Source organism: Tasmannia lanceolata, unplaced genomic scaffold, assembly GCF_043159265.1.
Source record: "Tasmannia lanceolata isolate RefF3 unplaced genomic scaffold, GAP_Taslan_0.1 ptg000037l, whole genome shotgun sequence".
Lineage (NCBI taxonomy): Eukaryota > Viridiplantae > Streptophyta > Magnoliopsida > Canellales > Winteraceae > Tasmannia > Tasmannia lanceolata.
The window spans coordinates 31,182,366-31,320,131 of NW_027518714.1; the positions used below are offsets into that span (position 1 = coordinate 31,182,366).

At 40.9% G+C, this 137,766-nt stretch overlaps 2 protein-coding genes across 2 annotated transcripts; one reads left to right on the forward strand and one right to left on the reverse strand.

The window, feature by feature from the left end:
- The first annotated feature begins 2,551 nt into the window (after positions 1-2,551).
- Positions 2,552-4,618, forward strand: LOC143861389 (uncharacterized). Its single transcript, XM_077372310.1, has 2 exons — positions 2,552-3,679; positions 4,031-4,618. The coding sequence occupies exons 1-2, from the start codon at positions 2,552-2,554 to the stop codon at positions 4,616-4,618; spliced, it is 1,716 nt and encodes a 571-aa protein (XP_077228425.1).
- A 14,770-nt stretch (positions 4,619-19,388) lies between these two features.
- HINT3 (histidine triad nucleotide-binding 3) lies at positions 19,389-79,635 on the reverse strand. Its single transcript, XM_077371733.1, has 7 exons — positions 79,204-79,635; positions 66,176-66,231; positions 46,878-46,935; positions 34,801-34,867; positions 20,092-20,147; positions 19,917-19,970; positions 19,389-19,847 (listed from the first exon to the last, which is right to left on the reverse strand). Exons 1-7 carry the CDS (start codon positions 79,426-79,428, stop codon positions 19,710-19,712), a joined length of 654 nt encoding a protein of 217 aa, XP_077227848.1. The 5' UTR covers positions 79,429-79,635; the 3' UTR covers positions 19,389-19,709.
- Positions 79,636-137,766: the final 58,131 nt, after the last annotated feature.

Below are 137,766 nucleotides of genomic sequence, written 5' to 3' on the forward strand. Positions count from 1 at the left end.
CCCCTCGGCCGCTACGAACGCGCTTCTCACGGGTGCTAAATCGAATGATTTCCGCCGAGCAGTGGCCCGCCGGAATCCTCACTCCCTGGCAGACCTAATGTCCGGGGCAGAGGAGTTCATATCAGTAGAAGAGACACTGGCAGCTCTGGACTCGAGTCGGAGGAGAACCTCTGACGACAGGAACCAAGACAAGCCCCATGCTAAGCAGCGCAGGGACGACAAGGTCGTCAGAAGGGACAAATCCCCGCACAGGAGGGAAGAAAACTTCACCCCTCTCAACACCTCCCGGAGGCATATACTGGCGGCCATCAGCGGAGAAGAGTTCATAAAATGGCCAACTCCAATGATCTCCAAGGGAAACAGGAGAGACAAATCGAAGTACTGCCGGTTCCACAGGGACCACGGACACGATACAGACGATTGCCGACAGCTGAAGGAGGAGATCGAGCAGCTAATCAGCAGAGGCTACTTGAAAAAATATGTCCGGAGTGACACCCGCGGGAGTGACCCCAAGGAGAAGGGTCCCCAGGGCCGAAGCCCTCGGCGGTCTCAACCGCCCCCAGTCCGAAGACAGTCTCCATCGCCGCCCAGTCCACCACCAGAAGCACACGGCTCCCAACCAAGAGGAGTCATTGGCACAATCATGGGCGGCCCGGCGGCTGGAGGCACCTCCTCCGCTGCTCGGAAAGCATATGCGCGCCGGGTCAACGCCGTGCATACATGCAGCAAGAAAGCGAAGACGGAGAATGAGATCTCCTTCTCGGACGCGGACCTTGACGGCCTGATATTACCACATGACGACGCCCTAGTCCTGACTATGCTCGTCGCGAACTGGGAGCTGAGGAAAATCCTGGTAGACAACGGGAGCTCAGCCGACATTCTGTACTATCACGCCTTCGAAAGAATGATGATAGGTGACGACCGCTTAAAGCCTGCAAACTCAGATCTTTTCGGCTTTTCAGGAGAAGTAGTCAAGGTTGAGGGACAAATCGAGCTCCCTGTCCTCGTCGGAGAACCGCCCTGCCAGGCCTTCGCCATGGTCAACTTCCTAGTAGTGAGGGCCACCTCGGTCTATAACGCTATTTTAGGACGGCCTGGCCAGAACCTGATCCGCGCCGTCGCGTCCGCCTATCACCAGAAGATGAAGTTCATAACGCCCAGTGGCGTGGGAGAAGTTCGAGGAGACCAGCCGCAATCTCGGGAATGTTATGCAATGGCGCTTAAAGGCAGAAATGCGACGGAGTCGTTGCCAATCGAACTACTGGACTTGAGGGACGAAGCTCAGGGAACTCAGCCCGCCGAGGACCTTGTCCCCGTTCCCCTGTGCGAGAAAGATGACGAAAAGGTAGTCCAGATCGGCTCCTCTCTTGACGACGACGTCCGGCACAACCTCACCCAGTTCCTCCAGGACAATGCGGATGTCTTCGCATGGGCCCCCACGGACATGCCCGGCATCAACCCGGAGGTCAGTTCGCACAGACTAGGTGTCGACCCGACCTGCAGGCCGGTGAAGCAGAAGAAGAGACACTTCGCTCTCGAAAGGCAGATGGCGATCAGAGAAGAGGTGGAGAGACTCCTAAGAGCTGACTTCATCCGAGAAATCCAGTACCCGGACTGGCTGGCAAACGTAGTCCTGGTGAAAAAGGCCAATGGGAAATGGAGGACCTGCGTCGACTTCACGGATTTGAATAAAGCCTGTCCAAAGGACAGCTACCCGCTCCCAAAAATCGATCAGCTCATCGATGCCACAGCGGGTCACGAAGTGCTCAGTTTCATGGACGCCTTCTCCGGATATAACCAGATCAGAATGTATGAGTCAGATATCCCGAAGACCTCCTTCGTAACGGATCAAGGGACTTACTGCTACCGTGTCATGCCCTTTGGCCTGAAGAATGCTGGGGCCACGTATCAGAGGCTTGTAAACAAACTCTTCCGGAATCAGATTGGCCGCAACATGGAAGTATACGTCGACGACATGCTGGTGAAAAGCCTAAGCTCGCAAGACCATGTCTCCGATCTAGAAGAAACGTTTCAAGTCCTGAGAGACAATAAGATGAAACTCAATCCCACCAAGTGCACTTTTGGGGTCAGCTCGGGGAAGTTTCTGGGGTTTATGGTCAGCCAGAGAGGGATAGAGGCCAATCCGGAAAAAATCAAGGCCGTGGTGGAGCTCGCTCCCCCGAAAACCATCCGAGAAGTGCAGCGACTGACAGGGATGATAGCCGCGCTGGGGCGCTTCGTCTCAAAATCTGCAGAGAGGTGTCTCCCTTTTTTCAACGCAGTCAAAGGCCTCAAAACCTCGTCCTGGACAGAGGAATGCCAAACCTCCTTCGAGGAGCTGAAGCAGTATTTGTCCTCTCCACCGCTGTTGACAAAACCGGAGCCCGGTGAGGAGCTAATCTTGTATCTATCTATAAGTACCCTGGCTCTGGCTGCGGTCCTAGTTCGTGAAGAGCGCAGCCAACAGAAACCGGTCTACTACGTTAGCAAAGCCTTGCACGACGCCGAAATAAGGTACCAGCGGGTCGAGAAATTGGCTTACGCGCTGGTAATGGCAGCCAGGAAGTTGAGACCGTATTTCCAAGCTCACACGATAAAGGTCCTAACTGACCAGCCGCTTAGACAAGTCCTCCACAAGCCAGATACTTCGGGACGATTGGTTAAATGGGCCGTGGAATTGAGTGAATTTGACATCCGGTACATGCCCAGGCCCGCGATCAAGGCTCAAGTATTGGCAGATTTCGTAGCTGAGTGCTCCATCCCCCAGCAGATCGCCGAACCTGAAATCGCCCAGGCCCCAGCAGCGAAAGGTACTACCACAGCCGGAGAACCAGCAGAAGATGAAGCCAGAGCAGGAACCATCCCCATGCCACCAGTTGAGCATGATCTTTCAATCGCCGAAGCACTTTGGGAAGTGCACGTGGACGGATCCTCAAACAAGGCTGGTTGCGGAGCCGGTCTGGTTTTAACCGGGCCCGACGGTTTCACACTAGACTACGCCTTGAGGTTCGGCTTTCGCGCTTCCAACAATGAGGCTGAGTATGAAGCACTCCTCGCTGGAATGAATCTTGCAGTCCAGACCGGAGCCCAGAGATTGAAAGCTTACTGTGACTCCCAGTTGGTCGCCAACCAAATCCAAGGTATATACGAAGCCCGCGACGAGCGAATGATTAAATACCTCTCCCAGGTCCGGCAACTATCCTCCAAGTTCAGAAGTTTCGAGGTTGTCAGAATCCCCAGAACGGACAACACAAAGGCAGATGTACTGTCCAAGCTGGCCGCATCCGGATACACGACTCTCGGGAATATATGCATGGAGTTCCTACAGGCCTCCAGTATCGAAAGAAAGGCTGCTGAGATAATGCAGGTGGAACACGAGCCCTGCTGGATGGATGAGATCGTCGACTACCTGCGTAGTGGGAAACTGCCTGAGGCCAAGAGAGAAGCGCGCAAGGTGATCCAAAGAGCAGCCCGTTTTTCACTTGATGGCGAGAACTTGTTCAAAAGATCCTATACTCTCCCATACTTAAAGTGTCTCCGGCCCAGCGACGCCACGTATGCCCTGCAGGAGACACACGAAGGTATTTGCGGGGAGCACTTGGGACGCAAAGCCCTGGCAATCAAAGTCCTCCTTAGAGGTCTGTACTGGCCAACGTTGAGACAAGACGCGCTGACCCTGGTAAAGAGATGCGAGAAATGCAAAAAGTTCTCCCCCACCATTCATCAGCCCGCCGTGTCTATGGCCCCAATTGTCAGCCCGCTACCCTTCGCTATTTGGGGAATGGATATCTTGGGCCCCTTCCCACCGGCCTCCGGAAGGCGCACCTTCGTAGTGGTGGCTATTGATTACTTTACCAAATGGGTGGAGGCTGAACCTCTAGCCCAGATCACCGAACAGAATGTGCAGAACTTCTTCTGGAAATCAGTAGTCTGTAGATTCGGGATTCCTCGCGTCCTGATAACAGACAACGGCAAACAGTTCGACTGCCGAAACTTTCGGAAGTTTTGCTCCGACCTGAAAATTGAGCAGCGGTTCACCTCTGTAGCACACCCACAGACCAACGGGCAGACAGAAGTCACAAACCGAATCCTGCTACAAGGGATCAAGAAAAGACTAGACGAGAAAGTTGGTCGATGGGCAGATGAGCTGTATCACGTCCTATGGGCCTATCGCACCACCCCGCGCACACCAACGGGCGAGTCCCCATTCAACCTGTCCTTCGGAACAGAGGCGGTAATACCTGTCGATGTAGGCACCCCGTCCGCTAGAATTTCCAACTTCAACGAACAGCTCAACGGTGACGGGCTCCGCGCGAATCTTGACTTATTAGAGGAGGCCAGAGAAGAATCCCGAATAAGAGTCGCCGCCTACAAGCAGAAAGTATCTCGCTACCATGACTCGAAGATACGCCCTAGAGAGTTTCGAGTTAGAGATCTTGTCTTAAGGAAAGCTGCTATCTCCCAACCCAAGAAGGCCGGAAAGCTTTCCCCAACCTGGGAAGGGCCTTACCGAGTAAAAGAGGTGATTCGCCCGGGAAGTTATAGACTGGAAACACTCGAGGAACAACTATTACCACATGCCTGGAACTCGAAGAACCTTCGCAAATATCATCAGTAGCAAAGTAGCCGACACACAAAAAAAAAGAAAAACTTTGTAAATATCTCCTGAATGTGAATGAAAGAACCTTCTCTTTTTGCAAATGCCTTCGTGTCCGTCAGATTTCTAAACCCAGTTCACTAAAACCAGGGTACTCAACGTTTGGTTCGCCACGGCTCGTCTCCGCAAAGACCGGGAGCCCACTCCTGGTCCGGAACCAGCCCGGATGCAAAAACCAAAGCTCCTTCGAAACCCAGTTCACTAAAACTAGGGTACTCAACGTTTGGTTCGCCACGGCTCGTCTCCGCAAAGACCGGGAGCCCACTCCTGGTCCGGAACCAGCCCGGATGCAAAAACCAAAGCTCCTTCGAAACCCAGTTCACTAAAACTAGGGTACTCAACGTTTGGTTCGCCACGGCTCGTCTCCGCAAAGACCGGGAGCCCACTCCTGGTCCGGAACCAGCCCGGATGCAAAAACCAAAGCTCCTTCGAAACCCAGTTCACTAAAACTAGGGTACTCAACGTTTGGTTCGCCACGGCTCGTCTCCGCAAAGACCGGGAGCCCACTCCTGGTCCGGAACCAGCCCGGATGCAAAAACCAAAGCTCCTTTGAAACCCAGTTCACTAAAACTAGGGTACTCAACGTTTGGTTCGCCACGGCTCGTCTCCGCAAAGACCGGGAGCCCACTCCTGGTCCGGAACCAGCCCGGATGCAAAAACCAAAGCTCCTTCGAAACCCAGTTCACTAAAACTAGGGTACTCAACGTTTGGTTCGCCACGGCTCGTCTCCGCAAAGACCGGGAGCCCACTCCTGGTCCGGAACCAGCCCGGATGCAAAAACCAAAGCTCCTTCGAAACCCAGTTCACTAAAACTAGGGTACTCAACGTTTGGTTCGCCACGGCTCGTCTCCGCAAAGACCGGGAGCCCACTCCTGGTCCGGAACCAGCCCGGATGCAAAAACCAAAGCTCCTTCGAAACCCAGTTCACTAAAACTAGGGTACTCGACGTTGGTTTCGCCATGGTTCGTCTCAGCAAAGAATCAGGAGTCCACTCCTAAGTCCATGACTCCTACCTGGAGCGATAGTTACGCATCATACAAAAAGAAAACAGTATAAACTAGAGACGGACAAGCATTGAAGAGTTAAACAAACAAAAGCTCTTTCCATTCATATGTTGGGGCCTCAGAGGACCATTACAGAAGGGAGTTGGGCCTCCAAGGGGCCATTACAAAAAGGAATCACGCAATCGCCAAAAGAAGGGGGAGGAAAAGAACTCAGGGCGCCTCATCGCCCCCATCCCGCGCTGGATCTGCCCCCGGGGGCAAGAGTGCGTCAGCTGCGGCCAGCTCCTCGCCAGTGAGCGTCGGTGGATCAGGTATAACCATCCTCGACAGGTCAACGCCCGGATTGGAATCCTTGACCTGCCCAAGGCAGTCAAAGAACCCTATCTTGTAGGCCTGACTAGATAGAAGAAGGAGTTCGTCCTCCTTCTCCTGAACGGCAGTCGCCTGCCTCGATAGGGCTCTCTCCCTCTGATCGTTGAGGGCTTCCGTCGCCTCCTCCTTCTGCGCGGCCAGCTGAGCGGCAAATTCTTCTCCCAGCCGCTTGATCTCTTCGGCAGATTTTTCCACGGACCTCTTCAGCTCCTTTGCCTCCTTCTTCAACTTCCCATTCTCCTCCTCAGACTTAGTTATAGCATCGGAGAATTTCTTACTCTTCCCCCGCAGATCATTGAAGTACACTCCGATCTGTAAAAATACAGAGGAGCAAGTGTTAACATAAGCAAACAAAGCAGAAGGGAAGCAAAGAGTAAGCGTACTCGTCAGCCATCTTACCTGATAAAGAGAAGAGAATACGGCCTCTTCGGCCGTAGCCGGCGGCTCGTGGAGAACCTGTTGCTTGTCTTTGTCAAGAATACATTTAGTTTGAATCTCTACAGCCACCCGGCTCTCTCCAAGGCCGGAATCAGTCTTTTGGACGGCCCAGTTCGGCCGAAAAACGTTATCACCGTGCCTCGACGGGGGCGGAAGGGTGCCAGCAGACGTCGCCACGGTCTTCGAGGATCCTGCGCCCCGGCCGGATGAACTCACCAGTTTCACCGAACTCTTGGGCTTGGGCTGGGGCGGTGCGTCCTGGGTCGGAGCCGGACTCGCCGTCTCTGGAGCCTTCCTTTTCTGGCCCTGACGGACCGTCCCGAAGGCCCCCTTCCTCATCTTATCCACTAGCGACTGCTGCTGCATCTCTGAAAGATAGGCGAAAACGAAACCAGTCAGGGACAAAAACAAAAAAAAAAAAAAAAAAAACAAAGGGGTGGAGAGACGAATTTTAAAGGAGGCTATCTACGTACGTGCCCGGGTCGCAGTACTAAGGCCCAACCCAACCAAAACCTCTTCCCCTTGGAAGTCTGAACAATCAACAGGCCCCTCATGGTCCAGCACCTCCCGAAGTAGAGCGAGGGTTCTCGCATCTTCACCCTCGAGAAACGGTTTGCGACTCATCGCGACTGTATCCGGGGTTCCCCATTTCAAAGGGACCGGCCAAGGCTCGCTGGACTCCGTGTCCTCGACATAAAAGAACCTATTCCTCCACAGGTGTATGGAGGTGGGAATGCCAGTGATCATTTTTATCTCCGGACGCTGGCTAATGTAAATCCAACCCCCACCCTTGTGCTTCTTCAATTGCGCACACGCGCGGAACAACGGTACTGACAAGTCCCTCCGAAGCCGGCCCCGAATGAGGTATACAAACCCCGTAAGCAGCCTCCACGAGTTCGGCGCCACTTAGGCCGGAGCTAGCCCGTAATGCTGAAGCACCGAAGCGAAGAAGGGGTGTAGAGGAAATCGGAGTCCGGCCCTCAGTGACTCGTCATATATGCAAATGTCGGAGCTCTCGTTACAGGCTCTATCTCCCTCCATCGCCTCCCTCAGTCCAAACCTGGATGGGATGCAGTACTTATCCCTAATCACTGCCATGGCGGACTCATCCAGGTAGTTCTCCTCATTGAGAGCCTGTATGTTGTAGGTAGGGTTGGCATCCATACGGGCCCGTGCTACGACCTCAACGGCCCGGCCTGGTTGAAACGTTGTGGACGCCTCGCCGGCGTCACTACCAACACTCCCCCCTTGTGGAACGTAACTATCCGTTAGAAGCGGAGCGGTGTTCAGGTCTAATATCGCCTCGTCCTCCCCCTCCTCATCACTACCTATAACAGTCACACTCGCCATTTTCGGGGCCGGTGACCAAGTAGGCCTATCCTCGATCCTAATCAACGATCTAGACCCTGAACTACTAGAAGACGATTCCCCCGAACCGGACTCAAAACTAGAGCTACTAGACATGAAAGCAGGAAAAGAAATGAATGAGACGCGCTCAAGAAAAATTACCGGATCACACTGAATGCTCCTGAATCCACCGCCGTTCACAAAAACTACACGGCCCGAACTGACCTTCGCCGAACTGGACTTCGCCGAACCGACAGAGGAAAAAGAAGGGAGAAGGAGGAAAAGTAAAAAGTGAAAGTGAGAAGGCAAAACCCACTCTTATATAGATTTCTCTGAGGCGGTGTGCATTAAATGAAGGGTGCACGTCTCGAGGACGCCCGAGGGGTGCCACGTGTCTCGTATTAACGGCGGGCACAACTTTCGAGATAAGTTCCAAGCAGCCCGACCCAAGCCGGACTGGATATGACGCGTTTCGCAAAACGACAAAGGCAGTCCGGCCCAAGCCGGACTGGATATGACGCGTTTCGCAAAACGACAAAAATCAGTCCGGCCCAAGCCGGACTGGGTCGCTAAACAACAAAAGGCAGTCCGGCCCAAGCTGGACTGGATATGACGCGTTTCGCTAAACGACAAAAGGCAGTCCGGCCCAAGCCGGACCGGATATGACGCGTTTCGCAAAACGACAAAAGGCAGTCCGGCCCAAGCCGGACTGGATATGACGCGTTTCGCTAAACGACAAAAGGCAGTCCGGCCCAAGCCGGACTGGATATGACGCGTTTCGCAAAACGACAAAAATCAGTCCGGCCCAAGCCGGACTGGGTCGCTAAACAACAAAAGGCAGTCCGGCCCAAGCCGGACTGGATATGACGCGTTTCGCTAAACGACAAAAGGCAGTCCGGCCCAAGCCGGACTGGATATGACGCGTTTCGCAAAACGACAAAAATCAGTCCGGCCCAAGCCGGACTGGGTCGCTAAACAACAAAAGGCAGTCCGGCCCAAGCCGGACTGGATATGACGCGTTTCGCTAAACGACAAAAGGCAGTCCGGCCCAAGCCGGACTGGATATGACGCGTTTCGCAAAACGACAAAAATCAGTCCGGCCCAAGCCGGACTGGGTCGCTAAACGACAAAAGGCAGTCCGGCCCAAGCCGGACTGGATATGACGCGTTTCGCAAAACGACAAAAATCAGTCCGGCCTAAGCCGGACTGGGTCGCTAAACGACAAAAGGCAGTCCGGCCCAAGCCGGACTGGATATGACGCGTTTCGCAAAACGACAAAAATCAGTCCGGCCCAAGCCGGACTGAGTCGCTAAACGACAGAGATTAGCCCGGACTGCTTCAGATTCCGGACTGCCTCCAGATTCCGGACTGCCTTCGATTTCCGGACTGCCCCAAACTCCGGACTGCCTCCATTTTCCGGACTGTTTCCAAAATCCGGACTGCCTCCAATTTCCGGACTGCTTCAGATTCCGGACTGCCTCCAGATTCCGGACTGCCTTCGATTTCCGGACTGCCCCAAACTCCGGACTGCCTCCGATTTCCGGACTGCTTCAGATTCCGGACTGCCTCCAGATTCCGGACTGCCTTCGATTTCCGGACTGCCCCAAACTCCGGACTGCCTCCATTTTCCGGACTGTCTCCAAAATCCGGACTGCTCCATTTTCCGGACTGCTTCAGATTCCGGACTGCCTCCAGATTCCGGACTGCCTCCAAAATCCGGACTGCCTCCGATTTCCGGACTGCTCCATTTTCCGGACTGCCTCCAGATTCCGGACTGCCTCCGATTTCCGGACTGCCCCAATTTCCGGACTGCCTCCAGATTCAGGACAAGCCTCGACCACTCTCGATCGGAAGCGTACCCCACCATATTTCCCCAAGTCACCATAATAACTTGGAGAACTGGGGGGCAACTGATGGGGTGCGACAGCGCAGCAGCCTGTTAGCTTCCAACACGTGGCTAGAGGAGGGCCCACCGCAGGACCCTCACCAGCAGGGGTAGTTTGGTAATTACACAGAGTAGGCGAGCTTGAGCCTATAGCTGGTCGACACCTGTCTGGGAGCATTAACTCCCCAACTACCCCAATTTCTCCCTATAAAAGGGCCTTCAAAGCTCATAAATCAGGGTATTGAAATTCTCACCCACCACTCTTAAAAACACCCTCTTCACTCCGGCTCATACTGACTTGAGTGTCGAAGGGCCTGTCCGGAGTACACTCCGGGTCGGTCATTCTGACCTCGTTTGCTTCTGTGCAGCACACAGCTCATCTGGACTCTACATCCCTCCAGCTCGGCTCTTACGTCACTGCCATATCTGTTAACCGGTTTTGGGTCTAACAAGACTACATGATTTTGGGCAAGATTTGGGAGGGAAAAAAAGAGATTTGGTGTATTTTTGGCAAAACATGGGCGAAAATATATTCGGAGTGAGAGAACTGTCGATTTTAGGGCCCGATGGCATTCTTCATAAATTCGATGGCTTTTTGGCTTTTTGTTTACTTAAAGAGTAGGTTGGCAAGGGTAGTAAATATTGTCAAAATCAAGGGTATTTTGAATGCTTTAGAAGAGGCTTACAGGAACTTATCAAATCAATTATAAATAGTCTCCAACTTTACCTTAGATTTTCAGATTCCAAAGACGGTTATTCACAAAATTGAGATAATGTCTAGAGATCTTATTTGGTATCGATCTTCTCTAGAACTGAAATAAAATGTCATTACCAGGGAAAATGTTTGCAGGCCTAAAGGGTAAGACGGTCTTTGTCTAAGGGAACTATTGGATTGGAATTCGGGTTGGGTTTGGGTCCGGGTTGGGATTTGGCACCCCGAACAAAATTCGGGTTGGGTTGGGTTGGGTATCAGGCAACCCGACAAAGTGTAATACACGTTTTTTACTTTTTGTACTTTGTAGCTTCTAACGTTTTGTTGTTTCTTTCCATCCTTTGCAAATATAATAATAGATACTTATCAAAAACAAAAAGTAAAGGGCTAAAGTAACTAAAGTAAAGGGCTAAACTAACTAGGATTGGCAATTCAAAAACCCCGGTTTACCTCCAAGGGTGGGAATGTCCTTTGGGGAAGATCTCAGAAACCCCAGTGTAGTATCTCGTGGTTCCCACGTAGCCGCCGCGTGGAGGGGCGAGATGGTCCACATTGCTTCAGCGTAGAGGGGGAGATTTTTGGGGTTCCATGCAAAAGCAAATAGTCCCACAATCAGTAAATTGAAATAGATGGGGATGGGTTATAAGGGAATGGGCACCCTCTCTCCAACAGCTAGCTTTTTAGGGGTGATAGTTCTACCATGTTAAATTCCCAACACCATGTTTACTAGGGTTCTACTTCCCTTACAAAGAAGCTGGACATAGAAAAGCATAAACACACCGTGCTTTTACATGGTCATGGTATTCAGTTGCTATGTGTTTATCTGCAAAAACAGATGATTGTTTTAGTGTACAAAGTTGTAGGGAACTATTATGTTCTATTCTCTCTTATTAGGCTTTGAAAAACAGTTCTTTTTCCCCACTTTTCTACAACTGTATAACTTCTTTTACCTGCTCTCAACTCCATTTCAATGAGTTTAGGATGGAAGCAACTTCAATATCTTGAAAGCATGAAGTTTTTCAAATCCTTGTGTTTGTATTATTTGCATTTGCATGAACAGAGCCCATATGCACACATAGGGATGCACAATTGTTTGTCAGTTTTGGGAAGTCATTGTTGTTGTATTAGACAAAGGGATGATCCGGTCTGAAGCACATACAGCTAAACTTCTTCTGTATGCGCTATTCACCAGCTTTTTGTCACAATCTGATGATGGTGTTGAATGGGACCTACCATCTGATTGAGAAATGGACCCATGCCTTTTGAACATGTTTGTGTAAGCTTCACACCATGTGAGTGCATTACCACATGGCCTCAATCTAGCAAAGTTGATTTTTTTATATTTCAGTATATGGCTTGGTGCTACAATAAACTTTTACAGTTTAAAACACCTATCCAATTCTCTACCGCAAACTGGAATTTCAATATAGATATCCGTTTTAAATGGTTCTGTTAATATTGTTTTCAGTTTTTCACAATTGAATCTGTAAGTGTACAATTGATCATGCGATAGTTACTTTCTAAGTGTCAGGTGACTTTCACAGATTTTCCAAACTTATTTGAGGTAAATTTGCCTCATCTGTTAGAACTATGAATTGTTTTCTTTTTTAATTGGTTTTCAATTTCTATAACTGTATTTCTTGGATGGCTTTCTTTGGATACTTATATTATAAATAAATATATTATGTTTGTTTTCTAAAGTAATTAATTCATTCTTTAGGAAATATCAATAAGTATATTTTTTCTTTAGAGAAGTTCACATGACCTAAATTATCATACCATTATTTTAAGAAAACTCTTAAGATAGTAAATTTTTCCTACCTTGGACTCATTCTTTGTAAGAAAAAATTTGTCTGCCTCAAGCAAATGCTGAAAACTTTTCTTAAGACGAGAGAGAACCAGACATTAGTTTCTTTCAATTATCTAGTGCATGAAGAACATCGGTAAGATTTAAAACCTATTCCATAAATATTTTCTCTCCATATCCAAGTGTCTCACTACATACATGCACCGCACCATACCACATCGTTAGATTTAAAAAAATCTAAAATGATTATGCATAGAATGTACAGTCCCATATTAACAGGAAGCATCACAATGACTAATATGCCTTGCATCTCTTTCTCAAACTTCTTATTGAGTGTTACAGCTATATCATCTGGACACATTTCCACTATAATCTGTGACAACAGCAGGTCTTGTGGTTCATGTTTGTCATCTATTTCTACCGTTACCTTTTCCTTTCGGTTTTCCTTTCACATGTCATGATTTCCTGTTCTGGTTTGTCCTTGGTACAGAATCCACTTCCCTATTTTGCTTGTTTTGCTGGAGCAGATATTGTAACTTCAAGTGACCAAGTGATACCAACAGTTACTGATGACAGATTGGAAGCCTGGGTACAAGGTGAACGTCGTGTCAAGTTCTTTTGATGCTGTCTCCTTCATTTAAATGTATGTTTACCATTTTTGAGTAATTTATGTTTCATGCTCTTTTAAATTTTACAAGAGGTTTCTTGCAGCAGATGTTTGAAACTGTGAATTAAGAAATTGTTGGTTGCCAATTTCTGAATTCATTTGACTGAGGATGTTGAGAATTGAGATTAAATCTTCAATATCAAAGCTTTAATATCTTCAAGTGGCTAATTAACCAAGGTAACCTAATGTAAAGGGAAAGTTTCTACTTCAAGATTAATTTCTCTTTCATGGTGCTCAACTTTGTGTACCTGACTTTTTGTTAAGAGAAAATATCATTCTTGATCTACATAATAGATATTTAGGAGGACACCTGTAAAAGAATTGATTGATGATGTGGTACCGATTTACCGAAAGCATATCTCTATAAATCCTTCAACTTGCAACATATTAAAACCAGAACACCAACCTGCATTGTTTGACTATGATCTCTGTACTTGATACCCAATGGGCATTGTAATTTTTAAATTTTTTATCTGAAATCTAACATCTAACTTTTTGTAACTCATCCGCTCAAGCAATTCTTCAACTTCCACAGTAAGTGATGCCTTTAAGGATCATCTCACCAAGAGACATTATTATTGTTTGAACATGCATCCCCTATTGCTATGCTTTTTCCTAGACCTGTAAAACCAGTAACAGTTTTGAAAGTCCATTAGAGCTGATAAACTTACAGTGCTTGGATAAGGCCTGTTCTATCAGTCAGCATTACTGAAAAATGTCTCTCTCTTCACATACTAGAATGTTTCTATTAAATGCATCCACATTCCAGTTTTTTAAGTCTGATTTTCCAATCACAAGGATGGCGCCGTCAAATTTCTCAATGTTCTGTAGCTTCCCTACAAAAACAAAGTTTGGCTGTGCGTGTATATGTGGGCTAATATTACGTGGTGATGGATTCTGTTTCAATGAGAACGCACGAAACTGGTTCCTATAAACTCAGATTTTCAGCTAGCCCTAGGGGTGTCAATGGACCCAGACGGTCTGGACCATCCGAATCTGAACCTAAACGGACAGGATTTAGACACATTAGCAGGATCCATATCATAGGAGTTGAAAATATTTGAGATCGGATACACAGAGCGAACAAAAACCCAAGGGGCAGTCCTAAATCTGATTTCAGTGTATTCATGACTCGGGTTAGCTCGGGTTTGGCTCGGGTCGACTTGGGTTGGACCAAGTTGGGCCCAGGTTGGGACGGGTTGAACAGGGTGGGGTCCGAGTTGGACCGGGTTAAGTCGGATTGGGGCGAGTTGCCTCGGGTTAGGCCCAAGTTGAACCAGGGTGGGCTCGGCTTGCACCGGTTTAGGTCCGGGTTGCGGGTTTTGCTCCGAGTTAGATTCGGGGTTCGGGTTCAAGGTGAGGTGTGAGGACCGAATGCGGTTGGGCTTGTGAGTGGATTGGGGTAAGAGAGAGAGAGAGAGAAAGGGGGGCTATGATAGATAGTGTGGAGTTATGAGAGAGGGTGTAAGGCCATGAGAGAGAGAGGGAGAGAGTTGAGTGCTCGGATGGGGTGAGTTATTATTGGATTATAGTATGATGGCCATGTGAACATGATGGAATGAGAGGGCCAATGGCCACAAGCAATGAGATGTGAGGATGTATGGGATAATAAGTACTGTTATGTAGTGAAAACAAGATGGGAAATGAGTATTTAGTCATAGGATGGTATGGCATAAACCATCTGTTGGGTTTCCACGCAAAAGCAAATAGTCCCACATCGGTAAATTGAAATAGATGGGGATGGGTTATAATGGAATGGGCACCCTCCCTCTAACAGCTAGCTTTTAGGGGTGAGTTCTACCCGGTTAAATTCCCAACAAATGGTATCAGAGCTAGGGCGTGATAACCCCGATTTGCCTCCAATGGGCACCCTCATCTTACTATCGTCTTTTTTTCCCAAGCTTGAGAAGAAACAATATTTGTTGATTTTTTTATTGAATGATTGATGATTGGAAGTTTGTCTCAGAGCTTATATTGTTGGTTTTTGCTGTACATTATCAAAAGCGACTGAATAATTGTTTTCTAGTGTTATTTGACACGAATTATCTTTCTCACTCCTGTATTACAACCCCCTTTTTTCCTTATGAATAATTTACTTTCCTTGTGAATAATATAATTTCTAATCTTTACATTTACAATTATATCTTCCTTACGAGAGGAAGTCTAAGCTGAAGGGAGCCCTTGCAAACATGATGGTGATGTGCAACCAATGGGGGAGCCCTCTCACCTCTTTTTTTCAAGGGCTCCCTTCAGTCTAGAATTCCTCTCCTTACGAATGTACTTTCTTTCTTTAAAAAAATGAAGAAATTATAAAGCATTCTTTTATTGGTCACCCCGTGCATCGCACGGGCGTCCCACTACTTGTTCAAATGTACTCATAGGCAAATGTGTTTGTTTCTTGCAAGGATGCTGTTTGTGAATAACTCTTTGCCCAAGGATGGGGGAAAAGGAATTTAAGGCTGAATACAGTGCATCATACTATATCACATGTGGAAATGAAATTTGACAGTGTTGTCTTGGTTGGGTGTTGATTCTATGTATCCTAATTTGACTTTACAGTAATCAACAAGAATGAATGAAGGCGAAAAGTCCAGTGATGTAAACACTTTTTTTTTTAATGTTGATGTGAACATTGATCGATTGAAATAATATAATTTTTGATTTTTATAAATGTGATGTGTATGTAACAGGTTCTAATTGTAAAACAGGTTATGTATCAAACAAATTTGTAATTCCCATGTTTTGGGATCTACTGCAAAAATAAATTTTTAAAAAAAAACTGTAACTTTTAGCAGCGGTCATGACCGCTGCTATATTCCTCTCCTTACGATTGGAACCGCGGGTACTCCTACCGTTACTGTATGTAACAACTTTAGCAGTGGTTAAGACCGCTGCTATATATTGCTAAACCCACTCCATGGTTAGATATTTAGCAGCGGGTTAGACCGCTTCTAATTACACCGCTAGTGAAAGAAACAAATTTAGCAGCGGTCTAGACCGCTGCTATATCCTGCTAAACCCTTAGATATAGAGCAGCGGTTAGGACCGCTGCTAATTAGACCGCTAGTGAGAGTAACAAATTTAGCAGCGGTTTAAACCGCTGCTATATTGGCGAACCTATTCTCCTAAGAGTTGAAAACAGTAGCGGTGATAACCGCTGCTAAATAGTTGCATACACAAGTGGTCCATGTAGCAGCGGTGAGAAACGCTGCCATAACATATAGCGACTCGATATTTAGTAGCGGTTAAATAACCGCTACTAAAAGGAATAGTACCGGTTAAGCCTTGCCCGCTGCTAAAAACCATTTTTGTTGTAGTGTTGTTTATGCCTCTCATCCTCTAGAATTAGGATTTGGATCATAGGCTTCAATTTGTACATCTTCTACAAACATTGTGAACCCTTGTGAGGGAATTTTTTTGTTCTTTCTTTCTTGTTCAAAAGATTGTATTCGGGCGAGTGTTCGGAGAAGCGGAGCCCACTCTCCGTGGTGAGGATTGCCACCAAGGTTAAAGACAATTGGAATTGTAATCGGCACCGATCTTCGCCGAAGTTAAGAAGATCAACATAGTGAAGCCATCAACGGGTTTGGTTGGTGGAGTGGAGTAGGCCTCGCGTTTTGAGGACCGAACCACTTTAAATCTCGGGTGCACTATCTCTTATCTCTTGCTTTATATTTGCATTGCACTTGGGATTTAACTTGTGTGCTTGATTGCCATTTTGATATCTTAATCTTCAAAATTGGGTTAGAGTTTTCAAAAGCTTAAAACTTGTTAGTAACCTAATTTTACCTTCTCATAAGTTGTCATTAGAATAATACTCGGCCTACCCTTGGAATTTCAGCCATCAAACATTAATAACACTTATGAGCCTTTATAAACCCTTAATACACCTTTAAGACACCCTTATACACCCTTATACACCATCATAAAAAGACAGAGTTATCAAACACATTAAATGAGATATTAGGGGTTACAAGCACAAACCCTAATAGGACAAAAATAAAACTCACATTTTTCTCCTTTTTTTGTTCCAGGCGTTAATGGGGATTGGGGAAAAAGAAGGGAACACTTTTTTATCCCTATTTTATGGCGAGGGTGGAAGGGTATTTCGGTCAAAAACCTTGTCAGGAAAAGCAAAATGGAACCCTTTGACAAGTTTGAAATTCAAGGGTTCCATCTCACTATTTTAGATATTTTGAGGTACCGGTTGACCAAATTTCCTTTTTTTAAATCCAACGGACACCTCGGAAGGACAACATCAGTCACATTTGGGCAATAAAAAGAGCTATTCTCTGTTTTCAAACACGAAAAAAATACAGTGCACTATTTGGTTTTTCAATTGTTTTCTCTGAGAAATTAGAAGTGTTCCACTTGCATGGTTCAGATCGCTCCATTTGCGCAGATCGTTTAGTGATCAGCTATGCGTGCCAGGGTGATTATACTATTATCTTATGGACCGGCATTTATTTTTACAGAAGCGCAAATTTACCTTAAATAGAACAGCCTAATCAGTGTTTGATCTCGTCGCATCGCAGGTTTTTCGTAATTTCTTTTGTTTTTATTCGCTTTTAACAGTGTCCAAAATTACAATATATTTCTAAATTATAAAAAAAAAAAAAATTCAATTCAATTTTACTCTGCCTTAATATGATCACTTACATTTAAGTTTTCTACAATAATCCATTAAATTGAAGGGAAATTATATCCCCCCTGACGGACCTTAAATAGAACAGCCTAATCAGTATTTGATCTCGTCGCATCGCAGGTTTTTCGTAATTTTTTTTTTGTTTTTATTCGCTTTAAACAGTGTCCAAAATTACAATTATCAAAACAAAAAGAAATTAAGTTCAATTTTATTCTGCTTTATTATGATCACTTACATTTAAGTTTTCTACAATAACCCATTAAATTGAAGGGAAATGATATCCCCCCCGACTGATAAAATCCCCCCTTTTAACGTTATCCGTTAACTGTCAAAGGTAAGGAAAAACGTTAAAGGGCGTGAATTTATCCTCAAGCAGTGAACCATTCTCACGGAAACTGTTAAGGGGTGGGTGTGGGTGTGTGGCGGTGTGTGTGTGTGTGTGGGGGGGGGGGGGGGGGGTGTTGCGCAGGTGCAAACCATTCTTTAAAATTTTGCGATGCAAGTATTAATAGATGAGAAATATAAATCAAAGTTGAAATCAACCCCTTTGCAATCATATTTATCTTTGCGATCACATTTCTAGCTATCATTAAACTTTTATTTCTATGATTCACTTTTTTTTAAGGGCAGAGATTAAAAACATGATTTTTACTGGGAGTAATCTAAGCCCTTCACAGAAAACTGAAAGGCTGATTTGGGGCAACGCACTGAGGCCAAGTTTGACAACCATGAGTTATTTCCATAATGTATTAGCTAGCCCAATGGTGAGAGAGGGCAGAGAAGGGAGAGACTTTAGGGCGACTGAGTGAGAAGAGGGTAAGAAAATGCTGAAAACAAGATAAAAAAACTCCACTCAAAATATGATTTATTCCCCCCCCCCTCCCCCCCCTCTTTTCTTCCCACCATCTATCCTTTCTCACCACTTGATTAAGTTAATATTCCATGGATAAAAAATTCATGGCTGCAAAGTTTGGCCTTAGTCGTGCACTGGAGTCACGACGGACGTGAAACAAATCTCCATGAACAAGAGTAAAATCCGAAATCGACAAACTAAGGCCCTCATTGCTTTGGATTTTGAGAACCCGAGTCCAAAACTGATTACTGGTCTCAAAATTAAATGTAAAGTGGAATCCAATAATTGGTTTTGGACTCAAATCGGTTCTAAAATTCTAAAACAAACAGGGCCGAATTGGTTATCCCCAATGGCCTTGACTCACTTAAGTGACTAATCGATAATGAGCAATTGGTATTACCTGGTTTGCTTACACAACATGAGAAGACATGCCTGGAGTAACATCAGAGTCCTTGTCCATTCATTGCAAATGAATAATAGAATAGTACGATCAAAAGTGAATATAAATATAAAATTGATTTAACACTCTTGTCTGGCCCGACCCCACTGTGTAAATATTCTCCGGTCCTGAGTCTTCTACCCTCCTCGGTTTTGTTTTCTAGCAGCACTAACCGTGCCCGACATACTCCATAGGGCCCACCCGTCCACATACATAGCCCAGTGTGTAAATATTGTCCAGTTCTGGCTGTTTTGTTTTCCAGCAGTACTAACCGTGCCCGACCTACTCCGCAGGGCCCACCCTTTGGAGATGCTGAAAACACATCTACACAGGGAGAGGTAGTCCACACATATATAGCCCAGAATATTTCCCTCCTCTTCCCATGTGGGATCTCACAAACTCAAACCATGATCACAATAAAATTATATTAACATTTCTAGAAGAAAAAACTGATTGGCAGGCTACCCCGTAGTCTAAAAGTAGACACAAGGTAGATATATCTCAAAACCTGGGGGGGAGAGAACTCTATGAAGATGTACAATGCATCCACACAATATGGAGATAACTCTTAACAGGAGCCGTCCTGTAAACTAGGATTTTAAACCATTTTTACAAATCTGAATGTGAACAGGATATTTGTAAATAACATAATCTGGGAATGTAAGTTGGGCTTGTTCTTGGACAGAAAATGTGTGTATACTTGTTTCTGTTTGACAGAAACTAAACACAATTCCACAATCTATGTATCTCTTATCATGCTATAACTTTTCACACTTGGTTATTCTTGGTGGAAAGCGATAAAAATGAATTGAATACTTGTTCCAATACTTTATGAAGGACAGTGCTTACTGTGTACATAAAATACAAATAGGGCCCATTGATCTTATGAATCTTCTGCAAGCTTAGATCCTTTACCTGTGCAATCATCATGGTTTTTTACTGGAATCAAAAGTCTTTCTCGAATGCAATCTGCAAGCTGTTCTGTGTCTTCATTCAGTTTTAGAGGCTTTCTCCTCAAACTCTGGAAATTACAGTTTTATAATCAGCATTGGATTGATTGAATTAAGAAAATAATATTTCACACTTTTACCTTGGAAGTCCATAATTTGTCATGCGCTTTACGAGGAATTATGTGAAGATGTGTCTGCAATTTCAATGGAGAGAATTAGACAAACCAGTGTTAGCTAACTAAACATATTTTGTTGTTCATTGCCCAACAATGGATATTAGAAAAGAATCAAAGATTATTACAGTGAAGAACATACGTGATATATTACTTGGCCAGCAGATTCACCGTTGTTAACCAACAAGTTGAATGAGTCTGCATTATTCATAGTATCCTTGTAAGATGGTTGATGAACAGAGAATAAACGCAGACAAGTTGCTATAAAGGAAAATGTTGGTTCAGAATAACTGAGAATATATGTGGTTTATGTCATGGCTATATTTTCTACAATAATCCTTTGAAAATTAACATCTCGGGAGGGATGAAGTCCGGCATTCAGAGAGTTCTAATAAGTAACGTTTTGGTGATCATTGTTAATGGGTAAGAAATTACTTAGATATTATAGACACTCACTTTTGCTACTAGGGTGCATCTATGTGCTCTTCAAAACTGGGAGTCCTGTATACCTTGACCCCTGTTTGGTGGATTTTAGAATCCAGGTTTTAGTTTGGAAGCATTGTAAAGTTCTGGATTTTACAATGGAAGTAAGTTGCAGATGTGGGGGAAGTAGGTTGCAGATGAAGGGTCTAAGTAAGAAATCCAGGTTTAAGAAATCTCTTCCCCATCCTGAGATTTCTAAAACGTGGAAACATATCTCCTACTCTCTTGCTTGACGGAAAGAAGGGTGAGAAATCAGAAAACGATAAGACGGTCTCCTCCTTTCGTCTTCCATCCACAATTTTGAGGAAATCCAAGATTCTAAAATCCGCGTATCCAAACAGCCCCTGAATGTCCAATCGACAACTCAGATTAGTCAACGCTGATTGCGAAAGCTCTCCTAGCCATTAGACCCCTCATTGTTTTTCATTAGTGAGATATAATTTGGAAAATTGAAAAGGCAAGCAATTAGTTGTTGGGAGATTCGGTGCCAAAGCAGCAAATAGGGTGATGACAAAATTCTGAGCTGATTTAGTTGAAGAAGGTATTGAGTTGGAACTCCGCGTGAAGAAGCACGAAAAAGTAGATTTCATCTTCGAGAGGGAAAGTTGCTTGTAAGGATGTAAAATTGAAAGAGTATATTCAAGGCTCTTGCAAATAGTCAACATCCTATTAAAATCGCCAGTTGGGTGTAAGTCACGACTGGAATTTATGTGCAAACTTGACAGACAACATTAGAATAGGGGATGAGTATCATTTAAAATTGCATATTCTTCTTTTTGTTCTTTCTTACTTGATTAGCATCTCTGGCATACTGGAACTAAAGATACCTTTAGAAGTCGAACTCCTCCCATAACTAGTGAACAATACCCACAAGTACCTACTTGTACGAAGTACAAACTGTGACTCACCTAAGGATCCGCAGATTTCAAAAGCATCCTTCCATGTTATTTGATTCGTAGTAAGGGGTTATGTAGATCAATTGGTCAAGACTTTGGCCTCAACCTTGAGGTCATAGGGTTGACCCCAATTTACCTATCAAAAATAAGGATTCCTCTACTGTTGGATGTCAAGACCTGCATCCAAGGAAACATGATCACAATACAGTATTTAAGGTTTCAAAAGGAATGGGGTGGAATTGAGGGAGTTGGCCCTAGTGAGGTAAGATGTGCCTTGAGGCTGACAGAGGCATAAGCCGGAGTTTTTTCCATTAACACCAGGAAATTAGGAGAATGTTAAATGATAGATTATGAAACAATAGTTATAAAATAAGCAAACTAATAATTAGCAAATAAGTGACAACAATCATAACCCATTAACAATCTACTTCCTATCATAAAACAAACACAAAAAAGCAACCATTGGAAATTTACCGAATCAAACAACTAAGAAACTGAAGACTAACTAGTAACTCATTAGTGTTATGAGTGCAGACTCAAGAGTCAAGAGTCAAGAGTCAAGACACCAAGACTCTTAAGGAATATAAAGAACATAAGTCTCAGCAGCTGCTCTCAAATCTAAATAATAAGGGTCTCTCCTTTTCTTACAAATGCCACCTATCACCCAGTATGTGTTTTAGGAAAAGATAGAAAGATTTAAAAAATAGAAAATGAAAATGAAAACACCTCACTGGACTCGTGATTCCCATAACCAGTCAAGGATTGACTAAAGGCCCTTTAGCATCCTAGAGGCTTTCCATCTCTAAGGCTTAAGCCTCACAAAGCCATAACCGTATTGGGTGATGTGGAATACGATCAACAAATTAGGGTTAGTAACTGATGAATATGCATCTAACAGATCTCAGCGACAAAACATGACAAGATCTCAAAATTTTACGTCTGTGGCCAGCTTATGTTACCTAGCACTTAGAACTGTCGAAGTCAGAGACAGAAGGTCTTTGTATCCAGTTGCGATTACTGAGTAAGGGCAAGCCAAAAGATGATAAATCACAAAGACAAGGAACAATTTTTCATGTAGTCGATGATAGGGAATATGTCTAATTCTTGAAGTACAATTTGATTTGTAATTTCTGCAAGAAAGGACATTTTTTTAACCCGGAATTTATCTAGGAACCTGACCAGGACCTGAATTTGTATTGATAAAAATAAAAAAAGTACAGAAGGAGGGCATGCCAGTTTGCCTGAACCCGACAAAAATACTAAAGAAATCCACAGTTAAACCACACCACAATATAAAAAACTTATCTGACTCGAATATTAGGAATACCGAGCTGATCACATCTAACATCCCCTCTAGCATCTCTTGGGAGATCCAACCAATTCAAAAATGTTTCATTAAGTTTGGAAGAACAAGCATGATTGGCCAACAAATCTACAAGGCAATTTTCTTCTCTATTCTTGTGAGATGTGAAGCAATTCATACTAGAAATGAGAGACAGAATATCATTGAAAAAACAATAGATAGTCCATGGATGCTTATTGTTGCCTTTAGCGATATTAACCAGGACTTGGTTATCAGATTCAAAATAAATATTGATGAGGCCTAAAGTTCTGCAATATATCATCCTATCTAATAAGTTATAAGCCTCTAGTTTCAGCTACCATATTCAAAGATATACCATAGAAATGAGCAAAAACAAAAACAAACTCGCCAAGATAATCTCTAGCAATGCCTCCTCCCCCAGCCAAACGAGGGTTCTCTTTAGACAGCACACCCCATCAACATTTAGTTTATACCAATTAGTAGGAGGCTTGAATCAGACCACCTTCATGATTTTTTCATTAGGTATGATGACGTAAGCCAAATGGTTCTCACCTTGGCATTCTCATTTTGTTTTGATGATTCCAAACACAAGTGATTTTATATCACTAATGTGTTTAACTGTTTGAGTTGTAGATCTTATATAGACCCGGCAAAATGGCACCCGTACCCATGAGTACACCTGGCCCGCAGCTAAATTCGCGGGTACGGGTACCAATTTCCTTACCTGTCAAAAAAAGACCCGTACCCAACCCGTACCCGTGACCAGCGGGTAGGTCTGGGTCGGGCCATGGTGCCCGCGGGTTACTCGTAGACTTAACGATAGGAATCAAACAACTAAACACTAAAATGACTAATATGTCGATTCTCTATTTCTCTTTCTACTTTCTTCGGTTTTCTCTCCCTCACGATTTCAAAACCCTAGCCCAAGTGCCCAACTTCCCTCTCCAATCGCTGACCACCGGTCCACTGCCGCCCGCTGGCCACCAACTCTCCCACCGCATCTCTCGATTTTTTAGGATTTTAGGGGCTGCAATCAAGAGGGAAAAAATCCGAGAAGAGATCAAAGCCCTCAACAACATACAGGAAAGGCAACCATTTCTAACCCTCTCCTTTAATTTCTGTCTTCATGATTCGTTGTCTTCTCTATCTATTTTTTGAGTTATTCTACTTTCAATTTAATCTCCTATTTGCAAGAATTAGAAAGGTGTTTATTCTGAGTTTCTTTCTGAATCCTGTTTTTCCTCCCTATTTTAAAGAATAAAAAAAATGAATAGACAAATCATAATAAAATAATAAAAAAAAAATTTAAAAAAATTGTTGAGTTACCCACGTATTTACCCAACCCGCCCGGGTAGGGTCTGGGTTGATGAAAAAGCTACCCACAGAATTGCGGGTATAGTTTACCCGTACCCGCTCGGTCCATACTCGTGCGGGTCGTACCCGTCCCACGCGGGTAACCCGTTTGCCGGGTCTAATCTTAAATGTTGTGTGTGCAAATCAAGGATACTTTGATCAAAGCCTAGAACTTAATTGGAGGATACTTGGAGTGCCAAAGCCTTAAGGAGATTCAAGGGAAGCAAACTGGACTTGAAGTAGAGAAATCCAAGTGAAGATCAAGTCATCACTCCTAATCTTACGCCATTGGGATTGAGCCTCTAGCTCAATGATAAAGGCTTTGGCCTTCAACCTTGAGGTTGGTAGTTCAACCCTAGCTAACCTACTAAAAAAAGCCATTCAAGTCTTTTTTAGAATGTATAAATCCAAACTTAATTTAGGGTTATTGAGGGCATAAACAAGTCACAAATAAGGTCACAAAAAGTATCAAAACATAAGGCAAAAGAATGGACCAAAAGCCCTACTCATGTGTCTTTTAGGATTGTCAAAACAGGCTGGTCGGGCGCCCTAAGGATTCTGGGTCGGATGCTGGAACACACAGGAAAAAGTTACTAGAGACATTGTGTTACGAACCTAGATCGTATTGTGGAAAAAATAAAAATTAAAGAAGAGAAAGGGATGACAAATAGCCAATAGAGGGGCTAGAGCCTCCTTAGTTCAAATGTTTCATTCACTCACTACTTTTCCTCTTTACAGCCAAGTCCATTATTAAATAACAGACATCAACCAATGAAAAGATAAAAACTAATGAGATAATGATAAAGATAATAATAAGCTAAGCTAGGAAAGAAAATAGAATAACTAACTAGCATAGGAATAGATAAGAATGGTGAATAGATAAGGCCGTGTGGAGAGTGGACACGTATCATTCCCCCGTCCTTGAAAATGCCCTTGCCCTCAAGGGTTGAAGTCGGGAAACTTGGACAATCTCTTTATGATCCTCTCAGTCTTGAGGCTCGACTACTTGATCTGAATTATTACCGCTCTCTGTCTTCTTCTCCGTGCCCGACTACAATGGCAAGATGTGCCTTACAATGGTGACCCGGCCTGTAGCGCCCATCGCAATTATAGCAAAGCCCTTTTCTTCTACATTCATCCATCTCGGCTAATATCATTCGTTTAGTTGGCGGGGTCTCCCCCTTTGGTGTAGAATTAAATGAACTACAAATGAACTTTGGTACAATGGAATTATTAAAGCGACGTTGCACAAAGATAATGTTATTAACCCGATTCGGTTCGCAACAGAATTGATCTTCTTAGAGGGAAGATCGGCCTCTTTAACACCCGTCCCAGAGGGACTATAAGCTCTACCTCCACCATTACGATTTTGGTTGCTGGAGCTTTTCTCTTGGCCGTGCATACGTGTAGCCACCATCTCGTCAAACCAAGCATTCATAGCAGAAAACATTTCCTGCATCTTCTTGATCATTCTCTCTTGTCCCGCAGCAAGAGAACGCAACTTAGCCCTTCCGATCCTTAGATCATCCATGCCTCGCTCTGATACCACTTTGTTGCGATCTAGGATCGTATTGTGAAAAAAATTAAAATTAAAGAAAAGACAGGGATGAGGAATAGCCAATAGAGGGGCTAGGACCTCCTTAGTTCAAACATTTCATTCACTCACTACTTTTCCTCTTGTAAAGTTACATGGTATATTAACTTTGGTGGGAAGGGAGAGATACAAAGAGATAGAGGGTGAGAGAGAGAACCAGTAGAGAGAGAGAATAGGCGTGAGTGTGGGAGAGAAAAATTAGTTCTCTCCCTCACGCACGACTAATATATATATATATATTATGTTATATATGACTAATATGCCCTTACACGTGTATTTATTCAACACTCCCCCTCAAGCTGGAATGTATATATCATACATTCCAAGCTTGTTACAAGAATCTTTCAGTTTTACTGATTCCAATGGTTTGGTAAACATATCTGCGAGCTGGTCTGCAGATCGAGTAAAAACAGTGCGAATTTCACCTTTCTGAATCCGATTACGAATTAAGTGACAATCTACTTCAATATGTTTGGTGCGTTCATGGAACACAAGATTTGTAGCAATATGGATTGCAGACTTATTATCACAGTATAATTGTGCTGGAGACATTGATGAGAACCCAATCTCTGATAAGAACGAGCGAATCCAGATCAGTTCACCACTCGTGTAAGACATAGCACGATATTCCGCCTCTGCACTTGACTTGGAGACAACGTCTTGCTTTTTGCTTCTCCATGATACCAAATTTCCTCCTATAAATGTGCAATATCCAGTGGTTGACCTCCTGTCTGCAGGTGATCCTGCCCAGTCTACATCACTGAATCCTTCTACTTTCTCATGACCATGTTTTTTGAAACACAAACCTTTCCCCGGTGTACCCTTCAAATACCTAATAATCTGAACAACAGCAGCCCAATGGGAAGTGCGTGGAAAGCTCATAAAGCGACTAACCATACCAACTGCAAACGTTATGTCTGGGCGAGTAATAGTTAAATATATCAGTTTGCCAACTAGTCTTCTGTACCTACCAGGATCATTCACCAACTCCCCTTGATCTGGAAGAAGTTTAACGTTTTGGTCCATAGCAGTAGCTGCAGGTTTCACTCCCATTGAACCTATTTATACTAAAATGTCCAACTCATATTTCCTCTGTGACAACGAAAGACCATAGCGAGAATATGCTACCTCAATATCGAGAAAATACCTTAAGAGACCCAAATATTTAGTAGAGAATTTTTTTTTTAAGAAAGGACTTCAATCTCTGAATACCAGATCTATCATCTCCCTGTGATTACAATATCATCAACATAAACTATCAGAAGAATATGCCCAGTAGTGGACTTATGATTGAAGACGGAATTATCAACAACGCACTGTTTCATCCCAAAACATAAGACAGCAGCGGTAAACCTTTCAAACCATGCTCGAGGTGATTGCTTCAGACCATAAAGGGCTTTACGAAGACGGCATACTGATGAGCACATCTCCCCCTGAGCAACATACCCAGGAGGTTGCTCCATATAAACCTCCTCAGATAAATCACCGTGTAAGAAACATTTTTAACATCGAGCTGATAGAGAGGCCAACCGCGATTAACTGCGAGAGAGATCAGGATACGAACAGAATGGATCTTTGCCACGGGGGAAAATGTCTCCTGATAATCGACACCAAAAGTCTGAGTATACCCCTTTGCAATAAGGCGGGCCTTTATGCGTTCAATTGTTCCATCTGGAAAATACTTTATAGCAAATACCCGACGACATCCAACTTTCCTAGCTCCAGATGGAAGAGGAACTAACTGCCACGTTTGATTGGAGTGAAGCGTAGCCATTTCAACGTCCATGGTTGCGCACCATCCAGGATGACTAAGAGCATCTACAACCGACTTAGATAAAGTAACCGACGACAAGCTCATAACAAGAGAGACACTTTGGTGAAAAATGCTCATAAGAAACAAACGATGAAATGGGGTGAGCAGAAGTGCGAGATCTAGTACGTGTCGCAATGGGAGAATCAGAAATCAGAGAATCAGAATTACCTGAATGAGGGTCGTCCGACTGTGGAGAAGGATCAGCTGGTTGAGATGATGCCTCGGTGGTAGGGTAAACAACCTGCCTAGATCCCCGAAGATATGTCAGTGGCGCAGATTCACTATTAACTCCTGTGGGTCCTATGGGAACATCTGGAGTTGGGACAGGTGCTAGTAGAGGAGGCTCGGAATGAAACGGTCTCTCCTCAAAGAATGTGACATCTCCAGAGATAAACAGTTTCTGCAGACGCGGAGCAAAATACCTGTAACCTTTTTGGGTACGTGAGTATCCCAAATAGATACACTTCTCTGATCTAAGATCTAGCTTGTCCAGACCGGGACCTAATTTCTGAACGAACAAATACACCCAAAAACACGAGGTAACAATAGAAATGGATTACCAACAGGGTAGAGAATAGAAAACGGTGTTTCCTAGACAGAACCGACGATGGGAAACGATTTCCGAGGAAGCACGCAGTGAATGCGGCATCTCCCCAATATTTTTTTGGTACTTTCATTTGAAACATTAGCGTGCGAGACATATCAAGCAAGTATCGAAGCTTCCTCTCAGCAACTCCATTTTGCTGCGAAGTATATGAACAAGACGATTGATGAATTATACCATGAGATTCAAGGAAAGAAGTAAAACCATTAGCCACAGAAAAATACTCCTTAGCATTATCAGTACGCAAACAACTAATAGAACACTGAAACTAATTAACCACCTCAAAATAAAATTTTCGAAAGGCATTAAACACTTCAAATCTATCTTTAAGCAAATACAACCAAGTAGTACGTGAATAACCATCCACAAAAATGATAAAATATCTAAAGCCATGTAATGAAGGAGTTCTAGAGGGAGCCCATACATCAGAGTGAACAAGTTCAAAAGGTGTTGAGACACGATTACTAACACGAGGTGGGAAAGAGACACACGATGGTGTTTCCCCAACTCACAAGAATCACAATGAAAAGAGGCAATAGGACTAGACAGAAAAGAAGATTTCCTAAGCTTATCAATAGGTGGGTGACCCAGACGACAGTGCCATTGATAGGCATTCACAGAGATACGAAGAGCAACACCAGCAACAACATTATCTAGGTAGTAGAGGCCATCAATCTCACGGCCCGAGCCAATCCTCGTCCCAGTCTTTAGATCCTGAAAGACACAATAAGTTGGGAAAAATGAGACAGAACAATTAAGAAACTTAGTTAATCGACTGACAGATAACAAACTAACAGGAAAAGATGGGACAGAAAGAACAAAGGATAAACGAAGGCCCGTCGATGTGGTGACTATACCAACCTCAGAGACAAGGGATGTAGTCCCATCAGCTAAAGTAACAGAACTAGGGCCCTCAGATGAAAAGGACTGGAAAGAAGAAAGTAGGGTAGGATTACCAGTCATATGGTGAGATGCTCCAGAATCAATGAGCCATGATCCAGACGAAGAACCAGACAAAAAACAGGATGGACTACCTTGTTGGGCAAACGTGGCGGACAGTTGTTTTCCTTTGTCCCGTAGACGGACGAGATCATCATATTCTACACGAGAGACCACTAGAGTGTCAGAAGTCACAAATGGAGGATGAGTGGATGAAGAACTCTCATAAACAGTAGCGGAGGCATTCGCGGGTCTGTATGGACGAAGCTCGGGATGCAAATCATAACAGTAGTCAATGCTGTGGCCATCCATACGGCAATGAGTGCAATAGCGGGACCCACGTCCCCTTCCTCCACCATCTCGGCCTCCCCCTGACTCACGTCCATGGCCACGACCACCACCCTCGCGACCTCGCCCGACGCTCACCTCCAACATATGTGACATGAGCAGAACCATCAACTATTGGGTCAGGATGCTGAGTCACCCGCATACGTTGAACCCTCGAAAAAAATCTGCCAGGGTGGGAATGGGTGGGGAACTCACAATCTGCTGTCGGAGTTGAAGATAGTCAGGCCCCAACGAGTCAAGAAAATGGACAACATGCAACTCCTCCTGTCGCTTCTTGAGAACGATTGGATCAGTTGTAAATGGCTGCAATAGATCAAGTTCCTGACAGAGTGGGAGATAATCCATGTAGTGGCCACTCACCGACTTGTCTCCCCTCTGAAGGCTAAACCATTCTGATAAACGATCACAAATACGCGTAAGATTATCTGCCCCAGAATACATTGTGGCTGTTTGCTCCCAAACCTCCTTTGACGACTGAAGATACATCAAGGAGGCGGCTATAGGGGGTTCCATACAACCCCAGAGAAATGATCTAACAACGGCATCATCTTCGCGCCACTGATCATACTGCAGATCAGTAGTAGCTGGCGGTACATGTTCTAGAAAACAAATTTTTCTACGTCCAAGGAGATAAGTATATACGGCCATCTTCCACGGTGGATAATTCGTCCCATCTAACCTAATGGACGTCATTTGAAGAGGGTTCCACATACGAATAACTTGATTGGCCCGTAGAAACCGAAGAACAGGCCTCATCAAGTCAGGGGGCAGCAATTTGGTGGGAGGTTTGATCCTCAGAACCTATAACAAAAGCACTACCAATCACCAAAAAAGACAACAACTAACACCGGAATAAATCAAATCCCACAACCACTACAATTACCACAACAAACAATCAACTATATAAAGTCACTAAAGAAAACATCTAGGAATCACCAAACGACACCCTTCAACAACAACCACCAGTAAAGAATGACGATAACCCATAGTAGAAACCAACAACACATCATCCGACAAAATCCATATGTGACATAATCAACAATAACATAAACTACGAGAAGGGAACAACTCACATTACGAGGATAGGGTTAGGGTTTGGGTGAAGGGCTCTGGAAAGTGTATAGATTGGAATAGAGAGTGCGGATAGGGTTTTGGGTGTGAAGAGGAGGTTCGGCTAGGGTTTGGGTTTTGAATAGGGATTGCGGCTAGGGTTTTGTGTGCTGGGAGGTGCGGCTAGGGTTTTGAGAAAAGGAATGAACACAACTCAGAAGGGTGTGGGTGGGGAGTGGAGAAAAGGAACGAACACAACTCAGAAGGGTGTGGGTGGAGAAAAGAAACGAACACGACTCAGAAGAAGGGTTAGGGTTTGGGGAGAGAAGAAGGAAAACCTACCTTTCTTCATCCATGGCTCTGATAGCATGTAAAGTTACATGGTATATTAACTTTGGAGGGAAGGGAGAGATACAAAGAGATAGAGGGTGAGAGAGAGAACCAGTCGAGAGAGTAGAGAGAGAGAATAGGCGTGAATGTGGGAGAGAAAAATTAGTTCTCTCCCTCAACTATATATATATATATATATATTATGTTATATATGACTAATATGCCCTTACACATATGTGTATCTATTCAACACCTCTTTACAATCTTGAGCCACCCATGAGTTGGGATAGTCTCTTTTTTTTTAAAAAACAAGACTATTTTGGAAGCTAGTCAATGATGACCAAGTCCATCATTATTAAATAACAGACATCAACCAATGAAAAAATAATAACTAATGAGATAATGATAAAGATAATAATAAGCTAAGCAAGGAAAAAAATAGAATAACTACCATAGGAATAGATAAGAACGGTGAATAGATAAAGTCGTGTGGAGAGCCGTGTGGAGAGTGGACACTCTTAAGCCTACCTTGAACATATTTGGAGTGAATTTAAACTTGTTTATGCCTCTCTTGACTTTGGATTAAGGATTTGGATCCAGGACTTATTTTGAACATCTTATTTTGTACATCTTCATTGTAACCCTAGCAAGGGGATTTTTGTTTTCTTTCTTCAACATTCAAAGATTGTAATTGGCATGTGTGAGTGAAGTCGCAGAGCAATCTCCACAGAGGCAAGTGAAGTAGACGCATAAACTTTCTCCAGAGCGAGTGTGGGAGACATAGAGCTATCTCCGTTTGTATTTTGGTTTGATCTCCACCGTTAAGGGGTGGGTGAAGTGGAGTAGGTCCTTGGCTTGGACCGAACCACTATAAACACGGTGCACTCACTTCTATCTTTCATTCTCTTTATCTTTGTTGTGCATTTGGTTTTATCTTTCTTTTTTTTGAAATGGCATTTGGTTTTATCTTCTTTGTGGTTTGAGTTTTGCCATCTTGTTTTAATTCCGCAATTGTTTTTGGCAAAGTTTTTAAGACCCAATTCACCCCTCCCCCCTCTTTCTCTCCTCTTGGGTTGCCATACCCTACTATGAATTTTCAGATGCTTTCCTCTAATCTCAGGTGTGTTTGAGCCAAGTTTTCAAAAAAGCTACATCTACTAGTTGGTTCAGACTCTTTAACCAAAAGGTATAACTAATGCAGTGTCTTGAATCTGATGCGAGTTACATCACAATAATTATTTTCCATCCTTTGACTGCCCTCTATCCAAATTCCCCATAACAATATGGGAGGAAGAATTCTAATAATAAACTTGAAAAGAGAATCAGTGTTCTTGGACATTCTTAGCCAGTGTAAGAGACTTTCTTCTAAAGATTGAAGATAAATAAAAGGAATGTCAAGGACATTAGAGAACACATAGTTCACATGCCAACTTGCTTTCTATAAAGATATGATTTATATCTTCAAAGCTACTTTCATCATAACAGTTGCACTTAGATGCAAAGGCTATGTACTTATATTTTTGTTTTTGGATGACGTAGGATGTCCCCACCCCCTTCGGGAGTAGGACTAGTCCCTACGGATACGCGCAACGACCCACTCGCCACGTGTATCAGGTAACTCGAGGGGGGATTCGAACACCCGTCACCAGGGAGCATACCCGTGACTTGTGCCGAAGAGCCAACACCCTGGTGGGTGAGGCTATGTACTTATCTTGAACTCTGGAATCTACCAGAATAGCTTTATGCATCAACCTCCACATGAAAGTACTTATTTTGGTAGGGATGAAGTCTCATAGAGCCTTAGGGCATTGGTTCTACAGCATCCCAAATCAAGTTTCACACCGTCTTAATGGAAGCACATGGGAGCTCTTCAAGATAGTGAATTACATGCAGCACCTAGTATGTATAATCCTTGAAGGGATTTTCCATACAACAAAAGTTCATGTGTCTAACAATGTTCTTCAATGAACCTTTGCAGCTTTAACCATCAGCACCCACTGATTGCAGTTTCAACTGTCTCGGGAAAACCCATCATCTTTGGCATGTATTAGACATTTTTTGGTGGATCTCCTACAGAAAAGTTGGAATATATACTTTCAAGTATATGACCCAGATATATAATATAATATTGGGAAAAATACATTTACACCCCTTCAAGTTTCTGACACATTTAACTCTAACCCTGACTTTCAAAACGTGACAAGTACACCCCCTGAGGTTTCAATTTGTATAAGTTAGACCCCCTTCGTCAACGGTCCGTCAGTTTAACCTGACGGAAAGACTGAAACTAACCTGGGTTAGGATTTTGAGGACAGAAATACCCTCATCACTGGTTTTAAGCCATTTGCAAAGAGATTAGGGTTATGCCATTTTCTTCATCACCGCCGCCGTTGCAATCTCCGGCCACCGCCGCCGCTATCTCCGGCCATCGCCATCGTCTACCCACCTCGGTTCCCCACCACAAACAATGAAACCCTACCCCATGGCTACATCAAACCACACATTTCAAGAAAAAAAAACTGATAAAGACAGAAAAAGGCCCTAAAATATTAGGGTTTCTAGTCAAAGCATGATAATGATGTGAATGAAGACAAATCAAACCCTACATCGAGGGTTTGTGTTGATAAATAAATGAGGGTTTGAATCATACCCTAAATTTTCAGTTTTCAAGTATGAAAACCCTAATTTTCAATTGAGGAAGACGAGGGCATTTTCGTCATTTCCGCATCACCGTCTACTCCGTCACATCAAAAAGCCCCATTGTAACTTCAGGGGTTGTACTTGTCACGTTTTGAAAGTTAGGGTTAGAGATGAATGTGTCAGAAACTAGAGGCGGTGTATCTGTATTTTTCCCTAGAATAATATATGGTTGCTTTGAAGTAGAAGACCATAAAATATATAACAAAAGTTGGATTATCTACTTTCGAGTATATGACCCAGATATATAATAGAATATTACATGCTTATTTAGTAGTAGAAAGCCATAAAATATATATTAGCATATTCTATTTTTCATCCCATGGATACAGGCAATCCTAAAATTTTCCTGGAGATGGCTTAATCTGTGAATTATTTGAGATCGAAATGGGTACTATAAAGTACTTTAAACATGTTGATCCATGTAAATAATATTGGGGTATAACATTATAAGCTCCTGGACAGCCTGATTCTTAACAGCAAGAAGCAGTTGGCGAGTTATCGATTGACTCTGTACCTAGTAATATTATTCCTCATTGTTGGCATTGCAAAATGGAACAAAAGCAGACAGTTTTTAGTTGGCAGAAGCATTTCCAAAACTTTCAACCAGCGAAGAGTGTGAGTGTGAGTGTGTGTGTGCTCGCGCGCACACGTGTGTGTGTGTGTCCCGTGAGCGTGTTCGGAGGTCACAAGCAGCTGTTGTCTATTTATCATGGTTTTGTGACATTGATAGATGATTTCCCAAATTAAGATGGATTATTTTTGTTGAGGCATGTAAGAGATGCAGTCTATTCAGTTTCTGCAGTTGGTCCTGACTCGGCTTTGCTGGTGCAGCTAATTATGTAGCAAATCTCTTCAGAGGTACGAATATTAATGGTGCTACTCACTGGCGATCACAATTCTATTCATCTTCTCTGTTTGTACAATATAATTGAAACTGTTAGAGCATTAATTTTTGCTAGAATCTGGACCAGATAAGACAATTCGCTACCTTAGTAATAGACCCAAGTCACATCCTCATGTAAAAATCTTCTCAACATGTTCTCAAATCCTGTATCACAGCATTCACGTACTTCAAAACATTTAGATTATTTGGCATTGTCCATCCAGTAACATACTAAATTTGTGTTTCCACCTTTAACTATAATTTTATTTGGCTACTTTGTTCTGAGCTCAATCCATCATGGCACTAATCACAGCAGGGATCAATAAACAGCAAATGCTAAATGAAAAGTGAAATTTCAGTTCCCTAGTAACCAGCGCAGGGTAGAAACATTCAGGTCCTGCATATCATCCCACCTCACAAACCAAAAAGAAAGAAAAAAGAAAAACACAGATCATAAAGCAGGGGTTGTTTATGACAGGATGATGGAAGATCATAAATAATTCCTACTATGAGTAAACAATCATAAGCCCCTACCACAATTAGTAGCTTTCATAATTGCATTGCTAAGAAAGGGTACTGTAGAACACATGGTTGCTACCACCTGGATGAAAATGTAGCAGAATGAACCCAGCAGTTAATGAATAATAGATGACTATTTAGAGAGAGAAATCCATGAAATAAGATAAATGACAATAACACTGCAAATTCAACAATGGACAGTTATCTAAACCAACACTAGCAAACTAGTGAGGCTGATCCTTTTTAATCTTCTTGCAAAATAACCCATATCTATTTGTTCATTTTCTACAACAAGAGGATTTTATCTTAATGATTATAATAATCTATTAATTAAACTTAGCAAATAATAATGTACTTTTTATGATGAATCACATTTTGAAGTATTAAGTATACAGTCCATATATACTGATGAAAACAATAGATTGCAACAAAAAGATGATCCTGAAGTAGTGTACTGGTACAAAATTCCTTTTTTTTCGAAGGGTAATAGAATTCATTCCAACCAAGTTAAAGCCTAGGGGACAAGATGTCTCTAATGTAAGATACATGAAAATCATACCGCAAACAAAATAATAGAGAAAACAGAAAAGAAGCAGCAGGTCCCAAGTATGAAGAAAGCATGCCGATGGACTATCAGGCAGCATCATGAGGTATGTGGAGATTAACTTCGACTGATGCCAAATTCACTCCATCTTTGCCAATCAATCCGCTTTTTCATTGGCAGATCTTCTCATGTGTTAGTACTTAGGACATATAATGCGCACTGAGTCATGGATTTCCCCAATAATATCTTCTAGCCTCCAAGGCCCCGTGCTCTCGTTAGTCACGCGTACAAAATTCCATGACACTTGAGAATCAATAATTTCCAGACAAAAAAAAAACTCAGAGAGTCGGATAAACTTCTTTGATCATTATGATCATACACAGATCTATATCCATGTAATGACACGTACAAATTGATATTAAGAAAATAAAAAAGTGAAGCTTCTGAGGTTTTCAGGGAAACTATCTCTGGATGAGGAGCATTAAGTCCTGATTCATTTCACAGACCAAATGAGTACAGAAATGCATATCTTCTTTTTTTATTTTTTTTTGGGGGTAGGTAAGCTGGGATTGAACTGCTGACCTCTAGGTTGAAGAGCATAGCCTTTGAGCTAGAGGCTCAATCCCAGAAATGCATATCTTCAATATCTTCTTCAATGTTTGGAAATAGAACTGTATTGAATAAATGTACAAAAATGTGCAATTTGATGCACCCTCAAGCTGCAGTGAAGGGCCAAAACCAATCTCAGGAACAGCAGAGCTTTATAGGGTCTTCCTCGAGAGTCAGATATGCAAAGTTTCATCACTTCTTTTCTTTTGGGAAGGTAAGCAAACTTATATATGAGAAGTGGGGAAAAGGTACAGCAGTCAATAATTTAGCATTCTGAGATGCAGTAGTCTTTGCTTCTAGGGAAGAATAAGATAAAGCTCTAGCCTCCTGCAGGATATGAGCTATTGACAATCCAAAACCTTGGGGGACGACAATTTTGGACCATTGTTTTAGGAGTCTCGATGGAAAATGCCACATCTCTAAGATCATTGCCACTAAGAGAGAATCAGACTCAAGATATATGCAATGGATTTGCTACAATGTAAAATATGTGAGGCCTTCTTTTATCATCTTAGCTGTCTTCTTTAGCTTTCAACTTGGAGTTGCCTAGTGAAAGCATCATAATCTAGATTTGCTAAGTGAAGAATCATCTAAATTATGCTCAAAGTCCAGCAATATTTCACTGTGAAGTGACAAAAATGGGGACTTCAAGGATAGTTGCAATCGTACCATGTGAAGACAAAACTCGCCAACAATTTTTAAAGTCTGTATATGTTTTCACAATGAATATTTTTTATCTTAAATATTTAGAAAAAGGGATTCCCCTGACATTTCTATTCCCCAATATTTTTCATAACATTGCCAGGGAAGTGATATATTCGCCCTCTTTTCTTCCTGGGCCACCCAATCTTTTACACTAGAAGGGGGTAGCCCAGAGAAGAAAGGATCGCATATATTATTTCCCTATTGCAATATTACCCCAATAATTTCGCTATATTATCAGAATATCATCCCTATATTTTCATGAGATTACCACTTTAATTACATCTATCAGTTTTTAAGCACCTTGCATGTAATGATTTGTTTTCATTTTTTACTTCATAACATTCCATGATATTTTCTGGATAATATCTTGAAGAAAACTCAAAAATTGAAAATCTACTCATAAATTCTCAAGTTGGGAAAGTCAGAAGAGAATATTTTATCTCAATATGTAATAACACATCCTCTCATCATTGATATTGCTTTGTATGTGTTGAAGGGTATTTTAGTTACAATCTTGTGTAACACCCTAATATATATATATATATATATATATATATATATATATATATATATATATATATATATATATAATGTAATGGTTCATATTCATTGACGCTCACTTTCTCCCATCTCTTTCTTCTCTCATACTTTATCTTCTTCTTTACCATCAACATCAACATGGTACCAGAGCTCTAGGCTCTTCCTTTCTCACACCAAAAAAAAAGAAAGAAAAGAAAAAAAAAAAAGGGGGAGAAACCGAATGCTCTAGGGCCGGCCATCACCGCTGTCGTGCATCCCACCGTCACCGGCCACCAACCATCGTCTTTGACCCGCCGCAGCCGGTCACCGTTGCCACCTTGCGGCGTCTTTCCTCGGTCGCATTGCTGTTATTCCGCTCCTACCGGGCGATGTAGTCCCCGCCCCCGCCGTGGGGTGCCATCTCCATTGTGTCGGGTGGCTTCTGTAATCGTTCCCGCCTCAGCCGGACAGCTTCGTCTCTGTTGGTTTAATGTTGTAAGTGTTCACCATCATTTGTGGATGTTGTAACTCTATATGTTAGTCTTCCATCCTTTGTTTATCCCTGGAAGCCTGCATTTGGGACTGGTTTGGTGTGTTGATCGCTACGAATAATGTTGTTTTTTGAAGTTTGTATGATTTGGAGACTAGGCAGCATGTGTCACCCTCGTTTAATCAGTCAGTTCTATGAAGTGATCCTGTTCTCTTCTTTGTTGGTTGCCCGTAGTTGTGATTGGTGTTTGTAATAATCTAAGAATACTGTGGTTATGACTGTCTCCATCGGTTCTTCCTCTATGGAGAATCCGAATATACAGATGACATCCATCTAGTTGGAATGATAGAAGTACTCACCATGGTATATGCCAGTTGAGACTTTTCTCCTTGCCCGAGGAAAGGTTGAATATATTGAAAGGGATCCCCCTAGCAGTGACGATAAGTCGTATGGTAAGTGGACGCAAGAGGATGCAGTGATCAAGACCCTCCTGTAGAATAACAAAGAGCCCAAGGTTGCTGGCCCTTTTATCTATCCCCGATCATCCGAGGACATTTGGAAATGGGCAGAAACCTTGTATCTAGATGTGAACAATTTGACTAGGATTTATCATGTCTACTCAAAGGTCCTGAATTTGAAGCATGGAGATAAGTCAGTCTCGGAGTTTACTCCTGGCATGTTAATCTATGCAAGCAGCTTTATATGTATATACCTTTCGCCACTGATACCACAGTTTTGGCTAAGCGTCAGAAGGATTTGCGAGTGGTGCAGTTTCTGGATACATTGGGGCCGAAGTTTCTTCCCATATGTCAGCAGATAGTTGGTCTAGAGAAAATTAGGTGTGGAGTGTCAGGTACCCAGCTGGTTAGATCATCTTGTCTGTCAAGATCTGATTGTTCAAAGAAAAAGAATGACATTTTGAAGGACCAAAACACGGAGGTGAATATCATGCATCCTAGTTTTGGTAGTAGCATTTTTTCTGTTTTGATAATGTGAATACCCTACGTAAACATAGAAGGCAAACTGAAAGTGCCTTGGAAAAATAACAACGTAGGTGCAACCTAAAGCACACAATGTATTTTCATCATGAGGCCTACTGGTCTGCCAGGAACATCAAATTAATGAGGTAGAAAATACTCAAGACAGCCTCTTTGCAAACATGTTTTAAATCAAAGTTGCCAGAGCAGGAAGTGAAAGAGGGAAGTGGAAGCGGAAAGCGAAGGCTCTCAAGAAGGTGGGAAGCGGGAAGGGTCGGAGAATTTTTTTTAATACTTAAATATTTAAAAAAATTAAAGAATAAAAAGTACTAAAAAAATATAAGAAATAATTATATGAACCAACCAAATATTAAAAAAACACTTCTTATTAAAAGATCTAACATTTACTTAAAGGAAAACCACTATCAGCTGAAATGCCTATGTAGAGCAGTCTGTTGACAAGTGGCTAACAAGATGAAAAATATTTAGAGACCAAATTATGAGATTTTTTGTACCGGACTTTTGAGATTTAATAATGTTTGGACATGATAGAATTTATGAATTTTTAAAATTGGATAAATACCCCATCATTTGGAAGTTAAGATTTTGACCCGACCCGTTTTTTCGAACTTTGTACTAGAACTGGAAAGTTGACTTTTTATCCTTCTAGATTTGGGTCTTGAAACTATTTATAATAGATTCAAATGGCATTCCCTTATTTACATGTAAATTTTAAGTAAATGGGCATTTACTTAAATGACTTTACATGTAAATCGTAAGAAAAGCAAATTAAGAGGACCACCAAGAAGAGAAGATGACTACAAAGAGACAAGCAGGGTAGATAGGAAACACGTTTCCTATACAGTGGGAATCGCGATTCCCATAAAGTGGAATCATGTTTCGCAGATGTTTCCCACAATTTCGAATCAGGACTCCCAATTTTTGGGGAATCGTGATTCCCTAGTCCAAGTAACGATTCCTGCTTCCTTGTTTTAAATCACCAGAACCAAATAAGTGAGAGTGAATAGCTTTAAGAGCATAGCTCACAGGGACTTCACTATGCATATCCAGCAAGAGTAGTGTTGGTGGGAAAATTGATGGTGGAGATGATGGAAGAATGGAAACGAGATTCTTCAAGGCGCATTGTCGCTTTCCTTGAGACAATATTTGCCCCCACCAATTGTGTGCAAGCGGAACCACGAATTCGCCTCCAAGAGACAATAAAGCCAGGTGAATTCTTCAGCAATCGTTTGTTGACGTTTTGAACTAAACGGCAACAAACCCTGAATCACCTTCGAATGACATGTGAGATCCTAGTGACTATTTCTGCAGAATAACAATAGACTAGAACTAAAATGTTCTAAAAGACAACAAAAGATGAATTTAGGGCCTGTTCAGTTGCGACGCGGATTTGGAAAAGAAATGAAAAATGGGCCCCTTTTCACCGGAAAGTAGCTTAAATGGTCGTTTAGTTGACGGGATACGGAAAGCGGGAGGAAAGCGCGAATCTCACGTGGAATCCGAGTAATCTGACGTGTGAGGCCCATTCCGCTTAAAAAAATCCGACTAAAATGGTCGGATTTGTGTTACTTTCTGAGACTTCGGTCAAAATCGAAACGCGTCTCTCGTTCTTTACTCTGTTTGAAGCCCTAAACCCATTTTCAACCCTTGACACAGAGAAGTCGCGATTTCCACTCTCCTGGCTTAGCTGCAAGATCCAAACCGGCTGCGAGTCTCCTTCTCCTCCACTCCTCCTCAACAGGTAAGACTCATCTCCTTCTCCTCCTTCCCTCTTGCTATTTTATTTTTATTTTTTGGATTTCCCCTTTCTTCTCCGTCCATCGCACGGCCTCCACTCTTCTTGGATCTACGGGTTTTGTTCGGGTTTATATTTTTGTGCTATTTTTTGCTATGTTGCTTTAATCTATACATTCTAAACCCAAGTATTGTTGATGGATCAATGTTCTTTGTTCTATTTTCCTACTTTTTGTCGCATTTTTGCTGTTTAATCTTGGTGTTTTGCTGTTTGATTATTTTTTTAGGGTTTGGATTTTAGGGTTTGGATTCTGTTTTTTCGTTTTTAGGGTAAGGATTTGAGGGTTTGGATTAGGGGTTTGGGTTCGGTTAAAACCCCTAAATTTTGACTATATTTTCTGATTTGGTTTGGTTTGGGTTTATTTTTAGCTTTGATACATAATCAATGGATAATGCTTACGCTTTGTCATCCTTTTGATTTGTTTTTTAGGTGGTTGGCGTCCTCATTTGATTTTATTTTTTAAGAACTGTTCAATCACTTTTCAAGTAATCAATATTCACACTTAATTTGCTTCTTTCCATCTATGTTAGATAATAAATGTATTTACGTAGATGTGCTTGCATGGTTTATGGATATATGGTTTTATGGAGGGAGAGTTTATGGATGTGTGATTTGTTGAGGGTTTTATGGAGGGAGGGTTTATGGATCTATGGTTTATGGAGGGTTTTATGGAGGGAGGGTTTATGGATGTGTGATTTGTGGAGGGTTTTATGGAGGGAGGGTTTACGGATCTATGGTTTATGGATGGCTTTGATCAGTATATTTTGGGTGCTTTGATCTCTAGTCTTTGGGGCTTCAAACTGTCTATATTTTGAACTAGCTTATGGTAGCATTTCCTCTTGGGATATGGGTTTTGGCAGAAGGTTTTGGATTTAGGGGATGATACATGTAGCCTCTTTGTTTTGAGATTCACTGATCTCTTTGTTCTAATCATTTACCTTCATCCTTTCATTTATTTTTGTTTATTGCATTTGATTTTTCAGATCGAACACTATCTAGGGTGAATGTTATATTTGATTGTTTTCAATTTTGATGGTAAATGTTGGTGAATGTTCTGATGGCTTGGATCTAAATTTTTAGGATCTTATTTGTTTAGGCTTTTGAATCGGGTTTGCTATCCTTTCTTTTGCAGGTGGTCACCCTCTCATTTGATTTTCATTGTCAAGATCCGTTCCATCATTTCCAAGGTAATCAATACTCACAGTTATTTTTTTTCTAGTTCTATTTAGTTAAATGTATTTAAGGTAGATGTGGTTGTGTTGTTTGGATGTGCTTGGATGGATGGATGGATGGTTTATTGAGGGGTTGTTTATGGAGGGATAGGTTATGGATGGATGGTTTATGGAGTGGTTGTTTATGGAAGGATGTGTGATTTGTGGAGAGTTTTATGGAGGGAGGGGGTTTATGGATGGTTTTATGGAGGGAGGGTTTATGGATATGTGATTGTTTGTGGTTGTGTTTAAGATGCCTTGTTTTTTATTGTGTTGTCATTTCCATTGAGTTATTAACTTCTTCTTTAGAGTAAGATGCCCCGTCGTCCTACAAGGAGGAGGAAGAAACAGTTGATGCGAAGAGATGAGTTGAAGCGTAAGAATGAGCTAGTTGGGCAAGCAGTCACACTACTAATGGCTGGTGCTGCTGCTATATTAATACTTTGGAAAGAGTACTACGAAAAGTATCTTCTCAGAGCTCCCTATGAAAGCAATTACTTAACGCGTCGTACGTTCATTTCTTTTGTCATCGATTCAGATGAACATTGTCATAACTTGCTACGGATGAACATCAGCTGCTTTCGTCAATTTGTTGAAATATTTAAACGGGCGGGAACCCTACAAGATACAATCCATTGTAAGGTGGAGGAGCAAGTTGCCATCTTCTTGCATATTGTGGCACATAATCAGAGGGTTAGGACTATTAGAGCATGTGCTAGACGTTCAGGGACAACTGTTTCGAAGTATTTCAACAAAGTACTAAAGGCAATTTTGGGTATGCAAGATTTCTTCATCAAACCACCGACAGGTGAGACACCATCGCAGATTGAGGGGAATCCAAGGTGGATGCCATATTGCAAGGATTGCATCGGTGCAATAGACGGGACATACATACGCGCTAAAGTACGTATTGAAGACAAACCTGCCTACTTTTGTCGTAAGCATTTTATAGCTCAAAATGTTTTGGCGGCCTGTGACTTTGACTTAAAATTCACGTATATCCTAGCCGGATGAGAGGGTTCGGCTTCCGACTCGAGAGTGTTAGCGGATGCATTAACAAGGGCTGACAAGATTCCACTTATTCCAGGTACATTGTATATGACATAGTTACATTCTAGTAAACAAGTTCTCACTTATTACTAGTTGCTGATATAGAATCTTTTTTTATTTGTAGCAAAGTTTTACCTCGCCGATGGCGGGTACCCTCTCTTACGACATTTCATTACCCCGCATCGTAAGACCGCATACCACCTAAGTGAGTGGAGTGGGCGGCGTCCACGGACTAGTAATGAATTGTTCAATCATAGACACTCGTCCTGTTGAAATGTCATTGAGCGCACATTTGGCGTCTTGAAGAAGCGTTTCAATATTCTTAATGAAGAACCAATGTACAATATCGAGAAGCAGATTGACATCTTCTTAGCATGTTGTTGCATCCATAATCATATTCGGCGTTTCACGCCTAATGATTCAATACTAGAAGATGTGGACAACTTTCTAGCTAGACAACTCTTGCTACAAACTGTGGAAGATGAGGACATACCACGAGATCCTCCTCAATCAAGGGATGATGACAAAAGAGGAGGAGAGGAAATTAGAAACACGCTTACCACACAGATGTGGAATGATTTCAGTTGACGTTAGGGGATTATAGTTTCACTCCATATATGGTTGGAGTAAATTTGTTATGTTTTCATGGTTATATGACTCTTTTACTGTTTCGAGTAACTTTATTATGTTCTGATGGTTGTATGTGTGTTTATTCAAGTAACTCTGTTGTTATTAGTGTGATGGATTAAAATTTTGAAGGAAGATAGTAGCTAGTTGTTTTGGATGATGTATGCTGTATCTTTTGATGGTTGTATGTGTATTTATTCAAGTTGTTATACATCTCAGGTTGTTATATGGATGTATGACTCCTAACGAACATATATGTGTATATTGAATCAGAATGACAACTGCGCCACAAACCTCGCAGAAGAGGGCGAAGAATGTCATTTGGAATGACCAAATGGACAAGGTGCTCGTAGATACCCTTCTAGTTCAAATCGCAGAGGGGTACAAAATCCCAAATAGTTTTAAGGATCATGCTTATGTAGCTGCGGCCTGCAATGAATGCCTTTTTCAACCTCCAACTCAATAAGGAGCACATAAAAAACCGCATCAAGACTATGAAAGAAACATACAAGAGTGTTTGCATCATCCTCAGTAGAAGTGGTTTTGGTTGGGACAATGACACCAAAATGGTCATCTATGAGAAAGAGGTCTACGATGACTACGTCGCTGTAAGAAACACTTCCTCTCAAGATACAATCTTCTTATAGTAATACCATATCCAATATCTTCTTATTTTTTATGCTCCTTCTCACAGGCTCATCCAAAACATAAGAAACACTTCACTACCCATCATGTTTTGCATGACGATATGTGCAAAATCTTTGGAGATGAGTTCGCGAAAGGAGCCGGGTCTAGGACGCGTGAGAATCCAAGCATAGCAAGTTCGCAGCCAGTCAGTCTTGATGACATTGGGGATGACTTTGCAGATGACCATAACCCCATGTCTCACCACCCACCATCTCCAGAAGCAGATCCTACTAATGGTAGTAGTGAGACATCTCCCTTAAGAAGGGATGGTACCAGACGACAGAAGACTCGCCAAGGTGGGGCACATTTGGATAGTATGTTGCGTCTCTCAACAAGCATGGACAAGGTTGCCGATGCCTCACAGGTGATCGTGCACCTGCTTACCTTGCACAGCTTCGCGAAGCTGTTAGAGGGGTTGGGGGTTTTTCGCAGGATATCTTGTTGAGGACCACGGAGTACCTCACAATAAATCCATCTCAGGCGCATCTTTTCATCATGTACGAGGAGGATGAGAGGAGGTCGTACATCCGAAGGAAGATGGCTCGTTTCATCAGGCAACAGATGGATGATTGAGGGTGGTTATGGTGGTAGTTACTGTTATATGAACAATGCTTTTATGACACTTTTTGGGTGATGGTTATGGTGGTAGTTACTGTTATATGAACTTTACAGTCTTTGTTTTATTTTGGATGGTGGTTATTTAGTTTGGATGTTGGTAGCTATGGTGGAAGCTTTTATTTTGGATGTTAGTAGTTATGGCGGTAGTTATTTTTATTTGTATGGGATCTTTGACATTTGGATGGCGGTTAATGGCAGACGGTACATATTTTCTATTTTGACATTTGGATGATGCTTTGATATCTTTTCATTGAAAATATGTTGTCTTTTTGTTAGGTGAGTATAGGGAAGCAGAAGTACTATGCTGTCTTTAATGGCAGGAGGCCTGGGATTTACTACACTTGGCCAGAGTGCCATGAGCAAGTTGACAAATTTAGCGGAGCATGCTACCGCTCATTTGGGACGTTGGCGGAGGCTCAGTCACAGCTAGACGCATATTTGGAGAGAGCCAGGTATCGGAGCAGCGAAAGGGTTGAGGAGGTAGAGGAGTTGCGAAATGAAAGGGCAGAGGTGGTGCCACAGAGGGTGTTACCATGGGTTTCCCTCTTTCTTGTTGGTTCCATTATATTGCTTTTAAAATCTGCTTCTTAAGTTTTTTGAGTATTTTTTTGTATTAGTGGACTATTTGGTAGGCTTAGGGGGCATAACTTGCTTAATATGTGGTAAAGAACATATTCTGTGATGTTTCTTTTCCGTTTCCCTGGCAACTGAATGCACATTCCTGTTGTTTCTTTACTGTTTCTTTTCTGTTTCCTGGCAACTGAATGCGCACTCTTACTGCTTTCTTAGCAGTTTCTTTTCCTTTCCGTTTCCTTCTGCCACGTCATTTCCTTTTCCTTTCCGTTTCCTGCACGCAACTGAACAGGCCCTTATAAAAGCTTTAGAGAGTGAAATTGCTTGGAAAATTCTCAAATTTGGAGGTCTCCACAAGGATTGTAATTTGCTGTGAAAGGGTGGTTTCTGCTCTTTTTATAGAGCTTCTAGTGACTTTTCTGTTTGAAAAGCACCTCTACAGGGCATTTTCCGGATCGGTTTGAAATCTGACAGTTAAACCGCATTGAACCGTGATTCTATGGTCCAGATCAATCTTGGAGTGACTGTTGCTTTATGTAAAATATCTGCCCTCCCCCAAACCATCTAGATCGCGATTGATCGTCATTCCACAGCCCGGGTCACACCCGATCAGCTTTAGATATTTGGAACGCCTTTGGTCACGGTCCGACGATCCAGATTGCACCCGATCGGACACTAGCCAATACATACAATCCGACGCTCCAAATCAAACCCGATCCATCACTAGCCCTTGAAGCACATCTGCCTAACCGACCCTAATCGATTGGAGCACACCTGATCAATCCAATAGTCCTAACTGAATATAGAAAAAATTAAGCACTCCAATTGCTCCTCGCGACGATGCATCGTGTGCCAAAGCGCCACTAGGGCCCCACTGCCCACACCCCGCACGTGTGCACGGCAAGTCCACCCTTTGGCAAAACCCATTGTGCAACAAAGCAAAAGGAAGGAGTGGAAGAGAGTATACTAACCCCTCTCCAACTTTTTCACTTTCCAGTGTAGGACTATGGTGCTCTTCCTATAAATCACTTTTCATCTCTTTTCAAAAGCACCCATTTTACAAATAAAAAACATTTCTTCGTAAAACCTTTTTCCACAGACGTTTTATTGAAAATACTCTTAATAATTAGTAGAAGACCAAACCATGCACGTGTGCACGGCAAGTCCACCCTTTGCCAAAACCCATTGTGCAACAAAGCAAAAGGAAGAAGTAGAAGAGAGTATACTAACCCCTCTCCAACTTTTTCACTTTCCAACGCAAGACTATGGTGCTCTTCCTATAAAGCACTTTTCTTCTCTTTTCAAAAAGCACCCATTTTACAAATAAAAAACATTTCTTCGTAAAACCTTTTTCCACGGACGTTTTATTGAAAATACTCTTAATAATTAGTAGAAGACCAAACCATGTCCTGTGAGATTAATAGCAATAGAAGATGGATCAAACCATGAAACTAGGTCATATAGAGGTAACAACGTAAGGCATAAAATATCAACAACAAATACTTATGTTGGCTACAACAAAGATTTCTTGTCATTTTCTTAGGTAGAAAGTTCATGGAACAATGTCACATAATTCATACAAATAAATCATGTACATTCATTGAGATAGATACTGCATGGAAGAGTGCAAAAGCTTCAAGTAATCAAAAGGAAATATAACACTTACAGAAGGAGGAGTTTCTTTCAAGGATGAAAAATGCGATTTTGGAATGAGAAGACAGTGCCTATAGAGCACCAAATAACATAGAATTAAGAAGAATGATGACCATTAGAAGATAAACCAAGCAACATTGGAAAAACATAAATGAAACTATTCATAAATAAGATATAATAGAAGAAAATATTCATGAGAGGTATTAACAGAATTACGATTGAAAAAACACTGACCCTTTCTTTTTATAAGTTAATCATGCTTGACTACTTCAAAAGAATTGATCTTACAAGAAATAGCTGTTCAATGGCCATTTCCCATGCCTGATAAACATGATTTGTCTTGGATGAAGGTCCTATTGGACCAACGATGAGAATGCTTGTATGAAATGAATGGCCATTCTTCTAGGAGCCTTCAAAAGCATTGTCCCTTTACTTCTATTTAGAGAGAGAATTTCTAGATGCAGATGAAACCTAAAGATGTGGACAAGTCTACACAATGCCTCTGTTTTCCAACTGTTCAAACTTCAAAACACATTAACTGTATTCAACTTAAAGATGTGGTGTGTGTTTGATGTGCATCTACAGATCTTGTGTCTGCAGCTAGTGTTCCTCTTTCAAGGATTTGAGAAAATTTTCATTTTTATGATTAACTTAAGGGCTGTTTGGATACGTGGATTTTAGAATCAAGGTTTTAGTTTGAAAATGGTGTAAAATTCTGGATTTTACAATCCATTATTCTGGATTTTAAGTAAGAAATCCAGGTTTTAGAAATCTCTCCCCATCCTAAGATTTCTAAAATCTGGAAACACATGACGATCTCCTACTCTCTAATTCGACGGAAAGAAGGGCGAGAAATCAGAAAACGAAGGACGGTCTCCTTCTCTCATCTCCCATCCAGGATTTTGAGAAAATCCAAGATTCTAAAATCCGCATACCCAAACGGCCCCTTAGGCTCATGTAAAAATGGACGTAAAATTTGTTTTATGTTGTCAAAATGAACATAAAACAAATTTTAAGTCCATTTTTACGTCGAAAGAAACTGAGCCTTAGCAATTAGATTGACATTTGCTTAGTGCAGCTCTAATTAATATATCGACCTCTCAAGCTAACACAATCAAAGCAGACTTTCTCTTTTCACAACTTCCATGACCTGTATCAAGCAATCTCACAGAAACCACTGTTACTTGGCTTGTGGATCAATTAATTCATCTGTGGCTGCTAGTAGTCTATCTTGTCTTCACGATAACCCTATTTCGCGAGACGGACTTCTTTGCCCTGTTCGAAAACACTGACCCAACAGATAATTGCGATAAAATTGATATGAACCTTTATCTCTTAAACTATTGCCACGGAATCCCACCATTGTTAATCCACTATGAAACTCAGTTATCAATACTCAACTCAACTCAACTCAACAAAGCCTTTGTCCCAAACTAGTTGGGGTAGGCTAAATGAATCCTTTAGGCTCTGTTTGGTTAGATGGGATTTTAGTGAAAGTAGTAGTCAAAAAGGAGGTGACAAGGGTGGGATATGTCTAGACTTGTCTAGAGAAGATTAGAGGGAATTTTGGGGAATTTTGGTAGTGTGTTTGGTTAGATGTCAAAGCATGTGGGAGAATGGAGGGGTGTCATTAACAAAATAAATAGTAGAAGAGAGAGAAAGAGAGAAAAAAGTAATGATTACACATGGCATATCATATTCTACTCTTCTCCCCTCTAAAATTTACCAAAAACAAGGTTTGGCATTGGAAAAGTAGGGGAGGGGACAATCCCGCCACATAGGCGCCACCTAAGCAAAAAGCTAATAATGATGTCTCTTCCATGTCTAGTAGTCCAATGGGATTTGTAGCTAAAAAATGACAACCAAACAACATTTGGTATTTCATATTCCTAGAAATGCTCAGCCGTCTTCCCTAATTTTTGCAACCAAACAGAGCCTTAGAAAAATTTCATGAAGAAGGTGAAAGGAATCTACCCGGCTCTAATCCTGGCTCTAGTTGGGTTCTTCTACGTGGATCATTTTCTTCCATTCTATCCTATCCAAGGTCATGTTCTCAACTCAGTTATCAATACTCTCAAAAATCATATCCTCGTCTCATGTTCCTCGTGATGCATATACTATGTATTAAGAGTAGTGCGTATTAGTCTATGGGGTTAGTTTAGTCATTTTGTGTTACCCTATATCACCACACACACACACACACACACACACATATATATATATAGAGAGAGAGAGAGAGAGAAAAGTGTAGCTACACATACGTGTAGCTAACTTAGCTACACCGACGGCTTAAAATACAGTGGGCCCCACATTGTTTGGGTGATGCAAACCATTCATTTGATTGGCCCCACATTGTTTGAGTGATGCAAACCATTCATTTGATGGGCCCTCACATAGATAGGGTGTGCCCAAAAAATCAGCTCCATAGGATCATCTCAACCCTACGATTTGTGGAGGCAAAAATGGACGTGTAAAAACCTTCACAAATATGTCCATTTTTGCCTCCACAGTTTGAAGGGTTGGGATCATCCAATGGAGCTGATTTTTTTAGCACACCCTATCAATGTGAGGGCCTATCAAATGAATGGTTTGGATCACCCAAACAATGTGGGCCCACTGTATTTTAAGCCGTCGGTGTAGCTAAGTTAGCTACACGTATGTGTAGCTTCACTTAACTCATATATATATATATATATATAGAGGAAAGTGTTGGTGAGCTTAAGCTCACCAAACTTATGGTGAGCTTAAGCGTCCCAATCACATGGGTCCCACATTTTCTGTGGTGATCCAAACCATTCATTTGCAAGGCCCTATCGTAGATAGGGGGTGTACCAAAAATCAGCTCCATAAGATCATCCTAACCCCTCCATTTGTGGAGGACAAAAATGGGCAGATTTGTGGACAAATTATGTCTGTCCATTTTGACCTCCACAAATGGATGGGTTAGGATGATCCTATGGAGCTGATTTTTGGTACACACCCCATCTATGTAAGGGCCTTTTAAATGAATGGTTTGGATCATCCTAACAAAGTAGGCCCCAATGTGATTGGGCGCTTAAGCTCACCATAAGTTTGGTGAGCTTAAGCTCACCAACACTTTCCTCATATATATATATATATATATATATATATATATCATATCTCGTGTGGGAGGGTCGGACGATTGACTCTCTCATTCACGCTTCCTTTCCAAACTATCTTGTATCTATTATTTCTCTTCTTAATCTCTACAATCTCCATCATCTAATGTAACATGGTATCAGAGCTACATGTTGAAGATCAAGAATTCCCTCTGTGAAGGTTGGTATCAAGATTCTTCTCCCTTGGTTCTTCTCCCTAACCCTAACCCTAGTTGTACCCTTTCCAAATCTCCAAACCCAAATCCCTAAATCCCCAAACCCATAACAATCACCACTAGAAGTGACAGGCATTAAATCCCAAACCCTAACCCTAGTTGTACCCTTTCCAAATCTCCAAACCTAAATCTCTATATCCCCAAACCCATAACAACCACCACTAGAAGTGACAGACATTAAATCCTCAATCCCTAAAATATTTATGCGCATACCTTAGAAACCCAAAGGCATATGCGCATATCCTAGAACCCCAAGTCTATATACACATGTCCTAGAAACCTATTTTTTGTGATTTTACATTATCTAAACCCTAATCGAACGATCCAAGTCCTAATCCGCACCACCCAAATTTTTTATATATCCTCCAGAGTCCAGACCACTCGCGCCTCACTATTTTCCCACCCCTTCAACCCTAAACTTGTTCTACCTTCATTAAACCTACCTTAAACCTTTGAATCCTAACCCTAACCAATTTTTAATCTCCTTCCATCTCTTTCTCTTAATGTTCTAAACACCTATTCTTCAATTTTTATCATCTCGTGGTTGGTTCCGGGTACTTGTTTGGTGTTTTTCTTATGTTGGTGGTGTATGTTTGTGGTGGTGTTGCACATTTCTATCCCGGAACTGTGTAGTAATGTGTGAGAGAACATATGTGGATGTTCTTCGTTGGTAGCCTGTTCGCGATTTGATGTTGGTTGTTGTTGGTGGTGATATTGTTGGGTTTGGTGATATTGGTCGTTGGTGAAATTGGTTGGTTGTTGGTGGCTTGTTTTTTTTTCCATAGCGTTCGCAGTTGATATTATGTTCGTAGTGGATGTGGTGCTCTTTCATGCTTTGTTGCCCTCTTCTTAGATTTCGTGGAGTGGTTGGTGGGGTTCATGTGGTTTGTTAGTTGATTAGTTTCAGTAGTGATTGGTGATAAATAATCCTCGACTTGTTTGTAGTAGTTGCGGAGACTCGGTATGAAGACCCTTCCACCTCGACTGTGACTTTTGGGTCTTCTACGACCTTCCCTGTGGTTCCAGACTTCTGTCAAATTGAATGGAAAGAACTATCCTGCATGGTCTCGATCTGTTCAGATTTACCTTAGAGCCTAAGGGTAAACTAGTTATCTTATATCGGCTCCTCCTTCATCTGAAAGTAAGGATCGTGTTCAGTGGTACCAAGAGGATGCACATATTCAGACTCTACTCTTTATGGAGCCACAGATTGTTGAACACATGATGTTCCTTGACACGGCCAAGGAGATCTGGGATCATGCTAAAACATTGTATTTGAGTGAAAACAATCTGACGAGGATGTGACACTTACTCGGCTTTACGACGTCTGGAGCGTGGTGATCATGTTGTATCTAATTACTATTCCGAGTTTGCTCATCTTTGTGAGCAACTTGACACATTCCAGCCCTTCTCTACAGACCCTGCTGTCTTGGCCAGGCGGAAACGTGACTTGCGAGTTCTTCAGTTCTTTGATGGTTTGGGCCGTGATTTTTTACCGATTCGCCAGCAGATTATTGGGCTGGAGTCTTTACCTTCCCTCATAGAGACATTCTCTCGTGTTCAGTATACCATGAGGATAGAGGTTCCTGATGATTCTTCTGTCAAGCGTTCCACTCTTGCAGTACATATTGGTGCAGGTCGTGGTACATGTGGCAGCCGTGGTCGTGGGCATCGTGGACGTGCTGATAGAGATTCAGGAGGAGGGCGTGGATTTTGTGGCCGCGGATCACGTTAGTGTTGTGGCTATGAGGGTCATACCATAGACTTTTATTATGATTTACATCCTGAGCTGCGACCCTCATGGGCTGCTCATCATGTTTATGGAGTTACTCTATCTACATCTGATGAGGCCTCTTCGCAGCCTACTTCTGACACACTAGTTATTTCACGCACTGCATATGAGGCTCGTTGCGCTCACAAGATAAGGGAAAACCAATCACTGCCACTATTGCTAAGGAAGGTAGCACCCCATCCTGCTCTCTCAGCCATTCAAATTCTTAGCTTATTGACTCTGGAGCCTCTCATCATATGACTGGTAACAGTAGCCTCCTTAGTTGCTTTGCACCTAACTCTGCAAGTACTTGTTACCCTAGTACAGGAGACACATCGCTTGGCCCTGATTTTTCTCTTTCTTCCATCTTTTTTTTTTTGAAAGGCGACATAAATTCATTAATAATAAAAGGGCATTCGGGACCAGTAGTCCCAGCCTGCTGGCACAACATAATACCGGGCTCGGGCATACCCATGACCCAACCACACCTCATCCAGGTACAAAATATTACAAAACCAAAACCAACTTCCCTGATCAGTTCTCCTAATTGGAAGTAATCAAAGAAATAATCTACGAAACGTATCCCTATTGACAAGATCCACATCCCAATCTTCTGAACTTACTAGATCCCCTACCTCTTGTCAGAACTGACCTCAAGAGGAAACCCAAGAAAAGAAATCCAAGAACATAAAAAAACCCATACAGCAAACCAAATCAGAATGTAACCCTAAAATAAAACGGAAAATACCTCCAAACCTTGCTATCAAACCAAAAGCCCAAAGAAGAGGACCGACCATCATCCATAATCCATTCAAAACCAAACCTCAAAAAAGTATATAAGAAAACCCCAAATCAATCGGTTTAAGGATCAGACTCGACCGACCCCCGCCAATGGACAACAAATCAAAATAAGGTCAACTTTCCAGCGCACACTAGGAATAGGTAGGAAATTTGAAATCAGGCGGGGTGTCAGGAGGGCAAACTAGCCCAAACTCGGCTACCTGACCGGGAACGATTCCGAGGCCAAACCAGGCAAGAGATAAGGCTCCGGGGAAGACAACTTGGGTGAGAATCAACTCTCCGGAAAGTCAAATGATTCAACACTAATTCTATAGATCTGATTCATTAGGTTAATGGTAACACAAGACCCTGAGATGATCCTTCGAGAAGCCAAGATTTTTGCAGAAACAAAGCTCATGCAATGCTGATGGTTTCCTTATATCTTAGTTTCAAGGACTCTGCCAAATAGACTTCCCAATGCTTCCACCGTTGATATGGCCCAGGCATGCAAAGGGACTCCATAGAATTTAACCCACAAACTTTTCTCACCTTGGATAAACTCCTTACTCCGGGGAGCAAGAGAGCACAGATGAGGACTCAAAACCTCAAGGCATCTGGATAAATTCTTCGAAGCCTGCGCCTCAGATTCAAAACTAAAGATCAGCTCTTCTTCTGACAATATGCAAGGACATTGTAAAGATGGAACATTCCAAGCCTTTTGCGCCCAAGCCCAGATATCTCAATCGATTCGTTAGGGCACTTCCTTTTCCCAATTAAACAAGATTTTAGGGATTCCATACGGGCATCTACCTCCCTACCCGAGATGACCAAATCTTCTCTATTCCTGTAAGATATAGAGCCAGAATCGAGCCATTGACCATCTTCTTCTCTAGTCAAGTTCAGGCAAGGCTGAGACGAAGACAGACGAGGAACCCATCTGGATGGCACTTTGCTCTGTTGACACCAACGACATTTTTCTCGCCAACTGAAGTTAAAATATTGACATGGGTTGCAGAACCAATTTCCATACCCTGATTTTTGAAAGGGCTTCTTAAGGGATGAGACCCCCTTTTCGATCACACCCTGATTTTCTATTTTTCAATTACAAATTCTACATTTCCACCTCCAACTAAAGTTCTGGTAAGAACAATGGTGACATTGCCAATCCGCCCACCAGCTCTTCCATCTTATGTGTTCCTAGTTTTTCTTTTAGTTTACATTTTGTTAGTCAAATTACTAGCCATCTACGACGTGCTGTACCATTTTTTCCATCCTATTATGTCTATCAGCATCTTGCGACTGGGAGGAGGATTGGCTCGGGCAATGAGGCAGGTGGCCTCTACTATTTTGACAATGCACCTTCATTCTCGGCATTGAGCACTTCATTGATTCATTCATGTTGCAGTGTCGCCTAGGTCACCCTCCAGCAGATCGCCTTCAGCATTCCACAATCGTGTCTTGCCCTATTAGTTCTTTTCAGAGTGAGTCGTGTCAGTATGGAAAACACCATCGTGTTTCCTTTCCATCTAGGTCTGTCAGTCGGGTGTCTAGTCCATTTGAGCTTCTTCATTCGGACATTTGGGATCCTTGTAGAACTCCTTCATTATTTGGACATCGTTATTTTACTGTATTTGTGGACGATTATTCACGAATGACTTGGTTATATGTAATAAATAATCATTCAAAAGTTTTTAATGTGTGAGATCTCTACACAATACTCTTGTTCCATTAAATACTTGCGCACAGATAATGCTCATGAGTATTTTTCTGCCTCTAGTGGATTTCAGCAGTTTCTCTCTAGTCATGTAATTTTACATCAGTCATCATGTGCCCGTACTTCTCAACAAAATGGTGTTGCTGAGAGGAAGCTTAGATATTTGGTAGATATTACACACACTCTCTTATTCCAGATGCATGTTCCAAGGACTTATTGGGCTGACTCTATACTTCATGTTTTCTAGCGAACAGTCTACCCTCCTCTGTCCTGTAAAAATAGGTCTCCATTTTCCATCGTACATCCTTTGAGAAATCCCTTCCCTTTGGTTCCTAGAGTGTTTGGTTGTGCATGTTTCGTTCATAATCTAGCACCTGGCCTCGATAAGCTTGCTCCATGTGCCGTCAAGTGCATCTTTCTAGGCTATTCTCGCACTCAGAAAGGCTACATGTGCTATAGTCCACAACTTTGTCGTGTTTATGTCGCTGCCGATGTTACTTTTTTTGAGGAAACACCCTACTTTACGGAGCCCTCTACACAACCGATACCTGAACTTCCACTTCTACTACCTGCTCTTGTTCCTCCTGTACCCTCTTCGTCGCCTGAAGTGAAAACTTATTCATGTCATCCTCAACAAGATGCAATGCCCAAGTGTGCCGGTGGCCCATCATGTGAGCCACCTCCTCCACAGCCTGCTAATCCACCCATTGCTATTGAGGTAATTGTTCCATCGACTGTGCCTGATGATGCTTCTGTGTCATCTCGTACACGTTCTCGTTCGACACAACACCCTATTTCTGACGTGGTTTCTTATGCTCGAATGTCATCTCCTTTTCATCCTTTTTATCATATGTTTCCTCTGTCTCTAAACTCGTTCAGTTGCATACGCTTTGACACATCCTAGTTGAAAAGCGGCAATGGATGCTGAGATGGGTGCTTTGCAGACTAATCATACATGGCAGTTGGTTTTCCTTCCTCATGGGGCACAGACAGTAGATTGTAAGTGGGTGTTCACAGTGAAATATTTACCAGATGGTACGGTGGAGAGACTGAAGGCAAGACTGGTGGCAAAGGGATGCACACAAAAATATGGAATTGATTATATAGATACATTCTCTCCTGTTGCAAAAATCCCATCCGTCAGAGTTCTTATCTCACTTGTTGTTAATATGTCATGGCTGCTCTCTCAGTTAGATGTCAAAAATGCATTCTTGCATGGTAATCTGCAGGAGGTTTATATGGAGCAACCTCCTGGTATGTTGCTTAGGGGGAGATGAAGAGTGTTGTCTGTAAGTTGAAGAAGACTTTGTATGGCCTAAAGCAATCTCCTCGTGCCTGGTTTGGGAGATTTAGTCAAGCGGTTATAAGGTTTGGGATGACTCGGTGCATTGTGGATCATTTCGTATTTAGCTCTAAGTCTAAGGATGGTAGGATTTTTCTGGTTGTCTATGTTGATGACATCATTATTACTGGGAGTGATAGTGCAGGTATACAGAGGCTTGAAAGCCTTTATGATGTGAATATCGCCTTCCCCTTCTGTGCCTGAACCCACTTCTGCCCTGAGCCGGCTGTGGCAGCTGCATCTCCACCTCCTCCTGCTGCTCCTACGCCACAGCGGTCTCATTCCATGCATTTATGATTTCATTCTGGTATTCGTAAGCCTAATCCCAAATATGACCTTCATCTTGCACACTCTCAAACCACTTTTTCCCTTCCTACCGAAGCCACATCTTTTCCTTCAGAAAGAGTTCAACACCAAGGACCTTGGTTGCCTCAGATATTTCTTAAGATAAAGGTAGCCGACTTGCATGAAGGGCTATCTCTGAGACACATATGGATCCCAACATCAAGCTTTCTCCTGATCATGGAGAACTTATGGAGAACCCAAGGAGATACAGACGTTTAGTTGGGAAGTTAATTTATCTCACTGTTACACGCCCAGACATATCCTATGTTGTTAGTATTGCCACCCAGTTTCTGAATACACCACGGACATCACACTGGTCAGCAGTCACTCAGATTGTGAGATACCTAAAGAAATCTCCTGGTAAATGATTGATCTTCAGGAAACACAAGCATATGCGAATTGAGGGATATTTAGATACAGACTGTGCAGGATCTCCTGCAGATAGGAGATCAACTACCGGCTACTGTACTTTTGCTGGAGGAAATTTGGTGTCTTGGGAGAGCAAGAAACAAGATGTCGTATCAAGATCAAGTGCAGAAGCAGAGTATAGGACCATGGCCTATACAGGGTGTGAGTTGATCTGCTTGAGATCGTTCATATCAGAGATTGGTCTTCCTTACTCATCTCCTGCTTCACTTCATTGTGATAACAAGTTCGGCATTCACATAGCACAGAACCCAGTCTTTGATGAGAGGACTAAACACATAGAAGTGGACTGCAATTTTATACGTCACAAGATTCAAAAGGGGGAGATTTGCACAGTGTTCACCAGATCAAATGATCAAGTAGCAGATATGTATACCAAACCTTTAAACAGAGTGAGATTGAGTGATTTATGTAACAAGCTGGGAATGTATGATATATACACTCTAGCTTGAGGGGGAGTGTTAAGAGTAGTGTGTATTGGTCTACGGGGTCAGTTTAGTCATTTTGTGTTACCCTATATCACCACATATATATATATATATATATATATATATATTTATCATATCTCGTGTGGGAGGGTCGGACGGTTGACTCTCTCATTCACGCTTCCGTCCAAACTATCTTGTATCTCTTATCTCTCTTCTTAATCTTTGCAATCTCTATCATCTAATGTAACACTATGCGAATATCTCACTTATCTAAGCTGACTTAATTGGTCTTGATGTGGTTTTCCGTGTCTTTCAATTTATATAACTATTTTGAAATTCTATAAAGCCAAGTGATGTAGATCTTTGGTAGATCTAATCATGAAATACAATTTGAGTTAAAGATTCAGCCAAGAACAGTGACCATGAACTTTTCATTCGCTCAAAATTTCTCAACGGTCATGACTGGTTGATGTTCTTGTTTATGCAATCTCGATCCTTAGTGCAATTTTTGGTAGGGATCTACATCTTATCACTGTATGGTAAGGCTCTCCGCAATGTTACTATTACCGAAGAGAAACATCTTGTACTACTAAAAAAACTCCCTTAGGTCCTACTATCTTCTTCTTTTGTGTGTCCCACATAATTATGCGTCCCAAGCTAATTATAACTGTTCTACACCTGAGGGTAACTAAGATATAGGTAATATATGTAACGTAGGTCACACCGTGAATCCTACCTATAGGTTCTTGAATAGATCTTTTTAGAACTTCCTTCCATGCAACATATAGGGTGCATTTGGGATGCGGGAATCAACAATCGGAATCGTCTTCAAATTCCATACCCATTCCCATTTTCTTGGTAAATAGAATTGAGATGCCGATTCTAATGTTTGGGTAAGCACTAAGAATCGGAATCAGTAAAGCTGGGCATCCTCATCTTCTTCCCTGGTTTGTGAAAATCTAGAGCCCAATATCCTTGCTAAACCGACCAATGTTCTCGGCAATTGCTATTGTCTATCATTTGGGTCTTTGCTAAGTCCATCATCACCTGCAAAACCCACCAATCTTTTCTGATTACTAAGGATTTTTGAAAAACCTAATGTTGAGGAAGAGAATGAGAGAAAGAAATTGTGAGTTAGGGAGTCTCCCCCCTCACTTATGTATTTATATATAATGAGAAATGTACAAAAGATGGATATGCCCATAGGCATATACATACACTAACACTCCCCTCAAGCTGGAATGTATATGTCAAACATTCCTAGCTTGCTACAATTATCACTCAATTTAGCTTTGTTCAATGGCTTGGCAAACATATCCGCTAATTGGTCCACCGATCTAGTGAACACTGTGCATATTTCTCCTTTTTGAATCCGGTGTTGAATGAAGTGGCAATCAACCTCGATATGTTTAGTTCTCTCATGAAAGACTGGATTTGTGGCAATGTGAAATGCTGCCTTGTTGTTGCAATATAACTGAGAAGGAGATGATGGAGAGAAACAGATCTCTGACAAGAGAGAACGTAACCAAATGAGCTCTCCACTTGTGTGTGTCATAGCTCTATACTCCGCCTCTGCACTAAATTTGGAGATAGCATCCTGTTTCTTACTCCGCCATGACACAAGATTACCTCCCACAAATATACAGTATCCTGTGGTAGATCTCCTATCAGCTAGAGATCCTGCCCAATCTGCATTTGTGTACCCTTCTATCTTCTGATGTCCATGTTTCTTGAATAGCAACTCTCTACTGTAGCGGGTTACTGTAGCGGGGAGGGGAGGCGGTGGGGCAGGTTACTGTAGCAGGGAGTGGAGGAGTTAGGGGAAAGGGAAGAGGGGCAATGGGAGGAGGAGAAGGGAAGGGAAAGGAAGAGGGTGGCGGGTGGGGATGTTGGGTTAGGGTTAGGGTTAGGGTTTGAGGAGAAGGGAGAAAAGAAGAGGGAGGGTGAGGGCTGCTATGGGGGTCCCTAGGGAATCAAACCCTAGGGCTCTGATACCATGTTAAGGAAGAGAATGAGATAAAGAAATTGTGAGTTAGGGAGTCTCCCCCCTCACTTATGTATTTATATATAATGAGGAATGTACAAAAGACGGATATGCCCATAGGCATATACATACACTAACACCTACATATTTCCTGAAATTTTCTGATGATTAGAGCTTTTTGAAATCCCTACATTTCCCATCCATTGCTAGCTTGAGCATTTTGCCTTGGCCCTCAAACTTTCGTTCTTCCTGGATGAATTGAAAAGGGTGAGAGAGGGATGAGAAGTGGATAAGAAGATGGAGGGTTTTTTAGTTTTACATTTGAAGCCCTATATTTTGTGCAGAGAGAGAGAGAGAGAGAGAGAGATGGAGGGTTTTTAGTTTTACATTGGAAACCTATATTTTGTGGAGAGAGAGAGATAGAGACACCTGGAATCAAGAATACCACTTATTTTGATGGGTTTCGATCACAGCCCGAAATTCCCGTCGTAATTACGCGCGGGTCCACCCTTTCCATCTCAAAAAAGCAACTGAAACACCGTATTAAAGGAAACGAAATGAAATACCCATTCTTCGTTACCGATTCTCACGAAACAAACACACCCATAAGGTTCACTTCTACCTCTTGGTTATTAGATTCCCGTACATGTAATCATGTTACAAACTCCTTGTCTAGTTTTTTTATCCACTACGGTTTCCTCTTCTAAATTTGTGTTTACCATTTGTTAAACTATAAAAGATTAAATAACGCCATCTCCAACAGCTTAAGCCTCTGGAGTAATTGGTCATTTCACATGGTATCAGAGCAAAGGTCCTAGGTTCAAAACTCTTTATAATAAAAATCCACATTTTAATGGCCAACCCAAACGAGAGGCCACATGTGCCATGTGTAGGTCAACCCTAAAAAAAGGGGCTCACACGTGAGGGGGTGTTAAAGTATAAAAGATTAAATAACGCCATCTTCAACAGCTTAAGCTTTTGGAGTAATTGGTTGCTTCACACCATTGATGATTCCACTTATGTTGTCCCATTCTCCACTATTATAACCATTACTTTATCTTCCTCATTTGATTTACATTTGCATGAAATTTGGTAAATTCACAAGGTGACATTTGGTAAATTTTGGATGTTGATCCATACTGAATTTAGCTTTGTTCCTATCAGTGCTGATGTTAGAAAAAGAAAGCACATTATTTGTATCTAGCCCTTCCCCTCGAAAAGATATAAAACGGCATATTCGAAGCTGAATATGCATACATAGGTATACATCATGTATGGAAAACGTAGGCAATGAAAGATTAAACCCCTGTCCTCATTGTTCTGCATCTAATGCCCATCATTTGTGTTGTGAGAGAGAATAGAGAGAAAGAGAAAGTGAGTTAGGGCTAGCTCCCCCTCACTATAGTATTTATATATTAAGAGATAGAAATAGATACAATGACTATAATGCCCCTACTGGGCTTATTCTAACACTCCCCTCAAGCTGGAATGTATAAATTATACATTCCTAGCTTGTTACAGATATCATTCAACTTTGCTTTATTCAATGGCTTTATAAACATATCAGCCAACTGTTCTGCAGAACGAGTAAACATAGTACATATCTCCCCTTTCTGAATCCTCTGACGGATGAAATGACAATCGACTTCGATGTGCTTTGTTCGTTCATGGAAGACTGGATTTGTTGCAATATAGATGGTAGCCTTGTTGTCACAGTACAACTGTGACGGTGAAGAAGATACAATGCCGATCTCAGACAAAAGTGATCTCAACCATATAAGTTATGTGCTTGTGTGCGCCATCGCTCTGTATTCTGCTTCAGCACTCGACTTTGCAATGACGTCCTGCCTCTTGTTTTTCCATGACACCAGGTTACCTCCTACAAAGGTACACTACCCAATAGTTGATCTCCTGTCTGTAGGAGATCCAGCCCAATCAGCATCAGAGAACCCCTCAATTCTCATATGACCGTGTCTTTTGAATAATAGGCCCTTTCTTGGTGCACCTTTGAGGCATTTAAGAATCTGAATCACTGCACTCCAGTGTGAGGTACGTGAGGAGTTCATATACTGGCTGACCACCCCCACAGCATAAGATATATCAGGGCGAGTAACAGTGAGATATATGAGCTTGCCCACCAGTCTTCTATACCTGTCAGGGTTTTAAAGGGTTAGGGTTAGGATTAGAGTTATGGTTAGGGTTAGGTGGGGGAGATGATAAGAGTTAGGGTTTTCGGAGAGGATGAGAAGATGGAGGCTACGGGGTTTCCCTAGGGATCAGAAACCCTAGGGCTCTGAAACCATGTTAACTTACCAACTTCTCCAAAAGCTTAAGTTGTTGGAGAAAGGCGTTATTTATCTTTTATACTGTAACACTCCCCCAACACGTGTGGCCCACTTGGCAAACACGTGGCACATGTTGTCCCACCTTGGGCCGACCATTGCGTGTGGACTTTTTTTTTGCCATCGAGGAGGTTTGAACTCGAGACCTTTGGCTCTAATACCATGTTGTGAGAGAGAATAGAGAGAGAGAAAAGTGGGTTAGGGCTAGCTCCCCCTCACTATAGTATATATATATTAAGAGATAGAAATAGATACAATGACTATAATGCCCCTACTGGGCTTATTCTAACAATTTGGACAAGCCACAAGTCTGATATTTCAGAGTAAGAGTAGTCATTTCAAAAATTCCGGTCAGAACAGCCCATTCTGTCCGAAATTGCATGGAAATTTCAAAAAAACAAACACCAAAAACCCTTATTATGGACGGTTACTCATCTCCCCCCCACCCCCCACCCCGCGCGCGCGCGGAAATGTGATCGTTTCTAAGCCCTTTTTTTTTTTGCGCCATTGGCAGGCACAGGGGCGATTTGATGTTATTCACACACAAAAAAAAAACCTCTTTTGCAGCCATACGAGATTTTCCAAGTTTTCAAATACTATTTGATTTTCATATTACAAAAGTACCCCTGTTTGTACTTCAAGGGCATTGGCCCTGTGGCAAGGCTTACAAACATGGGCCCTTTGGACCCATATTGTAATTGTAGGGGACCGTACGAATATGCATGGGATAGAAGTCAAGACATAAATATAACATCCATTGCATTTTACACCTGGGGAAACATATTTTGCCTCCATTAAAGTTATGATTCGAAGGAGGTACCCTATTTTCAATCCTTTTTACAGTATTTTCTTAACTAAATTGTGATATTAACTAGGCTCATCAAGAGCCAATTTCATTGCTACATATATTTGGAAGATGTTCTATGTAGAAAAATGTGTCAATTTTATAAATTCAGTAGATGCATCATTTTCCTAAAGATTATCATTTTTTTTTTGTGACGGGATCACATAAACATTCCAATCTAGGACAAAAACAAAATGGTCAATGGAATGGAATTGATGACGAAGGTTGGAAGGGATCTTAAGACACAATTTAATTTCAAATTAGGTCTATTCATAGATAACTTAGAGGGTGGTAGTGGGTTTAGAAGAGAGATTTGAAGGAGATAATGATTCTATAAATAATAATCTCATATGAATATCTTTTCCCGTTTTTTTCTGAGAACTTATCTGTGTTTATAGATAGACTGTTGGACGCGAGTAATCATTACATATGAAGAATACTAGTGAATGGAGAGTTTATTCCTGGAATAGAAATCTTAGATGAAGAAAAAATTGTCTTTTTGTTCCCATATGTTCGCTATTCTCCTTTTATCCCTCTTCTTCTTTTTGTTTATAAAGCTTCATCTTTGTCGTGATGATCTTTTCTCTTAAGAGGACTTCCTCTTTGTAGGGACCTGGGTAGAACTCACCCCTAAAAGCTAGCCGTTAAGGAGAGGGTGCCCATTCCCTCATAAGCCCACCACATCTTTTAGGTTTTTTCCAATGTGGGATCTTGGTTTCGCGTGGAACCCCCAACAATCTCCTCCTCCACGCTGAAGCAAAGTGGGAAATCTCGCCCTTCCACGCAGCAGCAACGTGGGAACCACGAGATCTTCCCCGAGGGAACTTCACCGTCCTCGAAGATACACTCGGGTACCGAGATCTTCCCCAAGGGACTTTTTCTGTCCTCGTAGGCAACACCGGGTTCGACGCCCTAGCTCTGATACCATTTGAAGGGACCTGGGTAGTACTCACCCGTAAAAGCTAGCCATTAAGGGGAGGGTGCCCATTCCCTTATAAGCCCACCACATCCTTCAATTTTTTCCAATGTGTGATCTTGCTTTTGTGTGGAACCCCCAATACTCTTCATAAGGATTTTCCTTGACTTTTCAACAAGTTGTGTTTAGAATTTCTTTATATGTAGTTGGAATACCATATGGAGCAGGAATACGACACTCTAGTGTTTTGTGATTGTGACATTTCCACTGCGGAAAATTCCCACGATAGCCCTAAGATCCTGGGATAAAAAACTATATGCCATAGGAAGCAGGAATATGTAGAGAGAACTGAAAGAGAGCTTGGGCTTAAGGGTTCAAATCAGATCTAAAGTATGGAGATATGCATAAGGCTAGTGTGCACAACCCTTCTAATCCAAATACCTTCTAGTTTTGTTAACGGAAAATAACCACCAAAACCCCTAGAATTACAAAATGAATTATTATCCATGGGCACTTGAATGTTACAAATATGGCACTACTACTCTATTTACAATTTTTCTACTTCTGAGAATTTTAATATCAACAATTATAATTAATAATAACCGATCAATCAAAGTAATTAAGTAATCAATCAACAAAACAGATAAAGAACAGTAACGCAAACACAAAGGGGAGACATGATCACCCGCCTTCTGGGACATCTAAATTCCCTTATTCAATCATCACTCTGTATTACATACAGAAGTACCTGCCTTATTGGAAGAATGCGGGGGGTGTAAAACTGTTAATCCCAAGTTTGTCCATAAAGCAAACTTACACAAAAAATTATATTTCCACAGGCCTAGCCAAGCCCACAAAACCCACAAAGCTGTATGTGAAACCTAAAACCCTAGAGCAATTTACCTGCTAATAGCTTGAGTTTTCAACTTGGTATTCACTTATCTACTTACTGTACAGAATTTACAAACACCATTTCATAACTACACTCAGGATATTGTTTGAAGACAAATTGATCAAATACTTGACAATATGTCACAACAGCTAAACAACACAAGTGCGTAGAAGAAAGCTCGTGGCCAAATAAATTGTCTGAAAAGAATGTAGGGGACATTGTGTGGCTAGCATGCCATCACCCAGTCACACACACAACATTAATTTTGAAGCTTTCTCATCAATACTATAGCCAACTGGATGGGAAGATAGTGTGCCAAAGTAGCGACCTCGGACCTTAAACTCATAAACAGTGGTAGGTAGTTGGGGCACAGGACTCATATATGGGACTTCTCTCTATGACAGTAAATATACTAGGTTTCTATTCTACACTTATAGGTAGTGGTTGTATGCATAGATATTAACCCGTGACTCGACTTCTTAATTTTATGACTCGTGACTCGACTTGACTCGTGACTCGTAAGAGTTTTCGATGAGAACAGAAATTTAGTTGAAAAAATATAATTACATATCAAAAGAAGAAGCATGTAAAAAATATAACCCAATAGCACATAGATAGAGCACTAAGGTAAAAATATAATTAACTACATGCTTGGAACTTGCATGCACAAAAATAATTAAGTTTTGGTTGGAACTTATTCATGGGTGAAAACCCTTCCATGCTTTAGATTTGTATCTGCCCATGATTTATGATATGCTTGTTAGGAGATCTGTGGTTGTTTAGGCCAAGAACCCAAGATTGTCCAATACTGGGAGCCTCCCGTGGGAGCCTCCCGCACATGGTTTTTTGAAGCTAAACTTTGACGGGTCGACATGGGAAACCCTGGTGCTGTCAGAATTGAGGGAGTCTTGAAGGATGAATTTGGAGCTATCAAATGGGATATTATGGATCCCACTAGAGTCGCAGCCGTTAATGAAGCTAAAGTGCGTGCTATCTACCACGGAATAAGGTATCTTGAGAATGAAGATTTGAATAAGGTAGTGGTAGAAGAGACTCGCTCGGTGTGATAAGGTGGCATAGTAGCTCTCATTCCTTCCCTTAGAGATTTGCCTCTTTCTTCGATGAGATCCAAGACAGGGCGGGGGATGGATCGATTTCTTTCCATCATGTTAGGCGGTCACATAATGGTGTGGCGAACCGTTTACCTAGAGATGGTGTCTCTAGGGAGAGAGTTAAGCTATTTGACTCCATTGGGACTTGTACTTATCTTTCTTTTTCTTTTTCTTTTTCTTTTTCTTTCTCTTCATTTGTATAGACCCCATAGTGTTTTTTCGCAAGTTTTCAATCATCAAAACAAGAAAGTTCACGCACAGCGACTCGACTTGATCGTAAGAGTCTTATTTTTTCGACTCGACTCGCAGTGACTCGTAAGAGTCACCAAACGACTCGTAAGTCTTCAACAGAGGCGAGTCATCCATGCGTCTCGACTCGAAAGCTCAATGACTCGACTCGACTCGAGAGTTGACTCGTACAATTCATAAGAGTTTGACAACTATGGTCGTATGATGCAAATGACACAATGTGGTCAAGGTATGCACACACTTAACATCCCTTAACTAAGAATACTGCCAACAATTCAGATCTCATCACCATTTGATGACTAACTAAATGGACCATCTCTGATGTCCTTACTGGCTCACATACGTAATCCCACGCAATGCTAACTCTCAGCCTTACCACGAATTATTTCATGTTCAAGTAGTGTGCTAGTGTTTGATTATTCAACATGGATATAGAACCACATGACGATAGCATGTGGCAAATAAGTTTAACAATAAAAGTCTTCAACCGAGATATGAGTAATAAGTACAAACGATAAACATAAATGCCTGAAAGAGCATACTTAGTAACACACTTAAGATATCAAATGGATTATCAGAGCACGAGTGAGCGGCTAAACGTGTTTAGTCTAACTATTTATTTTATGATTTTCTCTAAAAAATAGAGTACTTCTTCCACAAGTAAAAAACTTCAATTCCATGTGATAGGAACTAATTGATACTTCAATAGAAGCCTAAAGATCATAGTGACCATTCCTCAGTAAGAGAAAAAGTACTCTATCTTGGATTTAGAAAATTATAATGGCTCAGTCTAGTGTAATAGATACCTTACCCACGGCTCAAAGGATTGGAATCCAAAATGCAGATGCATATATCATCTTCATAAAGCTGTATACATGAAAATTTTAATAGGGAATCAGAATCAGAATACTGGAACAGTAAAACATGAAGATCAAACAATGTTTAAGAAATAATAATAGAAATAGCCTACAGTCGTATCATATAAAAATAGAAAAATGTAACAATGAATTGTGAATAAGAACTAAAAGCATACTTTTAGTTTCCAAAAAGCATATTGCTGACAATAATAAAACTAAACCACAATTTATTCAGGTATCCACTCATTTACTGTGAATGATCGTCTTTTCATTTACCAGTCATATGAAATTTTTCTAAACGATTCATTAAGCCGACCCCAACTAGTTTGGGAGAAAGGCTTTGTTGAATTGAAAATTGAGATGATGGAAGTGAAGTATCAAAATCTAATCCTCATTGCAAAAGTATTGAGCAACAAGAAAAGTAAAGAAAAAATGTTCAGCATATATTAGCTGCTATTTTTTTTATAAAATAAGCACACTTCTAGATTAGGCTCATGTCTGAATGAAATATTTACCCTGTATTAACAAGAAAATGGTTCATTTTTTTAACTCCTTGAGATCATGTTTATGCTAAGGAGCCTTCCATCATTTTCTGATCTAATAATTTCACAGCATATCCAGTCTTTTGACCTGAAGAGTCATTTGTAAAAGGCATTGGTGCCAATTCTGGACCTCCTATTGTTCTTACTACCAGCTACCCACCATCATAACTCCATCAAGACCATAATTAAAATAAGCAATCTGTACTATTTATATTTTTTAGTCAGTTTTTAGTATAGGATATCGAAGTTTATAAAGAAACATAATAATTAGATAATCTAATTTCTACATTCCTTAATTATTTTTAAATTTCTCTAAATGTAATCACAAAATAAGCTAATTTCTACATTTTTTAATCATGCTTTAAAATACTGAATATAGTTTTATGATGATGCGTCATAAGCGATCCAGTGCAATTTTTGGGAATTAAAGCTTTCCTTTTTCCCACATCTAAATCCGCATGCATTCTATCGGCCTGGTCCTTGGGAGAGGTTGGTTCTCAGAAGTCAGAACCCCTCTTTGAGGGTGGTGGCGTTCTCTTAAACAAAACCTGTCACTCGCTGAGAGTTTTATCCTCGCTCCCAATGAGGATGGGATTTTGGAACATAAGAGGATTGGGGGAAGAAAAAAGATACGATTAATCAAAGACTTTGTCTTCCAACGTAAACTAGATCTCGTGGTCATAACTGAATCAAAAATAATGGGAGTCACAAATGAACTCATTAACAAACTGTGGGGTAGGAACCATCGGGAATGGGTTGCTTTGTCGTCAGTGGGGACGGCTGGGGGAATTATTATAATATGGAAGGGAGGGAAATTTGTTAATGAAGGAACCAGAGTTGGCAGGTACTCGATCACAGTTCTCTTTACTTCCGCAGAATGGGATGAGAAGTGGATATTTACTGCGGTATATGGCCCAATACGAGCTAGAGAGAGGAAGGGTCTGTGGAAGGAATTATACTTGATTCGTAACACATATCAGGGTGAATGGATCATAGGAGGAGACTTCAACACAATTCGATTCCCCTCGGAAAAGAACTCCCAAACCAGGAGATTTTCAAATTTTATACAAGAAATGGAGCTATTTGATCTGCCATTGGAAGGGGCGCGCTATACTTGGTCAAACAATCAGGAGCGGTTAGTAATGTGTCTGCTAGATCGGGTCCTTCTAACCTCAAACTGGGAAGACCGATTTCTTTCTGACCATAATTCTATTGTACTGGAAATCTCGGACTTCTCTGGTGGCCCACGTCCGTTCAGATTCAATCTAGACCTTCTTGAAATTCCGGGACTAGATGAAAAAATCAAGCAATGGTGAGACGAAATCTTAATACAAGGCCGGAAGGGATATATTCTCTGTAAAAAGCCCAAGGCTATAAAACAAAAAATAAAAGAATGGCAGAAAACGACAGACAAGGAGACCAAATGTAATAAGGCAGAGACAGTGACTGCTTTGGAATTTCTGGAAGAGAAAGAAGGCGTTAAATCTCTTTCGACCGCTGAGAAAATGGAAAGACTAGAGCTTCTGGAAAAATACAAGGAGATTCTGCGTAGAGAAGAGATCAGATGGCATCAGAAATCAAGGGCTACATGGCTTAAAGAAGGAGACCGGAATACAAACTTTTTCCACAAAATAGCAAATTCGAGGCAGGAAACCAATACTAACTCGAGCCTAAAGAAGGGGAGTTCATTAATTGAAGATATTGATTTAATCAAGAAGAGAATTATTGATTTCTATCAATCTCTATATTCAAAATCGGTGGAATGGCGGCCGAAAGTATAAGGGATTCAATTCAAATCTATCAGTCTTGGACAACGGATTTCTTTGGACCGAGATTTCACAGAGGAAGAAGTGGAAAGGGCTATCTTCTCCATGTCAAGCGACAAAGCTCCGGGACCAAATGGTTTTCCAATGGCTTTCTTCCAAAAGTATTGGGGTATCATGAAGGAAGATATTATGGCATTCTTTCTTGAGTTTCATGAAGAAAGAGGCATAATTAGCGAAGCGGCTAGAGCAACATTTATAGCACTAATTTGGAAAAAAGAAAGGGTGATAGGGATAAAAGATTTCAGGCCAATCAACCTGCTCCACAGCGTTCCAAAGATTGTCTCCAAATTGCTTGCTCGAAGGGTGAAGAGTTGTATGGGGAATATAATCTCTCAATTTCAAGGAGCTTTTGTGGACTCTAGGCAAATTCTGGACGGAGTACTTATAGCTAATGAAATCCTAGATTCGGTCAAGCAAAGCGGAGGTTCTGGTCTAATCTTCAAGATTGATATTGAAAAGTCCTATGATCATATTGACTAGGAGGTTATCGATTTCATTCAAGATCGTATGGGATTTGGGAACAAATGGCGAATGTGAACGAGATCGCTAATATCAAATAACAGCTTCTCAATTCTCATCAACGGCTAGGCAGAAGGATTCTTTAAGAGTTCCAGGGGGGTGCGTCAGGGTGACCCTCTAGCTCCTTCCCTTTTCATCATGGTGGTGGAAGCCCTCAATCTTATGTTGACCAAGGCGGGGAAATCTGGTTAGTTTCATGGCTTATCGGCAGGGCCAAGAGCTGATAAGATTACACATCTACAATTTGCAGATGATACTCTTGTATTCTTGCAATTCACCCCTCAGGCCATTCCTAATATCATTATAATCTATAAATGGTTTGAGGCTATCTCGGGCCTCAAAATCAACTTTGCAAAAAGTATGTTATTGGGCATTAATATGGAGCAGCAGAAAATCCAGAATCTGGCGGCATTTGTGGGATGTATCGCAGGGGTCTTCCCGGTATCATACTTAGGATTGCCACTGAGCTTCGGTATACAGTTAGCGTCGCAGTGGGATCTGGTAATTTTTTTTTGAAAAATGACATATTTCATTGATATTATGAAATTTATAATAGGGACCAAGAGTCCCAAGTATCATTACATAGCATCAGTTAAAGCAATTCAGGGCATACCTTGAATCACCAAGAGCCAGTGATATAAACTATTGAATCCTCCCCATTCATAGAGCATATCTTCCTTTACAGGTTAACCAACAAGAATTCTTCCCCAAGAGCATCCAGTGTCTATCCAGTACTACTACTATCTCTACTATTCTCTATCATCGATTTTTCCAAAAATCCAACCCCCTTGAATGATCGACTTCTTTCTTGTAGTTCACCTAAAATTGACAATGTATAGCCCAGTTGCGCCTACTATTTCACCCACATATTTACATTGCCTTTTGGCAGTATAGGAACCTAGATTTATACATACTATACTTTAACCACCATCCGAATCTTCACAAAATTCACATTCTTTTTCCAAAAAACCAGACTAAATTCCCCATAAAATCTCATTCATATAAACTATTACCCAAAACTTCTCAGTCTACTTCCTTGCCATCTTTAACTGTTCTCCATCCAATTAGAAGCTAATTTCCAACTTCCCAAAAAGCCATCTATCACAAACCTTTTAAAGAAATCACCAAAACTAACTCTGGGTTGGAGTTTTCACGCACATTTGCTTAATTCCATCAATAGAATCCCGATATCTAATTCCAATTCCAATTCCATATCTTTGGAGAAAAAATCTGAGGCGAATTGCGGGTAAGGAACCTCTTCTACTGGATTCATCTGGATTGCCATCAATTCTGATATCTTGCGAATGCAAAGAATTTGCTTCGCCTCCCATTCTAGCCGTCTCAAATTTTTCGCATGCTCCATATAACCTCGGAAAAAAGGAAGTTTGTAAACCGGTATACATATATCTTTTACATTATAAGTACCTATTAATGGGAAAAATTCTTCCGCAATGAGCCTGTAATCCTCCTGAAAATATTTCCATTGCCGTTTGATGATTCATTGAACTTGTTCATGGACAGTGGGCACTTCCACCGAGGCTTTTGCAACGTTGTTTTCAAGCTACGGGCCCTCCGGCGATGTTGATACCACTCCGAACAATTAGGAAACTCTCTCCGTAATCTCTTATAAGTTCGAGAATCCGAAGAGGAAGAGAAGAAGCCATTCTTCTAAATACTAAATAAAGTTTTTACTTACCTTTCTTGAGGAATACTAACAGACCGATTAATCTTAGCTTCTTTACCCCTTCCGTAAATAAAATAGAATGAAACCGCCCTAAAGTTCATATCCTTGAGCCCACAACCAAATCTCGAGAAAGCAGATATTATGATCTTAGATTTCTTTCCCAACAAGGTTAATCATATTAATAACTTTACATTAAAAACACTTGTCATCTCAATCACCAACCCCGTGGAGGCTAGATGAAAATCTCCTTTCCTTTGGATATTCTTAAGTCTAAGATATTTCCATATCTTACTGGAGCCACGAGCCAACCATGAGTATCCCATTTTCCTCTCTCACTCTACTAGAAAATAAAAGCACAAGAATAACTGTATCTATACTCAGTATTTCATTGTGAACAGGTATTTGACCCTCCACGCCCCACCCGCTTTAAACCAAAGGCCAAAATTTCAGCAGTAATAGAGCCTAACTACCAGATTTGAGGACACCTCATCCACAAGAGATGAAGAAATTACGATGTAGAGCGGCCTTACCAAAACTTTCACCTTTTGATATTGATGCTTCTACTCTTTCTGGAATTGTCTCCAAGAAGAGCCCTACTTTTTCCTTTGTCCTGAGCAGAGATCCCCTATGAAATTCTGCGACAGCCACTTTTGGCTGGAGTTTCCTTGCGCAATCAAATGTAGATTTACAACATTTCGGAAAAGATCTGGTAGTCCCCTTTCTGGCAGTACCTAAGTATTTCCTTACCTCTGCAAAACGTCATTTCCTTGACCAGGAACGAAAAGGGCTAACATGCCCTGAGTGGCTCTTCAACAGTGATCCCTTCAACTTTAAGCCTTTCCCCTTAGTAGGGATGACGGAGAGGTAATCTGTACCCCAAGTAGGAGACTTTTCTGGCATGGAGGGAGATTTGAAATTTGAAATCGATGGGGTAGGCCCCGAGGGTCCAACGACTCCCCGGCCGAGATATTCCGATGAAGGAGCAAGCAGACATTCAGACGCCGACACAAATTTTTCCTGGATCTGGGACCATGATTCAAGGGACCAAAACCTGATGGGGGTGGAATCCTGCTCAAAGTCGTTGAACCCCTACTGCCTAGAGGTTCAATGCCGATTGTGTAGTTTTGACCAGAGATCTGAATTTGAATAGATGGTGGCAGAAACTTCCACCATGGAGCAAGAATTTTAGCTGATACGGAGGTCATACATTGGTTGTGGCTCCCTTCCATTTTTACTTCTAGTACTCGAACAAAAAGATTACCAAGAGCTTTAACTGTTGATGTGGCCCATACATGAAGAGGAATTGCATAGAATTTGACCCAAAATTCCTCCAACCCTAGAGAGAAGTCTTTATTCCATGGGAGGAGGGTATGGAGTTGATCATCCCACACCTCCTTGCCTTTGTCCAAAATCCCTGCAGCTTCAAGATCAATAAGACTTCGTCCTTAGATAGAAAACATGGCATGATTGGAGGGCGAGGTTCCAAACTCTCTTGGCCCACAGCCATAGATCATGAAGAGTCCCAAAAATGTCTTTTATTTTCCCTATTAGGCAACTTCTAAGTGAAGATAGTCTTGATCCCACCTCCTTGCCCGATATAGAGAGGACAGGATTACCTCCCCTAGGGAGTATGGAGATCGTCCCCGAGTCGGGCCAACGATCATCTACATTAGACTCCGTTTCGAGATCCAGACTATTGGGTTTTTCACCTAAGGGCTGAGTCCCATCCTTTAAATCCATACGACATCTCCGACATCTGTCTCTCCAACTAAAATTAAGATATTTACAGGGGAGACAACACCAATCGTCTAATCTCCCATTTAGAGCCGTCTTCACGATTCTTTTTTCTACCCACCTCCATGAGTTTGAGGGAGTAACTCTAGGTATAAGTTCCCGATTGTGTTGTTTTTCCAAACGACGGTACCGCCTCTATTTGAAATTCCGATAGGTGCAGTCATCGCAGTAACAATCTCCCATCTTCTCCTTTGAAAATCTCCTCCTTCCAAAATCTTAGCAGCAATGAAATAGAGATTTTAGTTGTTCTTGAGAGAATTTTCATGATTTTGCTCCATAATTTTGTTCTGGTAATTGAAAGGGTGGAACGAAAACTCGCTACCTGGAAGAAAGGATACATATCACTAGGGGCAGAATAACATTGATAAAAGTAGCTCTAGCCAATATGCCAGTATACTTCATGTCGCTCTTTAAAATCCCGGTGAAGGTGACGCTGCGAATAGAAAAATTACAAAGAGACTTCATTTGGTATGGCACTGGGGAATCTAAAAAATTAAGTCATCTGATGAATTGGGACATAGTAACCAAATCGAAAAGAGATGTTGGACAAGGGATAGGAAAGTTACGACATCGTAACAAATCATTGTTAGGGAAATGGCTCTGGCGATATGGTAAAGAAAAGAAGGCTCTTTGGCGTACTGTGGTTGACGTTAAATATGGTATGAAAAATGAAGACTGGACCGTTAAAAATTTGGTTGCTGGGAAGGGATCGGGCTCTTGGAGATCGATTTGCTCGGTCAGGGATGATTTCATTTAGAGAATTAGATACAAAGTGGGACAAGGAAAAGAGGTCAGATTCTGGAGGGATCTCTGGTGTGACAAAATGCTACTCTCGGTTGATTATCCAAGATTGTATCGGATTGCAGTTAACCAAGAAGCTTTGGTGGTAGATTATCTCAAGCGAGAGGGAGACTTTGGGAGAGGTTTTTGGGACATACGTTTACGAAGGGACCTTAAAGATGAGCAGATACAGGATCTCGAGCGACTCCTACTACAGTTACACTTGGTGTACTGTTCAGATCTACAGATAACGAGATCCTATGGGCACCGAAACCAAATGGTGTATTTACAGTCAAATCATTCTTCACAGAACTGAGTTCGGGACAAAAGTCGGAAAAGAGGCGTATCTGGAAGTATTTGGCTCCACCAAGAGTGGTTGCCTTTGGATGGACTTTGGTACACAGAAAGATAAACACTTGTGATCGACTGAAAAAACGACATTTCAGCCTTGCAAGTATTTGTGTTCTATGTTACTAAAATGAGGAAACGTTAGACCACTTGATGTTGCATTGTCCTTTCTCCTATCAACTTTGGATACGAGCAATTGGAGCTTTTGGAATGTGCTGGGTTTGTCCGAAATCTATTAGCTCGCTTCTCATTTATTGGAGGGGAGGTCCTTATGGAGAGATAGGAAAATTTCTCTGGGCCACCTTCCCCTACGCCATCATATGGAACATTTGGAAGGAGCGGAATAGGCGCATCTTTCAAGATCATAGCAGAACTTTGGGGTGTTTGGCGACTAATATTAAAGTTGAATTGATTACATGGGCTAAGGATAAAAAGAAACTATCGTATGGAGTGGGGCTTCCAAAACATTTTCATTGTATAAGCTTTGTGGTGTCAAGAAACACATGTCATATTGGTATTAAAGAACTCCACCAAATCCTTATTTCTCATGTGCTTCTTCATAAAGCTAAGTAGAAGGATGACTGTAGATGGAAACCATCAATGTTCACCTTCGCCAAACTAGAGTGTGTGGTCTTTTCTAATGTATTCAGAAGCAAGTCCGAGCAGTGTGCTACACAAACACATCAAAACAAATGCCTACTTTTCACACTAGAAAACTTCTGACGAACACTTAAACAGTGTAGTTATCATTTACCATTTATGTCACATGAAGCTCTCCAATCTCCCGTCCTACACCACCAAACAACCTGAAATGATAATCTAGTACATTCTTTTCGCCACCTGGAAGCAGCTCCGTCATCTTGTGATGTGCCGAAAGCTTGTTAGTCAATGAACTAGCCAGTAGTTTTAGACGTCACATTAAAGGTACTCAACATCATGATAATAGACATAGTTGTCAAACTCTTACGAGTCGACTCTCGAGTCGAGTCGAATCGTTGGGCTTTCGAGTCGAGTCACATGGGTGACTCACCTATGTTGATGACTCTTACGAGTCGTCTGGTGACTCTTACTAGTCGCTGCGAGTCGTGTCGAAAAACTAAGACTCTTATGAGTCAAATCGAGTCACTGGGCCTGTGCTTTCTTGTTTTGACGGTTCAAAACTAGAAAGTTGAAACTTAGGACTTAATCAATATTATTTTTTTGAATGGTAGGCAATTGCATTAAATGCAAAGAAAGACCGAGGAGGCATATACAAATAAAGAAACAGAAAAAGAAAGACAAGAACAAGCCCCACTGCAAGGGTCAAGGAGGAAGGTAGTCAAATAACTCAACTCTCCCTAGAGACACTATCTCTAGCTAGATTGTCTGTCACGCCATTAGCTGACTGCCTAACATGTAGACCTGGCAAACGGGTGGGTCAGGCCGGGTCAACCCGCGGGTGATGCGGGTGCGGGTCACACGGGTCGGGTCAGGAGATGACCCGCATTTTTGCGGGTTAGAATTTTGGTGACCCGCGCGGCCCGCGGGTGGGCCGGGTCAACCCGCGGGTCACCCGCAAATTCAAACAGTAGTTTATTTTGGAAAATATTATCACTGGATTTTGATGAGGGGGGTATGGCGGGCACCGTGGGATGATCCAAACCGTCCATTAGATGGCCCACAGCCTAAATAGGTTGTGCCCCAAAAATCATTTCAATAGGTTGATCCTAACCCTCCGATCTATAGAGGGTTAGGATCAAGTGATCAACCCTCTAACATTCAAATCGGAGGGTTGGGATCAACCTATGGTGCTAGCCACAACCTATTTATATTCTATGGTGCCAGCCATAACCTATTTAGGCATCAAACCCTCTAGATTAGCATCACCCTTTAAAAAGCCAAGTGACTTGCGGATGCCCGCGGGTTGACCCGACCCGACCCCCCCGCGGGTTAGTTTTGACGGGTCACTAAAACTCAGACCCGTGCCCGCAAATTTGCAGGTCGGTCGGGTCGACCCGCGGGCACGGGTCGCTTTTGCCAGGTCTACTAACATGATAGAAAGAAATAGATGCATCTCCCACCCTGTCTTGGATCTCATCGAAGAAAGACGCAAATCTCCAAGGGAACGAATGAGAGCCACTAAGCCACCTTATCACATTGAGCGAGTCTCCTACCACTTCCTTATTCAAATCTTCATTCTTGAGATTCCTTATTCCTTGGTAGATAGCACGCACTTCAGCTTCCTTAGCGTCTGCGACTCGAATGGGACCCGCAAAAGCCCATTTCATAGCTCAAAATTCATCTGTCAAAACTCCCCCGATTCCGGCAGGACCAAGGTTTCCCATGCTAGACCCGTCAAAGTTTAGATTCAAAAAACCATGTGCGGGAGGATCCAGTCTTGGACAATCTTGGGTTCTTGGCTTGAACCACCACAAATCTCCTTCCATCTATACCATAAATCATGGGCAGATACAAATCTAAAGCAGGGAAGGGTTTTCACCCATGATTAAGTCCAACTAGAAGTTAATTATTTTTGCGCATGCAATTTACAAGCATATAGTTACTTATATTTTTGGTTTAGTGCTTTATCTATGTGCCATTGGATTATTTTTTTACATGCTTTATCTTTTGATATATAATTATATTTTGTTCAACTAAATTTTTGTTATTATCAAAAACTCTTACGAGTCACTAGTCGAGTCGAGTCCTGAGTCATAAAATTAAGAAATAGAGTCACGAGTCAAGTCATGGGTTGACAACTATGGTAATAGAAGCTATGTTTGTCTGATAAAACTAATCAATGGCACAAAGATTATACACTTCCTTTCCTCATTGTATTGGTTCGCAATCGTTAATAGAGTAACAGTGGCTTATGCTTGTGGCCTGAAAACACATTTAATGACCTCCTTTGAAATGTTAGTATTACAAATTGAAAGCAATGAGAGGAGTGATACTTCTAGGACCTGAATCCACAAAAAATTCCTGATACTGATTTCCAGTACAGTCTATAGCGGGTATCACTCCAAGCATTTGTCTATACCACTTTAACTATTTTTCTAAATTTGCTACTTTATTCTTTTCGTTTTCTCTCAGTATAATAATTTATTTATTTCTGAACTCATGCCAGGGTGTGGAACAAGCTACCATGTTTCCTTTTACACTATAATATTTTGCTAATTCTAAAAGGCGTCCCTCAACTAGCAAAAAAACAATACATAAATTCTACAATATTCTTGATGTTCAAATTAAAGAGAAATTGTACACCTAAACCAGATAACAGGAGTTCTTCCCTCTTGCTTATTATTAGCCTAAGCCTCAAAAGTCATTTACTCCTGGAAAAAAAATTACTCCTGAAAAAAACAACAAGAAAGCAAAGGAAAAAAGGAATTCCAACAAGAAAGTTTTGGATATCTCTGATGGTAAGGAACTCGGCATTGTTTCTGCTACAGTTTTCAATATGAATTTGATGTTATCATTACAATGTTCATTTTCTGATCTTTAGTTACTGCACTTATAGTTTTAAGAATCATCTGGCAGGAATCTTAATGCACAACAAATCTTAAAGGACCCTCGATGCATGAGATGCATTTATCATATCTGATACCAGGATGAACAAGTGTATATGTGAATCCTAATAAAAGGGTTATATTTAGAGTTTTCCAATACTGCCCAGTAAAATCCATTTTTCACAAGAATTTCCCAAAATCTCCATGAAATTGGCTAACCATTGAGTTTCTTTTATTCAGAAACATAAAATTTGTGCAACCACAACAGAACATGCTTATTGGATTATGAAGAGGTGTTGTAACCATGCAAGTACCCTAGTAATTACTGGTTAGACACCCACTTACAAAAAAAGGGTCAATAAAAAGTAAATACAAATGCAAGACGCGACACAGAGAGACCAAACATCTTCAGAAAAGGGATTAAGAGCTTCAAGAGTTGTATGTGACTTTGGATGATTAATTGACGAGAGTTCCAAGCAAGATTCATTGAGCCTCATTCTAAATCAGTGTTTAAAAACTCCTTGACTCGGCAAGGAACTCGCCCGAGTCGACTCCTTTTTACCTCGGCCGCATTCCGCGTTTCACCACATCCGCGTTCCGCGTTTTGCCTTACAGAGTCAATCAACTCCTTTGACTCTCCCGAGTTATGACCTTGTCAACCGTGTTAACCGCGTTCTTGGCCGCGTCCGCGCCAAGTCAACGAGGATTTTTCTTGGCCGCGTTCCGCGTCAAATCCGCATTTTTAAACACTGTTATAAATCATAAATGCAAATCGAGATTAAAGTATGCAATATGTTTATTAGATGGCCTGATTAAACCAGGGAAGCAGGATTCGTACCTGAGGGTGGGGATTCACGATTCCCCGAATCGCGAATCGGAATCATGATGCAATTCGATTCCCCTATTCTGGGGAATCCCGAATCGATTCCGTCGGAACCCCGGTTCCCAATTTTGGGAACCTCGATTCCCAATTTTGGGAACCTCGATTCCCAATTTATGGAAACCCCGATTCCCACTTTATAGGAACCCCGATTCCTAGGCGAATCCCAACTCCCCAGCGACTCCATGCGATTCCCCGGCGAATCTCCGGCGATTCCCCGACGAATCCCCGGCGAATCCCCGACGAATCCCAGGCGAATCTCCGTCGACTCTCTGGCAAACCCACGATTCCCGCTTCCAACCATCCCAGGAGCCTTCGATTCCCGCTTTCGAATCCCGAATCGAATCCCGCTTTCGATTCCCGCCCTGGCAACCTTGGATTAAACACTCCACGATTCATTAGTCCTGATTAAACACTCCACGATTTGCATACTTCCGAAAAATGGGTTGGTTGCACTCCACCAAAAGATTTAGATTGTCTCAAGTCAAAAAGGTACAATTCCTTAACAGCATGTCTGTAGGAGTAAGTAACCTGAGACATAAAAAAATAACGCATTGAAAGATAAAAAATCTGATAGGTAGAAGCAACAGTGACACTTATTCTCAATTAGTAATTCAGGCAAGCAAAAGCCTGGGATGTTTAAAACAATTCCAAGAAGATTTAAATATAACATAGATTAATAATTAAATGTCCCAACATATCTGATCCAACAACGAGATTTGAATCAAGCTCCCAAATCGGCCCACGAAGTAAAAACAAGCCTAAACTCATATATCCAAACATAAAAATCTAATTTTTAATTTTATATATATAATAGGACAAACTACTTATCATCATTGTGTAGTTCATATACATACTAAGAACTTAGAAAACGTAGAAACCCAATAAGGACTTTATATTTCAGGATGCACCAGATACTAAAACTGTCACCTGATTCAGAACAGCAAAAGGATAGCAATTAAAATGGAGAGTTTATAGGAAAGAAGAACAATAATAAACATAATAAAACATAATTCACACTCACTTTTCCATGTGGATAAAGCTATTTCTCATACACTTGCAATCAGATTGCAAAACCCACTTAACAATTAAAAAATAAATCATAAAGAGTAAGCAAAAAATACCTTGAATGCAGGGGATTCACCTCTAATAATCATACAAAAAACACAATCCTTTTCTTCATTCCCTTTCTTTGACTCCGCCAAGTCACAATCTTCCAAACCCCCGTTGCAATTTGACGCCAAAACCGATGAAGAACCATTCAATATTGGCCGTTGATGCGGACTTGGACGCCCCAAATCAATCTGGCGGAGGTGGGAGCAAAGAACGGCGAGGCGAAGCCGTTCCATCTATACAAAATCAAAAGCCCTTGTATAAATTGTTAACTTATCGGGGTTTTTGGTCATGTTTGTGTCATTGCAGAAACGAAAAATAGAGTTCGTTGCATGAAAGAAATTTCGACTACTGATTTGTTTTTATTTGTTTCTTTTTATCGTGGGTGTTTTTATTCTGATTTCTTAAGCTTATCCATTGAGCTCTCTATATATTTATACATTTGATTCTGTCAGATGTTTGAAAATTCGAGCCCGCACAGCTTTGTCTCTGTTTACTACCCAAATTGGCCGCCCCAATAGGTTAGTGATGTATCTCCACCATACACGTAATCCGCGCAGAGTAATCGGAACCGTTTATCCTAGGGGCCCACTATGAAGAAGACGGATAAGGACGACACCCCTTACTCTTGATATTGCATCATTTTCCTTATTTTAATATCATTTTTTTTTTTAAACAGCAACATTTTCAGGAATTTCTGGAATATTTCAGAAGAGAAAATATTTTTAAAATTTCCTACTTTTTTCAAACAAAAAAAGATAATTTGAAACAACACTATAAATTTTTGGGCAAATGATGAGAAAAATGCAATGTTTATTCGAAATTATGAAAAAATGGTAGTAATTTGTAAATTATTAAAAAAGGGTGTGAGGTGAGAGAAAAAATGTATAAAGACAAAAATACCTTTAGTTTAGGTTTTTACCTTTTACACTGTTTATACTTTTGTTTTTTACTTTTCACACGGTTTTTTTTTTACCTTTCTCTTCTCCGACGAGAACTCTCACCGCCGGTGGAGAAACGACCGTTGTCACCGTCGTACGTCCGCGTGAATCTCGGTGACGCACCACCTACTCGCCGGAAAACATCCCCTCTCGCCGGAAATCTGCTTCGTCCACTATTCAAAGGTAATTTTTAAACATTTGATGTAGGGTTTTCTTAAATTTGGGTTTTTTTCGTGATGGGTTGGATCTCACGTATCTGAAGCTGTTTTAAGTACCTCTTCGGTAGTTTGTGAGAGGGATTTGCATGAGTATGTAGTTTTGAAGCCTTTGAAATGCTTTGCAAGGGGTTTCATTTGTATGGATTTTAAAAATTTTGGATTTTAATGGGTTTTGATATAGGGTTTATATCAAAGGGTTTCGTTGGGCTTTGATTTTGTGTTTGAAAGGGTTTCGTTGAGGGCTTAAAATGGGAATAATGAGTAGAAAAATCATAGGAGATCTAAATCCCAAGGGGCATTGCGAATCTTCCGCCATTTTTCCTTCGCTAACGATTTGGGAGTATTTTTGAGAAGCAATTGCATTTTGAATCTGTGTCCTTGTATGTTCCTTCTCTTTTGGTAAATGAACTCAACACTAGTTATCTACAAAGCACCTACATGCAAATACACAGATATGTTAAATCAATGGGTTCTGGTTTTTCTATTATTTATACCCAGTTGCTATCTGATATTCTGTAACTTTGGATGGTTTAAGGTTCTCTACAGAAGCACATACATGCAAAAAAAATTTTGCTTTTAGAGTTTCATATTGGAAATGTTATTTTTAAAATGTTAAATCATGAAAGCCCAATATTTAATTGTAGGGATTTATAAGTCAATACAACTTTCCCATACCTACTTACTTTTAGAAGCATTTACCAAAACTTTCTTGAGAGAGATGTCTTCACTTAATATCAGTTCCAAGATTAGCTTACGCTTCAAGTAAATATAAGAAAAAAAGGAATATTTTCCATCTCAAACTTATGACAACCTATGCAACAATTTAGCATTCTAGCAAATGGAAACTGAAGTAGACAAGAACCATCTCAAAGTTGTTCTATATTACCCCCTCTCAAACTTGTTCTGTATTACCCCCTTCAATTCCATTAAATGTTTAATCCATGCCATAGTTTCAAAACTCCCCCACATCATCATGGACTCACCCAAGTCAACTCTTTTTAACTTGGCTGTGTTCTTGGCCGAGTCCGCGTTTTGTCCTACAAAGTCCATCAAAGCTCCTCTGATTCTCCTGATTTATGTGGGGGAGTCAACCGATTACTCAGTCTCATCAACCAAGTACTCAGCCGCATCAACCAAGTCGACTAGGATTCACTTTCGCTGCATTTTCACCCCATCGGCATTTTGAAAAACTGATCCATACTGAGTTACAGAACAACCTGCTAATCATGGAGCAACTTTGCCTGTATTTTTTCCCTTTTAAAATTCCCTCCTGTTCTTGAATTTCTTTTTGTTGGTTAAGGTAATGCTAGCCTCGAACAAACTTGATGATTTGAAGTTCTAATTGGCATTGTGATGAATATTTGTTGTCCCTTTTGTTCTTCAACATCTATAATGAAACTTTCATTTAGTTAATGTATTTTTTTTTAAAAAGGGAAAAATACAGATACACCCCTTGTGGTTTGGCCATTTTCCACTTTTAACCCCGTGGTTTGGAAGTTAGCAATGACACCCCCTCAACTTTATGACATTTTTTAGTAGACCCCCGCTGTTGACGGTCCGTTAGTTTAACCTGACGGAATGAGTAAAACTAAACATGGTTAATATATTGAGGACAGAAATACCCTTATCACTGGTTTGAAGCCATTTGCAGAGGGATTAGGGTTACGCCATTTGCCACCGCCACCTCCTTCCACCGCCACCTTCGCCATCTCCGGCCACCGCCGTCACCTCCACCACAGACAATGAAACCCCACCCCATGGCTACATTAAACCCACATTTTAAGAAAGAGAACATTGATAAAAACAAAAAAAGCCCTAAAATATTAGGGTTTTTGTGGAAATCATGATATTTGGACGTGCTCATTAACGGGAAGACCACGAGGCTTCAGTGTACATATGCATAACTCGCAACTTCGTGTTGGAGGATGCTATGCTGTTAGGCCTACAATTTGCGAATGACTTTACACCCGTGAAGGTCGTAAACTTGGAGGCCCACCCTAGGGTGGAAAGGGTGTGGAAGTAAAGTTCGTAGAGTTCCATCAACCTCACGACAATGCCCTTGTACGACTACCAGGTGATACAAGAAATGGAGTTCTCATGTGCAGCAAAGGTATACCTCATCTTGTAGTGGTAAGTACCCTGGGCGAGTGGTTCCCATACATGTTCCCCATTGTACATACGAAGAATGGCAAGGATGGGAGAGTCTCAACCTTACAATTAGTTGAAGGCCCTATGATGGAAAGAGCAATATGGGCAAGAAGGAATGGGCGCTTGGAGTGTCCCAGTCGGTCGAAGACTCGATGGGAGGATCGAGCTCCTCATCGGAAGAATTGATGGAGGAATCGTTGAAGGAGGTGGTATGCTGAAGGAAAGAAAAGGACGTCAACGAGATTTGGTAGGGGAGGATTGTCCTGCGATGACAATTGGCCTCCCTTCATATCATTTTATAGGCCTAAACGAGGCTCAACCAAGGTTTTAAACTTCAGTTTTGAATTCGGTTTCAGTTGTGAGAGAAACAAAAATGTTTCGGTTCGGAATTTTGCTGGAAATCCTGTAAAATCATGAAAACCTATGGAAATGCTGGACATGTAAGATGAGATTTAGGAAGTGCTAGAATAAGCACAAATATCTAATCTCTGCTATTACGTCATCTTGCTTCCAAGGTCCTGACGATTTACTAGCAGCCCAAGCGATGGCGTTAGAGGAGTCCCCTTCGATGATCAGTGGCTCTAGTCTAGCATTTGAATACCATTTCAGCCCCCATAGTAAGGCACGGGCTTCTCTTGTTTTTCTGTCCTTGTAATCTTTGGAGTTTCGACCATCTTGGTCTTCTTCCTTTTAATGAAAGCTTCAACATTAAAAAAAAAGAAGAATTAAGGCATGGGCTTCTACTTCATTTGCATCACATATGCCCAGTGGTACAGAAAAAGATAAGATTTTTAAAGATATTTTTTTAATGGCATGGGATTGTTTACCCATCGTAGTTACGGAAGATTACCCCAATCCTTACCCAGCCCAGGCTTCCTTTGTAGCTTCTGTCAAAATTGAATTTGATTGATCCAAGGGGTGGGGTGTACCACTTTAGCGAGGTTTTAGGTTTTCCACTCTTCTCCATGATAATCGTTGTCCGACCCCTTAGAATATCACTCACCGTGTTTGTGGCTTTGAGCTTGTTCCCTCTTCCCCATAGTATAACAATCTTGATATCTAGCAGTATTCTTCCTATTTCTCTCTCGCGCTCCTTCACTATTCAGTTGTTCCTTATTTCCAAAGTTGACATATCAAAACAAATGGGACATTCTTCCATGTGATTCAACCAGCTTCGCCGAAAGGGCCTATACTCAAATTAAGAATGATTTTCTTGATTGATCCTTGAGATACCCTAGCTATGCCAAAACTCTTGATAACGTGCATCCACAGTTGATAGGAGAATTGGTAAGTCAGCAGGAGATGATCTTAGGATTCTTCGCTTTTGTTGCATGCCACATACCTGGTGGTGTCGTTGGTAACTTCCAAACCACGAGGTTGAAAGTGGGAAATGGCCAAACCACAGGCTTCTGTCTTAACTCCACCAAAAACAAGAAATGTAACACATAAGAACTCTTTATGCTCTGTATGGTTGCCAGGTTTTTTTTGTTCCTGGGAGTTATGTGGGAGAAAAAAATACCCTGGGAGATAGGTGGGAAAAAAAAGTCGTAGAAGTATCCCGGTAAAATAAAAATCCCATGTTTGGTTATGTGGGAGAAAAAAATACCCTGGGAGATATGGTGGGGAAAAAAAAACCTTTGTTTGGTTGGTTGCACTATTGGGTAGAAAAAAAATCTTCTCAAGCTTATTTTTGGTTCCTGAGTTTATTTTTGTTCCTGGGGTTATCTTGGGATGGGATGACATTTCAATCATTACAAAAGTGGGATTAAAAATTTCACCCCAGAAGTAATCATTACAAGAATGGGATTAAAAAAAACCTAGTGCTAAAAGGCAACCAAACATGGGATGGGACCAAAATTTAACTTACTCTCCATAACTGACACCACAATCACTCAAAACCAACTCCATTACATAGATGGGAGTGACCCTACGGGAAAATTAACATAAAGGAAAATAACTAAATAACTGGTACAGATTCTGCACGTAACAAGGATCCTCTATTTCGGCATTTTTCAATAGGTTCATCTGGTTTCTCTTTTTGTATATAGTTCGAACCAATTTTAGTTCCAAAGGGTTTCAATAGTTTAATTTTTGGTTTGAAAGGGTTTCAATGGTTTAGGCTCGCATTTATGGTTTCAATGGTTTGCCTGGTTTCATTTAGGGTTTAAATGGTTGCATATAGGTTTTCAATGGTTTCAAGGGTTTCATTTGGGGTTTCCATGGTTTTCAATGCTTTTCAATGGTTCCATTGTTTTGAATTTGTTTGAAGGGTTTCAATTAGGGTTTGAAAGTTAGAACCGTTATTCCATGGAAGTTGCATCCATGAAACCACTTATTCTGCCGAAGTTGGAACCAGTATTCCATGGACCCTGTATCCAGTATTACTGGTTCAAACTGTGTAATTTGTGGTTCCGTACTTCCTCTATCCAGTTATTGTGGTTTGAACTTTCTAATATGTGGTTCCACTAATCATATTTGTGAACTTTCTAATATGTGGTTCCGTAGTTCCTCTATCCTAACATTGGTTTCAAGTGGTTCGAAGTCTCTAAATAGTGTGTTTGTACAAACTTTCTGAAACATGGTTTTCTTTGAAGTATCTTTAATTTCAACTTTTCAACTATCTCCTACTTAAAGTATCTTCCCCTCCAAGTTATTCTCCTGCTTTGTGCAGATAAGGACCGGAAGCGGCTCCCCTTTTACTTTGTGAACCCCACTAACCACCTAACCCAAAACCCCTATAGTCATGCAGCGCGCGAAGCAAAGAAAGAAGAATGTGAATGTAGATGCAGGGTCTTCCACCCGCAAACGGCGTGGGAAGGCTATCCGTGAGCCCTCCCCTAGTCCTCCTACCTCTGATGAGGATATGGGCAATGAGGATGCAGATGTAGAGGTTGGGTCCCTCGGTCGTATAGAAAGGAAGGGCATACTCCGAGGTAGGAAAGTCATTTTTAAAGATGTCGAAGTTTATAATGTGAAACCCTTATTTCTGGCCTTTCGATGGGTCAATTTTCTCGAAATTCACTGTGACTCGTACCCGACTCTCGTCAAGCAATTCTATGCCAATTACAGATTCGACAGAGATTTGAAGGTCTTCCAATCCAGAATAGACAACAAAACCATCCATATGATAGTTCAAAAGTTTTGTGAAGTTGTCTCTCTTCCCACCACAGGCGACGAAATCTACTTTTGGCCCGGAACCATGGATGACATTAGTGCCTGTATAGATGATCCGGTCGCCGCCTATGGGGAGCTTGGTTGCGAAGGTCCACCTACTGACAGGTCAACCAACGTATCCTACAATTCCCTAACCCCTATGTGCAAAGTCCTACACAAGATTCTGACGAGCAATATCACGCCTCGCGGAGGCAATGCTGACATGGTCCGGCCTTTTGAGGCTTTTATTATGCACCGACTTCTTCGCGGCACGCCCCTTCACCTTGGCTATATCCTCCTTAGGTTCATGGAGGACACGAGGACGAAGGCCTTGGCTAGTCTACCATTCGGGATGCTTCTCACGCATGTCTTCAACCATGAGAAGTTGATACAAGGTGGTGAAGAACGCCTTAGTCCCGCAACTGTATTCAATGCTAAAACTATAAAGGCCATGCGGCTTGATATACAGGGCCCTGCTCCCCCTCCTCGTCAGCCGGCTCAGCATTTTGCATCACAGGAGTTTGTTGCGCAGGAGCTTCGTGCACATCGTCAGCACCTTGACGGGTAGTTTACCGCGGTTCATCAGCTTTTACAATCCCATCATCAAGAGCAATTGGCGACTCAGCAAGCTTTGACTGGGGTACGCACCGAGATCTCCACCCTCCGCCAGGACTTCGGCACAGCGGTCACCTCACTCACGGAGCAGCTTTCTTCACTGACCAACTTGGTCCGCCATCTGTTGCCCCCAGATCATTAGAGCGTTGTTGTGGTTGATTTATGGATAGATGGATGTTATGTTTCTTTTAAATTATTTTTTTTTTTAATGGTTCATGGATGTTATGTTATATACGGGTTTCATATGTTATTATGGATGCAATGGATTAAATGTTATTATCGTTATATTCTGTGTCTTGCTTGCATGGTTTGTTTCTGATGGTTCTTATGAATTTGATTCAAGTATCTATATAGCTATGGTTGTTTTAAGTAATTTTTGGTGGTTTAAGTTTGAATGGTTTTGCTTGAGTCTCGTACGGTTTGTTATGGTTGTGTAGACACCCCATTTTGCTCTGCTTTGATTAAAAAAGAAATTAGGGTTTCGCTGTCAATTTTTCAATGTTTTCTACTCCGGTGTTCGTCCCTTACGCTTTCTCAAATCTTTCTGGTCATTTCTGCATTGTTCTGATTTTTTCCGCTAAAGTGCGGAGAAGGGTTATTCGTGAGAATCCGAGCAAGGGAGAATTTGTACCCGTTTGGTGGGCCCGCATTGAACATTTGTTTAAAATTGAATCAACCGGGGGCCCACATTGTGGGGCCCACGTTGTGGGGCCCACGTTGTGGGGCCCGCGTTGTGGGGCCCGCGTTGTGGGGCCCGCGTTGTGGGGCCTCAATGGGGCCTCTTGTGAGGCCTCTTATGAAGAGCAATGATGGTAGCTCTCCACTAAGACAACATGATGGGCCCTCCACTAAGAACAATAATGATGGATTCTCCACTAAGAAACATGATGGGCCCTCCACTAAGAACAATAATGATGGATTCTCCACTAAGAAACATGGGCCCTCCACTAAGAACAATAATGATGGATTCTCCACTAAGAAACATGATGGGCCCTCCACTAAGAACAATAATGATGGATTCTCCACTAAGAAACATGATGGGCCCTCCACTAAGAACAATAATGATGGATTCTCCACTAAGAGGGACAACATGATGAGCTCTCCACCAACATATCTCTCTCTCTCTCTCTTTCTCTCCCTATATATATCTTCCTTCCCATCCATAAAAAAGGAGAAGAGAGAGATTTATCTTCCATTATCTCTTTCTCTTCCATTATCTCTTCTAATCACTCCCTCCAATCCCTTTCCTCAATATATTCTTCCATCCCTCTCCCTAATATTCTTCTTCCATTATCTCTTCACTCCCTCAATCACTCCCTCTAAACACTCCAGAGAAAGCGAAAGACGGCGGAGCGGATCGGCGGCGGCAGGATTTTTTATATTTTTTTGGATTGGGCGGAGATCTTCACCACAGGTAGGTGCATTGTTCTCAAAATATTTCTGTATTTTTCCGAATTTTTCTGATTTTTTCCGCAAATTGTGTTTTAAAAATGGAAAACTCTTCAAAAAACATCTTTTGACGAAGAAAAATTAAATTATATACCAAACAGATTCTAAAATTAATGAAATTTCGTGGGAAAATAATATGTTACTGATTCATTTTACCATGAATTTATAAAGAGTTTTGGAGTTTATTTGGTATATTATTTAATATTTTCTTTGAAACTTATCAGATTTTAGGAGAATTTTTACTAACATCAGATCATCATTAAAATTCATAAAATTTTTACAGTAGTCTTATCTTCCATATTACTTGTTACTGTAAAAGTTTCGTGTTATTTGGATCTGTTTTAATATGGGATGTAGTGTTAATTTATAATCTGGTCTGGAAATTGTAAAATCCGAAATTGGTAGTAAATAATTTCTAAAATTCATGAAAATCTCACTGCATTCTATTTTGATTCATATAGTATTTCTGTAGAAATTTCATAGAATTTAGAGTTATATTTCTACTAGTTTATGTGTTAATTGTGCAATCTGGACATTTAATGGTTTAATCAAGATTAAATGTGAATTTAATGTAAAAATATGCAAAACTCATCCTGTAAGCTACATACATTTTCATCTTGCTGCTTTAGAAATTTCAAATCATTTCGAATTTATTTGCAACAATTTCACTTGTAAAACCGCTCATATGCTTAAAATTGATAAAATCCATGGAAAATTCGAAATTAATTGAAAATCATATAAAAATTCCTAAAGAACTTTAAAATTCTGTCACATGTTCACTCCTTAATCCATTGAAACAGAAATTTTAGGATCTTTAGATTTTCCTGGAAAAATGGCCAGTGCATCCATAATCGTATCCCAATTGCAACTTGATCTTTGACAATTTGAATATTTAAGTTATAGCATGTTGTTGGCTCCGAGGTTATTGTCCACGGAAATCCTGAGATTCTGCCAGGCAATAAGATGCTATAACCTAAGTATTAAATTGCACAAGGAAAGAGCGCACGATTCCCTCCTTTGGATGCCATTCAAGGCCGAAATTGGTGAACCCTAGAACCATTGGTAATCCTTAAATGTCTGGAAACTAAAAATCTTCGAAATCTGAAACTCATTAACCTCGAGAACTTAAATCGATTTATCTTGTGTCTTTCGGAACCATTGGATTATGGTTTCCAATCTAAGAACCATTAGAGCCCAATTTAGGAACACTGGTGTCGTGCCGTGTCTTAGGTTTTAGGGAGTCCTAGAGTTAGGAGTCCAGCCTCATCACGGACGCTTGCTATGAATAGCAACCGTACCATAGGTCTAGTTACACTAGTCACCCGATCTTTCCCTAGGACAAGCCTAGTAAACTAGGATGTAGGCAAAACCTGCATTAGTCTAAGGGACAACTTGCATTCAGATAAGAATCATATAGCATCTTAGATGAAATCCTAAGATAATAAAATCCTCAACTTGAATTAAATAATTCCTCTTAAAACTGTTGAAACAGTCAAATCCGTCTAAGTCGGTGTCCTAGTTGAGTTAGGCATATGTAGCTTAGCTTAGGTGCACCGAACTACGTCGACTCTGATCCCAGTGAGGCTTGGGTACGTAGGCAGCTTGGATGTCTGACGGCATACCACCCGCGAGTCGGCACCACAACAAATTGTGGTGTTTTGTATATTAATTTTCTTGTAAATACTTAATCAAATCAGTTAGGGTTTTCCATGAAATTAGAATTCTAGGAGAACTTTCACGTAGAATGAATCCAGACAAATTAATAAATCAAGATACACATCTAGGATTCACATTGAAATTAGATTCTAGGATGCATGTCACTTAGTTCGCACATTAACATAGAGTTGAATGAGCCATTTAAAATAAATTTAAAAGAGTTAGCTTTTGGAATCGAAGACCGATTATCGGGCAGGAATGGTGCATGTGGCGGATAACTCCCCATACCTTCCATTCTCGTAACCAGGTAGCGAGTCTAGATTTCTGGTTAATTACGGGTCCTAGATCCCACATCTAGGTGGCGACTCTGTCAGTCTCTTTCGTGTGGAATTCGGATTGCCTTAGTGATCCCAAGTCCACAGGAAAGACGAATTCAAATCAATATTAAAATGCACACGCCAATCGCGTGGGAACGAGAGACCAAAGGAGAGCGCGCGGCGGCTCGCGCCCCGCCCCTCTCGCGGGATCATGTCCCACAGTCTGGCGACTCTGCTGGGGACCACCTAACTTCATTACAATTCCAAAGGATAACTCATTTGAATCTATTTTAACTGGCTCATGAAAACTCTATCTCTTTTATGCTTGTTAGATTAGTTTGTATGCTTTATTTTCTCATCACATATACTCAAACTTAATCTAACAAAACCTGAAGGCATCATAGATTGCGCGAACTTATTGCACACACTTACATCACTTTCATCTAAACCCCTGCATCTCACATGCACACACGTCCTATTTTAGGAACCCGGAGTGTTATCTAGCATGGTTGACTGGGATTTCATCACCTGGTGCCTCTGTGCTAGAGAAGCATTCCACCCTTAGCCTAGTACCTTTATGGTACGTAAACGGATCTCTTGTTCACGTACTGATACGCCGGACACTGGTACAGTATATCGAACAGGGATTCGCGCTAAGGGAACTCTTGGCCTTACCCCTAGATTAACCCACACATGCATGTAGTATACGAACACATGTGCATCACGTGTGTGAGCCTAGTTTAGGATATCCTACCTATTTGTGTCTAGATTAGGCCGTAGACCATCTTCTAATGGCTACGATCGGTCCTAGGTACACAAACAAAGTCATGAGTCGAGATCCTCTCTCCACTCCGCTAGATTAGGATTAAGGTTGATGCCTTCAGGTAACACTGATAAAATGTGCAAAGATTAAAAAACTTTCCCTTTGGGGTTAGGATTTAAATCCCATTCATTTCCAAAGATCTCATAGGATTAGTCATTCATGATCCATCCGTTGAAAGCAATCTTATGCTATCTCATCTCATCTCGATCGTACGATTTTTAATCTTATATTATCTGATTCGATCGAGTATCCATACTTCCTTTATATTGGTAGGAACTCATCCTAATCTCATGTTCATGTAATCCTGATTATCCCTGTATCCTTTCTCCTGGCTTACAGACACCATGTCTACTCGTACAATTTTTGATTGGATCCGTGGTACATTAAGAGAATCCCATATCTATGCCATAAGTGAGCAAGAGAAAAATCTCTTCGGTTACGTGGCCACCATCAAGCTCGATTGGGGATTACTCTATGCTGCATCAGAGTGTTGGGATCCCGATCATCATGTCTTCCGTTTTGGCAACCAAGAAATGTGTCCCACCTTTGAAGAATGGTGTGCCTTATTGGAATATCCTGTAGATGGCCCTCTGGTGAAGCCATCTTACGTGTCGGATTATCGTCCTTTGTTCCTTCGCTTGATGAATAATCCAGATGAATCCATGAACTCTTTCATCAAAGACCAGGAAGTGTCCATGCAACAACTGATTGACATTTACCCTCCTGTTGGGCATATTGGTGCTGTTGATATTCAAAAAGCCCGAGGTCGCGCTCTGAGATTCTGCTCCTTTGCTAGGTTCCTCACTGTCCAGCCTTCTCGCTGTGCGTCAGCTGTTCTCTTGGACCTCGTTGATCAGATGGATCGTGGCGCCAATCCAATTCCTACTATGCTTGCAGAAACCTTCAATGGATTGGATGAGATGGCTCGTCTTCGTGCCAGCTCAGGTCCAGGCTCTTATGTTCGATCTTTTGTTGGGTCCTTCTCAGGATGTCCTGCATTACTTCACGTGTGGTTATGCCACAAGCTAAAAATTGCAGCTCCTGTGCATTTTGATCATACGTTATACACCTTCAGTGAATGGCGTCATGATGTTTCTTTCAATCATAAAGGCGATTGGGCTGAGTGGTTGAGTTCTCGCCATGAAGATCAGATTTATTGGCAAATCCCTGGAATCCAAGAAGCTGTCTTCAATACTGGAGAAGCTAACTACGTTCGCCTTCTTGGCCTCAAAAAGACTTCCTTTTATATTCCTGCCAGGATTCAGCGTCAGTATGGAAGGGAGCAATCCATTGTGCCTCTCCTTCGTCATTTCTATCCGCCTGAGGATCTCAAGCCCAAGATTGTCAAAGCCGTTTCATCTGCTTGGGATGTTCGAGTCATCAAATCTTTCAAGGAGTCAGTTGAGGAAGATAGTCGTCCAAAGAAGAAGTCTAGAAAGAGTGCTTAATGTCATGTTTTCTCTTATCAGTCTATCTTTGAAAGATCGAACCATGTACTCAAGCTTTAATGATCTATCAATAAAAGTTCACCTTTTTCTTTCAGTATCTTCGTCTATGCATACATCAGTGTCTACTTCTTTCTGATTTTAAATATGTCTTTCAAATATTACAGGGCCGTAGACACCATAGCTAACCCTAATACTCCTTGGGTTCGGGTCTCTTCTCGATTACAGAGGAAATCTGTATCCCCGCCACCTTCTCTGAGAACCCCAGCATCTCATTCTTTCCCGTCCTCATCCACACCAATGGCAGAAAACCAGGACAGTCCTCCACTCGCTGCTATCACCGATACTCTTACCTTGATTCTCCGGCAGCTTCAAGAACTCAAGGAAGAGAACCAAGTTATCAAGGCTCAACTTTCTGAGAAGTTCGGACAATCGTTGTCCAAGGATAAAGGGCCTGTGCACCAAGCAGCTACTTCAGCAGCACCTGTCCAGCCAGTGTTCATCAATATCCATGATAAAACCGAAGAAGATTTGGAAAAAGAGCAGTATAGCGAGAATCGCAGTAGACCTTCTCAGTCCATGGTTGATAAGTCTGTTATGGAGAAATTAGAGACTCTTACCAGAAAAGTTCAAGACATTCAGTTTCAAGACCAGGGTAGTTTCAATCCCAGTGATCTTACTCTATTTCCCGAAATCCGCCTTCCTGCTAATTTTCAAATGCCCGATTTCGACAAATATGATGGTGTGGGTTGTCCAATCACACATTTACAAATGTTCACCATCATGTGTCAGCCTCAAGGCTTATCTCCTGAGCAAATGGCTCAATTGTTCCCAGTTTCCCTAACCAAGGTTGCTAGGAGATGGTTCATGGTCTTGGACAAGACTCGTTACAGGACATGGAAGGATATCGGCGAGCAATTCATCAGGCAGTTCAAATATGATGATGGGACAGAAATCACCAGAAAGGATTTAGAGAGAACAAAACAAGACTCGAGAGAATCCTTTCTGATTTTTGTGAAAAGATGGAGGAGAATAGCAGCTCAGATGATGGAGCGCCCGTCTGAGGAGGAGCAAGTCCAGATAATCATGAAAAATATTTCCCCCCAGCTCCAGTATCACATGTCATTGCAATACTATCCAGACTTCAAACACTTCATTGTGGCTGGCACCCAGATAGAGGAGGCTATGGCTCAAGGTGTATTCAACCGTAGCAACCCAAATCCTAGAGATTTCAAAAAATCCCCACCAGCCCAAGTCAGTAGTATCTCCCATTCCAATGCTCAATCCTCTAAATCCCAGGAACCTCTAGTAATGGACTATGCTCAACCTGCGACCGCACCTCGGCAACAAGCCCGGGTAGAATTTACTCCTCTTCCCATTCCATCTTCGGAGGTGCTTAAGCAGTGTCTGGCTTCAGGTCGCATAACCCTACCTGCCACCCGGCCTCCCCCCAATCCTTTACCTGCCAATTGGCGAGCCGACCTACACTGTGAGTATCACAGGGGTCCTGGTCATCTTACAGACAATTGCATCGCCTTGAAATTCAGAATCCAGAAACTTATTGATGAGAAAGTCATTGCATTCCAACCAAGACCCAATGTTACCCAAAACCCGCTACCTGGTCATGCTAATCCTCCCGCTGCCGTTAATGCCATAACCATAGGAGATCCTGAGTTTGACCCTCTCACCCTCATATGTGCTTTAGAACCCATTTCTGAACCCGAAATCATCTTCTGTGATGAATCATACCTGAGGGAGTCTGTACCTCCCTTGGTAATCACCTATGAGCCACAAGTCCCTCAAATTATCACCTATGGTGAGCCAGAATTGGATGAAGTCAGACATGTGACAAGGGGTGGAAGAATTTTCAAACCTGCTGAATTAAGAGTCGAAAATCCAGGGGCATTGGCTCGAGGAGAGGAGCCGCAATACGTGAAGGACCCAGATGATGAAGTTGTTCAGCAGTTGAAGAAAACTCAGGCTGTCATATCTGTTTGGGGGTTGTTGATAGCATCGAAGAAACACAGAGAGGCTGTGTTGAAAGAACTGAATACCACACAGGTGTCCTCAGAAATATCTCCAGAGCAACTAGCTGAAGTTGTCGCTCTGACACACGCCACCAGGGCCATTAGTTTCTCAGACCAGGAGCTGCCTCCTCAAGGTCGGAATCATGCTAGAGCTCTTCATGTCACTGTTGTTTGCGAAGGCAAGAAAGTACCGTCTGCGCTGGTAGATAATGGATCCGCGTTGAATGTATGTCCATTAAGAACTGCCATTACCTTGGGTTTCGGTCCCACTGATTTTGCCGAATCAACCCTTGGTATCCTCGCATATGACAATACCCGCAGAAATGTGGTCGGAGTCCTTACCACCAGGATCGTTATAGGCGGTCAAGAATTTGAGGTGGAATTTCAAGTTATTGATATCAAGGCCTCGTTCAATATACTTCTGGGACGACCCTGGTTGCATAAGGAAGGTGTTGTTGCCTCAACCCTTCATCAAAAACTGAAGTTCATTAAAGAAGGAAAATTGATCACTGTCAGAGGCGACGAAGAGCCAGAAATAGGGCAGATAACAGGAGAAACTCGGATTCTTCCAGTTACAAAAGCAGATGATTACAACTTGAATGGTTTCGCATTCGATGTTACTGCTATTTCCTATGAAGATGCCTCTCGGGAGGAGTTGTATTTGCCTTTTGCCATCAGTCCTGTGGTTGCCAAGATGATGAGAAAAATGAACTACTTTCCGGGTATGAATTTAGGCCGTGATCCAAGCAAAGCGTCTCACTGGCGCCCAATCAAAGCAAACTCTGGAGCTTTCGGTCTTGGGTATATACCTACTGAGGAGGAGGAGGAATCCATGAAAGAATTGTTGAAATTGAAGGAAGAAATCCGCCGCACTGGAAGGATACTCCCGATGACTCCATATTCCTTATCAATGAATGGTCACTTTATCAAAGAAGGTGAGACTTCTCCATACTATGGGTTTTCTGAACCATGGTATGACTCAGTAACAGGGATCATGATACCGGGTTTTGAAATATTCAGTGGCCTTGCTCTCCCAGAAACAGAACCGCCGGTATATTGTGTTGAAAAAACTGTTGAGGATTGGATAGTCTGCCTTGAGCCAGATATGTTGGGGTCTTTGTTCGAAGAAGATGTGCCTGATGTTGTTTGTCAGGAGTTGCCCGTTTTAGATCATTCTAAAAAGCAAGAAGAGACTGACTGTGAAGATGTGCTAGTGGCGGTTATTCAGGGCGATGCTACCTTTACTGAACCTCAGAGTCAGATTGCACCTGCAACAGAAAATCTTTCCAACTGGAGTTCTGATATTTTTCCATCTTATTTTACGGCTAAGTCAAGTCTAGTCAAGCCAACTGAATCAGTGTCAGTGCCTAGTCCAGGCGAGTCGTTTTCTGAGTTTATTTACTATATGAATCCTGAGCCTGTTCAGGATGAGTCCAAGAATAATGATGTAATTTCTTTCAATTCAATGAAATCCGATTCTCAGTATGTCTCTGTGTTTGCTTCTGACTTTAATAATGATAACACTCCCTCCTCAGACGAGGAAGAAGGGATCGACGAAACTCCCCTTGAATTGCAGCATATGCTCAAACAAGAGGAGGAGCGCCGAGCCCAGCCTCTTAAAGATGAAATCAAAATTATAAACATCGGAACAGAAGATTTAATACAGGAAATACGAATTGGAAATACTCTATCCTCTGAAGAGCGCGATGAATTAATAAACCTACTTAAGGAATATAAGGAAGTTTTTGCCTGGTCCTACAAAGATATGCCCGGGTTGAGCGAAGACATTGTTCAGCACAAGCTACCTTTGTTGCCAGGAATTAAACCTAAAAAGCAGAAGCTAAGGAGAATGAAGCCCGAGTGGGTCTTGAAAGTAGAAGAAGAGGTTACTAAGCAGTTGAATGCTGGGTTCCTACAAGTGGTGGAATATCCAGAATGGCTTGCAAATATAGTACCTGTACCGAAGAAAGATGGAAAGGTGAGAATGTGTGTAGATTTCAGAGATCTGAACAAGGCAAGTCCGAAAGACGATTTCCCTCTACCACATATCGATATCCTGGTAGACAATACGGCCGGGCATGAATTATTATCCTTCATGGATGGTTTCTCGGGCTACAATCAAATTAAGATGGCACCCGAAGACATGGCTAAAACCTCGTTCATTACACAATGGGGGACATATTGCTATCGGGTAATGCCATTTGGTCTTAAGAATGCTGGTGCAACATATCAAAGAGCAGCTACAGCTTTACTCCATGACATGATACATCGAGAAGTCGAAGTTTATGTCGATGATATGATTGTAAAAGCCAAGGAAAGGAGAGATCACATCCCGAACCTCAAGAAGTTCTTTGAAAGAATACTCAAATACCAGCTTCGCTTGAATCCTAGCAAGTGTGTATTCGGGGTTACCTCTGGTAAGTTGCTTGGATTCATGGTGAGTCAAAGGGGCATAGAGGTGGATCCTCAGAAAATTAAGGCTATCCAGGAGATGCCGCCGCCTAGAACCGAGAAGGAAATTCGGGGATTCCTAGGAAGGATACAGTTCCTAAGGCGATTCATCGCTCATCTGACATCAACTTGTGAACCTATCTTTAAGCTCTTAAAGAAGAACTCTTCCAAAGAATGGACAGAGGAATGTCAGCAGGCCTTTGAAAAGATAAAGCAAAGTTTGTCTGAACCACCGATAGTAGCACCAGTGATACCGGGACATCCATTGCTGCTTTATTTGTCAGTAACAGAAACCACAATGGGTTGTATGTTAGCGCAGCAAGATCCAGAAACCAAGCATGAAAAGGCTGTGTATTATCTTAGCAAGAAGATGTTGGAGTATGAACAGAAGTATACTGTCCTAGAAAAAACCTGCTTAGCCTTGGTTTGGGCTACTCAGCGACTCAGGCATTACATTTTATCACATAAGGTCTTGCTCCTGTCAAGGATGGATCCTCTGAAATATCTCTTTGAAAAACCAGCCTTGACAGGCAGGACTGCCAGATGGTTATTGTTGTTGTCTGAGTTTGACATCACCCATGTAACCCAAAAATCAGTAAAGGGCCGAGTCATTGCTGAACAATTGGCAGAAGCACCCCGAGAAGAAAATCAGCCTTTCAAGACGATGTTCCCAGATGAAGAGATCATGATGGTAGAAGATGAATATCCAGAAACTGGTTGGACCCTCTATTTTGATGGAGCAGCAAACCAAACAGGGCAAGGAGTAGGGGCATTGCTTGTGTCACCCCGAAATGAGCATGTTCCCCTTGCAGTTAAGTTACAATTCAATTGCACCAACAATATGGCAGAGTATGAAGCATGCATTGTTGGGCTTGAGGCAGCATTGGCCTTAGGCATAGAGAATCTTGACGTATATGGAGATTCAATGTTAATCATTTGCCAAACCCAAGGAGAATGGAGAACCAAAGAAGAAAAGTTGCTGCCATATCATGAATACTTGGATATTCTCGCTAAGCAATTCCAGCACATCACTTTCAGTTATTTGCCAAGGTTGAAGAATAGATTCGCCGATGCCTTAGCGACGTTAGCTTCTATGATTGACATACCTCACAATATGAAAATGAGGCCCATCACGGTTCAAGAGCAATGGGCTCCTGCATATGTTGATGCTATAGAGATAGCTGCAAGATGTCCCGATGGTAAACCATGGTATACGGACATAAAGAACTACATCTCGGGCCAGGGGCATCCCAATGAGGCGTCGAATAAAGAGATAAGGACTTTGCAGAGATTGGCAACTAATTTTGTCATTTGTGGAGGAGAGTTATATCGACGGTCTTTCGATGGAATTCAACTCTTATGTGTCACTGAAGATCAGGCAGAAGAAATTCTCGCAGATGTTCATGAAGGGGTGTGTGGACCTCATATGAATGGGAAGATGTTGTCAAAGAAGATCCTACGTCTGGGGTACTATTGGCCAACATTGGAAGCAGATTGTCACACATTTGTGAAGAAATGCTATAAATGTCAGATACATGCGAATCTCATTCATGTACCACCTACCGAATTGCATTCTCTTACTTCTCCTTGGCCATTTTCGGTATGGGGAATTGACATAATTGGCAAGATTTCCCCTAAGTCATCTAGTGGTCACGAGTACATACTCGTTGCAATTGACTACTTCACTAAGTGGGTTGAGGCCGCTTCTTATGCAAAGCTTACATCCGCATCAGTTGCTAAATTCATACGAACCAACATCATATGCAGATATGGAATTCCCCATGAACTTATCTCAGATAACGGATCTCATTTCAAGAAAGAAGTTATCACTCTTTGCGAAGAGTTCAAGATTAAGCATCATAAATCTTCACCTTATCGGCCGCAGACAAATGGAGCGGTGGAAGCTGCAAACAAAAATGTCAAGACTATCATTAGCAAGATGTCAGAAACTTATAAGGATTGGTCGAATAAGTTGCCGTACGCATTGTGGGCTTACAGAACATCAATTAGAGCTTCAACTGGGGCAACCCCTTACTCTCTTGTTTATGGTATGGAAGCAGTGCTACCTGTGGAGATCCGTGTACCTTCGCTCCGAGTATTGACTGAAGTCAAGTTGCCAGAAAATGAATGGGCAGACGCCAGATATAAAGAGCTGAACATGCTAGATGAAAAGAGGTTAAAAGCACTTTACCATGTGCAGGGTTATCAGCGCAGAATAGCCCGGGCTTTTAATAAAAAGGTTAAAATCAGAGATCTCGAAGAAGGCAATCTTGTTCTAAAAGAAAATCGAGCACCAGTGCTTGACCCAAGAGGCAAATTCAAGCCTAATTGGTCAGGGCCATACATCGTGGACCAAATCTTACCCGGAAAAGCCGTCAAGCTCCGTAATTTAAATGGAGAAATATTGCCGGAACCAACAAATCTTGATCAACTCAAGAGGTTCTATGCTTGAACACCAGAAGGCCGTCTTTTGGCCGAATAAAACCCAAATTCATAACCCAAAATCAAAAAATATATAACCTTTTGCAAACCCTTTCGAGCCTACATAAAATTTTCCTTCAAAACCCAATGTACTAGGGGCATTCCCCTGAACTACGCATGACCTGATTCCTACACTGGGATACGTAGGCAACCTGTTCACAGGTTCGGTCGAAACTCTTGCAAAACCTTAAGCCATTCTTTGAAAAGCTCTACCTCACCTGTAAAGTCCTTTTGGTGTTCAAAAAAAAAAAAAAAAAAAAAAAAAAAAATGGAGCTTGAAAATCCGCTAGATTGAAAACCTGAAAAGGCGATCTAGGCAAAATTCAGGATCATTCCTCTGCTAAGTTGAAAACCTGAAAAGGCAGCTTAGGCAAAAGTTAAGGGGGTAGCCTGCTGAGTTGAAAACCTAAAAGGCGATTCAGGCAAAAGTTAAGGTTGAACGGTCCGCCAAGTTGAAAATCTAAAAAGGAATACTTGGTCGTGGTAAGATGGGGTTCACGCCAGAAGAATTACATCGACCTCTGAACTCTCAGTAGGTCAGGCAAAAATAACAATGATTCCCGAAACTAAGGGCATTAATTTCAAAACAATCCGAAAGTTGATAGAAGGATATATGAAGTATCACTGTCTTAAAAAATAAGTGAAGATGTTTATCAGTGGAGAAACATTCTTTAAAAGAGGCTAACCTAACCCAAAAGAAAATACTGATAAGTCAGAAGCATCACGAGATCACTTGAGTAATCTTTCTTATTTTGTCTTTTTATTACCAATGTCTGTGGTTCTATTTTTAGAAAAATTTACAAATGCTATTTTAAAGAATTGTTGTAGGGTGCAATCACTCTGAAGGCAGGTTCATTAACGGATTCCAAGAAACTTGGAAAAGGTGCGACTGTCACGAATAGTGAAAAATCGTTGCAAGGATGATCTCTGGTCAATGAATAGAAGAAGGTTAGAAGGCCTTAAACTGGGGCAGGTTGCTAATAAAGTGGCATCTCATATTCAAGCCTTGAAAGACCTTTGCTGCATGGTGGTATTGAATCATTTGCTTCCAAAATTGTTAATTGGAGATTCCAGTTCCCCCTTTCCTGATAATCTCTGTTATCATATACTCTCTGAGTCCATTTGAAAGTGGTCTTCTTTCTTTGAACATCATACAAATATGATATCTCATTTCCTTGGAACTCTGTAAAAATACGGTATTCCATTTTCTTCTAAGTCCATTCAAAAATGTTCTCTTATTCTCTTTGAGCATCATACAAATATGATACCTCATTTCCTTGGAATTCCGTAATTCATCAAATCCAATTCTACGTTAAATTCAAATTCCCAAAATTCATCAAGTCCAATTCTACGTCAAAATTCAAAATCCCAAAATTCATCAACTCCAATCCTACGTCAAATTCAAATTCCCCAAATTCATCAAATCCAATTCTACGTCAAATTCAAATTCATAAAAAAACCTCCAAATTCATTAATCTCAACCGAAGATTGAAGCCGTAAAAATACGGTATTTCATTCTGAGTCCATTAAAAAATGTTCTCTTATTCCCTTTGAGCATCATACAAATATGATACCTCATTTCCTTGGAACTCCGTAAAAATACGGTATTCCATTCTCTTCTAAGTCCATTCAAAAATGTTCTCTTATTCTCTTTGAGCATCATACGAATATGATACCTCATTTCCTTGGAACTCCGTAAAAAATACGGTATTCCATTCTCTTCTGAGTCCATTCAAAAATGTTCTCTTATTCTCTTTGAGCATCATACAAATATGATACCTCATTTCCTTGGAACTCCGTAAAAAATACGGTATTCCATTCTCTTCTGAGTCCATTCAAAAATGTTCTCTTATTCTCTTTGAGCATCATACAAATATGATACCTCATTTCTTTGGAACTCCGTAAAAATACGGTATTCCATTCTCTTCTGAGTCCATTCAAAAATGTTCTCTTATTCTCTTTGAGCATCATACAAATATGATACCTCATTTCCTTGGAACTCCGTAAAAAATACGGTGTTCCATTCTCTTCGAGTCCATACAACTACGTTCTCTTATTCTCTTTGAGCATCATACAAATATGATACCTCATTTCTTTGGAACTCCGTAAAAATACGGTATTCCATTCTCTTCAGGTCCATACAACTATGGTCTCTTACTCTCTTTGAGCATCATACAAATGTGATGTCTCATTTCCTTGGAAGCCGTAAAAATATGGTATTTCATTCTGAGTCCATTCAAAAATGGTCTTTTCTCTTTGAACATCATATAAATGTGATGTCGAGCGGCACCGCAGCGGGATTTTTTTTACTACATTCCAATTCTAGGACTTCGTTTTGGGTTTTACATTAGGTAGTAAATGCTTGCGTCTAGGTTCCGTAGAGTCTTTTGTCGATTAAAGCTACGCAAAATGGTTCTGTCATTTTGACTTTGGTATTCGATGACTACGTCATCTCTACCAAAGAGGGGCATCTGTAGACACCCCATTTTGCTCTGCTTTGATTAAAAAAGAAATTAGGGTTTCGCTGTCAATTTTTCAATGTTTTCTACTCCGGTGTTCGTCCCTTACGCTTTCTCAAATCTTTCTGGTCATTTCTGCATTGTTCTGATTTTTTCCGCTAAAGTGCGGAGAAGGGTTATTCGTGAGAATCCGAGCAAGGGAGAATTTGTACCCGTTTGGTGGGCCCGCATTGAACATTTGTTTAAAATTGAATCAACCGGGGGCCCACATTGTGGGGCCCACGTTGTGGGGCCCGCGTTGTGGGGCCCGCGTTGTGGGGCCCGCGTTGTGGGGCCCGCGTTGTGGGGCCTCAATGGGGCCTCTTGTGAGGCCTCTTATGAAGAGCAATGATGGTAGCTCTCCACTAAGACAACATGATGGGCCCTCCACTAAGAACAATAATGATGGATTCTCCACTAAGAAACATGATGGGCCCTCCACTAAGAACAATAATGATGGATTCTCCACTAAGAAACATGGGCCCTCCACTAAGAACAATAATGATGGATTCTCCACTAAGAAACATGATGGGCCCTCCACTAAGAACAATAATGATGGATTCTCCACTAAGAAACATGATGGGCCCTCCACTAAGAACAATAATGATGGATTCTCCACTAAGAGGGACAACATGATGAGCTCTCCACCAACATATCTCTCTCTCTCTCTCTTTCTCTCCCTATATATATCTTCCTTCCCATCCATAAAAAAGGAGAAGAGAGAGATTTATCTTCCATTATCTCTTTCTCTTCCATTATCTCTTCTAATCACTCCCTCCAATCCCTTTCCTCAATATATTCTTCCATCCCTCTCCCTAATATTCTTCTTCCATTATCTCTTCACTCCCTCAATCACTCCCTCTAAACACTCCAGAGAAAGCGAAAGACGGCGGAGCGGATCGGCGGCGGCAGGATTTTTTATATTTTTTTGGATTGGGCGGAGATCTTCACCACAGGTAGGTGCATTGTTCTCAAAATATTTCTGTATTTTTCCGAATTTTTCTGATTTTTTCCGCAAATTGTGTTTTAAAAATGGAAAACTCTTCAAAAAACATCTTTTGACGAAGAAAAATTAAATTATATACCAAACAGATTCTAAAATTAATGAAATTTCGTGGGAAAATAATATGTTACTGATTCATTTTACCATGAATTTATAAAGAGTTTTGGAGTTTATTTGGTATATTATTTAATATTTTCTTTGAAACTTATCAGATTTTAGGAGAATTTTTACTAACATCAGATCATCATTAAAATTCATAAAATTTTTACAATAGTCTTATCTTCCATATTACTTGTTACTGTAAAAGTTTCGTGTTATTTGGATCTGTTTTAATATGGGATGTAGTGTTAATTTATAATCTGGTCTGGAAATTGTAAAATCCGAAATTGGTAGTAAATAATTTCTAAAATTCATGAAAATCTCACTGCATTCTATTTTGATTCATATAGTATTTCTGTAGAAATTTCATAGAATTTAGAGTTATATTTCTACTAGTTTATGTGTTAATTGTGCAATCTGGACATTTAATGGTTTAATCAAGATTAAATGTGAATTTAATGTAAAAATATGCAAAACTCATCCTGTAAGCTACATACATTTTCATCTTGCTGCTTTAGAAATTTCAAATCATTTCGAATTTATTTGCAACAATTTCACTTGTAAAACCGCTCATATGCTTAAAATTGATAAAATCCATGGAAAATTCGAAATTAATTGAAAATCATATAAAAATTCCTAAAGAACTTTAAAATTCTGTCACATGTTCACTCCTTAATCCATTGAAACAGAAATTTTAGGATCTTTAGATTTTCCTGGAAAAATGGCCAGTGCATCCATAATCGTATCCCAATTGCAACTTGATCTTTGACAATTTGAATATTTAAGTTATAGCATGTTGTTGGCTCCGAGGTTATTGTCCACGGAAATCCTGAGATTCTGCCAGGCAATAAGATGCTATAACCTAAGTATTAAATTGCACAAGGAAAGAGCGCACGATTCCCTCCTTTGGATGCCATTCAAGGCCGAAATTGGTGAACCCTAGAACCATTGGTAATCCTTAAATGTCTGGAAACTAAAAATCTTCGAAATCTGAAACTCATTAACCTCGAGAACTTAAATCGATTTATCTTGTGTCTTTCGGAACCATTGGATTATGGTTTCCAATCTAAGAACCATTAGAGCCCAATTTAGGAACACTGGTGTCGTGCCGTGTCTTAGGTTTTAGGGAGTCCTAGAGTTAGGAGTCCAGCCTCATCACGGACGCTTGCTATGAATAGCAACCGTACCATAGGTCTAGTTACACTAGTCACCCGATCTTTCCCTAGGACAAGCCTAGTAAACTAGGATGTAGGCAAAACCTGCATTAGTCTAAGGGACAACTTGCATTCAGATAAGAATCATATAGCATCTTAGATGAAATCCTAAGATAATAAAATCCTCAACTTGAATTAAATAATTCCTCTTAAAACTGTTGAAACAGTCAAATCCGTCTAAGTCGGTGTCCTAGTTGAGTTAGGCATATGTAGCTTAGCTTAGGTGCACCGAACTACGTCGACTCTGATCCCAGTGAGGCTTGGGTACGTAGGCAGCTTGGATGTCTGACGGCATACCACCCGCGAGTCGGCACCACAACAAATTGTGGTGTTTTGTATATTAATTTTCTTGTAAATACTTAATCAAATCAGTTAGGGTTTTCCATGAAATTAGAATTCTAGGAGAACTTTCACGTAGAATGAATCCAGACAAATTAATAAATCAAGATACACATCTAGGATTCACATTGAAATTAGATTCTAGGATGCATGTCACTTAGTTCGCACATTAACATAGAGTTGAATGAGCCATTTAAAATAAATTTAAAAGAGTTAGCTTTTGGAATCGAAGACCGATTATCGGGCAGGAATGGTGCATGTGGCGGATAACTCCCCATACCTTCCATTCTCGTAACCAGGTAGCGAGTCTAGATTTCTGGTTAATTACGGGTCCTAGATCCCACATCTAGGTGGCGACTCTGTCAGTCTCTTTCGTGTGGAATTCGGATTGCCTTAGTGATCCCAAGTCCACAGGAAAGACGAATTCAAATCAATATTAAAATGCACACGCCAATCGCGTGGGAACGAGAGACCAAAGGAGAGCGCGCGGCGGCTCGCGCCCCGCCCCTCTCGCGGGATCATGTCCCACAGGTTGCTATTATTTGGGGAGCCATATGTTGTTTGAACCGATGTTTGATTGTTTAAATTTGAAGGGATTAGCTACGGTTGTCATATATGGTGTTCATGATCTTTACGTCTGGTTGTTTCCAGTTATTTGGGGAGCCCTGTGTTGTTTAAAGTGATTACATATGGTTTCTTTATCCTTGTTGTTTCAATGGAGTAATACTGTGTTTGAATAGACTAATATTGTGTTTCAAGTGATTGTTGGTGGTTTCGACAGATACAGACGAAGTTAACAAAATTGTTGATCTTTCCCAACAATTGTTTCCATTTTCGTGATGGTGAGTAACTGTTATATTTTCCGTCTGCATCTCCTGCTGTTTCTCGCTCAACTGTTTAATAGTGCCATTTTTGCAGGCGAAATATGTCTTATCAAGATGCTGTCCATCACGCTTTCACGAGTCCCTACAAAATATTCGGTTACGGGATGTGCATAGGGATTTCATAAAGGATACCCCATTTACAGATTTGATTCTGCATGAGGGCCTCGAAGATGTCGAGTTGCGGAAGAAGATTTTGACGACAATGGTAAATAAATGGGATCCCAAACGGAAAGCTTTTTGTTTGGGCGGCACGTACTCCCATTTCTAGTTAGTGATGTAGCTAAAATATTAGGTTTAAGTATGATTGGGGAAATGCCGCAATTTGATTGGTCTAGCAGTGATACTGTGGATGGTTGGAGGTTTGGGGGTCCAACCGCCACCTTTGACGAGGTGGTCAAGGTTATTCATGCCGATATGGATTCAGACGAAGAAGACTTCATGAAGTCGACTGTGAAGCATTTGATATTGTTATTCTGCAGCACTGTCTTGTTTGCGCAGAGGGACCAGAAGGCATGTTCTTGCCTCTTCCCGTATATTGATCTGCAGACTATAGGAAATGTTGCATGGGCTTATCCCGTTCATGAGTTCTTGGTCAGATCATTAGATTCACATGCTGCACTCGGTGGAAATGGACATATATTGGGTTGCTCTATCATTTTATAGGTAATTTTCCATTCATTGCATATAGTTTTTTTCTTTCTATCTTATGCGGATCTAATCTACTTTGATATCAGGTATGGCTATTTGAGCATACCACGTTATGGGCACCTAATTCTCCTGATGCGTATCCGCGTCTATTTAAGTGGACCGCTCAGATGAATACGAAGAAGATGGAGCATCAATAGTTGATTAACTGTATTATTCATGGGACGGTGAAAGCCGCAGAGGTGAGAGTATAATGCATGTTGGTCGTTGTATGTCTTTCGTGTTATTTTTATAGTCGTATTTGTAATTAGTAATATGGAATGTATTCCAGGCGGTTAGGAGGGTCGAAGCTACGGCAAGGGAAGAATCTCTACTTCGACTCGATGATCAACACGACGATGGTAGTATTCCTTGCGATTCAGTCGGTTCAATTGTGGTCCCAGTGGGGGATTGCATGGGTCAAACTCTGCCTGTACTGAGGGATCCAATGAGGCCAATTGCGACATATCAGAGGAGGGAATGAAGGAGGAGAAGTACGAGAGGAAGAGGGGAACATGGGAAGTCTGAGGTACATGACTCCGTTACAAAGAGGTCATTGGGGGATGGCATGGGTCCAATTGTGCGCGTAGTGGGGGATTCAATGGCGCCAACTGCAGCAGAGCAGGGGATGGAAAGAAGGACGAGAAGTAGGAGAGGAAGTGGGGCACATGAGAAGTCCGAAGTAGATGAATCTATTACAAATAGTTCATTGTTGGAGAGGTTAACCAGAGTTGAACGTGAAATGAGGGAGGTAAAAATTCATTTGTTCGGGAGAGATTCCAGAAAGAGGGAAGGTTTGGAGTCAGGGAATAATATCCCAACGAAGATAACGAGAAAGAGGGAACAAGAGGCCGACAATATGGATGGGGAAGCCGAGATAGTGACTGCGAAGGGGGAAGTAGGGGATGGTGTTTTTGTAGATGATATGGGGAAACACATAGTTGATGATAACGTAGAACATATCTCTATTGATAGCCTAATTACTGGGGATGTCAAGGATGCTGCAGCTAAAATGGTTATCTTGCTTGACAGTCCTGATTTGAACCTCAGTAAGAGTAAGAAATCAAATAAGAAAGAAGATGAAAAAGTTATTGGGAGCATTGAAAAAAATGTGAAGCAACGTCGAAGGAAGTTACAACCTAGTAGAGCAGTCAGTTCACCGTATGTCATAAGCAACCGGAAAAGCATGTATGCTCTTCGCAATATCACCGGGCCTGCAGCGATGAAGGTGGATTTCCGAATGATGTCCGTCGGAAGTTGGTTCGGAATTTCGACTCGGAATTCCGATCGAAGGGGCGGACTTCCGAATGATGTCCAGTAGAGTTGGCAACTCTACCGGACTTCGTTCGGAAATCCGAGTATTGGATCGAAATTCCGAGTCGAAATTCCGAACCAACTTCCGGACTTCCGAATGATGTCCAGTAGAGTTGCCAACCTACTGGACATCATTCGGAAATTCGAGTATTGGATCGGAATTCCGAGTCGGAAATCCGAACCTACTTCCGGACTTCCGACGGAACTCCAGTAGAGTTGCCAACCTACTGGACATAATTCGGAAATCCGAGTATTGGATCGGAATTCTGAGTCGGAAATCCGAACCTACTTCCGGACTTCCGACGGAACTCCAGTAGAGTTGCGAACCTACTGGACTTCCGTCGGAAATCCGAGTATTGGTTCGGAATTCCGAGTCGGAAATCCGAACCAACTTCCGGACTTCCGACGGGACTCCAGTAGAGTTGCCAACCTACTGGACTTCCTTCGGAAATCCGAGTACTGGATCGGAATTCCGAGTTGGAAATCCAGTCGGAATTCCGGACCAACTTCCGGACTTCCGAATGATGTCCAGTAGCTTCCCAACTCTACTGGAGTTCCATCGGAAGTCCGTATCTGGGTTCGGAATTCCGAGGCGGAATTCCGAACCAATATTCGGTTGTCCGAAGGAAGTCCAGTAGCTTCGCAACTATACCGGAGTTCAGTCGGACGTCCGGACGTTGGTTCGGCAATCCGAGTCGGAATTCCGAACCAACTTCCGGACTTCGGACGGGAAAGAAGTGATATTGCGCTTCCGCTCTCGTCATTGGGAAGTCCAACGCTAGGTTCTCGGAATTCCGAACCAATATTCGGTTGTCCGAAGGAAGTCCAGTAGCTTCGCAACTATACCGGAGTTCAGTCGGAAGTCCGGACGTTGGTTCGGCAATCCGAGTTGGAATTCCGAACCAACTTCCGGACTTCGGACGGGAAAGAAGTGATATTGCGCTTCCGCTCTCGTCATTGGGAAGTCCAACCTAGGTTCAGACTTTCGAGTAATCGTATGTACACTTTATTCGTCCACAGATGGAAGGATTACCTCGATTCGATGGACCTGATTATTTGAGCACACCCAATATATGTGACGGCGTATCAAATGAACGATTTAGATGATCCAAACAATGTGGGCCGACTGACTTTTCGGTAGTGAGTAAAAACCAATGATATTGCCAACACCAATGATACATTAATGATAAGTTTTACAACAGTCACGGTCAGCTGTACAACCAATGTAATACTATAAGTCTATAATAACGTTTAATTTATACAAATTCTGTGTGAGTAAATATTTATGTGCAGTATGAAGAGTCCCAAAATCAATGCCACTTTGTACAAACAAACCAACAACTCCATCCCTAAGCAAAGAAAGGAGGTGCGAATGAGACACCGGACCTACAAGAAAAACATGCAACAATCAATAAAATGATGGGTTTGATAGAGAAATCATATCAAGTGAGTAATAATGGAACATACGTATTTTCTGTAGGTGTGGATGGACCGATGGGCGTCATATTTAACTGAAGATTTACAAGGGGGGGATTTTTGCACGTTCTTTTGTTGTGTCCAGGTTCCCCACATGATTTGCAGTTGTGATGTTGTCCAAATTGTAGCCCTCTTTCCATTCGTACTTTTTTGGGTCGTCCAGGCTGTCTTCTTACTCGTGGTGGCAACACCACTTCTAAAACATGGGATGGCTCCGACCATTGTGTGCGATCTAAAGTAGGGTGAATCACGTCGTCATATGTAGTCCGATAAGTTGAAGCCAAAAACCAATCCTGGCAGTACCTATATTTGTCCAGCTTGTTGACTCCCATGGCTGCTATGGCATGCCCACACGGCAATCCCATAATTTGGAACAGACCACACGTACACGTTCTCTACTCTAAGTCCACACGATCCGTATTAGTTGACGATATCACTTCATATTCATTCCAACTACACGGCCGGGGTGTGAACTTACTGCCATACAGACATGATCTGGCTAACCATTTTTCTGCATTATGGGTCAAATGCGTTTTCCATTCAGAAGCAGCCTTGCGGCGAAGGTGGAAGTACTCTTGTACTTTCCATCTAGTGTGATCGACTAGAGCCGCGATGGGTAACTCCCGTGCGCCCTTTAATACGTTGTTGAAGGACTCCGCTGCATTAGTTGTCAACATATTCCACCTAGACCCTTTAAAGTATACATTAGCCCACTTTTCTTTAGGAATCTCAGATATCCATTTCTCTGCTTTTGCGTTCTTCGCTTTAATACATTCTATCGTCTCCTTATAGTCTCTCTCCCTTAAAGCATATGCGGCTCTCGAAAAAAGTTTGCAAAGTATTTGGCTCTTAAAGGTCTTCAGGAAATTGGCATTGAGGTGACGAATACAGTAGCTATGGTATGATCCCGGCAATGCTTAGTCTATAGCTCTAGGCAAACCCTTCATCCTATCAGAGGAAATAGTGAATTCGTTGTTGTTTTTTTCGGCTGGTATCACCCTTTGGCGGAGTAAACGAAGAAACCATAGCCAGCTCTCATACATCTCATTCTCAACCACTGCATATGCTAACGGAAATAATCCACTGTCACCATCTACTGCAGTGGCAGCTAATAAAATTCCTTTATACTTGCCTCCCAAATGTGTCCCATCAATTAGTATCAATGGTCTAATTGTTCGACAGAAGGCGCGAATGCTAGGGCCGAATGACCAAAATAAACGACAAAATGTATTATCTCCACCCGTCCATAGCTGACGACTTCGATATACACACATAATGGTGCCAGGATTGCATCTCTCCATCTCTTCAGCATATGCAGGAAGGATGCGGTAAGACGCTTCGGCATTTCCACACATTTTTTCGTGTATAATGACCTTCGCATTGAAAGCCTTCACATAGCTTATGGTTATACCCCACTTATCCTTGATGTATGCTCTTATCAAAGTAGGCCTCACGTCTCCTGGGCAGGGAAATAACCCAAGACAGGTGTCTGCTGCCCAAGCTGCTGTGACAAGGGGATGGTCATTACCCCTCATAGTACCTGAGCATGTATGCTCTGGCACAAACCTTTTTACCACAACATGATCCAAAGAAATTCTCCCACTGATTCTGAAGGGGCAACTTTTATCCTTGCATCTAACAGCATACTTTGTAGGCTTTGAATCTACTGAGACGAATACAAACTTCCGTTCAATTGCGTACTCTTTCACTTTGTTCTTAAATACTTTCAAATTCGGGAAGTTCCCCCCACCTTCATCTCCTCAAGTCCTATACGTCCCTCATTTAATTCATCTACAACCATCTCATCTACTTCCAACCGCTCCCTTCTATATGTATTACACAACGGGTCGCCCACAACGTTTTGTAGACCAACGAGGGGGCGTACAGCTTCGCACTCATCTTCCTTACCAAAGTCACCTTCGCGCACACTGTCCTCAACGAAGTCATCATCACTAAATGAATCATCACCCTTTATACTGTTACCATCCTTGCATTCAATGCTATCACTAACATGCATATCACTATGGAAATCCCTGCTGAACTCTGCATCGTGCCTGCACAGTAGGGAGTACGTTAGAATGAATATTGTATGAGAGAAACATAGAACTGGCAAAGTAAATGTAATTAGTAATTACAAGATTACATGGCAATGCTCATATGTTACCATGTATTTTCCTCTGTCACATTAAAAATAGGGTCCTCATAGTCTTCGTTCAAGTCCACTGAATATCTTTTCGGATTCCGAGGAATATTGGTATCTTCTCGGTTTCTGCCCAATATTTGTATGTTCTTCGGAGCACCAACGTCATTTCGATTAGGTGTTGCTGACGCTGCACGGATGGATTTATTTATGAGGTTCAATGGCGGTTCAAGAGGACGAGAAGAAGGTTCACAAATATTTCCATATAAAATAGGATCTTCATAATGTTGAATTATATCCCTCATATTCCTGAGCAATGACAAATTTCACATCAACTAATAGTGTAATGGAATGAGAGTTCAAAGAATGAAAATTTCCACCTTACTGAATATTTTACCTTCGGATGGGGATCGGTGCAGAACTAATTCCTCCTACTCTGTACTCTTTGGTTACGTACAGGCTCATACAATTGAAGAGGCTATTCTCAAAAAGCATCATCACCATAGCTAGGTCATCGTCATTTCGAATGTCGTACAACAGGATTTGATATGGATCCACGACATATCGAAATTGTATAGATTGTGAGATACCGGTTGCTGTGGTATGGATTTTTTGGTGAACTAGAGACTCAAATTCTGCAAATTTTATATTCCGATTCACAATTAAAGACATCTTCGTCCCGCCAATATACTCAAATGATACTTTATCCTTCAAGTACCCATCAACGTGTAACATAAAAGAAGCCATTCTTTCCACCATTTTCGCAAACCCTATTAGGATAAGAACCAATATTAAACCCTCATAAAATTAGAATACAAAGTAATATATGAACAACCATTTACAATGATACAACCACAATTGGAACAATAAGTTACACTCTTGGAAGCACACTTTTATTCCTTCGAACCACAGCGGATCCACATTTTATACCTCGGAACAACATTTTATACCTCGGGAACCATTACAGATTCACATTCTATACCTCCGAACCACTACGGAACCACATATTATACCCCACAACCACTACGGAACCACATTTTCTACCCCGGAACCTCTAGGGAACCACATTTTATACCACGTAACCACTAAGGAACCACATTTTATACCTTGGAACCACTACGGAACCACATTTTATAACTCGGAACCACTACGGAACCACATTTTATACCCCAGAACCACTACGGAACCACATTTTATACCTCAGAACCACTACGGAACCACATTTTCTACCCCGAAACCTCTAGGGAACCACATTTTATACCACGTAACCACTACGGAACCACATTTTATACCTTGGAACCACTACGGAACCACATTTTATACTCCGGAACCACTACGAAACAACATTTCCTACCCTGTAAGCACTAGGGAACCACATTTTATACCTCGGAACCACTACGGAACCACATTTTATACCCCGGAACCACTACGGAACCTGATTTTATACCCCACAACCACTATGGAACCACATTTTATAGCCCACAACAACTATGGAACCACAATTTATACCTCAGAACCACTACGGAACCACATTTTCTACCCCGGAACCACTAGGGAACCACATTTTATACCCCGGAACTTCTACGGAACCACATTTTATACCCCACAACCACTATGGAACCACATTTTATACCACGTAACCTCTACGGAACCACATTTTATACCTCGGAACCACTACGGAACCACATTTTCTACCCCGGAACCACTATGGAACCACATTTTATACCCCGGAACCACTACGAAACCACATTTTATACCCCGGAACCACTACGGAACCACATTTTATACCCCGGAACCACTGCGGAACCACATTTTATACCACATAACCACTACGGAACCACATTTTATACCTCAGAACCACTACGGAACCACATTTCCTACCCCGGAAGCACTAGGGAACCACATTTTATACCCCGGAACCACATTTTATACCCCACAACCACTATGGAACCACATTTTATACCAGAAACCACTACGGAACCACATTTTATACCTCAGACCATTACGGAACCACATTTCTTACCCCGGAAGCACTAGGGAACCACATTTTATACCCCGGAACCACTACGGAACCACATTTTATACCTCGGAACCACTACGGAACCACATTTTCTACTCTGAACCACTACGGAACCACATTTTATACCTCGGAACCACTACGGAACCACATTTTCTACCCCGGAACCACTAGGGAACCGCATTTTATATCCCGGAACCAGTACGGAACCACATTTTATACCCCACAACCACTATGGAACCACATTTTATACCACGTAACCTCTACGGAACCACATTTTATACCTCGGAACCACTACGGAACCACATTTTCTACCCGGAACCACTACGGAACCACATTTTATACCTCGGAACCACTACGGAACCACATTTTCTACCCCGGAACCACTAGGGAACCACATTTTATACCTCGGAACCAGTACGGAACCACATTTTATACCCCACAACCACTATGTAACCACATTTTATACCACGTAACCTCTACGGAACCACATTTTATACCGCACAACCACTATGGAACCATATTTTATACCACGTAACCTCTACGGAACCACATTTTATACCCCACAACCACTATGTAACCACATTTTATACCACGTAACCTCAACGGAACCACATTTTATACCTCGGAACCACTACAAAACCACATTTTCTACCCTAGAACCACTACGGAACCACATTTTATACCCCACAACCACTATGGAACCACATTTTATACCTCGGAACCACATTTTCTACCTCGGAACCACTACGGAACCACATTTTATACCCCACAACCACTATGGAACCACATTTTATACCACGTAACCTCTACGGAACCACAATTTATATCTCAGAACCACTACGGAACCACATTTTCTACCCCGGAACCACATTTTATACCCCAGAACCACTACGGAACCACATTTTATACCCCGGAACTACTACGGAACCACATTTTATACCACATAACCACTACGGAACCACATTTTATACCTCAGAACGACTACGGAACCACATTTCCTACCCCGAAAGCACTAGGGAACCACATTTTATACCCCGGAACCACTACGGAACCACATTTTATACCCCACAACCTATATGGAACCACATTTTATACCACGTAACCACTACGGAACCATATTTTATACCTCGGAACCACTACAGAACCACATTTCCTACCCCGGAAGCATTAGGGAACCACATTTTATACCCCGGAACCACTACGGAACCACATTTTATACCTCGTAACCACTACGGAACCTGATTTTATACCCCACAACCACTATGGAACCACATTTTATAGCCCACAACAACTATGGAACCACAATTTATACCTCAGAACCACTACGGAACCACATTTTCTACCCCGGAACCACTAGGGAACCACATTTTATACCCAGGAACCACTACGGAACCACATTTCCTACCCCGGAAGCAGTACGGAACCACATTTTATACCCCGGAACCACTACGGAACCACATTTTATACCCCGGAACCACTACGGAACCTGATTTTATACCCCACAACCACTATGGAACCACATTTTATAGCCCACAACAACTATGGAACCACAATTTATACCTCAACCACTACGGAACCACATTTTCTACCCCGGAACCACTAGGGAACCACATTTTATACCCCGGAACCACTACGGAACCACATTTTATACCCCACAACCACTATGGAACCACATTTTATACCACGTAACCTCTACGGAACCACATTTTATACCTCGGAACCACTACGTAACCACATTTTCTACCCCGGAACCACTACGGAACCACATTTTATACTCCGGAACCACTACGGAACCACATTTTATACCACATAACCACTACGGAACCACATTTTATACCTCAGAACCACTACGGAACCACATTTCCTACCCCGGAAGCACTAGGGAACCACATTTTATACCCCGGAACTACTACGGAACCACATTTTATACCCCACAACCACTATGGAACCACATTTTATACCACGTAACCACTACAGAACCACATTTTATACCTCGGAACCATTTCAGAACCACATTTCTTACCCCGGAAGCACTAGGGAACCACATTTTATACCTCGGAACCACTACGGAACCACATTTTATACCCCACAACCACTATGGAACCACATTTTATACCACGTAACCTCTACGGAACCACATTTTATACCTCGGAACCACTACGGAACCACATTTTCTACCCGGAACCACTACGGAACCACATTTTATACCTCGGAACCACTACGGAACCACATTTTCTACCCCGGAACCACTAGGGAACCACATTTTATACCTCGTAACCAGTACGGAACCACATTTTATACCCCACAACCACTATGGAACAACATTTTATACCACGTAACCTCTACGGAACCACATTTTATACCCCACAACCACTACGGAACCACATTTTATACCTCGGAACCACATTTTATACCCCAGATCCACTTGGGAACCACATTTTATACGCCAGACCCAGTAGCGAACCACATTTCATACCCTAGAAACACCACGGAACCACATTTTATACCCATGAACCTAGTATAGAACAACATTTTATACTCCGGGACCACTTGGGAACCACATTTTATTCACCGGAACCAGTACGGAACCATATTTCATACCCCGGAACCACTACGAAACCATATTTTATACCCCTGAAGCACTACGGAACCACATTTTACACCTCCGAACCACTAGGTAACCACATTTTATACCCCGGAACCACTAGGAAACCATATTTTATACCCCGGAACCACTAGGGAACCACATGTTATACTCCAGAACCATTACGGAACCACATTTTATACCTCGTAACCACTAGGGAACGACATTTTATACCGTCGAACCACTAGGGAACCACATTTTCAACCCTGGAACCACTTCGGGACCACATTTTATATACTGGAACCACTAGGGAACCACATTTCATACCCCAGAACCACTAGGGAACCACAGTTTTTACCCTTGAACCTAGTACGAAACCAAATTTTATACGTCGGAACCACTTGGGAACCACATTTATATGCCGGAACCAGTACAAAGCGACATTTTCTACCCCAGAACCAGTACGGACCAAATTGGGTAGAAACAAGTAATGGTCTTTTTCCAACAGAGAAAATGGTGGTTTCGACTTTCTTTTAAAACCCAAGAAAAGAATGACAACAATTATACAACCTACAACAACTTCGGTAATATCTCTGTTTTTTTCAACACAAAACAATTGGGCTTTTCTACTCCGGAACCCCTTTCGAACCACATTTTATACCCCGGAACCACTACATTCTAACATGTAACCAAACATGATTGTATGCATAGAGAGAGATAGAGAGAGGTCAAGATAAACATTGCAACCAACAAAGAGTCTCATAAATAGGGTGAAAAAACCTAACCACAAAAAACATGAAAACATTAACAGAAGATGTTAAACCTAACCGAAGCTATGTTGACCACCCAAATAAGCAATGGGGATTTTTTTCCCAAACTACAATGGCGCCATTGGAGCTATATCACGTTGGCAATGGCCTTCTTTCAAAAATTACAATGGCAATGGACCTTTATCACGTTCCAAATGGAGTTTCTTTTTCAACACTAAAATGCTACTGGAGCTTGGAAACATTGGCAATGGAGCTTGGAAACGTTGGCAATGGAGTTTTTTTCCAAAACTTCAATGGCAATGGCAAGCTTCAAAAACCTTCCATCAAGCCTTGAGGAAGAAGAAGGTGGTAGGTAAATGGCAACCTTCAAAACCCTCTCATGGAGTTTTGCACGTTACAAATGCCTTGACGAAGAAAAAACCCTCCCATGGAGTTTTCCACGTTACAGATGGGTTGAGGGAGAAGACGGTAGGTGAGAACGTATAGGGATAGGGGAAATAGTGGAGGGAAAAAAGAGGAAGAGGGGTATATTTGTCCTACATCCCATCTTCTCTCACCTCACTACACGTTTTTTCTAATTTTCAAATTACTACCCTCTATTCACAATTTCAAATAAACTTTGCATTTTTTTCATCATTTGCCCTTTTTTTTTCCTGTGGTCTCAATCTGTGGTGCAGTACTTTTAGTTTGTGACTGATATTTGCAGGAGTTTGGCATCAAATGGTTTTTCAGGAACATTCTCACCTTCAATTACCAAACTAAAGTTCTTGGTTAGCTTGTAAGTTATCATCTTCGTACTGTATCATTTGTTTTGTACTCAGGATTTATTTCTGTAAAATTAATGTGTACCAAATTAAGATGCTCACCTTAATTGAGTGAACGATGTGGCATGAGGGTTAACTGACATGAATTTACGATGATTTCAGCTTTTATTACTGATTTATGCTTTATACCTTTATCTGTTAGGAATGAGTGTTATATAGATTGAAAAAATGTTCTTCCTAACTGTTTCGTTTCTTTTTTATTGGTATCTGACATGAATTTATGGTGATTTCCACTCGTACTACAGATTTATGCTCTATATCTTAACTGTTACGAATGAGAATGTTGTATAGATTGAAAAAGTTCTTCCAAATATGTTGGTTCTTTTTATTGGTCTGTGTGATGAAATTAAAGAAAGCTACTCATATAATAACATTTAACAACTAACCAGCAGTCGGAACTTGGAATGCCTTTTGCATTGTTGTACCTTTTATATTTAAAACTTAAACTTAATCAATGTTCACTTAATATGCTAGCATTATTTGGCTTTCTTATTGTTTGGTTTGTATTTTCAGCATGATATCCTTCACATTTGGAAAGTTATGTTGGTTGTGGTTATGCTCTTTTCTTGGATTGTATTTGTATCTACTGGAGTCATTGCTTCCCTTATCTGTGGGATGCCTTGACAGTGCTATGATTGACATATGTCAACCTGCTTGTAGCATTTTTTTAGAAAAATAAAATTTCAAGACCATGAATTATGTGGTTAATGGATATTTTTATGGGTTTATTTGAATGAAATTCATGCATGAATTCATCTGTATCACTCTATGAGTCTGTCATGTATGTATGGCATAATATGGCAAGGTTTTAAAGAACAAGAGCACAGAAAAACAGAGCATGCTGCTAAAAACATACATTTCTTTTCTTTATCAAAGTAGAACATGTAATTGTCCATGTCCATTGAAGTTCAAGAAACTGATACTGATAGCAAATAAAAGCATTGCAAAGCAGAAAAAAAAAAGACTAAAAAAGATTGACACTAGATCTTATATTGTCCGAAATCAAGTTCCCAAGCATACATATTCAACTTCAAAACATTACAACCCAAAAATAGTGAAGAAGTGGTCACAATCTCAAATAAACTCCACAAAAACACCAATAGGTAACCTAGATACAATCTGAATGTTACAAGGAATATAGGATACCCATATGCGGCCACAATCCATTCAATGATTGGAACATTATGAGATAAAAGAAGGGAACAAACCTAGTCAAGAGAAAGGGATTTTGTCACCTTGTATTTTAAAGATGTTGCAGAGGTGCTGTTTCTATGGCAAGAGAAAGCAAATAGGGAGTCGAAAGGAAGGAATTCTCCCGCATAATGTTTTTTCTTGTAAAGAAATTTGTTTGTTTTCCATCAGCTGTAGCTAGGGAGTCATTAATTGGTGAGAGTGAGTTTCCTGAAACTTTATTTTACAAAAGAGGTTATATACTAGGGGATATCTGCAATGCGATGGTTCCTGGATGGGGAATTTGTTCAATGGGGTGAGGACGAGAGAGAGAGGGAGGGAGGGAGATTTTCGTCTCACCTCACACCCTTTTTTTAAACAGTGTAAAAGGTAAAAACCTAAACTAAGGGTAATTTTGTCTGTATACATTTTTTCTCTCACCTCACACCCTTTTTTTATAATTTACAAATTACTACCCTTTTTTCAGAATTTCCAATAAACATTGCATTTTTTCATCATTTGCCCAATAAAAAATAACAGAAAAGAAAATGCTTAAAAAATTAAGAGGGTTAGGATCATCCCTAGATCTATATCTAGGTCCAACATAATACCAAGGTTAAAAGCCCTAACCATATTGATCATCCCTAACCCATATTCTCAACAGAGAGAGAGACAGAGATAGAGACAGAGAGACAGGGACAGATAGACCTGGAGTGACGGCGACGCCGTCGAGGCCGTCGGAAAACGGCGATGGAGGGTGGGGAATGGCACAGAGGGGAAACCCTAACACAACTTCTTTTCATTAGAGAGAGATGGAGTCGAGACAAGAAATGACTAAAAGTCTAGAACGGTGGGCAAGTAAACGGGAGAAACCCTAATTCTGTTTTGATCTTACGGGCACCCGTGGGTCTACTCCGCCCGGCCCTGTTTTGACAGGCGTTTTGATCTTACGGGCACCCGTGGGCACCTGCGGGTCTACTCCGCCCGGCCCTGTTTTAACAGGCCGGGTGGATCCACGGGTCAATTTCAAAGGGGTGACTAATTTGTGACCCGGACTCGTAAATTACGGGCGAGCCGGGTCGACCTGCGGGTGAAATGGCCTCTTTGGATTTTGGATACCACTAAAAATTATTTGCAATATCTTATGGAAATCTATTTTTTCACCCATTTTCTAACATTTTCATTCCCTTTCATTTGTCTTATCTTGAGTGGCCAACCCTACTCTTATATGCGAATGTTTTTTGAAGTTAATTATAATTATTTGCAAATAATGATTACATATAATATGAGGAATGATAAAATAAAGGGCCACCTTATAGAAACAAATTTCAAGAGCACTCCCATTGGTCAGTTTTAGCAAAAGTCAAAGTCGTTCCGTTTCTTCTGTGCCAGTCACTTTTTTGGCGCAATCTTATTTGACTTTTGCTGAAACTGACCAATGGGAGCGCCCTTGAAACTAGTTTTTGCACAGGGACGGAGGTGGGGAGGTCGGGGAGCAATTGGCCCCTGAAAAATCTTTAAAAAAAAAAAAAAATCTACCAATGCATTTGAAAATTTCAAAAATACCCTTTGCCCCCTATGTGTTTTCTAATTTTCATAAAGGGGGCAAATGGTCATATTCTAATTATTTTACCCTTTTCTCTCAAAAACGCAAGTTGGGAATTCAAAATCGCCAAATTTTTAGTGATCTCTCTTTCACTCAAAAACCGCCAACTTTTTTTGGAAATTTCTATAGTAGCCAAATATTTAAGGATTTTTCCTACACACCAAAGCAACCTTTCCAAAATCGCAACTTTAACAAAATGCTTACACCAAATTGCCGATTTTAACGGTCATACATTCTCCATCTCAATATCTCAATATATGTGTGTGATCTCTATGGATTTTGGGTCTCTTTTCTATCGGATCTCCCTTCCATAGATGTTGTCCCAGCAATTTTTCCTTCCCCTGCGGCCCTGCCTAAGATAGTAAGGTGCTCTCTCTCTCTCTCTCTCTCTCTCTCTCTCTCTCTCTCTCTCTCTCTCTATCTATCTGAGGCCCTATTTGTTTTATTTATTTATTTTGAGAACCGAATGTGAGTGCCAAAATGAGTCCAATAATCAGTTTTGCACTCACAATCGGTTCTCAAAATCCAAAACAAACAGGGCCACTCTCTCTATCATATGGCTACATGCCGTAGAGTGATGTTACAAGGTGTATTCGGCTGCCAAAAGTTCTTAAAATGCTGCCAAAAATTCTTAAATGAGTCTAATGATTGGTTTTCCCAATCTTGTCTTTTATTATTTAAACTAAGGCCAAAAGTTCTTACAATTACCTTGTAAGCCCAAGGGTTCCCAAGGGTTCAACTAATTGAAGGAAGGTTATCCCTTTCCGACAAGAAGATCGCTATGTGCAGTAGAAACAAAAATCGCATATAACTTTAAATTTTCTTTTCGATCTTGCTTTTGCCCAAGATCCTAGAGTCTAGATTAGTTATTATTGTTAATTAAACATCAGTAAATACATCTTTGAAGAAGAAATCAAGAAACCACGCTGTTTGATCTACTCATCGAACGGTTGCGATCGTTCCGAACGTCGCGAACCCCGCAAGTTGAACCGATGGATTATTTTCTTTGCATAGTTGATTGTCGATGTGAATAACACTTATTCACTTAAATAAGGTCTGATCTAATCAATACCATTGTTGTAAAGATGAGAAAATCAAATTGGAAGCCTTTCCCTTTTGAACTTTGGTGTAACTTTTAACAATTGAAGAAGAGAAAGAGGGACTGGAAAACGATTTTCCAAAGGGGATGAAGAGGGGGACGAATTCTGGATCATTCTATGATCTGGAATTCGTCCAGCCATTTCACTCCTTTATTGTTAAGGAGTTTGGTTTGATTTGTCCTTATTTCTCTCTCCCAATTCCTATCCAATTGAAAGACAAGCTCATTGAATCTCCTCGAATGAATGGGACTCTCCCAAAAACGTCAAAGGCTGAATGGGGTGCCCAACACTGATTGGGAGATGTGTATTTGAGTCATTCTCCAGCCCTTTGTGTCCTTATCCAATAAGTGTTCGAGTTGGAAACGAATTGCTCAAAGTCTAGAAGCTCCTATTGAACAATTACTGTTCAAAGAGGAGTTCTTGTGCAACTCGAAGTCCTCGAACCATTGGGAAACATTTTCCCAGACCTCCCAACTTATTTGGGCGTGTGGTGGGCCCCACCAAACATATCCAAATTGTAGGATAATTCCAATTCCCTATTCCGTTCCAATTTCGCTCCTCTTGCAAAACTGGTTTGGGAATAACTATCCTCATTTGGATTTTCCATTATTATACTTATTATTAATCACATTAATAATACATAATAAATGAACAATTAATTATCTACTTAATTAATTAATAACTCGCATCAAATGGGAGTTATATGACTCCAATTTTGTTCTCGAAAAATTCTCTTATTATCTCTTGATACTTAACTAACAAAGACATGTATATACATATATATCTAATTAATAATTATCCACATTAACCTAACAGATCTTATATGTTCTTGGAATTAAGTAAAATGCGGAACCCTAATCCGTTTGGATGTTACCGGGTCATTCGAGTTATGAGTGAGATCGTCGTAGGGATCCGACGGTCGATCTTGCAGAACACTATGGTGGGTCCCATTGTGATCTCGCTCTGTAGTCTTACTGCTCTCACATTAGGTCAGTGGCCTCCATCGAGACGTAACCTTGAAGATGATCGTCAGATCATCTTACCCCTAATTACATCTTGTATGTGCAAGTCCGTTCTTCTTGACTACATCTACTGAGTTGAGTCATACGGGGGGGTGGATACATCTTACCTCATCGGCCCACTCTTGGTATACCATTTTGGTCAAGCGGTATTCGACCTCCAAATGCATTTGTAAAATCCTTCAAAAATTTTCAATGTGTGGGAGCCAGTTTTTTCCCTAGCGCGCGAGGCGGCGGGGGATCACTACGTCGGATTTTCTATGAGTGTTTATTGATCTGCGTTTCTTGTGAACTCGGGATCGTAGTATGGATTTAACAAGAAAGAGTAACTCAGAGTCGCCACCTAGGTTAGGGCCTAGGACCCATGTATGTTCTTCTGATGAAATAAGGATGTATATCCGAGTTTCATTGGAGGAACAGTAACCAAAGGGGCTCTTTTGCTCTGGGCCTAGAACCTATAATTTTTCTATGTTTGTTAAGGCATGGTCCTTACAGATATCTGGGTAAGGGTTATGGTTACATTCGGGGAAGGTGTTAGGCACCCCTCATGCTCGGGTAAACCCGGTCTCTTAACTTGATTTGGCATTTGTGAAGAAATTAATCAGAATAACTCATCTTTTTATCCTTTATTTGGATTAGGCTTAATTCCTGAATGTAAATTAAATGAATTTACAAAGAAAAGAAAAGAAGCAGTTGTTATCCTGATTCAAGTCGTATGCTGTAATATGAGTCCTGAAAGATCTCGCAGCTAACCACAATCAGGTTAACTAAATCAAATGGAAAAGACAATACAGAAGAGAAAAGAAACTTTAGGTTTATGATTCCCTCCGTTTGTCCAACACCGTAGAGCGCCAGGGCTCTCGTCTCTTTCTCTTTTGTCTATGGTAGGACCGGAACAGAGTGGTGGGATAAAGAGAGGGAACGTAGCCCCATTTAAAGAGAGGAGAGAGGTTTACGTTACAGGATCTAGGACAAACGGAGCCCTAAATCCCATAACTACCCTGCACCGAGTTTTATAATAGAAGTGCAGAAAGCTAGGACATAAATGTAAATTTACCAGAGGAACGAGGATGCTTGATGAGAAACCGGCGGCGTAACAGCGCTTGTTGAACAATAGAGCCTTGGATTATCCTAAAATTCGGAAGAACAATGGCCCTATTTCGACGAAGCGGCTTCCGATTTAGCGGAGATTTCGGCAGAACAACGACGCTCTTTGGAGAATAGGGCCTCCCGTTCTTTGAAATTTGGCAGAACAAGGGAGTTATTTGGACGAAGGAGCTTAGGGTTTGCCGAGATTTTGCCAGAACAACGGCGCTATTTAGACAATAGGGCCTTGTGTTTTTCAAAATTCAGCAGAACAACGACGCTATTTGGATGAAGGGGTAAAATCCGATGTGAGTCCCGGTTTGGCAACCTAGAGGGGGGTGAATAGGTTGTTTAGAAAACTTTCGCCGTTTAAATTTTTTTACCAAAATCACCCTAGTTTTATCTTTCTTAATCAAGTTCAATTTGTTGAGCTAAACCAATTGCCACTATTATGAGCTCAAATCTCAACTTGTTTAACAAACTTAATTAAGATGAAAGATGGCCTAATTAGCACGGTTAAGATATTTAGGTTTAATGCCAATTACTCTCACAAGACAAGATATGAAAATGCAAGCACAAATAAGTAAGAGAGAGAGGGAGTGAGAGATATGTACCAACACAAGTGACACAAGGATTTTTAAGTGGTCCGGGCTTTGAATCGAAAGCCCTACTCCACTCTTCCCAATGTCGCACTTAGGGATTTCCACTAATGAAGACCACACCACGCCCGACTCCAAGGCTCTTTACAACCAAAGGAAATTAATGTAGGATGCCCTTGCCACCTTGAAATTCCAAGGGTAGGCCCGAGTACTTACTCTAATGGCAACTAATGAGGAGGGAAAATTAGGTTACTAACAAGTTTTAATCTTTTAAAAACTTCTAACCTAGTTTTGAAGATTAAGAGATCAAAGATGAAAATTAAGCACACAAGTTAAATCCTAAGTGCAATGCAAATATAGAGCAAGAGATAAGAGAGAATGCACCAGAGATTTAAAGTAGTTTGGTCCTCCAACGCGAGGCCTACTCCACTCCACCAACCAAACCCGTTGATGGCTTCACTATTTGATCTTCTTAACTTCGGCGAAGATCGGTGCAGATTACAATTCCAATTGCCTTTAACCTTGGTGGCAATCATCACCACGGAGAGTGGGCTCCGCTTCTCCGAACACTCGCCCTGATACAACCGTCTTGATAAAGAAAGAAAGAAACAAAAAATCCCTCACAAGGGTTTACAAAGTTTGTAGAAGATGTACAAATTTGAGCCTATGATCCAAATCCTAATTCTAGAGGATGAGAGGCATAAACAAGCTTGATTCACTCTTAGGATATTCCAATAGGTTTTTAGAGTGTTAAGATTGATAATTAGGAAGTATAGAATACCCATATATATAGAAAAACCCAAATATGACCGTTTGGTGGCATAGAAGTAAATCTGGCAAAAACACCAACGGCTCTTTTTTCTTCCCGAAGTAGTGGTCTCGGAGTTCTGAGAATTTCTCTCGGAGTTCCGAGAATTTCTCTCGGAGTTCCGGGAATACAAACAGAAGTTAAGAAAATGTTACTGGACCATTTCTCAGAGCTCCGAGGAATGTCTCAGAGTTCTGAGAAGCCTATTTCCAGCAGATTTTCAATTCATGTTTCTTATTCATTTGGGCTTCCAACTCTACACCAAGTTGGGATTGTTATGAGGGTTCCAAAGTGTTGGAACACCACAAGGACAATCTCTTAAACATGTAGGGTGTGTGAGATTACTTTATTTATGCCTCTAAATACCTAAACTAGGATTGGATCTTTACATTCTAAAACGACTTCGATCTTCAATTGCGATGCTTCAAGTCTTCATGCGTCTTGGATCTCCGATGTCTTGGCCTTCCGAATGTGGTCCAATGAGAGCTTCTTGGCCTCAATCCAAGCAATCTTGTCTTTAGATAATCATGATCTATAACTTAGACAATCAAACACATTAGTGATATAAAATCACTTGTGTATTGGAATAATCAAAAGAAGATGGGAATGCCAAGGTGGGAACCATTGGGCTTACAATCTCCCCCTTTTTTATGATGACAAGTACAAGAGATTTTCCAATAAAAGCACACATATATTTCCTTACACTAGATTTCTCTCCCCCTTTGGCATCAATCAAAAAGATGGGGTAAAAGAAAATCAAATGGATGGAATTTTACAATTTTAAGCTCCCCCTTTTTCAAGGAAAAAGACAAATATAGAACTCCCCCTATTTAGAGTTTTTATTCAAACAGGAGGGGATATTTAACCAACCATAAAATATATTCAATTTTAAGTGCAAGCCCCTAATCTAAAAACACATATGAAGATAATCATATGAGGGCTTTGGGAACCCAAGATTTCTTGGTTCCACCACAATCCCTAATCTTAGATGCACATTGGAATTGGTAGTGACCATTGATTCCACAATAATGGCATCTAACATGAGGGTTAGATAGACTAGTCCTATCATAAAATACATGATTAGGTCTATGATCAGCCTTCTTCAAGATTATGTCAATAATTTTATCACCATTTAAGAATCCATGGAGACATAATCTTAACCTTTCATTTTCATTATGAAGATGGGTTATTTGATTTAAAAAATCATTAGTGTCATCTTCATAAGATTTGGAAGAGCTCGCCACATTTTGGAATTTAGTAATTTAGCAAGATTTCTCATCCAAACAACCCTTAAGGGTTTTAATCTCAAGTTTAAAATTTTCAATTTGTGTTTGAGATATAGATATGGAAGAAGATGACTCATTTTTCAAAACATCAAGTTCATTTTCTAATTTTGAAATAGATTTTTTAAGAACTTTATTTTTTGAAATTTGAGAATGCAAGGTTATGCACAATTCATTATAAGATATTTTTTCACTATCACTACTTGATGAATTACAAGAGGGGTTAGAATTTACCTCATCTTCATGGGTGAGTGCCATGAAGCAAAGATCATCCTTATTAGCTTCCCCTTCACTTGAGCTTTTGCCCGACGTGCTTGAAGCATCCCAAGCGGGGACGAGACCCTTATTCTTCTTCCAATCTTTCTTCTTTCCCTTGTACTTCGAGGAAGATGACTTGAGAAGTGGACACTCCGGTCTTTTGTGTCCCGTCTTCTTGCAATTGTAACACCTTATTCCTCATTCTACTTCACTTTCTTCTTTCTTCTTCTTTTTATCCTTCTTGTGTTTCTTTCTCCATAAGCTTTTAAATTTTCTTAACGCTTCTTCCTCATCACTATCCGCTCCATTTGAGGATGATGAGTCCGTCTTGGAGGCCTTTAGAGCTAAAGATCGACTTTCTTTTTCTTTCTCTTTTGACTTCTTCTCTTCTTGACGGCTAGTGAGGAGCATCTCATGAGTGATAAGAGATCGTACAAGCTCCTCCATAGTTAGCGTCTTGAGATCTTTTGATTCTTAGATGGCGGTGACCTTTGGATCCCAATGTGGAGGAAGTGACCTAAGCAACTTACCCACAAGCTCATCAGTAGGATAAGATTTACCAAGATTAGTTAATTCATTTGATATTTTAGAAAATCGGGTATACATTTCAGAAATACTTTCATTTTGACCCATTCTAAACATTTCATATTTGCTCTTTAACAAGTTTATTTTGGAATCCTTGACTTGTGATTTCCCTCATGGGTAACGGTAAGAGTATCCCAAATAACCTTGGCGGAATAAAAAAGAGCTACTCTATTAAACTTCTCCGTAGATAATGCGCAAAACAAAGAGTTTATAGCTTTGTAATTTAAATTTGCATGCCTTTTCGCTACAACATTCCATTCTTCAAATGGCTTGGAAGGCAAAGTGTATCCATTTTTAACAATATGCCAAAGCTCCACATCTATTGAAAGAAGATAGATGCGCATCCTTGTCTTCCAATGTCCATAGTTGGACCCATCAAAAAAATGAGGTCTAGTTGTGGAATGGCCCTCCGGAAGTCCGGTTCCATTTATGTTTGCCATTTCACAATTAGAAAGTTGCCAATGATCTTATGATCTTTCCCTTGTTAAAATTTTTAAAAAAATTTACCAAAGATTTTAAGAAACGAAAATCTTTTAAGAGCCAAGGCTCTGATACCAAGTGAAATTCCAAGGGTAGGCCCGAGTACTTACTCTAATGGCAACTAATGAGGAGGAAAAATTAGGTTACTAACAAGTTTTAATCTTTTGAAAACTTCTAACCCAATTTTGAAGATTAAGAGATCAAAGATGAAAATTAAGCACACAAGTTAAATCCTAAGTGCAATGCAAATATAGAGCAAGAGATAAGAGAGAATGCACCCGAGATTTAAAGTGGTTCAGTCCTCCATCGCGAGGCCTACTCCACTCCACCCAAACCCGTTGTTGGCTTCACTATTTGATCTTCTTAACTTCGGCGAAGATCGGTGCCGATTACAATTCCAATTGCCTTTAACCTTGGTGGCAATCCTCACCACGGAGAGTGGGCTCCGCTTCTCCGAACACTCGCCCTGATATAACCGTCTTGATAAAGAAAGAAAGAAACAAAAAATCCGTCACAAGGGTTTACAAAGTTTGTAGAAGATGTACAAATTTGAGCCTATGATCCAAATCCTAATTCTAGAGGATGAGAGGCATAAACAAGCTTGATTCACTCTTAGGATATTCCAATAGGTTTTTAGAGTATTAGGATTGATAATTGGGAACTATAGAATACCCATATATATAGAAATATCCAAATATGACCGTTTGGTGGCATAGTTGTAAATCTGGCAAAAACACCAACGGCTCTTTTTTCTTCCCGAAGTAGTGGTCTCGGAGTTCCGGGAATACAAACAGAAGTTAAGAAAATGTTACTGGACCATTTCTCGGAGCTCCGAGGAATGTCTCGGAGTTCCGAGCTCGGAGCTCCGAGAATTCTCTCGGAGTTCCGAGCTCGGAGCTCCGAGAATTCTCTCGGAGTTCCGAGCTCGGAGCTCCGAGAATTCTCTCGGAGTTCCGAGAAGCCTATTTCCAGCAGATTTTCAATTCATGTTTCTTATTCATTTGGGCTTCCAACTCTACACCAAGTTGGGATTGTTATGAGGGTTCCAAAGTGTTGGAACATCACAAGGACAATCTCTTAAACATGTAGGGTGTGTGAGATTACTTTATTTATGCCTCTAAACACCTAAACTATGATTGGATCTTTACATTCTAAAACGACTTCGATCTTCAATTGCGATGCTTCAAGTCTTCATGCGTCTTGGATCTCCGATGTCTTGGCCTTCCGAATGTGTTCCAATGAGAGTTTCTTGGCCTCAATCCAAGCAATCTTGTCTTTACATAATCATGATCTACAACTTAGACAATCAAACACACAAGTGATATAAAATCACTTGTGTATTGGAATCATCAAAAGAAGATGGGAATGCCAAGGTGGGAACCATTGGGCTTACACACCTTTACAATCCGAAGGGAAATAAATATGGATGCCCTTGCCATCGATCAACGAAAGAGAATTAAAAACGGATGCCCTTGCCACCGATACAAATGAAGAAGAAGAAAATAGCTTTGCCTCTAAGTAGGCTAGAATGCAAGTTGAAGCTCCTAAGATACTCTCAAAGATGAATACAAATAAAGCTAAAACCAATCTCAAAAGATTTTCCCTAATCAAGGCACAATGAGGTTGGTCAGAGATATTTACCCAAAATAGTTGCAAGTGAATTTCTAGGGTTTCTTAAGTTTGGAACATGTTCATCATCATGTTTAAGACTCATACAATGGGTATATATAGAGTTCCAACTCAATATGACCGTTTGGGGGTCTCTAACGGCTAGTAAGGAGGCACGAAGCTATTTTTTAAAATATTTTTAAACAGAAATATTTCATCGTTTTCATTCAAATCGAGTATAAGAATGTCGAAATCCGACGAGGAACGAATGAGATATGAATTTTACAAGATATGTGCTGAATCATGAAAATCCAGTACGGAACTCTGTGGGATTCCATAGAGCTCCGTGGCATAACCAGTCCGAAAATAAAAAAGCCCCAACTTTATAATAGGATTTATTTGCTGATCCAGGTTGCCCTTAGAACTTGTTTTTATACTATGTAATGGAATGCCATATGGGTCCAACATGTTGGTACACCACCATAGCCATTCACTTATCCATTTAAGTCCTTTTTAAGCTTGTTGGTCTCTTTGAAAAATATCTTTTTAAGGAGTTTTTAAGTGTGCCTTGATCAAGAGAAAGCACAAGAGAGAGAGAGGAATACATTCTACCATTTTGACCACTCTCTTGAATGAACTCTTCAGGTAGCCATTCCTGGCTCTTCTCTTTGAGTGTATGGCTTGCTTTGGGATCTTCAAGGTTGAGCTTCTTTGCTTGACACCTTCAAAGGATGATGCCACCATTTGGTTCAAGCTCCTTTGCAAGTTGTTGATCCACAAGCTTTGACCTTCATTGATCTTCCTTTGTTTGTTCAATACTTTGAGATTGTTGATGTTGAGCTTCTTCTTGGTTGATCCTCAAATGCATGATTGATCCAAGTATACTCCAGCTCCTTTGACATGTGTTTGGTTCATCTTCAAGTATAGGCCATCAATGGTGTGTGCTAGCATGGATTGACCTGTGAATTACCTGTCTATAGCACAACACTCAAGGCAACATATTAGTCCATAAAAGACTAATCAATTTGAGTTTGTTGATTATCAAAATAAGGTGATTGGTTGAACCCATGGGAACCCTTGGGCTTACAATCTCCCCCTTTTTATGATGACAAATCAAATTGATTAGATAGGTGGGAGGAATCTCTTATGAGGATTAGATAGACAAGTTAATCATTTTCACTCCTCCTCAACATATGCATAAGTTAGATTTAATGAATTATAGTAAAAATCCATATGAATTATGGACATCTAATCAATTTCACAAATTCTCCTCTTTTTAGCTTCGGCAAAAAGGAAGGATAAACAATTAAGCATATTTTAAATCATAAAAGATATTCAATAAGCACCCCCTATCTACTTATAATGAATACTAGATAATCAAATTGTTAATAACATGATAAGAGTCTACCAGCATAGGAAAAAGATAAACGAAGACAAATCTAGCCTATGGTGAGAAAAATAAATAGACATTCTATTTTAGCACAATTTCGGGTGTATATGAATGAACCTAATGTTAAGCAACCCTATGACCCATAAAACTAGAGTAATATTGCAAGTTAAAACTCATTATATACTTATCATGAGAGAAAATAAGCAAGTTCTTAACATATAGCATGATAAGCCCCCATTTTTTTTAAAATTCTTTTTAGAATCTTATCATGAGTTGATGAGTAAATACAATGTTAAACCCATCATGATAAGCAAGAATAGATGTTTTTCAAGTTATAAACTCCCCCTAAATTTGTCATGCATAAAATGAACTTTTGGATCTACCATGGCATGACTTGGAGTCCTATCATTAATATATAGCTAGACAAGTGGAGATGCACATGATAATCACTCAAATCAATAGGAATTAAGATTAGCAATTCAATTCACTCTTATGAATGTAGATCTAGAATGATATGCATGTTCTAGCTTTTGTTAGAAAATATTAAAAAGATAGATCATTTAAGCTCCTAATTTTTTTTAAAGATATGCAACATAAAGCACAATTGATGGGAAAATGTTAGAATGGACAATGTAAGTATCTTACAATGATCCATATAAACAAAAAGATAAGACTAATTAGCTCTCAGTATTTATCATTGGCTTTGGATAAAACCTATGGAGCAAGGCATAATAAGCCAAAGATATGGAAATAAATGCTTGGCCAATAAAACTTATCCTTGGAATAGATGATAACATATTAAACCATCCAAGATAAGTCTAAAGCCTAAGAGGATATGACACTAGGGTCTAGGCTATGGGCTTTTTGTCTTATATCAAATATGACAGACGATCTCAAGATAAGAACCATAAGACAAGCCCGAAATAAAACACATATGGACCAACCATGCTCCAAATGAGTGTACTTATCATATGTGGAATGATACACACATTGATAATCATATGATAAGCAACAATGGACAAATTTAACTTTGAGCTCCCCATTTGAAAAGGAATTATGCAGTGCATGAGTCCCAAGGGTTGTCCATACATAGACTCCAATAATCTTCAAATAAACAATTTAAGATTGAAATCCAAGTAGTGACTTGGTTTGGCAACCTAGAGGGGGGGTGAATAGGATGTTTATAAAATCTTTACCTTTTAAAAACTTTTCCTAAGATTTCACCAAAGACTTATCCCTTGTTTAATTAAGTTTGAAATAGTTGAACTTAAACAATATTACAAATTAATATAAGTTCAAAACCCTTGTTGATTAGCAAACTTAATTAGGTAATTTTGATATAGCCTAGTTAGCAAGGTTAAGATATTTAGGTTGATTATCAATGCTAACTACTCACTCAATTCTAAGCACAAATAATCAAATAAGAGAGTGAGAGGGAGTGAGAGAAATACCAATCACACAAGTGACACAAAGATTTATAGTGGTTCGGCAAACGGCCTACTCCACTCTTCTCAAGGTCGCACTTGAGGATTTCCACTATTGAGACCTCCACGACGCCCGGCTCCGAGGCTTTTACACTCTAAGGGAATTAAATAAGGATGCCCTTCCACCTTTACAATGACTCTCCTTCTCCGCCGAGTTCTAAGCGGTTCACCCAAGGGAATTAAAAACAACGGATGCCCTTGCCACCGATCGAATAAAGAAGAAGATAAAAGCTTTGCCTCTATGTAGGCTACAATGCAAGTTGAAGCTCCAAGGATGCTCTCAAGAATAAACAAGTTTAAGCCTAAACCAATCTCAAAAGATTTTCTCAAATCAAGGCACAAAGAGTTTGGTTGGTGAGAGAATTTAACCCAAAAATAGTTCACAAATGTTTTTCTATGGTTTCTTGAAGTTGGACAATGTTCCTCTAGTGTTTTGGACCCTTGAATGGGTATATATAAAGTCCCAACTCCATGTGACCGTTTGGGGGGTAAAACAGTCAAAACTGGGTCAAAAAATCAACTAGCCGTTGCACCCCAACGGCTATATTTTTTTGAAGAAAAACATTTCTCGGAGTTCCGAGAAAAATTCTCGGAGTTCCGAGCGAAATTCTCGGAGTTCCGAGCAAATTCTCGGAGTTCCGAGAATTCAAACAGAGCCTTTAAGTTTAGAATCTGGACCATTTCTCGGAGCTCCGAGAATGTTCTCGGAGTTCCGAGCTCGGAGCTCCGAGAATAATTCTCGGAGTTCCGAGACTGGATTTCCAGCAAACACTGTTTCATTTGAAAAATTCATATCTCCCTCATTTCTCGTCGGATTTTGACGTTCCTATACTCTACGGATATGAGAAAAATGAGAGCTATCTGTTAAAAATAGTTTCAAAAATATTTGAAAATGTTTTAAATAAGTTTTGATAGGATTTAGTTGCTGGTCCAGGTTGTTGCTTCGGAACTCTGTTTTGTTCATTCTTGTGTTGAATGACATATGGGTCCTAACATGTTGGTACACCACCATGGCCATTCACTTATCCATTTAAGTCCTTAAAGGGTGTGTTAGTCTCTTTGAAAAACATATTTTTAGGGGTTTAAACAATGTGCCTTGACAAGAGAATATGCAAGAGAGATAGAAATACATTCTACCCTTTCTATCACTCTCTTGAAATCTTCTTTTGAGCTGGGATCTTCTATAGTTGAGCTTCCATGCTTGACATCTTCAAGTTGTGGTACAAGCTCCTTGGTCCTTTGCATTAGGTTCTTGATCCTCCACCTTTGGCCTTCATGAACTTTCTTTGTTTGTTCAATGCTTTGAGATGGTTGATGATGAGGTTCTCCTTGGTACTTCCAAGGTGTGATTGGTCCAAGTATGTTCCCAGCTCTTTTGCCATTGTGTTTGGTTCATCTTCAAGCATAGGCCAACAAGGTGTGTGCTAGTATGATTTGACTTGTGTAGGACCTGTCTAAAGCACAACACTCAAGGCAAATGATTAGTCCATAAACGACTAATCAATTTGCGTTTGTTAATCATCAAAACAAGGTGATTGAATAAACCCATGGGGAACCCTTGGGCTTACAATCTCCCCCTTTTTTATGATGACAAACCAAATTGATTAGATAGGTGGGAGGAACCTCTTATGAGGATTAGATAGACAATTTAATCATTACTACTCCCCCTCAACATATGCATGAGTTATATTTAACAAGTTATAATACAAGAATGCATATGGTAATGGATCTAATCAATTATACAAATTCTCCCCCTTTTGGCATTAGCAAAAAGGAAGGATTAAGCATTTAAGCACAATTACATAAAGCATCAAAGATATTCAATGAGAATATGATGCTCCCCCTAACTTCTTATCATGAGTTACCAATTAAAATGAAAGTATAATCCAAAGTATATATGGCATGATAAGAAACAATCAACATAGGAAATGAATACTCACAAAACAAATCAAGCCTATGATGGCAAAACAAAGAGACATTTCAATTTTAGCAAAAAATTTTTAGGGTGTATCTTTGTATATATGTAAATCCAATATAATTCTACCCTATGACCCATAATATAATAATAGATTAGCAAGTTAAAGCTTATATTTTACTTATCATGAAAGAAAACAAGCAAGTTTAAAGTTTAGCATAATAAGCCCCCCTTTTTTTTAAAAATTTAATGATATGCAATTTTTAGCATAATTAGTGGGAAAATGCTTGAATGGATAGTGTAAGCATCTTACAATGATCCATATAAACATAAAGATAGCAATAATTAGCTCTCCCCCTTAGTATTTGTCATTGGCCTTAGATAAACCTAAGATTTAAGGCATGACATGACCTAATAGGCCAAAGATATGACAATGGAATACTTGGCCACCAAAACTTATTATTGGAATAGATGATATCATATTAGACTATCCAAGATAAGTCAAAAAGCCTAGAAGAATATGTCACTAAGACCTAGGCTATGGGCTTCTTGTCTTAAATTCTAAAACACAAATAAAAGCACAAGACAAGCCCGAACACCCCATATGGAGCAATCATGCTCCAAATGAGTGAACTTATCATATGTGAGGTGATAACCACATTAGGAATCATATGATAAGTAACTAAGGACAAATTTACCTTTAAGCTCCCCCTTTGAAAATGAATCATGCAATGCATGAATCCAAAGGGATGTCCTTGCATAGACTCCAAAGGTTTTTGGATATATTTTCCAAGAGATGACATGTTAGACTCAACCCTTGGGCTACAATGACACTTACTCTCCAAGTGTCGGTTTATCATGATAAAATGATAGCCATAGTTTAGCTCATCATGATAAACAAGAATAGCACAAAAGATTTTCAATCTTTGGCTCATGCTCCCCCTAAATGTGATATCATATTTTCAAATTCACGCTTTACTTCCTTAAGTATGTAACATACATTACTAGCTAGGGAGATCACATATATATGTATACCTATTCATGTTTGAGATGCTGGCACAAGGCCAATTTGTTAGATATTTTAATTAATGTGAATGTACCATCTCCCTCTTAGAATCTAAGAAGGCTAAGGGCACCAATTGAGTGACTTTTAAGATTAAAGTTTAACATCTCATACGTGTAGATATTATCAAACAAGGGGTGATACCTATAGAATATATATAAACCAATTTGAGTTCAATTCTATAGGACTAAGACATAATGAGAATGGTCAATAAAGTACCATGTCTTAGAGAGACATCCATGAATCATGAAGGTGAGAGTATACCTTACAAGAAGGATATGATCCATATCAAGGCCTTCATGGATAGTCTACTATGTTTGGACAAAGTGAACATGACAAATGAAGTACAAGGTCCAAACATTACATCTACATCCACAACCACATGTAAAATGACAAGGCATTAGGCACAAAAGTGCATAAGCCCATTGAAAACCAAAAATGTGTGGGAGGCACATGTTCCTATCACAATCTAATGTATACAACCACCTTAGTGAATTTTAATTTTACTCAAGTGAGTAAATGCCCAAATATGATTCTAGATTTCTATGATATTTTCATTTGAAGTCATACATTGAATCTAGATTCATGATTTAACTTTCCTATATAATATATATCCTTTTATGAACTTAGGGAAAGATCCAAGGATTTTATAATATATATGTATCAAATGATGCAAACTACCTTAGACACATGTATTCCATTTATGAACTTTCATGACTACTTGAACAAAATACATATAACATATCTATACATATTAAGGTTCATCTTAGTCATGAGATTATCCAATTAAAGCTCTTTGGAAATACACTAATTTTTAACCCATCTATGATTCTTATTAGATTTGATGAAAATCATTAAGCATGTAATAGAATGGGTTTTGATAGGACAATTAAGTGCAAAGTAATAAACATGTTTGTTCACCTAAGGCACAAAAAGATATCTAAGAAGGGATTTGAGTTGTTTTCTTAGACATAGCATCTAATACCTTATTTTTGCTAGAAATGATATATTAAAACAATTAAATACTCAATTGTCTAGCAAGTGCCATGTTTGTCCAAAATAAAGTTAAAAGAATAGTACTTTGGCATTTTCTCAATTTTTGCTCAAATACTATTTGATTGCCAAAAATAATTTCATTTAAGTTCAAGCCTTAAAACCTATGGGTTTCTTTTCTTTTGGTTTTTCTAGAATGATGTGATCAATTAGCCTAACTCCTAGCAACTACCAAAACGGGTTCAAATTTTAAAGATGTACTTGACGCTTTTAATTTGAACACATGGGCAAGAGATGTTGTTGTATACTCTATAAGGATCAATTTATGGTTTTCACATTAAATGCTCTATTGTGGTTGTCATGTGGATGAATGACATATTTTAAGTGCATGATGATTTTTAAGTATATGTGGGCACTTAAACTAGGAAACTCAAAATGATATTCAACTAGGCTCATCATATCAAAGTCTCAAATTAATTACATTCAAGCATATAGACTTTGAATTTTAAGGTGATATATATAGATATATGTTAAGCAAATATGAGCATATGATATCTATATACACATGTTTTGAAAGGATTTTCAATTTTAGGCAGTACATGTATTGATACAAAAAAAAAATTAAACAAGAACAAGCACATTGTATCAACAAATATATTTTCAAATGATATTCAATTAAAGCACATCCCCTAATCTAAAATAAACACAATATAGATCATGTTAGGGGTTTTGGAACCCAAACCATCTTGGTTCCAAGCAAGTTTGTCCTAGGTGATAAGTTCTTTTTAACCCAAACAAACTTACTACTTTTTACAAGTTTAAAAGTACATTTAAACTTGTAATGTCCAAATCTACCACAATAGTCACAAGATGCATAAGAGTAGGTAGATGGACGGTATGAACATGATGAATTACAAGAGTGATCATGATGGTAATTGAATTTTACATTCTCTTGTAACTTATGATTTTCCAACCTTAATATTTCATTCTTGATGTTTAAGTCATTGATTTCCGTTTTAAAATTTATTAATTCAAGAGATGAAAGCATTTTGATTTTCTCTTCTTCTTCTTTAAGGAGTTGATTTTCCTCTCTTAGTGAAGCAATGGTATCACTTAGTTCAATAAAATCTTTTTCAAAAATTTCATTTTCTTCACTAAGATGTGCATGATCTATTTCTAGTGACCTAAACTCCTTGTGAATACTAGCTAAATTGTTTTTCAAGTTTGAATTCTTAGCTAGTTGATCCTCAAGTTTCTTATGTAATTCTTGGACATTTTCAACAAGTTCTTCAAGTGTGAATTCGGCATTATCCAAGGGGTCTACATTAGATAATCCCATTAAGCACATGTTTTGATTTTGAAGATTTTCAATAGAGTCCAAAACATTTTTAGCATTTTTACAAGAGGATACTTTCTCATAAATGTGTGGTGGTAATGCACAACATGTTGCAATTAGGGCTTTTGTATTTAGTAAAGATAATTTTTTATTATATTCATTTAATCCTTTAGATTTAGCATTTAACATAAATCCATTTTCAATTATCTTTACCATATCTTTATCTAGACCTTTTAAGTATGTCTTCATATGGATCAACCATGATCCATAATCCGAATCATCTAAAATAGGTAGTCTAGATCCCATCTTTTAAGTTGCCAAAAAGTTTGATCTTTTAACTCTTAACCGGTTAGGGTCTTAATCAAGAGCCCAAGCTCTGATACCAATTGAAATCCAAGTAGTGACTTGGTTTGGCAACCTAGAGGGGGGGTGAATAGGATGTTTATAAAATCTTTACCTTTTAAAAACTTTTCCTAAGATTTCACCAAAGACTTATCCCTTGTTTAATTAAGTTTGAAATAGTTGAACTTAAACAATATTACAAATTAATATAAGTTCAAAACCCTTGTTGATTAGCAAACTTAATTAGGTAATTTTGATATAGCCTAGTTAGCAAGGTTAAGATATTTAGGTTGATTATCAATGCTAACTACTCACTCAATTCTAAGCACAAATAATCAAATAAGAGAGTGAGAGGGAGTGAGAGAAATACCAATCACACAAGTGACACAAAAATTTATAGTGGTTCGGCAAACGGCCTACTCCACTCTTCTCAAGGTCGCACTTGAGGATTTCCACTATTGAGACCTCCACGACGCCCGGCTCCGAGGCTTTTACACTCTAAGGGAATTAAATAAGGATGCCCTTCCACCTTTACAATGACTCTCCTTCTCCGCCGAGTTCTAAGCGGTTCACCCAAGGGAATTAAAAACAACGGATGCCCTTGCCACCGATCGAATAAAGAAGAAGATAAAAGCTTTGCCTCTATGTAGGCTACAATGCAAGTTGAAGCTCCAAGGATGCTCTCAAGAATAAACAAGTTTAAGCCTAAACCAATCTCAAAAGATTTTCTCAAATCAAGGCACAAAGAGTTTGGTTGGTGAGAGAATTTAACCCAAAAATAGTTCACAAATATTTTTCTATGGTTTCTTGAAGTTGGACAATGTTCCTCTAGTGTTTTGGACCCTTGAATGGGTATATATAAAGTCCCAACTCCAT

Excerpts from the sequence above, each read along its gene's own strand:
- LOC143861389 (XM_077372310.1), top strand. The coding sequence starts at position 2,552 with ATGGCAGCCAGGAAGTTGAGACCGTATTTCCAAGCTCACACGATAAAG. Across the intron at positions 3,680-4,030 it reads GACAAGACGCGCTGACCCTG|CGGTTCACCTCTGTAGCACA; the intron begins GTAAAGAGATGC and ends AAAATTGAGCAG.
- HINT3 (XM_077371733.1), bottom strand. The coding sequence starts at position 79,428 with ATGGAACGGCTTCGCCTCGCCGTTCTTTGCTCCCACCTCCGCCAGATT. Across the intron at positions 66,232-79,203 it reads GTGAATCCCCTGCATTCAAG|CTTTATGAAGATGATATATG; the intron begins GTATTTTTTGCT and ends TCATGTATACAG. Across the intron at positions 19,848-19,916 it reads ACAAATTATGGACTTCCAAG|AGTTTGAGGAGAAAGCCTCT; the intron begins GTAAAAGTGTGA and ends TGTAATTTCCAG.